This window comes from Punica granatum, chromosome 8 (assembly GCF_007655135.1).
Source record: "Punica granatum isolate Tunisia-2019 chromosome 8, ASM765513v2, whole genome shotgun sequence".
NCBI classification, from domain to species: domain Eukaryota; kingdom Viridiplantae; phylum Streptophyta; class Magnoliopsida; order Myrtales; family Lythraceae; genus Punica; species Punica granatum.
In genome coordinates this window covers 15,380,292-15,516,743 of record NC_045134.1, presented here as the reverse complement: position 1 = coordinate 15,516,743, position 136,452 = coordinate 15,380,292, and the positions used below count along the sequence as shown (strand labels likewise).

Here is a 136,452-nt window from a genome sequence, read left to right as displayed (position 1 = left end):
GGAGCCCTGTCAGAAAAGGCGTCTGTGGGAGATCGGAGGCGCCCCGGCTTAAACGGTATGCCCCCGAAACGCGCCCAGACGTGTCGTTGGTCATTTTGGCACTAAGAGGGATTTTTAGAGTCTCATATTGGGCACCTTTCGGTGTTTTAGTGATTCGGTGATGAATAGTACCACAGTGCCAGCTCCGCTATTTTCGGGGTTCTTTGCCTGTAAGTTCTTCCGACTGCTCTCTTCTGCTTTTCTAATGGACCCAGCTCTTCTCCCGTCGTTCATGACTCTGTGACCGCACGTTCGCCTTCGATTACCGGGCGATGAATAGTAACCCGGGCCTTGATCGGGGATTCTCATGTAGGAAGCCGGTGGTCCAAAATGGGGTGCTGACAGACGTCACGACTGTGGAAATGGTTAAATTCAGAAGGATTAGGCGGCCATGGACCCTAGAGAGCCAAAGAGGCTCGCGGCCCCCCCTAGGAGGTTCGGCCAAGAGGCTCCATGACTCTCTCGAGTCTATGTCGGTCTCATCCCTTTAGATTCGAACCATTTCACGTTATGCATGCATGATTATATGGCATGTGGACGTGATAGAAAAAAATAAAATACATGACGATGCATGGCTTGCATGGGAACCTAGATCCGAAGGAAAAATGACATCTTTCATGCTTCCCGGTTCTTTAAATCGTGTTATCGAGGGAAAGAGTCGGGGAAGTGGCCTTGAGAGTCGCAAGACTCGGCTGGAAGTTACGGGCAGTGGGCACCTATAAGGTGGCAGCAGCGGCAGCTTGGAGAAAATGGAGTCGGCACGCTAGCTCCGACCACGGCACGGTGCAAGATCGGGCTCGTTGGACTCCTAAGGGACGGATCTAGACGTTCATGGGTAGCCCTGAGCGTGCCAAGCCCTAGACAAGCCCGAAACAGTGAATGAAAGTTCGGTAAAAAACAAAGAACCCGGTAAAGAGGAAACGGGTGTAACGGCGGTTGTGCACGGTGGATCGGCCCTTGGACCGTGACCACCTCTTCAAGGGAGAGGGTGAGGGTTATGAGGAACCCTTTGAACGTGATGGCACGACTCGGCAAAGTCGTGGGAGGAGATGGCACGTTGTTGAAGTCCGGGTGCACGCGGGTAACGTTATCGGGACCCGACTCTCTTCACGGCTGGAACGTGATGTTGGAGGCTTCAAATGGAAAATCTAAGCCCGGAACTGGACTTAGGGGGTGAGAAATATGTGGGCTATGAAGTTTGGTTATGTTTGGCTTAAGTCGGGTCGGGGGGTGATCGGAATACCGGGTGGTTTTCCGTGAGATTCGGCCGGTTTCGGCCTTGGGATGATTTGGACGAGAGTGAGGAAGTGGGCTGGGGTTTAAGAGGATTTTAGAGAGAGTTTGGCTTGAGAGAGAGTGGAATTTAAGAAGTGATTAAGGTTAATGGTAGAAGGGTTTATAAAGGGAAGCTTAATGGGACAATTAGAGAAAGTTAAGTGTGCTTAGGAGGGACTTAGTGGGCTGCCGAATTTCAAGAAGGGATTAGGGAGGGGAAATGGTCACTTAGAGTGTAGGGGAAGCAAGAGGAAGAGTGATGGGAGGTGATAGATGTGAGTGTGTGTAAGAAGATATTTGAAATGGGTGGTGGAGGGAAGAGGAGAGCTCTTGGAGCCGCCGGCCATGGGAAGTAGCCGCGGCTTGATGTGACCAAGCCATGGCTTGGGGTTGAGCCGTGGCTGCTGGGGTCGAGCCGTGGCTTGGGGCTTGGCTTGGCTGAGCTGTGGGTCCCATTTGACTAGGAGAAAAGCCGGAAAAGCTCGAGGCTCGATTGATAGCGCATCCGACCTCTGAGATCCGATTAATTGATAGATTTGGAATGCTCGCAAGAATAGAATTTAAATGAGCCTAATATCGCCATATGTCGTGTGAACGAATATTCGGACGACTCAGCGTCTCGAGAACCGGTTTTGTCCTGTTTGGGCATTCGGAGAGGAGTTAACCGTCCCCGTTCTCCAATTGCTCCTTTGTGCATTGTGATGTTCGTCTCGGTGAACTTTTTGTCCCGTGCGGGATCGTTGGCTCGCCGTCCCTGACCGAAGACCATTAGCTGGAGGTGACCTAGGGACTCGTGGTCCGGGTGTTATCGATGTTTACCGAATGCCCCGAGGTGTTCGGGGATCGCTGTGATCTTTGTTTGCCATGAATATGCCCCGAAGACCCGCCGATGGGCGTTTGTGACCACTGAAACGTCCATCGGGAAACTAAGCCGGGTTCCGAAAGGCCATCTGAGACTTGTTCAATGATCCCGGTGGTCCCCGGATGCGTGCAGGCCCGTTTCCGGGTGCTGTTTACTTATCGGTGGATCGGGCCTCCCGGGAGCCTTGTCAGAAAAGGCGTCTGTGAGAGTTTGGGGGTGTCTCGGCTTAAGCAGGATGCCTCCGAAACGCGCCCGGACGTGTCATTGGTCACTTTGGTACCGGGAGGGATTTTTAGAGTCCCACATTGGGCACCTTTCGACGCTCCGGTGATTCGGTGATGAATAGTGCCACAGTGCTAGTCTCTGCTGTTTTCGGGGCTCGTCGTCTGTTCATTCCTCCGATTGCCCTCTCTGGCTCTCCTAGCGGACCATGCTTCTCTCCCGTAATTCATGACTCTGTACCCGCGTGTTCGCCTCCGATTTCCCGATCGTGAATAGTGTCCCGAGCCTTGGTCGAAAGTCCTTTGTTGGAGCCGGTGGACCAAAATGGGGTGCTGACAGCTTGCCCCTCTTTGGTTGCGTGCTCGATTAGAGGAGGTAACCAAAGATCATGAGAAGCATCCCTTTTTGGTTCCGGCGACCGTCTTGTTGTCCCTCTCATAATGGCCGCTGGTTCCTAAGCTTTGGATGCGTGGGAAGAAATTAAGCATACGTACCTAAATGTATTGAACAGATGTCGGAATCAGTGAATAGGAAGAAGAGGAATCAGACTTAAAGCAATAAATTGCAAGTTTATGGAAAGTAAAGGCACGGGTTTATGGGCCGTGGGTGTAGGAAGAGTAAAAGCACGGATTTATGGGCCCGGGCGGTGCATAAAAATTAAAGACACGGGTTTATGGGCCCGTGCGGTGCAGGAAAAATAAGGACACGGGTTTATGGGCCCTTGCGGTGCAGGAAAAGTAAGGACACAGGTTTATGGGCTCGTACGGTGCACGAAAAGTAAAGATACGGGTTTATGGGCCCGTGCGGTGCAGGAAAAGTAAGGACACGGGTTTATGGGCCCGTGCGGTGCAGAGAAAGTAAAGATACTGGTTTATGGGCCCGTGCGGTGTGCGAAAAGTAAGGACAAGGGTTTATGGGCCCGTGCGGTGCAGGAAAAGTAAGAACACGAGTTTATGGGCCCGTGCGGTGCAGGGAAAGTAAAGACACGGGTTTATGGGCCCGTGCGGTGCAGGGAAAGTAAAGACACTGGTTTATGGGCCCGTGCGGTGCAGGAAAAGTAAGGACACGGGTTTATGGGCCCGTGCGGTGTGCGAAAAATAAGGACACCGGTTTATGGGCCCGTGCGGTGCAGGGAAAGTAAAGACACGGGTTTATGGGCCCGTGCGGTGCAGGGAAAGTAAGGACACGAGTTTATGGGCCCGTGCGGTGCGAGAAAAGTAACGGCACGGGTTTATGGGCCCGTGCGATGCGAGAAAAGTAAAGACACGGGTTTATGGGCCCGTGCGGTGCTGGAAAAGTAAGGACACGGGTTTATGGGTCCGTGTGGTGCAGGAAAAGTAAGGACACGGGTTTATGGGTCCGTGCGGTGCGAGAAAAGTAATGACACGGGTTTATGGGCTCGTGCGATGCGAGAAAAGTAAAGACACGGGTTTATGGGCTCATGCGATGCGAGAAAAGTAAAGAACGGGTTTGTGGGCCCGTGCAGTGCAAGATGGTGGTAGTGAAGTGCATGGAATGCAGGAGCATAGATCAGTGTTAAGGAATAGCGCTTAGCGTTGAAAGGACGGTTCGCTTGACACTCAGCCAAGATCACGCTGGGGTGATGCAGTGGTGATTATGGCTTGCGAATTGTCGTGTGACCGAGGTACTTGTTTGATGACGGTGTCATGTGTAGCCCCGAGGTCTTTGATTTGGCGAGGACCGGTCTCGCGCTGAGGCGGCTGCTTCGTTGAGGCGGCTGCTTCGCTGAGGATGCCCCGGTCGTGCGATGAGGGACTCGAGCTCTGGGGTAGAGTGCCTACGTATCCCGAGGGGTCGGAAATCAGAGTCCGTCGTAGTTCATTCCTTTGTTGTACCTATGATCCTGACATTATTAGTAAGTCGTGGGATTACTAGCGATTTGTAAGCACAGGTAAAAGGAAGTGTTTGCGACGCCAGGAGTTATTTGTTGCGGTTTGAGCGGGAATCGGGTGGCTTTCCTTCTCTTTGCTAGGGCCCTCCACTCGGCTTGAGGTTGCGACCTGCTACATGAGCCAATCGCGCATCCGTCGGGGAGAAGAAGCCTCTCAGGGTTCCCGACTGCACCTATGCGCGGAGAAAAGGAAACCTACAAAGGATTTCAGCTGTGCTCCATCGACGAAACCATGATGTGTAAGAGAAATCTATGTAAAGATGCATCGGGGATTTGCTATTGGTGACCGTTGGAGGGCGGTCGTGTCCCTATCGGAGAATGGCTTTTTGGAACGGGTAACCCGTGGAATATGTGCATAACGGTAAAGGGAGGGATCTTATGGGATCCTCCAAATCAAGGATACGTTGATTCGACCCCATTTCGAGGTGAGTCTCGAGCCTGGAGAACCGAAGAGAGTTTGCTTGCGTTGAAGAATGCCGAAACACTACTCGGTGTAGCTTCACGGAGAAGTGTTGCCTTTCTTTCGTGGTCGCGTCGACATTGTCCCCTAGCTTTTTGCCTAGGCCGCGAGATGCGCGATAACCTAGCGGGGTGTTTTATTTGATTTTTCTCACATGAATGCTCACCTTTTGCTACGATTACCCCGTGTTTTGGGTGAGATCGCACCTCTCGGTTCCTCTAACTTTTGCCTAGGCCGCCCTCTGAGGGTTTTCGACCTAGCGAGGAAATGATTTATGCTCTCCTTTTGTCACGGCTCCCCTTTGCGGGATTTTAAGCCGTGCCCCTCATTCCCTAACTTTTGCCAAGGCCGCCTCGGGGAGGTTTTCGACCTAGCGGGAAAAATTATTCTTCTCTTCTCTCAGGAAGGTTTCGTGGTGGAGAGAATGACGAGAGTATGGGTGGTCATGGATGAATGAAAAAGATGCTATAAAAGGAATGGACACGAGGTCCGGCAAATGAGATAGAACATGGGTGGTCATGGATAATATTTCTTGATGGCATCAGTGTTGACTGGGAGCGCATTTTCAGTCCTGTCCATGTCGCTTAAAATGACGGCTTCCCCGGAGAAAGTCTCCTTGACAACAGAGGGTCCGTCATATTTGTACGAGAACTTTCCCCGAGAGTCCGGCGTGACGTGCAGGACTTTCCTCAAAACAAGGTCACCGGGGTTGAATTCGCGGTGACGGACTCTTGCGTTGAATGCCTGAGCCATTCTTTGCTGGTAGAACTGTCCATGGCATAGCACTTTCAATCTCTTTTCATCAATGAAGTTTAACTGTTCATAACGCTGTTTCGCCCATTCTGCTTCTTCAAGTTCGGTTTCGGCAAGAATCCTCATGGAAGGGATTTCAACCTCAATTGGGAGGACTGCTTTCATGCCGTAAACCAAGGAATATGGAGTTGCCCCCGTGGAGGTCCGGATTGATGTTCGGTATGCCAAGAGAGCGTAAGGGAGCATTTCGTGCCAATCCTTGTAATTCACCGTAATCTTCTCAATGATCTTCTTGATGTTCTTGTTCGCAGCTTCCACCGCACCGTTCATTTGCGGACGGTATGGAGTGAAGTTGGGGTGCTGAATCTTAAATTGGGCACAGAGTTCGTCGATGACTTTGTTGTTCAAGTTCTTGGCATTATCCGTGATGATCGTCGCCGGGACCCCATACCGGGCAATGACGTCGCGTCTGAGAAAACGGGCCACGGCTTTTGCAGTGACCGACGCGAGAGTGATAACCTCGATCCATTTGGTGAAATAATCAATTGCCACCAGGATAAACGTATGTCCGTTAGACGCCTTGGGATTGATCGGGCTAATCACATCCATCCCCCACATTGAAAAAGGCCACGGTGCCGTCATGGGGCGTAACTCATTGGGCGGCGCTTTGATCTGATCGGCGTAAACCTAACATCGGTGGCAATGTTTGACGTGCTTCACACAATCAGTCTCCATGGTGGACCAATAGTAGCCTAAGCGCATAATCTTTTTGGCGAGCATGAGACCGTTCATATGAGGTCCACAATTTCCTCCGTGCACTTCCTTCATAAGACGTCGTGGTTCGTGTTCATCGATGCACCGAAGGAGCGTGGAGTCAAAGGAACGGCGGTAAAGTATCTCGCCGCTCAGAAAATAGTGTATTGAGAGGCGTCTGAGCGTCTTTCGGTCGCGGCGATCGGCGAATGGAGGGCATTGGCCGGTTCTTAAAAAGTTCTTGATGTCTTCGTACCACGGCTTTGCCTCAAACGCTTCGATTGCATTGCAGTGTGCCGGTCCTTTGGCTATCTCAATCTCGAGGGGCTCGATGAGGCTTTCCCTCGTGATGCTCACCATGTTGGCAAGCGTTGCAAGCGCATCTGCGAACTGATTTTTCATGCGTGGGGTATAGGTGAACGAGATGTTCTCGAGGTTCTCCGTTAACCTCTCGAGGTACTCGTGGTATGGCACTAGCTTCGCATCTTTTGTCTTCCATTGCCCCAATATTTGGAAGATTGTGAGCATAGAGTCGCCGAATACTTCTAGCTCTTTTACCTCGAAATCAATTGCCGCTTGTAGGCCGAGAATACATGCCTCGTATTCGGCCACATTATTGGTGCACGGGAAGTCGATCTTTGCCGCCACCGGGTAATAGCGTCTGTCCGGGGATATTAGCACTGCGCCGATGCCGGACCCCGTGGAGTTGACGGCGCCATCAAAATACATCTTCCATTCCGGCTTCTCTCCCTCATCATCTACTTGAAGAATCCCCTCATCCGGGAAGTTGGGGTCGATCGACGTGTTGTCTTCAATTGGGAATTTTGCCAAATGATCCGCGATCGCCTGCCCCTTAACCGAAGTGCGGGATACGTACTCAATGTCATACTCCGTTAACTAACAACGCCATTTAGCGATGTTCCACATGGAGGACGGGCTATCAAGTAAATACTTCAGGGGATCCGTCTTTGACAGCAAGCGAATCGTGTGATAGAGCGTGTATTGTCGGAGTCTCTGCATGACCCACACCAATGCACAGCACATCTTCTCGATTTCCAAATAATTGGACTCTCCGTCGGTGAATTTTTTGCTCAGATAATAGATTGCGTGCTCCGTGTGTGTGGACTCCTCCTCCTGCCCTAACATGCATCCCAATGATTATCGGCGTACAGTTAGGTAAAGTATGAGGGGGCGGCCTGGTGTAGGCGGAACCAATACAGGCGGTTGAACCAGATATGCCTTGATGGTGTCGAAGGCTTTCTGACATTCTCCGTTCCATTCGATCGCCGCGTTCTTGCGGAGCAAGCAAAAGAGTGGTTGGCATTTGTCTGTCAGGTTTGCAATGAATCTCACGATGTAGTTCAATCGCCCTAGAAAGCCTCGTACTTCACCGACCGACGACGGCGGAGGAAGCTCTTTGATTGCCTTGACTTTATCCGGATCTACCTTGATACCGCGCTCGCTGACCACGAATCCTAGCAGTTTTCCTTATCGGGTGCCGAACGTGCATTTTGCCGGATTAAGCCGGAGTTTGTACTCTTTTAAGCGGTCGAAAAGACGCTTCAAGTTGAGAGGTGATCTTCTCTTTCTTTGGATTTGGCAATCATGTCGTCGACATAGACCTCGACCTCTTTGTGCATCATGTCGTGGAACAATGTGACCATGGCCCTCTGGTAAGTTGCCCCGGCATTCTTGAGGCCAAAAGGCATGACGTGGTAACAAAAGGTTCCCCACATTGTAGTGAACGTCGTCTTGATCTTGTCTTCCTCGGCCATCCGAATTTGATTGTATCCGGAGAAGCCGTCCATGAAAGAAAATTGGGCGTGGCGTGCCGTGTTGTCAACTAGTATGTCGATGTGGGGCAAGGGAAAGTTGTCTTTGGGGCTAGCCTTGTTGAGGTCTCGGTAGTCGACGCAAACTTGAACCCTTTCATCTTTCTTTTCTACTGGCACAATGTTTGCCACCCATTCGGAATAGTTACAAACTTCGAGAAAACCTGCGTTGATCTGCTTGACAACCTCCTCTTTGATACGGAGGAGGAGGCTTGCCCGTTGTTGTCGTAACTGCTACCGCTTGGGCGGGAACTTCTCAGTGTCTAGCGGGAGGAAGTGCTTGACTATCGATGGGTCTAGACCCGGCATGTCGGCGTAGGACCAGGCAAACACTTCTTGGTATCTTGTTAGGAAGTCGATCATCCGGGCTCATTGCGTTAGGTCGAGGCCTGTGCCAATCTTTAAGGTACAGGGCTCATCTTCGGTGCCCACATTAATCTCTTCCGTTGGCTCGACTGAGGTGAGCTGGCGATCCTCGAGGCGGTGCAAACTCTCTTCTATCTCGGGCACTTGACTGTCTTCGTCGAGCCCTTCCCCGAAGTATATAGGTCCGGGCTCTCCGAGATACTCTTCGGGTGGGTTCGAATCGGCGTGTCGATAATTTGGATTCGAGTGGAGCCTGGAAAATTGAAAGAATTGTTTTAGAAAATTTAGGACGCTGTGAACGAGAGAGTGGGGAAGAAAGATAAAACATGCAGGAATCAAAAAATGCATGTAGGGATTTCATTGATAGCATGAATCGCGAAACCATAACAGAGATCCCTCATCTGTCGTGCGGCCTATGGCTACGCCGACACGCGGGAAACATCTTATACACAGGTAAGTCTTACACATCGGCGATCACAACCGAATAGCGCGTGACTGAGGTCCAGTTGTTAAGCTACTCATTTTCCTGCGCCGGGCGGATGTGAACCCCTGAAGGACTCTCCTCGGTGACGGCATACACGGTTGGTAAAGTGTCAGACGTGTCATCGAGGTCCGAGGAAGGGTCGTCAAGGGTGCTCCCGATGACGAGTGGAGGTCCGGGAAAGAAATGAGACAGCGGGGGAACTTGCACGCCCCTGTTGAGCCTCCCGTAGTGCATGGCGAGGCGTTGGAAATGGTTGCCCCTGTGAGCTTCAATGATTTCATGGTAGGAGGGGCGAAAACCGAGTCCCCTCCTATGCTTGTATTCCTCTACTTTAATGGGGCGATTGATCCCTTGCCCGCGCCTCAAGGCCGATGCCGGGGATGTAGTTATGGCGCAAGAGAACTTTCCCTATTGTCAGCACCCCATTTTGGCTCACCTTTCCAAACGATGATATCAGCAATGATCCAAGCCACAACCTGAGCAGAATACAGAAAAATGACTTAACAGAGCAGAAAAATCACTATTCATCCTCAAGTCGGTAAAATTGGGCAAATGACACATGCATATGACAGAAGGACTCCAGGGGTCACCAAAGGGTAATAGAGTGACTAGAGAGCTCAGTAATATCCAAAACCGGCATTTTCAGTATATCACACGGACAGTTCTATTTTCCGATAGTTCCCTCGATCATCGGAAGACAGCCAATATTGGACCCAAAAAATCCACTCCAATGCCAAACAGATGAAAAGTGTCCCCAAAGGCATTTTGCAAATCATCTGCTCTATACAGAACAACTTTCTGTATACAGACAACTTTTCAGTGGAAGTCCAAAAATGCCGGTTTCTCGAAGAAAAGTTAATTCCAAATATCAGATGCGACCATGCCCCTCAATCATACAGAGCACGAGCAATGCTTCATATTGTCTTTTAGAAGCCATACAGACACTCTGAATGACTTCCGAATGACAAAACGGGCATACCCTTCTTCGAAAGAGCGTAACCGGAGACTGGTCTAATGGAATTACGGCAAACGAAGTTCACACTACATTGCCCTGAAAACTCCAGCGGACATTCGCAATTGGGCAAAACAGACAGCAAAACCCTTCACGGTTTCCCGAGTAACCTCTAAGGGGCACAAAAGGCCATTTTCAGTGAAAATCCATATCCGGAGGTCCTCTTTGGGGAAACTTGACGACGGATGCTTACCTTACACAATGCTAGCCTTCTCAAGGCTCAATGTGGAATTGTCGGAATGAATCACACAACTCATCTAGACCCCTCGAGCAGTGCTTTAAGGGTCTCAGATGCACTTTTCATATCCTTAAAGGCCCAATCTCAGCAAACAGAGATCGCAGTAATCTCCGGATCGCCCAAGAAACTCAGAAAGCAATCTGAGAAATCCAGTTTCGGCCTCCTAGGACATCTCCGGCTCCATATTTGTATTTACCGGCTTAAGGGACAAGGGCCCACGTAATTTGACAATTTATGTCAAAATGACCGACGTGGGATGCAGATACAAGATATGCTGTCAGAAGTGGGTAACCTCGCTCTGAATGCATAAAAGGAGCAAAACCGGCTTCCAAGCCTCATACAGACATTTGGCAATTTCTCACGGAAAATGCCAATCTCGGACTCATTAAATCCATTTCCTCGCGTATATCGATAATTCGACGTTCAATTCAAACCACGAACTTCGAATGCGCGATCAATCGAGACCCGAGCTTTTTCCCGGTTTCTCCTCTTCGGTCGTGGGACCCACGGGCTATTCAAGATGAGTCACCCTTTACTCTAGAAGCTTCTGCTTCTTCTTCAATGCAAGAAGCCAACTTGCACTCTTGCTTGAAAATATCCAAGAGTTTGAAGACAACACTCAAGCCTCCATCAATGCTCATCAATGCTCATCAATGTCTTATCTCTTCTTCATTAATGCAATGGAAGAGGATGAGGCTTGATATTTTCTAAGCATGGGGGTTAAGAGCACTTGCTTTTGCTAATTGTGGGCCCAAAAGTGATTAAGATAATCACTTCTCCTCTTACACACTCTCTCCAACCTTTCTCTTTCAAGAAATCCTCTCAAACTCCATAGCCAAGAGCACTCAAGAACCAGAAAACTTCAGCACTTAGAAGGAAGAGAAAAGAAAACCGAAAAGATCAAAAGAGAGCCTTGAGTTCTTAAGTCGGAAGCCGATGTTCATCATCCCGACTTAAGCTCAAAATTTCTCAAACTTCATATCCCACTCATTTTGGACCCATGGAGTTCATTGGTGAAATTGGTTTTTCCATTTGAAGTCTTTAAATTATTGTTTCAGGTCAAATAGTGCATTTCGGGTGAAATCGCTACTCTCGGGTGAATAGTGATCCGCCAGCGCAAGCGGCGCGCACGCCCGCGCGCCCGCCCGCGCCTGCCCGCGCGCACGCCCGCACGCCTGCCCGCGCGCACGCGCACGCCCTCGCTCCTGCCAGCGCGCACGCGCACGCCCGCGCACGCCCGCGCCCTGCCCGCGCCCCGCGCACGCCGTGCGCCTCCCGTGCATTCCAGCCGCATTCCCCGTGCACCTAGCTCCCCGAACGTGCATCCTTTGCACCCGAGCATCCTTCCAAGCGTTCAACCGAGTCACCCGACTCTCGAACACTTCCCCGACTCTTTCCTCGTATCCCGAGGCTAGGTAAATCACTCTTGACTTAGAGGAGTTAGGGCTTTTTATATTTTTGCATGGCTATGGAGTACTATGGTATTTTATGCATACTTAACTTGCAAGACTTAACTTTTATGCAATTTTATGTTATATTATGCATGTGTATTACCTTATAACTTGCTAGCATGTCGGAAAAAGGTTTGGATTGTTGTTTGGAAGACCATCCCGACCCGGAAATGGCAAGTGAGCTCACGGCCAAGTCTCTAAATGGGATGGCCGAGACTTGAGTTGCTCTTTTCGGGTTAAGATTGGTCTCCTTAGCCCGATCCAAGTTATTTTCCGAGTTTATTTTGTTGTTCTTGCATGCATGAAGCCGGTATTATTTTATCGATTCCTTAAATAACTTGTTTGTGAATGTTTGCATGTTTAAATGAGTTAATCAAATCATGGTAATACCGGCTTTTGTCAAAACGTGTTATTCATGATGTTTGATGTTTGAGCATGCGAAAAATGATTAAACCAAGACAAGGAAATTCTTTGTGATTTGAATCGAGCCATGAGAGTATTCGGCCATCTTTGACAAGGTGAAGCCGAGGGCTTCTTGGCCCTTTTTGGATCAAGAATGATTTCTTTATTTCGAGTTTAATTCATTTATCGGATTGTACGAAAGTGTAATTTCGATATTTCCACGATTCCCATGTTAAAACATTGATTACATGTCTTTTCAAAACAAAACATGCATGGATTCGGGTATCGTTGACTCATTCGGGTCCATTCGGTTACGAGGGTAGTTTCGGTCATTGGACCAAATATCCTCGATCCTTACGGATTCGTGTTGGTCGCCGAATCACGAATCGTTTTCATAATTAAAGTATTCGGCAATAACCTTAAGCATTAATTCCACGAACGGGTTAATCGGGACGTTCACACGGTTAATTCATTCCATTTAAATAACTTTGCACGAATTGGACATTAATTTGTAACTCGCGTCGACGAATTACAAAACGGTGTTAATTTCCTTTTCAAAACCCTCATACTTTCAAATCCTTATTGTGTTGTTCTCCTTTTCTGAAAACAAATTTTCAAATCAAGGGCAAGAACATCATTTCGTGATTCGCCGACATCCTAGCGCAGTTTAAGATGTCAGTTGGGTATTCTGTATCAAAATACAGTTATCGGACTAATCATTTCACTCGACTTAACCAAATCCTAGAAAATGGTTAGGCGGAACTCTAGGTTCCAAATCTAGAGTCAAAATACAAGTTTGGATCAATTCAGTGGTAATTCAGTGTCACAACACCGAATCACTATAAAAGCAATCTACACACATGATATTCGATTCTCTTTTCCAAATTTCCAACAAAAGCAGAATACTAAAACATTGGCACGTGTTTGATTGCTTAGCATATGGCATTTGCTTGCAAAAACACTCTTGGATTAATAAACTTGTTAATCCACGTACATTCGGTAAATACAAAACACCTTGTCTGTTATTAACATGTTGCGTGTTATCTTTCCGCACTTGTTTGCCATACGGGTCGAGCTTGATCCCTAGGCCGAATAATATTAGGGTTCAACACCCTAATCATCGAGCACGGGTTCAACGCCCTAATCAACACTCACAGGGTCCAACGCCCTATTCAGTGAGAGCGTCCATTGAATTTCAGTTCTTCGGTCTTTTTCCCTAAACTCACGGTGAGTTAGAGTGGAATAATAACCGAACGCGAGTCGACTGGAATTCGGCCATTTGTAATTTGTATTTATTGTTTTCGAGAGCATTGTAAGGATTTTATTTTGTACATTTATTCTGTAAGAATTCCAGTCGGTGAGCGAACGGTCCGAGAGTCGAATTAATCGAATCGGTCTAATGCTTGCCCAGATACAAGTAAATCCAAGAACTCGCGGTTCTGGTTCACGCAGGGATTCAACCTCCATGGTTCGATGAACTGTAACGCAAGATTGTGAACCAATTCCCCGACATACGGGTTTACTTCTCTCTCAGCTTCTCCACCGACATCGTTTAATTCATCGAAGTTACGGTGTCCAAACGTGTGAGCCGAGTGCAGCCTAATTCATGCGGTAAATAAAACAAAAATGCAAGCCTAGCAAACCAGAGTACCGAAAGGGCGTGCGGGATATAGGCCGGCACGTAACATGAACCCCCGAACACGGATTTTCCGGTTCCGCACAGATCAATGCCTTAACGACAAACTAGGTGTTCCATACCCCTAGACTCGGGTAACTTATCCGCCCTCGACCTACGGGTCGTAAAATGATAAGTGGCGACTCTTTCTCTCACGCGTGTCCGTCACGCGTCCCCACGGGAAGGTGGACACTCCCAAGCCGCGCGATCCAAAAGCGCGCAATGCGGGCCCCGACGAGAGTCCACATTCGGGTCCGTACAGCTTGGCGACTCCACTGGGGACATACTTAGTGGATTCAGGCTCGATCCGTTTGCTTGCTTGCATGTGTATTTATCGCTTTCTGTACATTTACTTTTCTTGCACATTTACTTTTCTGCACTCGCATTGCATCATTCTAGTGGATTTAGGTACCAAATGCCTGAAATCCCACGGGCACCAATCTAGGAAGCTAGGTTAGTCAGAGGTTCCGAGTAAGGGAACGGATCGAGTTGGCTCCGCCACCGAACTGGCCCCCAAAGATCCTCGCTCGATTTCAAGGAATTGATCCCCTTGAATCGGGAGCCCTCATCCCTAGTTAGTGGTTTTCCCAGTAGAACACTGAAACCATGCATAAACAGGGACCGTCATGCTGGACCAAAACAAATCTCATGCCGTCAACCGACCCAAAGTCCGGTCTTTGAGTCGGCCCCTAGTTTTCTTTTAGGCGGGCCTTTTGTTGTTTTTCTACAATGAGCGATGTACATTGTAATAGATACAGATATACTTTACTTTTCTGCACTGCATGCATGTTTTCAAAACAACCTAGGACATTACATCAGTTTGTTTATAAACATTAAACCAACATCTCTCCATTAGGTAAGGATGGATCGCTCGCATCCCTGTCTTAGGCTCGATGTCATCATCATGCCATCTGCGGACATTACTCGCCTTTGGAATACATTCCGCCCAGTTGACCGTGCATTCCTCCGGCTCATCATAGGAGACTTGCCATTACTCGCTGATTCCCCCATTGACTGGACCCTACTCAGAACTGCTATTAGTTTTTGGGACACTCAGCGGGCCGTATTCAGTTTTCAGGGGTCAGAGCTAGCTCCCACAGTAGAGGAGTACGCGGCACTCATTCAGCGACCCATGCCGACCCTCGACATCGTGGCGCCCAACCAGTTCGCCACGATACAGAGTAGACTCGCCATCCTCTTAGATCTCCGCGACGAAGAAATTCGTCTTGAGCTTCAGCATGGAGGGGAGCATAGCGTTAGGACCGCATGGCTCATAGACTTCATACATGTTCGTTCTCTCAATGCCAGGGGAGAATCGTACCAGCGTGACGCCTGTCACGGGTTCCTCTTGCTCATCTTTGGGACCATCCTATTCCCCCACTCGTCGAACCTCATAGACGGGGCACTTGCCCAAGTCATCCTCCAAGTGGTAGGAGGCCGTAGCTATGTAGAAGCCGTCTTGGCTGAGACCATTCGGTCTCTTGACTATGTACGAGAGGTTCGACGTGGTAGAATGAGAGGAGCTCCGCATCTTCTTCAGATTTGGCTCCTCGCACACATCAGGCCGTTCTGCTCATCACATCCCTTTTCCTACATCACTGACGAGCGTTCGCTCATCGCTCGCCTACTTCAAGTGTTTCGGCCCTCCGATCGCGACTACACCGATTGGATCCAGTTCTTCAAGAGACTCACCCCGGCACAGTTTTTGTGGGCTGCTCGCTGGAATCCCGGTGGACCCATGACCATTGGATGCCCTTCAGTCATAGGACTTCCTCTGATCAGTCACTTAGGGAGCACACTTGTTTTCCCAGCCCGAGTCATCAGACAACTTGGCGGCTTACAGGATATTCCTAGAGAGGCAGATCGCACTCCACACCGCTTCATGTGGACGGATATTATAACTTTACTTCCAGATAGGGTTCTGCGGATTAGAGAAGTTCAACGTTTATGGAACACGCGCACCGTTCAAGAGCTCTATTTCCCGGAGCACCCTACCGACGACGAACGGGCTTTCTCAGCTACCGTAGCATATGTGGCGCAATTCCATCCACAGGGACTCACACCTGTTCGTCGACGACATTTGCCGCGGATTCCTCACGCACCGCATGCAGACATTCCAGACGCGGAGAGCTCAGTCCAAGGAGTCATGCGCACAGAATTGCAGTCCATCAGAGAAGAGCGAGATCGACTCCGTTGTGAGCTTGTGGATATTCGCGCAGAACTCACTGATCACAGAGAGCTTTAGAGCGAGTTGGCTCAGATTCGCGCACGCATAGCGAACCAAGACAGGGAGATAGCGCGTTTGAGCGCTATGCAGGACCGAGCGCGGGCAAAAGCTCGCAAGGTCTTTCATCCTTAGGTTTAGTTTGTTAACGCTTTTGCCCCGCACCGGACCCACGCAGCGTTCACTCAGCTACGGGTTGTAATAGTTGGCGGTTTAATGTCTATGTTTCCTTTTCAAACAGACTGTCTTTATAAATTATAGAATATGAATCAAACTGATGTAATGGCATTAGTATTTTCAAACTTATGCACCTCATGCATTCATATACTGTCATTTATATTTTGAAGATAGTCAAAGCACTATAAGTACACTCATACACTTACGCATACAGGTACTAACAACTGGCGTCCCATCGATATCCGACTCGTGCACGAGTAAGGATGGCAGAAGACCAACAACCCGCCATTCTTGAACAGGATACTCCGCCAACGCCGATACATTCTCAAACACCACTGACGCAAGTTACATCACCTGTAATGCTCACGGACATATCTACAGCGCATTCAGGCGTCCCTATCGGACATCCTCCACCAACAGTACAGACGGCGTCCAACCTTGTGGAGTCCGCACGTTTTACTGCGTTAGAAGGAATGGTGAACCACTTGGCGGCCAACATGGCCACCAACATGACTGAGCTCATGGCCATGCTCAGGAATCAGAATCAGGCCTCATCGAGCTTTACTCCGCCTCTGGAGCATAGACCAATTGTCGATCCAAATCCAATGGTCACTCCAACCTTTGCTTCGGAGGCTGAAGACGCATCTTTCTCGGCAATGGCGTTTGCACCAACAGTCCATCCGATCAATGATCCTTTACCGCCACCACCTGCTCCAACAGCAGTTCCGTTGCCACCAGCAGCTTTCTTATCCACGGACTCTACTATGCATGCGCTGCCACCGCTAACCGTGTCAATGCATCCTCCAATCTATATTGTGCCACCACCGACAGTTCCTCCGGTCACGATCGCACAGGCTCCTGTTTCCACTGCAGACCAATTTCCTTTCCAAACTCCACAACCCCAAATAAGCTTTTCTTACCCTGCTCCACCGCCCCTAAACATTCCTCCCACTGAACCGGGCACGCCTACTCAGGCTGCCCCTCCAGCTCTACCGACAAACGTTCCTCTCGAAGCGGAGAATGAACAGGAGAGGAGAATAAAGAGAATGGAGGAAACCATTCGAGCCCTCCAAGTAGGCAACCCCCGTTTCGATTTCAGTGACAGTGACTGGAATCTCTTTCCAGGCATGCGGCTGCCCCCTAAGATCAAAATTCCAGAGTTCAAAAGATATGATGGGACCAGAGACCCTCGGCATCATCTCCGTCATTATCAGAGCAAAATGCTCTCATACTGGGATTATGAGGAATTCGTCATTCAGACTTTCCAAGATAGTCTTATGGGATCGGCGCTAGATTGGTTTATGACCCTGAAAGCCGGCGATGTCCCTACATGGACAGATCTTTCTCAGAAGTTCCTCGACCAGTATCGATTTTGTGCGGAAACACCTCCTACCCTTTCGATCTCAGCATGACAGAGATGAAGGAGGGTCAAGCTTTCGAAGCATACGCAACGGAATGGAGAGGAAGAGCAGCAAAGCACATTCCTCCAATCACTGAGCGACAACAAGTTCAGCTGTTCCACTCCACACTTAGAGGCGCGTATTACTCACATCTCCTGGCTCATACTTCCTCCTTCTCGGACTTGATCGAGGCAGGAAAGAAGCTTGACATGGGTGTTAAGTTAGGAAGAATCGAAGGCCCATCAAAGAAGAAGGATGGAGAGACGTCAAAGAAGCAGACTGCTGGAACCTCCAGGAGAAGCAAAGACTATTGGCGCTGTCAACTCCGGATATCAGGCTTCACAGCCGATTTCGGTGGACTATACTCCTGCATTACAGACTCCCCAGGCATATGCACATCCCGTGCATTATGTGCAGCCCTACCAAACATCGCAGGCTTATTTCCCAACCCCGCCAACTGTTATCCAGTCGCAACTTCCGCAACAGCATATTCCTGCTCAGGCTCAACAAGGTAGACCCCCGGCTTTGAGATCTCCTCAGTCGGTTCAACGTGCTCTAGCCCCCAGAACTTATCAGGACAAAGTTGCACAACCGCGTCCACGCAAGCAGTACACCACTTTACCAGCCCCTCTCTCTCACATATTCAGGCAGCTTCTTGCAGGCAACAAGATCAGAACAGAAGCGCCTGGTCCCAACTTTGACCCCGCAGTGCAGAATCAGAACTTACACTGTGAATTCCATCGGGGTGCTCCTGGTCATACCCTCGACAATTGCTGGACACTCCGGAATAAAATTCAGGAGTTGATCGACACAAGGCAAATCTCCTTTAATGAAGTGAAGCCACCGAATGTCCGCGCAAACCCTCTCCCCGATCATGGATCAGGTTCAGGACCTTCTATCAACATGATCAGCATCGCTTCTATCAAAGAGGAAGAAGACGCGCAGAAGACCTCAATTCCCTTTATTGTCAATTATGCTCCGACAAATGATGCATTTACATCTGACGTCCCATTCGTTATCGAGGTTCTTGCGAAGGAGCCATACCAAGACCGTCGAGTTCCCTGGGATTATGGGAATGAGGTTGCCAACATGGAGCATGAGATGAGTGCGATGGGCATCACGCGCTCAGGACGAGTTTATCAGGGTCCAGAGTCTACAGACAAAGGGAAAGCCCCTGTTATTACATCCTCAGCCGTTCCAGAAGCCGTGCCAGTCTTTACAAAGAAGGTCACCGATCAAGAAGCGGAAGCTTTCATGAAAGTGATCAAGGCAAGTGAGTACAAAGTGGTGGAGCAAATGGGCAAGTCACCCGCCCATATCTCGCTCCTCGCGTTGCTTTTGAGCTCCGAGCCGCATCGGAATGCTTTGTTGAAAGTCCTCACCGCGGCACAAGTCCCAAAAGACACGGCACCGGATAATATCGAGCAGACTGTTAGTTCAATCTTCTCGAATCAGATATCCTTTGCAGATGATGAGCTTCCATCCGAAGGTCAGGAACACTTACGGGCATTGCACATAGTCTGTAAGTGCAACAATCACATTGTTGGTCGAGTCATGATCGACAACGGCTCTGCTCTCAACGTTTGCCCCGTCTCCACACTGAAACAGATGAACGTGGACATGAGCCGCATCCGTGCAAGCAAGACCACTGTTCGAGCCTTTGATGGCTCTAGGAGAGAAGTGAATGGAGAAATCGATCTCCTGATCGATGTGGGTCCTTGCTCATTCTCTGTCACCTTTCAGATCCTCGAGATACCCAATGCTTTCAGTCTCTTGCTCGGGAGACCATGGATTCACGCCGCCGGCGCTGTTCCTTCGTCGCTGCACCAGAAACTGAAGTTCTTCGTCGAAGGTAAGCTTATCACTGTCAACGGTGAGGAAGACTACGCAGTCTACAAGGAGACAGCCGTTCCTTACATCAGCATTGGAGAAGATCAGAATCTTCCCTTTCACTCTTTCGACACGATTTCCGTAATCCGAGACTACGGAAAAGTCGGTCCATCACGAACCGATCGTATGATTGGAAAGGTTCTGTTGAAGAACGATTACGTCCCCGGAACTGGACTTGGGGCACGTGCACAGGGAATCCTTCGACCGATTGAAATGGAGGAATACCGCAATAGGAGGGGACTTGGCTTTCGCCCCTCCTGTCATGAGATCGTGCAGTCTCGCCGTGGAAAGCATCTACACCGCCTTGCTGTACATTACGAAAAGCTCTTCAGGGGCATTCTGGTTCCACCACTCTCACAGTTTTTTGCAGCACCACCGCAGATCATGGGAGGCACCTCCGATAGCCCAATCACTGAAACAGATGACTTCTCTTCGGATGCAGTTGAAGCGTTTTTGGCTTTGCCAGCCATATATGCCGTCACTGAGGAGACATCTTCCAGGGTTCATATCCGCCCTGTACGGGAGGATGAGGAGCTTACCAACTGGACTTCAGTTCCGCTCTACTCGGCCGTAGTTGCCGATGTGTAAGACGGTCTTTATATATAATGCTACCTGTGTGTCGGCAACGCCATAAGCCACACAACAGAAGAGGGGTTTTTGTTATGGCTTGTTAATAAAATCCCTACATGCTTTTTGAATTTTTGTGTCTAGATTCTCTCTCTCATGCTTACTTCTAGCATCTTTAATTTCTAAAACAATTCGCTTTCGTGTCCAGGCTCCAATCGAATCCAAATCACCGATGCAACGATTCGAATTCGTCCGAAACACACCTCAGAAAGTCCCTACCCATATACTTCGGGGAAGGACTTGACGAGGACGGTCGCGTGCCCGAGATAGAAGAGAGTTTGCATCGTCTTGAAAACCATCAACTCACTTCGATCGAGCCAACCGAAGAGATCAACATAGGCACCACAGAAGAGCAACGCACCCTAAGGATCGGGACGGATCTCGACCCCGCACAGAGAGCCCGGATGATCGATTTCTTGTCAGAGTATCAAGAGGTCTTCGCTTGGTCTTATACCGATATGCCAGGTTTGGACCCCTCGATCGTAAAGCATTTCCTCCCACTCGACACTGAAAGATTTCCGCCCAAACGTCAACACTTACGGCGTCAACGAGCTGATCTTCTTCTCCGCATTAAAGAGGAGGTCGTCAAACAGGTGGATGCGGGATTCTTAGAGGTATGCAATTACTCTGAATGGGTAGCTAACGTGGTGCCAGTGGAAAAGAAGAATGGGAAGGTCAGAGTCTGCATCGACTATCGAGACCTTAACAAGGCCAGTCCTAAGGATAACTTCCCGCTGCCCCATATCGACGTCTTGGTGGACAATACAGCACGCCACACACAATTCTCCTTCATGGATGGTTTCTCTGGATACAATCAGATTCAGATGGCCGAGGAGGATAAGATCAAAACGACGTTCATCACGATGTGGGGTACGTTTTGTTACAAGGTCATGCCTTTTGGTCTCAAAAACGCTGGGGCAACCTATCAGCGGGCAATGGTCACTCTATTTCATGACATGATGCATAAAGAGATAGAGGTTTACGTCGACGACATGATTGCAAAGTCCAAAGCAGGTGAAGATCATCTTGTCAACCTCAGGCGGCTATTTGATCGTCTCAGGAAGTACAAACTCCGACTCAACCCAACGAAATGCACTTTCGGCGTCAAGTCAGGAAAATTGCTAGGGTTTGTAGTCAGCGAAAAGGGCATCGAGGTTGATCCCGACAAAGTCAAGGCGATCATGGAATTGCCCCCTCCATCGACAGTGCGCGAAGTAAGGAGTTTCCTAGGACGGCTGAATTACATCGCACGTTTCATTGCAAATTTAACAGACAAGTGCCAACCACTCTTCCGTTTGCTTCGCAAAAATGCAGCGGTTGAATGGGATGACGAGTGTCAGAAAGCTTTTGATACAGTCAAGGCATACCTAGTTCAGCCACCGGTGTTGGTTCCACCTTCACCGGATCGTCCTCTCATTCTGTACCTGACAGTACGCCGACAATCCATCGGATGCAGGTTAGGGCAAAAGGACGATTCCTCACATGCAGAGCGAGCAATTTATTATTTAAGCAAAAAGTTCACTGAAGGGGAGTCCAACTACCCTGAGATAGAGAAGATGTGTTGCGCACTCGTTTGGGTCATGCAAAGGCTTCGGCAATACACTCTCTACCATACTGTTTGCCTGCTGTCAAAGACAGATCCTTTGAAGTATCTACTCAGCAGTCCGTCCTCCATGAGGAACATAGCAAAATGGCGTTGCCAACTGACGGAGTATGACATCGAATACGTATCACGCACGTCAATGAAAGGCCAAGCAATTGCAGATCATCTAGCGGAGTTTCCGATCGAGGACGACACACCGATCAACACTAACTTTCCAGATGAAAGGATCCTCCAAGTGAGTGATGAGGAAGAGACTCTAGGATGGAAGATGTACTTTGACGGTGCAGTCAATTCCACTGGGTCTGGTATCGGCGCGGTGCTGATATCCCCTGAGGGGCGTCATTTCCCTGTTGCAGCGAAGATTGATTTCCCTTGCACCAACAACATAGCCGAATATGAAGCTTGTATCCTCGGTTTGCAGGCCGCAATCTACCTCAAGTCAAGGAGTTAAAAGTGTTTGGCGATTCTATGCTCACAATCTTCCAGACGCTTAAACAATGGAAGACGAAAGATCCAAAGTTGGTGCCATATCATGAGTACCTCGAAGAGTTGACAGAGAACTTCAAAGATATCTCATTTACGTACACCCCACGCATGAAGAACCAGTTCGCAGATGCACTTGCAACGCTCGCATCCATGGTGAGCATTACGAAGGAGAATCTCATAGAACCTCTCGAGTTTGAGATTGCTCAGGGCCCTGCCCATTGCGATGTAATTGATGCTGTTGACGGCAAACCGTGGTACGCAGACATCAAGCACTTGCTGCAAACAGGTCAATTCCCAGCGTTCACCGATCGTCATGACCGGAGGACTCTACGCCGCATTGCGGCACACTTTTTCCTGAGTGGCGAGACTCTCTACCGCCGTTCATTCGATGCTACACTACTTCGGTGTGTCGACGAGAATGAGGCACAACGCCTCATGGAAGAAGTGCACGAAGGAAATTGCGGACCTCATATGAATGGACTCATGCTAGCAAAGAAGCTCATGCGACTCGGGTACTTCTGGTCTACCATGGAGACCGACTGCGTCAAGCATGTCAGACACTGTCACTTGTGTCAAGTCTACGCGAATCAGATCAGAGCACCACCCAACGAGCTCCATCCAATGGCTGCTCCGTGGCCATTTTCAATGTGGGGCATGGACGTGATTGGTCCAGTCAACCCTAAAGCATCCAATGGACATTTGTTCATACTGGTAGCTATCGATTACTTCACCAAGTGGATCGAAGCTATCACCCTTGCGTCAGTCACTGCAAAGGCCGTGGCTCGCTTCCTCAAACGCGACATCATTGCGCGATACGGGGTCCCTGCGACTCTCATCACCGACAATGCCAAGAACCTGAATAATAAGCTCATTGACGAGCTCTGTGCACAGTTCAGGATCCAACATCGTAATTCCTCTCCATATCGTCCACAAATGAATGGTGCGGTAGAGGCAGCGAATAAGAATATAAAGAAAATCATCGAAAAAATGACGGTGAATTACAAGGACTGGCATGAGATGCTCCCGTTTGCACTCTTGGCATATCGGACTTCTATCCGCTCATCCACCGGGGCAACCCCGTATTCTTTGGTCTACGGCATGGAAGCGGTTCTTCCAATCGAAGTGGAGATTCCCTCCATGAGGGTTCTTGCCGAGTCCAAACTCGAGGAAGCAGAATGGGCGAAGCAACGCTATGAACAGCTTAATCTCATCGACGAGAAGCGGCTAACTGCACTTTGCCACGGTCAGTGCTATCAGCAAAGAATGGCTCGAACATTCAACAAAAAAGTTCGTCCTCGCAAGTTCAGCCCCAGCGACCTCGTCTTGCGAAAAGTTTTACACATCGCCCCAGATTCCAGGGGCAAGTTCGCTTACAAGTACGACGGTCCATTCATCGTTAAAGAAGTCTTTGACGGAGGGGCAATCATTCTCAACGATATGGACGGAAACGAGAACGCTCTTCCGGTCAATGCTGATGCTCTTAAGAAATACTATCCGTGATGGTGTTTCTCTTATCCCACTGCGGATGTTTTCTCAAATGCACATTACATTTTATCTTTCTTTGCATGTACATTCCCAACACTTTTAATTTCGTTAACTCATGTACTCCCATCTTCTGCTCTTTCCCTTTTCTCTGAATTTTTCCTGAGAGAAAAAGAATGGATTTCCCGCTAGGTTGAAAACCTCTTTGAGGCGGCCTAGGCAAAAATTAGGGAATGAGAGGCACGGTTTAAAATCCCGCAAAGGGGAACCGTGGCAAAAGGAGAGCATGAATCAAAATCCTCGCTAGGCTGAAAACCCGAAAAGGGCGGTCTAGGCAAAAGTTAGAGGAATCGAGAGGTGCGATCAGACCCAATACGGATGATCGTAGCAAAAGGTGAGATCTAAATGAGAGAAATGTCAAACAAAACACCCCGTTAGGTCGTCACGCGTCTTGCGACCTAGGCAAAAATTAGGGGACCTTCGGCAGCTCGACCACGAAATGACAGCTACATTCAGCATGCAGCGGCAACAAATAATGGTTTGACAGTCTTCGATGCAAGCAAACTCTCTTTTACTCTCAGAGCATGAGACACGTTTCGACATACAGTCGAATCTTTGTATCCTTGATTTGGAGGATCCCAAAGAACCCCCCTATACCCTTATGCAAATTCTACAGGTCATGCCTGTTCTGTAAAAAGCCTTTCTTGTCAAATCACAAACCTAGCGGGATACGACCATCCCTTTAAATGGTCATCAAGTTCAAATCCCCAAAGCATTATTATTCAGACTTCTTTCTACATCTTCATTATGGCTGTAGAGTAGAACTGACAACTACTGTTAGCTCCCATGGTTCTATATGCAGGAATGAAGATGTGAACCTCGGAAGAAGTCTTTCTTTGATGAATGCATGTCTGCCTTATGCTAAGGACCACAACTAAAATCCAAGGAGAAGTCTTCAGGATAATACTCCATGCATTCAATCGCATCACAATCAGTTGGCAAACAATGAAACATTCTGCCACTACATCGATTGCAACACGGGCAAGCTCAGTGACGGAGGAAGCACAATGATTCCTTCCACACCTCACGCAACTCCCCAACGTTTGCATTTACTTTTTGCAATGCATCCCATGCAATTTACTTTTCTGCATTTCGGGTACGTCCCGACTACTTTCCCGCAATTCGGGTACGTCCCGACTACTTTCCCGCATTTCGGGTACGTCCCGACTACTTTCCCGCATTTCGGGTACGTCCCGACTACTTTTCCCGCATTTCGGGTACGTCCCGACTACTTTTCCTGCATTTCGGGTACGTCCCGACTCTTTTCCGCACTTCGGGTACGTCCCGACTATTTTCCGCACTTCGGGTACGTCCCGACTACTTTTCCGCATTTCGGGTACATCCCGACTACTTTTCCGCATTTCGGGTACATCCCAACTACTTTTCTGCACCATGCAAACCGCCGGGCAAAACACCCCGCACCTTGCAAACCCGCCGGGAAACATGCCCCGCACCCCGCAAGTCCATTGGGTAGGCGCCTTTGAACCATGTTGTTCATTCGGTATGCGCCCCGTGCATATTGCAAACCCTTCGGGTACGTCCCGACTACTTTTCCTGCATTTCGGGTACGTCCCGACTACTTTCCTGCATTTCGGGTACGTCCCGACTACTTTTTCTGCATTTCGGGTACGTCCCGACTACTTTTCTGCATTTCGGGTACGTCCCGACTACTTTCCTGCATTTCGGGTACGTCCCGGCTACTTTTCCGCATTTTGGGTACGTCCCGGCTACTTTCCCGCATTTCGGGTACGTCCCGACTACTTTCCTGCATTTCGGGTACGTCCCGACTACTTTTCCGCATTTCGGGTACGTCCCGACTACTTTTCCTGCACTTCGGGTACGTCCCGACTACTTATCTGTTTAGGGGTCCATCCCCTCAGGTTCATCCTGACTTTTACATTTCTGCATCAGGTATAACATCCCCACATATCCAAAGAGGGAGAAGACTGTTATCGGGAATTCCATGTCAATCATTGCTATCAAATTGGGGCGTTTCTGAAGTCCTTGGCTGCATCCTCTAGAGCATGCAGTCAAAGAGGGGCAAGCTGTCAGCACCCCATTTTGGCTCACCTTTCCAAATGATGATATCAGCAATGATCCAAGCCACAACCTGAGCAGAATACAGAAAAACGACTTAACAGAGCAGAAAATCGCTATTCATCCTCAAGTCGGCAAAATCGGGCAAATGACACATGCATATGACAGAAGGACTCCAGGGGTCACCAAAGGGTAATAGAGTGACTAGAGAGCTCAGCAATATCCAAAACCGGCATTTTCAGTATATCACACGGACAGTTCTATTTTCCGATAGTTCCCTCGATCATCGGAAGACAGCCAATATTGGACCCCAAAATCCACTCCAATGCCAAACAGATGAAAAGTGTCCCCAAAGGCAATTTGCAAATCATCTGCTCTATACAGAACAACTTTCTGTATACAGACAACTTTTCAGTGGAAGTCCAAAAATGCCGGTTTCTCGAAGAAAAGTTAATTCCAAATATCAGATGCGGCCATGCCCCTCAATCATACAGAGCACGAGCAATGCTTCATATTGTCTTTTAGAAGCCATACAGACACTCTGAATGACTTCCGAATGACAAAACGGGCATACCCTTCTTCGGAAGAGCGTAACCGGAGACTGGTCTGATGGAATTACGGCAAACGAAGTTCACACTACATTGCCCTGAAAACTCCAGCGGACATTCGCAATTGGGCAAAACAGACAGCAAAACCCTTCACGGTTTCCCGAGTAACCTCTAAGGGGCACAAAATGCCATTTTCAGTGAAAATCCATATCCGGAGGTCCTCTTTGGGGAAACTTGACGTCGGATGCTTACCTTACACAATGCTAGCCTTCTCAAGGCTCAATGTGGAATTGTCGGAATGAATCACACAACTCATCTAGACCCCTCGAGTAGTGCTTTAAGGGTCTCAGATGCACTTTTCATATCCTTAGAGGCCCAATCTCAGCAAACAGAGATCGCAGTAATCTCCGGATCGCCCAAGAAACTCAGAAAGCAATCTGAGAAATCCAGTTTCGGCCTCCTAGGACATCTCCGGCTCCATATTTGTATTTACCGGCTTAAGGGACAAGGGCCCACGTAATTTGACAATTTATGTCAAAATGACCGACGTGGGATGCAGATACAAGATATGCTGTCAGAAGTGGGTAACCTCGCTCTGAATGCATAAAAGGAGCAAAACCGGCTTCCAAGCCTCATACAGACATTTGGCAATTTCTCACGGAAAATGCCAATCTCGGACTCATTAAATCTATTTCCTCGCGTATATCGATAATTCGACGTTCAATTCAAACCACGAACTTCGAATGCGCGATCAATCGAGACCCGAGCTTTTTCCCGGTTTCTCCTCTTCGGTCGTGGGACCCACGGACTATTCAAGATGAGTCACCCTTTACTCTAAAAGCTTCTTCTTCTTCTTCAATGCAAGAAGCCAACTTGCACTCTTGCTTGAAAATATCCAAGAGTTTGAAGACAACACTCAAGCCTCCATCAATGCTCATCAATGTCTTATCTCTTCTTCATTAATGCAATGGAAGAGGATGAGGCTTGATATTTTCTAAGCATGGGAGTTAAGAGCACTTGCTTTTGCTAATTGTGTCATTAGCTTTGCCTATAAATGGCCCAAAAGTGATTAAGATAATCACTTCTCCTCTTACACACTCTCTCCAACCTTTCTCTTTCAAGAAATCCTCTCAAACTCCATAGCCAAGAACACTCAAGAACCAGAAAACTTCAGCACTTAGAAGGAAGAGAAAAGAAAACCGAAAAGATCAAAAGAGAGCCTTGAGTTCTTAAGTCGGAAGCCGATGTTCATCATCCCGACTTAAGCTCAAAATTTCTCAAACTTCATATCCCACTCATTTTGGCGTGCGCGGACGTACCCATGGAGTTCATTGGTGAAATTGGTTTTTCCATTTGAAGTCTTTAAATTATTGTTTCAGGTCAAATAGTGCATTTCGGGTGAAATCGCTACTCTCGGGTGAATAGTGACCCGCCAGCGCCAGCCGCGCGCACGCCCGCGCGCGCGCGCGCGCCTGCCCGCGCGCAAGCGCACGCCTGCCCGCGCCCCGCGCACGCCGCGCGCCTCCCGTGCATTCCAGCCGCATTCCCCGTGCACCTAGCTCCCCGAACATGCATCCTTTGCACCCGAGCATCCTTCCAAGCGTTCAACCGAGTCACCCGACTCTCGAACACTTCCCCGACTATTTCCTCGTATCCCGAGGCTAGGTAAATCACTCTTGACTTAGAGGAGTTACGGCTTTTTATATTTTTGCATGGCTATGGAGTACTATGGTATTTTATGCATACTTAACTTGCAAGACTTAACTTTTATGCAATTTTATGTTATATTATGCATGTGTATTACCTTATAACTTGCTAGCATGTCGGAAAAAGGTTTGGATTGTTGTTTGGAAGACCATCCCGACCCGGAAATGGCAAGTGAGCTCACGGCCAAGTCTCTAAATGGGATGGCCGAGACTTGAGTTGCTCTTTTCGGGTTAAGATTGGTCTCCTTAGCCCGATCCAAGTTATTTTCCGAGTTTATTTTGTTGTTCTTGCATGCATGAAGCCGGTATTATTTTATCGATTCCTTAAATAACATGTTTGTGAATGTTTGCATGTTTAAATGAATTAATCAAATCATGGTAATACCGGCTTTTGTCAAAACGTGTTATTCATGATGTTTGATGTTTGAGCATGCGAAAAATGATTAAACCAAGACAAGGAAATTCTTTGTGATTTGAATCGAGCCATGAGAGTATTCGGCCATCTTTGACAAGGTGAAGCCGAGGGCTTCTTGGCCCTTTTTGGATCAAGAATGATTTCCTTATTTCGAGTTTAATTCATTTCTCGGATTGTACGAAAGTGTAATTTCGATATTTCCACGATTCCCATGTTAAAACATCGATTACATGTCTTTTCAAAACAAAACATGCATGGATTCGGGTATCGTTGACTCATTCGGGTCCATTCGGTTACGAGGGTAGTTTCGGTCATTGGACCAAATATCCTCGATCCTTACGGATTCGTGTTGGTCGCCGAATCACGAATCGTTTTCATAATTAAAGTATTCGGCAATAACCTTAAGCATTAATTCCACGAACGGGTTAATCGGGACGTTCACACGGTTAATTCATTCCATTTAAATAACTTTGCACGAATTGGACATTAATTTGTAACTCGCGTCGACGAATTACAAAACGGTGTTAATGCCCTTTTCAAAACCCTCATACTTTCAAATCCTTATTGTGTTGTTCTCCTTTTCTGAAAACAAATTTTCAAATCAAGGGCAAGAACATCATTTCGTGATTCGCCGACATCCTAGCGCAGTTTAAGATGTCAGTTGGGTATTCTGTATCAAAATATAGTTATCGGACTAATTATTTCACTCGACTTAACCAAATCCTAGAAAATGGTTAGGCGGAACTCTAGGTTCCAAATCTAGAGTCAAAATACAAGTTTGGATCAATTTAGTGGTAATTCAGTGTCACAACACCGAATCACTATAAAAGCAATCTACACACATGATATTCGATTCTCTTTTCCAAATTTCCAACAAAAGCAGAATACTAAAACATTGGCACGTGTTTGATTGCTTAGCATATGGCATTTGCTTGCAAAAACACTCTTGGATTAATAAACTTGTTAATCCACGTACATTCGGTAAATACAAAACACCTTGTCTGTTATTAACATGTTGCGTGTTATCTTTCCGCACTTGTTTGCCATACGGGTCGAGCTTGATCCCTAGGCCGAATAATATTAGGGTTCAACGCCCTAATCAACACTCACAGGGTCCAACGCCCTATTCAGTGAGAGCGTCCATTGAATTTCAGTTCTTCGGTCTTTTTCCCTAAACTCACGGTGAGTTAGAGTGGAATAATAACCGAACGCGAGTCGACTGGAATTCGGCCATTTGTAATTTGTATTTATTGTTTTCGAGAGCATTGTAAGGATTTTATTTTGTACATTTATTCCGTAAGAATTCCAGTCGGTGAGCGAACGGTCTGAGAGTCGAATTAATCGAATCGGTCTAATGCTTGCCCAGATACAAGTAAATCCAAGAACTCGCGGTTCTGGTTCACGCAGGGATTCAACCTCCATGGTTCGATGAACTGTAACGCAAGATTGTGAACCAATTCCCCGACATACGGGTTTACTTCTCTCTCAGCTTCTCCACCGACATCGTTTAATTCATCGAAGTTACGGTGTCAAAACGTGTGAGCCGAGTGCAGCCTAATTCATGCAGTAAATAAAACAAAAATGCAAGCCTAGCAAACCAGAGTACCGAAAGGGCGTGCGGGATATAGGCCCGCACGTAACATGAACCCCCGAACACGGATTTTCCGGTTCCGCACAGATCAATGCTTTAACGACAAACTAGGTGTTCCATACCTCTAGACTCGGGTAACTTATCCGCCCTCGACCTACGGGTCGTAAAATGATAAGTGGCGACTCCTTCTCTCACGCGTGTCCGTCACGCGTCCCCACGGGAAGGTGGACACTCCCAAGCCGCGCGATCCAAAAGCGCGAAATGCGGGCCCCGACGAGAGTCCACATTCGGGTCCGTACACCTATCATGCGATCAGCGCGGGATGGTCCGGTTTCTCCGTAATCTCGAATGACGGAGATGGTCTCGAAGGAGTGGAAGGGCAGGTTTTCGTCGTTTCCGACGCTGATGTAAGGGACCGCCGTCTCTTTATAGATGGCGTAGTCTTCCTCCCCTTTGATCGTGATAATCCTCTCTTCGACGACGAATTTCAGCTTCTGATGCAGAGAGGAGGGAATGGCACCGGCCGAGTGGATCCAAGGCCTTCCGAGCAGAAGGCTGAAGGCGTTTGGAATATCCAGTACTTGGAATGTGACGCTAAAAGAGCATGGTCCAACGTCTATGAGGAGGTCGATTTCCCCGTTCACCTCCCTCCGCGAGCCGTCGAAGGCTCGGACCGCTGTCTTGCTAGGGCGGACGCGATTGAGATCTACGTTCATCTGCTTTAAAGTAGTCACCGGGCATACGTTGAGCGCGAAGCCGTTGTCAATCATGACTCGGCCAACGATATGGTTGTTGCATTTGCAGACGATGTGCAATGCCCGGGAATGAGCGCATCCTTCAGAGGGGAGCTCGTCATCCGAAAACGAGATCGTATTGGAGAAGACGGAGTTGATGGTTTCCTCTATCCGGTCCGGAGATGTCCCCTTGGGAACTTGTGCAGCCGTTAGGACCCGCAGGAGGGCTTCCCTATGTGTTTCCGAGCTGAGGAGGAGGGCGAGCAATGATATATGGGCCGGAGATTTGGCCATCTGTTCTACCACCTTATACTCGCTTGCCTTGATGATCTTCATGAAGGCTTCAGCTCTTCTTTGGTCACTTTCTTGGGCGGAGTAGGCGGGGCTTCGAGTGTGGCCTCAACTCCTATTGCGGGTGCCTTCCCTTTGTCCGCGGCTGCCAGGCTCTCATATAGCCGTCCCGAGCGTGTTATGCCCATGACTCTGAATTGTTGCTCGAGGCTTCCGACACCTCCCTCATAGGTCCAGGGGACCTTGTCGTCCGAGTATGGTTCTCGGGCGGGAATATCTATGACAAACGGGGCAGGGGATGCGTCAATCCCGGCGAACCCAATTGCAGTTCCTGCGGGGACGTACTCAATCACGAAGGGGGAGGGGCAGCCTTGCTCGCTTTCGCCCTCCCCTAATGCGCATATGCTGATCATGTTGACGGAGGACCCCCGAGCCGGTCCATGGTCGGGGAGGAAATTAGCTTGTACGTTCGGAGATCTTACAGCATTGAACATGAGTTCTTTTGCGTCGATCATCTCCTGGACCCTCTCCCGTAGCTTCCAGCAATTATCCAAGATGTGCCCCGGCGCGCCTTGATGATAGTCACACTGCTTGCTTTGATCTTAGATGGTTGGATCGAAGTTCGGGCTGAGCGCTATTGTCCCAATCTTGTCGGGAATTTGCTGGTAAATGTGGGAAAGCGGGACCGGCAGGGACGGGTATTGCCTGCGGGGTCGCGGTTGTGCCGCACCGCCCTGTTGACCTTGCGGGGGTGGGACTCGTTGTGTTGGCTGAGAAACCCTCGGAGCCGGGGGTTGGTATTGAGGGGCTTGGGGTGGAGTAGGGGTATAGTGGTGGACAACGGGCGACGGCACTGTAGGTGGGGGTGGAGGTGGTAGTGCAGAATAGTAGATCGGTTGGGTAGGGGGTTGAGGCCAATATTGCGGAGCATAGGTCGGGACCACGGGGGGTGCAGTCGTGACGTTCACCGAGTACTGTTGGGGCGCCGGATGTGCCGGGTTGACGGCGTTAACTGAAACCTCCTTCCCTCTCCTTCCGCTGGAAGACGTCGTCGTCGCAGGGGTCTTCTTCGAGGGTTCTTCTCCTTTACCGGTGGGGCCTTCCATCCTGCCAAGCTTCTTCTCCTTTAAGTTGAGCTTTTTCCCGGCCTCGATGAGGTCGGAGAACGAAGAAGTGTGGGCCAATAAATGCGAGTAATATACTCCTCTCAGCGTGGAGTAGAACAGCTGGATCTGTTGTGCTTCGCTGATCCGAGGGATGTGCTTCGCCGCTTGGGCGCGCCATTTGGTGGCGTATTCCTCGAATCTTTGGCCTTGTGCCATCTCTTTCATGCTCAGTTCCAAGAGGGTCGGAGGCGTTTCTGCACAGTATTGGTACTGGTCGATGAACTTCCGGGAAAGGTCCGCCCAAGTCGGAATGTCCTCGGCCTTCAGGGACATGAACCAATCGAGAGCGGATCTCGATAGGATGTCTTGAAATGAATGAATAACGAATTCCTCGTGGTCCTAATATTGTAGCATCTTCCCCTGGTAATGGCGGAGATGGTGCCGCAGATCCGTTGTGCCTTCGTAAATCCTGAACTCCGGGATCTTGACCTTCGTTGGTAATCGCATGCCCGGGAATAGACTACAGTCACCGTAGGGCGCATCGGGTCGAGTATCACTTGCCTGCAGGGCCCGTATCGTTTCTTCCATCCTCTTGAGTCTTCGCTCCTGCTCAGTGTCAGCCTCGGCGAAAAAGTGAGTCGGTGAGGCGAACTGGGCCGCGTGAGTCGGCGTGCCCGGTTCGTGGCAAGTGGTGTTTATGGGCGGCGGTGCTTGGTAGGGAAAGTTGGTGTGAGGTTGTAGAGGCGGGTAGGAGGGAAGCTCTGCGGCTTGAGGGTGAGTCGGAGCAGGTGCGCTCGGCGCCGAAAAGACCATCGGCGGAGGGACGGTATAGATCGCGGCTGGGGCCGGTATGGAGACAAGTGGAGGCGCGGACGGGGCCTGTTCCGAAGACAAGAATGTTGCCGGTGGAAGAGGGACGGCTGTGGGGGCGGGTGGCGGCGAAAATGGACTGGTGAAAGGGTGAGCCGTGGACGTATGCAGTGTTGGCGGCGCAGGGGCATCAATGTTCTCCGGAATTTGGGTTGGCGGAACGCAAGGGGTTGGATCGACTGTTGGCCCTTGTCCCGGTGGAGGCGTGGAGCTCGAGGATGAGCGGTTCGGTCCTCTGAGTAGGGCGAACAGTTCCGCCATGTTGGCGGTCATGCTCGCAGCTAGTTGATTAACCGTGCCTTCGAGTGCCGTGATGCGGGCTTGGTTGTCGGAGGCGAATGACGTCAGTGAGACTCGTGGGAGGGGCGCCCCTAAAGACGTCAGGGGCGGGAGATGTGTCGGAGGGGCGCCTGAATACGCCGGGAGTGTGCCTGCTGGAGTTGGAGGCGGCGGAGCGTGTGTCGGGGGCGGTTGAGAATGAACCGGGACCGGCGGATTGACTTCCTCGGAGATATCAACTCGGTTCTCTTCCGTCATCCTGAGACGCTGACGAGTTGGGTATCGGTGCGACGCCAGTTGCGATTTGCCTGAATTTCAAGAGTGTGTAAGGACAATGTCGACATTTTGAACGACAAGTACGAAATAAAAGAACAGGATGTCATGAGATGCATGGGTTTTCAAAACGCTAATGTCATTACATTGATTTGATTCGAGTTCCATAGTTTTACAAAATACAACGCACAAAAGAAAAGGAACATAAACGTAAAACCGACATCCCTTTGCGCTCGGTGGCTGGTTGAGAGCGGCGTAGGTCCGAGCGAGGGCAAAAACGAGCGCGACCCCTAATCCTGGGGGTGGGATATCTCGCGCACCCTTGCACGCACTCTGTCCAACTTCGCGCTCAAACGGGCCATCTCCTTATCTAAATGTGCGACTCGAGCGCGTGCTCGAGCCAACTCCGTTTGAAGCTCCCTGTAGTCCGCGACCTCCGCGCGAGAGTCAACAAGCTCGCAACGGAGCCTATCTCGTTCCTACCTGATGGCCCGTAGCTCTGCGTGCATAGCCGCTTGGGTAGAGCTTTCGGCTTCGGGAGCGGGGATAGGTGTAGCTAGGGGAGTCGGGGTGGTCCGGGACCGTTGCGGCGACGTCGATCCCTGTGAATAGAACTGGGCTACGTATGCTGATGTGGCGGAGAGTGCTCGCTCTTCGTCGGTGGGATGCTCGGGGAAGTAAAGGCGCTGTATGGTGCTAGCGTCCCGCTGACGGTGGATCTCCCGGATCTTCAGGAATCTTGTAGGGGCCGTGGATGTAGAGTCGGCCCACTGGATGCGGTAGGGTAGGCGGTCCGCCTCGGCGGGAATGTCCTGTAAGCCGCTGAGTTGTCTGATTACCCGGTCGGGGAATATGAGCGTGCTCCCCAAGTGTCTAAGAAGAGGGACTCCCACGATTCCGGGACATCCTGTGATCATGGGGCCACCGGGATTCCATCGAGCGACCCATAAGAACCGTGCGGGCGTCAATTCGCGCCAAAAGTTCCTCCATTCCGAAAAGCTGTGCTCGGGAGGTGGGACGACCGGTACCAGGCGCTCGATCAGCGAACGCTCGTCCGTGATGTAGGAGAAAGGATGTGATGAGCAAAAGGGACGGGCGTGCGCGAGGAGCCAAATCTGTAGTAGGTGCGGGGATCCTCTCATCCTGCCGCGCCGAACCTCTCTAACATAGTCTAGAGACCGGACGGTCTCGGCTAATAAAGCCTCCACATAATTATGGCCTCCCACTGCTTGGAGGACGACTTGGGCTATAGCCCCGTCAATGAGGTTCGGCGAGTACGGGAACAGGAGGGTGCCGAAGATCAAGAGCAGGAACCCGTGACACGAGTCGCGTTGGTAGGACGCCGTCGAAGGTGTCAATGCGCGGAGAAGCGTCCAATCGGAGAGCCATGCGATCTTGATGCCGTGATCCCATCCTTGATGAAGCTCTTGGTGGACTTCTTGGGTAGGTATGCCGAGGAGGTTGGAGAGCTGACTCCGAATTACTGCGAACGGGTTGGGCACAAAGATGCCTTGGGTCGTGGACGTGGGCCTCTGGATGAGCGCCGTATACTCTTCGATTGTGGGTGCCAATTCCGTTCCCTGAAAGTTGAACACTGCATGTTCGGGGTCCCAAAATTCGATGGCGGTCCTCAAGAAGATCCAATCCACCGGAGTTTCCGTGAACATAACCATATCTCCGATGATGCCTTAAATGAAGGCGCGATCCACCGGTCGGAGAGTCCTCCAAATGCGCATGATCTCTTGTCTCGGTGGTGTGATTGCTTCGAGCCTGAGACCGGGAGCCGGGCGGTCCATCCTTACCTAAATGGAGGAGATGTCGACTTAACGCCTTAGGGATCAAACCAATGCAATGTCCTAAGTCGTTTTTGAAAATAATGCATGCAGTGCGGAAAGATAAACTATAATCACGTTCTTTACAGTATACATCACTCTTTCTCATAGAAAAACAACAAAAGGCCCGTCCTAAAGGAAAACTACGGGCCGACTCAATGACTCGACTTTGGGGTCGGTTGACGGCATGGAGGCAAAGATTGGTCCAGCATGACGGTCCCTGTGTATGCATGGTTTTCGGTGCTACTGGGGGAACCGCTAACTAGGGATGGGGGGCTCCCGATACAAGGGTGTGAATTCCTTGAAATCGAGCGAGGATCTGTGGGGGCCGGTTCGGTGGCATAGTCGACTCGATCCGTTCCCTTACTCTGAACCTCTGACTAACCTAGCTTCCTATTTTGGTGCCCGTGGGATTTCGGACAAGGTACCTAAGAACCAACTAGAATGATGCGATGCAAATGCAAGAAATAAATGTGCTTAAGAATAAATGTACGGGAAGTGGTAAATAAACATGCAAGCAAGCAAACGGAATCGAGCCCGAACCCTCTAAGTGTCCCCAGTGGAGTCGCCAAGCTGTGCGCACCCGAATTTAATCTCGTCGAGGCACGCATGCGCGAAGCCTATGCAACGCGACTTGGGAGTGTCCACCTTCTTGGGGACGCGCGACGAGCGCACGTGAGAAGGAGTCGCCACTTGCCACTTTATGACCCAAAGGTCGAGGGCCGGCAAGTTACCCGGGTCTCGGGGTACGGGGTACACCTAAATGTTAAGGCAATGGTCATACGGAACCGGAAATTCCGAATTCGGGGGTTCTATTACGTGCGGGCCTATATCCCGCACGCCCTTTCGGTACTCTAGTTTGCTAGGCTTGCCGTCTTGTTTATTTACCACGTGATTTAGGGTTGCACTTGACTCGCCCGTTTTGACACCGTAAAATCGATGAATTGATCAAGTTGGGCCAAGAGCCCGAAAGCTGAGTAGGCTCGTGCATCGATGAATCGGTTCACTATCCTAAGGTTTACAGTTCGTCAAACCACGGCGGTCGACTCCCTGCGTGAACCGAAATCGCGAGTATTCAAGCTTACTCCTCTCTTGGTAACAATAGACCAACTCGACCGGTTTAACACTCGGACCTCTCGCTCACCAATCGGGGATCTTTACAAATGAATGAGTGAACGTAAAAACAAGATCCTCACAATGTACACTCGAATAATTACAAAGTACAACTGAATAAAGTAAATGGATCCCGATCGGTTTGCATTGGACCAATATTCCGCTCCGGCTCACCGTGTGTTTTGAATGACCGATAAGTAAATTAAGGCAACGCGGGCTCAAAGAGCCGGGGGTCGGGTCCGATCGAACCGACGGTTTGCTAGAGAACCGGTTGGTTCCCCTGTAACCGTTGGACCGATCGAGCTCCCGAGTGATATCTAAACACGTTTCATACATCCAATCCAAATTGCCTTCCACATAGGCCATGTTTGGAGTATGATGATGAACCGAGGCTAGATCCCATTCCGCACTCGGGTTGCACGCGCTCAGTAAGTTGGGAGGCGTTGGACCTCGTGCTCGGTGGTTTGGGGCGTTGGACCCCGTGCAACACGTAACCTATGGGCTCGGACCCGAACCGCAACAAATTAGCAAAAGCAAATGGAAAACAGAATAAAACTGACAAAACTGATGAAAAATAGACAATAACTAACAAATGCCGGTGAATACGGACAAGTGGTGTATTAAATCGAATGTACGTGGTATAATCAATTATTAACCAGGATTGATTAACAAACAATATGTCTATCCTAGGCAAACATAGAGGGAGGGCTAGAATAGGGTTCTAAGCCAATTACATGTGTGAATTTGTTTTAAGACTCTTATTTAGTGGGGTGTCACTGCGGCTTCACCGAATTAGCCAAACTCGTGTTTTGACTCTAGATTGGAATCTAATATTCCACCTATCCGTTATCTAATGTTTGTTTAGGTCGAATACATAATTAATCCGGTTCTTCATGTTTCGTAACTGAGATAGAATGTTCACCACTGAATCTACGATAGGAAGATAGAAACACTGAAAGTGAACGGAATGGGCCGTGCGAATGAAACTCGCATCCGAACGGGTTGCCCTTTCTCGCCCATAGATCAAGGTGTTTCCAACACCCTAATGCCTTGGGTATCGGTGAATCACGGAATGACGGTTATGCCCTTGGATGATAAAATTGTGATATTCGTATGCAAATTGAAGATCGCGTCACACGAAGGGGTCTAAAAAGGACTCGCGCGTCTCGACTCGAGCCGCCTCAAATTGGGCCTGGACTCGAGTCATAGCACGCGAGTACTCGCTAGACACCGATCCTATTCGTGTTACGTGTCTCGGTGTTTTGAGATTGTGATCTTTTAAGGAAAAGGGCATCCTCGCCGTTCCATGAGCCATCGACGCGCTCATGAATTAATAATCAATTTATCCAATTATTTAGTCCAAGTAGTTTAATTAGTCGAATAACACATCCCATTTTCCCGTTTGTGAGGTTCTTCGGTGATTATCGTTATACATTGCGGTTACGGTTTTGGGGGGCGATATCCGGATTTAGCATGTCTAATAAGTGATAAGCATGTAGACAACAATTAAAAGGTAGCGTAATTACGAACAAGTCCGAGGATTAACTTCGGAATGATGAAGAGGTTGACCGGGACTCCAAAAGAGGTCACGGGAGAGCCGATCAACCCCCCAAGGGTGATTGGCCGAATGCTCATTGACCCGATTCGAGTTTCGGTGGGTCTCTCATGTCATTCCTAATCATCCCTTGCATACATCATGTAATATGCACGTGAGAATAAAACACATTTCACAAAATTGACGTCGACACGACCCCGATTTGCATAAATAAACACATGAGACACTCAAAACACCGTATTCACGAAATCAACGAAACGATATTAACTCATTCAATGGATAAACTTGGAAATAACTCACGGGGATCGCACGGCCTCAAGGAAAACGAGCCCTAAGGCTTCAGGTGGACCAAGGAGCCTCACGGCCCCATCGCAAGGAAGATGGCCGTGAGTCCCCTTGGCGCAACCGAACCCACCAAGGTCTCTCCTTTCGAGATTCCAAGCCTTTCCTGTCATGCCATCGTATTTTAACCACGGTTATAGACGTCACGACCGTGGAAATGGTTAAATCCGGAAGGATGAGGCGGCCATGGACCCTAGAGAGCCAAAGAGGCTCACGGCCCCCCCTAGGAGGTTCGGCCGAGAGGCTCCATGACTCTCTCGAGTCTATGTCGGTCTCATCCCTTTAGATTCGAACCATTTCACGTTATGCATGCATGATTATACGGCATGTGGACGTGATAGAAAAAAATAAAATACGGGCAGTGGGCACCCGTAAGGTGGCAGCAGCGGCAGCTTGGAGAAAATGGAGTCGGCACGCTAGCTCCGACCACGGCACGGTGCAAGATCGGGCTCATTGGACTCCTAAGGGACGGATCTAGACGTTCGTGGGTAGCCCCGAGCTTGCCAAGCCCTAGACAAGCCCGAAACAGTGAATGAAAGTTCGGTAAGAAACAAAGAACCCGGTAAAGAGGAAACGGGTGAAACGGTGGTTGTGCACGGTGGATCGGCCCTCGGACCGTGACCACCTCTTCACGGGGGAGGGTGAGGGTTATGAGAAACCCTTTGAACGTGATGGTACGACTCGGCAAAGTCGTGGGAGGAGATGGCACGTTGTTGATGTCCGGATGCACGCGGGTAACGTTATCGGGACCCGACTCTCTTCACGGCTGGAACGTGATGTTGGAGGCTTCAAATGGAAAATCTAAGCCCGGAACTGGACTTAGGGGGTGGGAAATATGTGGGCTATGAAGTTTGGTTATGTTTGGCTTTAGTCGGGTCGGGCGGTGATCGGAATACCGGGTGGTTTTCCGTGAGTTTCGGCCGGTTTCGGCCTTGGGATGAGTTGGACGAGAGTGAGGAAGAGGGCTGGGGTTTGAGAGGATTTTAGAGAGAGTTTGGCTTGAGAGAGAGTGGAATTCAAGAAGTGATTAAGGTTAATGGTGCAAGGGTTTATAAAGGGAAGCTTAATGGGACAATTAGAGAAAGTTAAGTGTGCTTAGGAGGGACTTAGTGGGCTGCCGAATTTCAAGAAGGGATTAGGGAGGGGAAATGGTCCCTTAGAGTGTAGGGGAAGCAAGAGGAAGAGTGATGGGAGGTGATGGGAGGTGATAGATGTGAGTGTGTGTAAGAAGATATTTGAAATGGATGGTGGAGGGAAGAGGAGAGCTCTTGGAGCCGCCGGCCATGGGAAGTAGCCGCGGCTTTATGTGACCAAGCCATGGCTTGGGGTTGAGCCGTGGCTGCTGGGGTCGAGCAGTGGCTTGGGGCTTGGCTTGGCTGAGCTGTGGGTCCCATTTGACTAGGAGAAAAGCCGGGAAAAGCTCAAGGCTCGATTGATCACGCATCCGACCTCTGAGATCCGATTAATTGATAGATTTGGAATGCTCGCACGAACAGAATTTAAATGAGCCTAATATCGCCATATGTCGTGTGAACGAATATTCGAACGACTCGGCGTCTCGAGAACCAGTTTTGTCCTGTTTGGGCATTCGGAGAGGAGTTAACCGTCCCCGTTCTCCAATTGCTCATTTGTGCATTGTGGTGTTCGTCTCGGTGAACTTTTTGTCCCTTGCGGGATCGTTGGCTCGCCGTCCCTGACCGAAGACCATTAGCTGGAGGTGACCTAGGGACTCGTGGTCCGGGTGTTATCGATGTTTACCGAATGCCCCGAGGTGTTCGGGGATCGCTGTGATCTCTATTTGCCATGAATATGCCCCGAAGACCCGCCGAGGGGCGTTTGTGGCCACTGAAACGTCCATCGGGAAACCAAGTCGGGTTCCGAAAGGCCATCTGAGACTTGTTCCATGATCCCGGTGGTCCCCGGATGCGTGCAGGCCCTCCCGGGAGCCCTATTAGAAAAGGCGTCTGTGAGAGTTCGAGGGTGTCTCGACTTAAGCAGGATGCCTCCGAAACGCGCCCGGACGTGTCATTGGTCACTTTGGCACCGGGAGGGATTTTTAGAGTCCCACATTGGGCACCTTTCGACGCTCCGGTGATTCGGTGATGAATAGTGCCACAGTGCCAGTCTCTGCTGTTTTCGGGGCTCGTCGTCTGTTCACTCCTCCGATTGCCCTCTTGTGCTCTCCTAGCGGACCATGCTTCTCTCTTGTAATTCATGACTCTGTGCCCGCGTGTTCGCCTCCGGTTTCCCGATCATGAATAGTGTCCCGAGCCTTGGTCGGAAGTCCTCTGTTGGAGCCGGTGGACCAAAATGGGGTGCTGACAGTAACCATTGTGATTATCAATTTGATTTGTTGAATTAAGCACTCAAAAGGTATTTGATGAAATGCCTCACCTATGTTGATGAGTGTTATCATCTTATGTCGAAATTTGTCATTGTTTGACTTGTTTTTTTTTTATGCCAAATTTGATGCAAATCGTAGCACGACTTCAAGGGATCCAGTTCAAGTTCCAATTGGACCGATTATGCGAGCACGAGCAAAGAAGTTTAAATATGAACTCAACGGCCTGATTCAAGAGGTTTGGGCTAAAGCAAATTCGTGGAGGCCCATTGGACATGAATCACGTGATCAACAAAGATCCATTAATATGATTCAAGTTTTAGAAGAATCCGGACAATGCTAAATTCAGCAAGTGTTTGAGGGAGCTTCAAGAATATTTGATGATCAAGAGAAGATATCATCAGATTTGTTTAAAGTTTAAATCTCATTGAGATATTCTAGGGATATTTAGATTTCATATCTTTATAAATTATGTCATATCTCTATTGATATTTTAGGTTTTATTTTCCTTATCTTTAGGAGGAGATATGGCCAGATTAAGATTACTTTATGTCTATATATATTCATCTTAGTGAATTTTAATAAAAAATGAACATTCAGAAAATTATGAGAGTATTCTCTTTGGTTCTTGAAGAACTAATTCGAACTTATCGGAAGTTTCCGTGGCGTTCATCATCGACTTATCAAACGGCTTTCCACCACCGTTTGTGGCGTCTTCATCGACTTATTAAACGGCTTTCCATCACCGTTTATGGCGTCTTCCTATACACCGAGGTTCTTGTTTCGCAATAAACAACGGGTTGAGGTCAGTTATACCAAGGTTCTTGTTTATGTTGTTGTGCGCACCCGAATTTAATCTCGTCGGGGCACGCATGCACGCGCCTAAGCAAACGCGGCTTGTAAGTGTCCACCTTCTCGGGGATGCGCGACGGACGCACGTGAGAAGGAGTCGCCACTTGCCATTTTACGACCCGAAGGTCGAGGGCCGGCAAGTTACTCGGGTCTAGGGGTACAGGGTACACCTAAATGCAATGGTCGTACGGAACCGGAAATTCCGAATTCGGGGGTTCTATTTCGTACGGGCCTATATCCCGCACGCCCTTTCGGTACTCTAGCTTGCTAGGCTTGCCATTTTTGTTTATTTACCACGTGATTTAGAGTTGCGCTCGACTCGCCCGTTTTGACATCGTAAATTCGATGAATTGATCAAGTTGGGCCAAGAGTCCGAAAGATGAGTAGGCTTGTGCATCGAGGGATCGGTTCACTATCTTAGCGATACAGTTCATCGAACCGTGATGGTCGATTCCCTGCGCGAACCGAGACCGCGAGTATACGAGCTTACTCATTTCTTGGTGATAATAGACCAACTTGACCGATTCGACACTCGGACCTCTCACTCACCGATCGGGGATCCTTACAAGTGAATGAATATACAAATAAAATCCTCACGATGTTCTCTCGAATAATTACAAAGTGCAACTGAATAAGTAAATGGATCCCGATCGGTTTGCATTGGGTCAATATTCCGCTCCGGCTCACCGTGTGTTTTGAATGACCGATAAATAAATTAAGGCAACGCGGGCTCATAGAGCCGGGAGGTCGGGTCCAATCAAACTGACGGTTTGCAGGAGGACCGATTAGTTCCCACTGTAACCGTAGGACCGATCGAGCTCTCGGGTGATATCTAAACACGTTTCACACATCCAATCCAAATTGCCTTCCACATAGGCCATGTTTGGAGTGTGATGGTGACTCGAGGCTAGATCCCATTCCGCACTCGAGTTGCACGCGCTCGGTGAATTAAGAGGCGTTGGACCTCGTGTTCGGTGATTTGGGGCGTTGGACCCCGTGCAACACGTAACCTATGGGTTCGGGCCCGAACCGCAATAAATCATCATAGGCGAGGATAAAACAGAAGAAAACTGATGGAATACAGACAACAACTGATAAGTATCGGTGAATACATACAAGTTGTGTGTTAGGCCGAATGTACGTGATTTAATCAGTTATTAATCGGGTTGGTTGGCAAACAATGTGTCTAACCTACGCAAACATAGATGGTGGATTAGAATAGGGTTCTAAGCCAATTATATGTGTGTGTTTGTTTTATGACTCTTATTCAGTTAAGTGTCACTGCGGTTTCACCGAATTAACCAAACTCGTGTTTTGACTCTAGATTGGAATCTATAATTCCGCCTATCCATTATCTAATGTTTGATTAGGCCAAATGTATGATTAGTCCGGTTTTTCATATCTTATAACTGAAATAAAATGATCCCCACTGAATCTACAATAGGAAAGATAGAAACACCGAAAACGAACGAAATGGGCCGCGCGAATGAAACTCGCACTCGAACGGGTTGTCCTTTCTCGTTCATAGTTCTAGGTGTTTCCAACTCCCTAAAGCCTAGGGTATCGGTGAATCACGGAATGACGATTATGCCCTTGGATGATAAAATTGCAAGGTTCGGAAATAAATTGGAGATCGCGTCTCACGAAGGAGTCTAAGGAGGACTCGCGTGTCTTGACTTGAGCCGCCTCAAATTGGGCCCGGACTCGGGTCATAGCACGCGAGTACTCGTTAGACGTCTATTCTATTCGTGTTACACATCTCGGTGTTTTGAAATTATGGTCTTTTAAGGAAAAGAGCATTCCCGCCGTTCCGTGAACCATCGATGCGTTTGCGAATTAGTGATCGATTCATCCAATTATTTAAGTCCGAGTGATTTAATTATCCGAATGATGCGTCCCATTCATCCCATTTGTGGATTTATTCGAGGTTCATTGCCCTTTGTTACGGTCATTATCGGTTTAACGGGTGACGGTTCGAAATCCATTCACCTATCACGAGATTAACATACGTCTAGCGACGGAACACGGACACGAATACACTCAATTCCAAGGATCGGGTGCGAAACGACGGGGGAAACCGCCCTAGACCCGGGAGGGGTCAAGGGGTACTCGGCCCTTTTCCGAAGGATTAGGCCGAGAGGCCTCCTTGACCCGCCTTGGGTCATGAGCGGTTTCCCACGCCGGTTCGGGCCATCCCTTGCATACATCATGCAATATACACGTGGTGTAAACCATATTCCATCAAATTGATATCAACACGACTCCTATTTACACGAGTAGACACACAATACGCTCAAAAATAACATATTCATGAAATCAACGGATGAAGTTAACTTGTCTAATGATGAACTCGAGAATAACTCGCGGGGATCACTCGGCTTCAAGGAGAAAGAGCCCTAGGGCTTCGGATAGGCCAAGGAGCCTCACGGCCCCCATTGCAAGGAGATGGCCGTGGGTTCCTTGGCATGGCCGAACCCTCCAAGGGCTTTATTTCCTAGATTCCGAGCCGTTCCCCTCATTCCAACATGTTTAGCCGCGGTTAAAGACCTCTCGAACGTAGAGATGGTCTAATCCGGAAAGAGGAGAAGGTCATGGACCCTAGGAAGCCAAAGGGGCTCACGGCCTTCCTTTATGGGGCTCGGCCGAGAGGCTCAAGGGCTTCCTCGAGTCTATGGCGGTCTCATCCTCACGGACTCAGACCATTTCACGTTATATATGCATGTTTATACGACATATGAACGTGATAAAGAAATGGAACACGTGACGATGCATGGCTTGCATGTGAAAGTCCGGGTCTAAAGGAAAGATAACGCTTTTCATGCATTCCGGTTCTTTAAATCATATTAACATCTCATACAAGCAAAAGACGAGGATCCTAGCTTCTCTAAGTCGTAGAAGAATGTTACCTAGCCTCGATGCACGAGGAAAAGAGTCGGGGAAGTGGCCTTGAGAGTCGCTAGACTCGGTTTGAAGTTGCGGGTGGGCGACCCGGGTGGAGGACAGCCGCGGCAGGTCAGGTAAAACGGGGTCGGCACGCTTGCTCCGGTCACGGCACGGTGCAAGGTCTGGCTCGTTGGACTCCTAAGAGGCGGATCTAGATGACCGTGGGCGGACCCGAGCGTGCCAAGGCCTGAGCAAACCCGAAAATGTGAGAGAAAATTCGGTAAAAATTAGAGGAACCCGGTAAGAGAGAGACGGGTGAATGAAGGTTGTGCGCGGTTGATTGGCCCTCGGACCGTGACCACCTCTTCACGGGGAAGGGTGAGGGTTGTGAGGAACCCTTTGAACGTGATGGCACGACTCGTCGAAGTCGTGGGAAGAAATGGCACGTGGTTGGCTCGATGTGCGCGGCTAGGGGGGATCTTGGGACCCGAATGTTCTCACGGCTGGAACGGGGTGTAGGAAGCTTCAAATCGAAAATCTAAGCCCGGAAATGGACTTAGGGGGTGGAAAATATGTAGGCTAGGGAGTTTGATGATTTTTGGCTTAAGTCGGGTCGGGTGGTTACCGGAATACCGGGTGGTTTTCCGATGGTTTTGGCCGGTTTCGGCCTTGACTTGAGGCTGGACGGAACTTGGGTGAGGGCTGGAGGTTGAGAGGATTCTAGAGAGAAGTTGGCTTGAGAGAGAGTGAGAATGAAGAAGTGATTAGAACTAATGATGCTAGAGGCTTTATAGGGATGGCTAACGGCTAGATTAAGGGAGCTTAATCACGGGTTAGGGGCTTAAGAGGGGGTTGCCGAAATTGGAGGGAAGATTAGGGAGGGATTTGTGTCTTGTAGAGTGTAGGGGAAGCAAGAGGGAAGTGATGGAGTGATGGATGGGTGATGTGTGTGTAAGAGGAAGTGATGGGTGTAAGAGCAAAATTTGAATTTTGTGGAGGGAAGGGCTTGGAGCCGCCAGCCAAGGGTTGTGCCGAGGCTAATTGCGGCTGAGTCGCGGCTTGAAGGGTTGAGCCGTGGCTTGGGGTTGAGCCGCGGCTTGACGGCTTGGCTTGGCTGAGCTATGGGCCTGTTCGATTGAGAGAAAAGCCGAAAAATGCTTGAAACTTGATTGAGCTTGCATCCGATCTCCGATGTCCAATTAATTTGTAGATTTGGAATGCTTGAATGATGAGGATTTGAATGAGCCTAATATCGCCATGCATCGTGTGAACGAGCGTTCGGGCGACTCGGCGCCTTGATAGTCGGTTTTGCCTTGTTTGGACGTTCGGAGTGGAGTTTAGTGCCCTCCGGTCCCCGATTGCTCTTTGTGCATCCTAACATTCATTTTGGGGATCCTTTTGCCCCGTGGGGGATCGTTGGCTCGTCGCCCTCGGTCGAGGACCATTGGCCCGGGAAGACCTAGGGACTTTTGACCGGGGTTTTCTCAGTGTTCCCTGAATGTCTCGAGGTGCTCGGGGCTCGTTGTGAGGTGCTCAGGGATCGTTGTGATCTCTGTTTTCCTTGGAAGTGCCCCGAAGGCTCGTCGGGAGACGTTCGTGACCACTGAAACGTCCCTCGGGAAATCGAGTCGAGTTCCGGAAGGTCACCTGAAGCTTGTTCCCCGACTCTGGTGGTCCCTAGGTGCCTGTAGACTCGTTTTGGGGGGCCGTCTGCTTGTCAGTGGAGCGGGCCCCGGGAGCTCTGTCAGAAAAGGCGTCCGTGAGGGATCGGGGTGTCCCGGCTTAAGCAGGATGTCTCGGAAATGAGCCCGGACGTGTCGTTGGTCACTTTGGCACTGAGAGGGATTTTTGGAGTCCCATATTGGGCACCTTTCGGTGCTTCGGTGACTCGATGATGAATAGTACCACAGTGACAGTTTCGTCGTTTTCGGGATTTCTTGTCCGTTCGTTCTTCTGACTGCTCTCTTCCGCCTTTCTCTGTAGACCGTGCTCTTCTCCTATTGCTCATGACCCCATGTCCGCCTATTTGCCTCTGATTGCCGGGTGATGAATAGTGTCCCGAGTTTCGATCGGGAATCCTCATGTGGGAAGCCGGTGGGCCAAAATGGGGTGCTGACAGCTTGCCCCTCTTTGGTTGCATGCTCGGTTAGAGGATGTAGCCAAAGATCATGAGAGGCACCCTTTTTTGGTCCCGGCGGCCGCCTCTATCGTTGCTCTCTGTGATGGCTCGCCCCCCCTGTCATGAGATAGCAGCGTGAGTGGGATTTGGGGAATGTAAAGTGGTAGGTGAAGGGCCGAAGCTCGCGTGAAGCACGTAAAGTGGACACAAAGTCCGGAAAGAAGTAAATGTGGACGCGAAGTCCGGAAAGCAGTAAAGTGGACGCGAAGTCCGGAAAGCAGTAAACCGGACGCAAAGTCCGGGGACGCGAAGTCCTGAAAGCAGTAACCGGACGCAAAGTCCGGGGACGCGAAGTCCTCAAAGCAGTAAACCGGACGCAAAGTCCGGGGACGCGAAGTTCTGAAAGCAGTAACCGGACGCAAAGTCCGGGGACGCGAAGTTCTGAAAGCAGTAACCGGACGCAAAGTTCGGGGACGGGAAGTCCTGAAAGCAGTAACCGGACGCAAAGCCCGGGGACGCGAAGTCCTGAAAGCAGTAAACCGGACGCAAAGCCCGGGGACGCGAAGTCCTGAAAGCAGTAAACCGGACGCAAAGCCCGGGGACGCGAAGTCCTGAAAGCAGTAACCGGACGCAAAGTCCGGGGACGCGAAGTCCTGAAAGCAGTAAAGTGTGTAGAGTGTAAGGAAAGGTAAGGGCGGGGCTGGACGCTAGGCGGTATGTTGGGGACGTTGGCTGAGGCAGATTGTCCCATTCCAAGTCGAGCTTGTTATTTGTCGTTTCCTTGAGCTAGGGCCAAGAGGATTCTCTATTATGCCCTCCGTTCGGTTCGAAACCCCGATCTGTCGCGCAAGCCAATCGCGTGTTCGTCAAGAAGGAGAGGCCCCTTGGGGTTCACAATCACACCTATGCACGGAGGCAGGGAAACCTACAAAGGACGTCAGTTGCACTTAATCGACGAGACGGGGTACATGTAAGAAGAATCTATGCGAAGATGTGCCGGGGATTTGGTATTGGTGACCGTTATAGGGTGGTCGTGTCCCTATCGAAGAATGGCCTTTTCTGAAACGGGTAGCCCGTGGAATATGTGCGTAAAGGTAAAAGGAGGGATCTTATGGGATCCTCCAAGTCAAGGATACGTTGATTCGACCCCCATTTCGAAGCGGGTCTCGAGCCTGGAGAGTCGAAGAGAGTTTGCTTGCGTCGGAGAGTGCCGAACCACTACTCGTTGTAGCTTCACAGGGAAAGTGTCGCTTTTCTTTCGTAGTCGAGCCGACATTGTCCCCTAACTTTTGCCTAGGTCGCGGGATGCGCAACAGCCTAGCGGGGTATTTTATTAGATTTTTTTTTTCTCACATGAATGCTCACCTTTTGCTACGATCCCCCCATGTTTGGGTGGGACCGCACCCCTCGGGTCCTCTAACTTTTGCCTAGGCTGCCTCGGAGAAGTTTTCGACCTAGCGAGGAAGTGATTTGTGCTCTCCTTTTGCCGCGACCCCCCTTTGCGAGATTTTAAGTCGTGCCACTCGTTCCCTAGCTTTTGCCTAGGCCGCCTTGAGGAGGTTTTCGACCTAGCAGGAAAATTTATTTTTTCTCTCAAGAAAACTTAGTATTGGACAGATTGTGGGAATTGAAGCTCGTCCACGGAAATAGAAATGTCTTACAATGGAAGGGGCACGGAGCCCAGAGAACAAATCGTATACAGATGCTCACGGATAATACTTCTTAATGGCGTCAGCGTTGACGGGAAGGGCATTTTCGGTGCCGTCCATGTCGCTCAAAATGACCGCTCCTCCGGAGAAAACCTATTTGACGACGAAGGGGCCGTCGTATTTGTACGAGAACTTCCCTCGAGAGTCCGGCGTGACGTGTAGGACTTTCCTCAAAACGAGGTCGCCGGGGCTGAAATCACGGTGGCGGACTCTTGCGTTGAAGGCTCGAGCCATTCTTTGTTGATAGCACTGTCCGTGGCATAGCGCTTTCAGCCTCTTCTCATCAATGAAATTCAACTGTTCGTACCGCTGCTTTGCCCATTCTGCTTCTTCAAGTTCGGCCTCAGCGAGAATCCTCATGGAAGGGATCTCCACTTCGATTGGGAGGACGGCCTCCATGCCATAGACTAACGAGTACGGAGTTGCCCCGGTTGAGGTCTGTATGGATGTGCGGTACGCCAAGAGTGCATAGGGGAGCATCTCGTGCCAATCCTTGTAGTTCACCATCATTTTTTCAATGATCTTTTTGATGTTCTTATTTGCCGCTTCCACCGCACCATTCATTTGGGGACGGTACGGGGTGGAGTTGCGGTGTCGGATTTTGAATTGTGCACAGAGCTCATCGATGACCTTGTTGTTCAAGTTCTTGGCGTTGTCCGTGATGATTGTCGCAGGGACCCCGTATCGGGCAATGACGTCGCGTCTGAGAAAACGGGCCACGGCTTTTGCGGTGACTGACGCAAGAGTGATGGCTTCGATCCATTTGGTGAAGTAGTCGATCGCCACCAAAATGAACATGTGTCCGTTAGACGCTTTGGGATTGATCGGGCCAATCACATCCATTCCCCACATCGAAAAAGGCCATGGTGCTGTCATGGGGCGCAATTCGTTGGGCGGCGCTTTGATCTGATCGGCGTAAACCTGACATCGGTGATAATGCCTGACATGCTTCACACAATCAGTCTCCATGGTTGACCAATAATAACCTAGGCGCATAATCTTCTTAGCAAGCATGAGGCCGTTCGTATGGGGTCCACAGTTTCCCCCGTGCACTTCCTCCATGAGACGTCGCGATTCGTGTTCATCGATACACCGGAGGAGCGTGGAGTCGAAGGAACGGTGGTAGAGTATCTCGCCGCTCAAGAAGTAATGTATCGCGAGGCGTCTGAGAGTCTTCCGATCGCGGCGATCGGCGATTGGGGGGTATTGGCCGGTTCGTAGAAGGTTCTTGATGTCTTCGTACCACGGCTTTGCCTCGGATGCTTCAATTGAGTTGCAGTGTGCCGGTCCTTCAGCTATCTCAATCTCGAGGGGCTCGATGAGGTTTTCCTTCGTGATGCTCACCATGGAGGCGAGTGTCGCAAGCGCGTCCGCGAATTGATTTGTCATGCGCGGAGTATAGGTGAACGAGATGTCCTCGAAGTTCTCGGTTAACTTCTCGAGGTACTCGTGATATGGCACTAGCTTTGCGTCCTTTGTCTTCCATTGCCCCAATGTCTGGAAGATAGTGAGCATAGAGTCGCTGAACACTTCGAGCTCTTTTACTTTGAAATCAATCGCCGCTTGTAGGCCGAGAATACATGCTTCGTACTCGGCCACATTATTGGTGCACGGAAAGTCGACCTTTGCCGCTACCAGGTAATAGTGTCCGTCCGGGGATATCAGCACTGCGCCAATACCTGACCCCGTGGAATTGACGGCACCGTCAAAGTACATCTTCCACCCCGATTTCTCGTCGTCTACTTGGATAATCCCTTCATTCGGGAAGTCGGGATTAATCGGTGTGTGGTCTTCAATTGGGAATTCTGCCAAATGATCCGCGATCGCTTGCCCCTTGACCGAAGTGCGGGACACGTACTCGATATCGTATTCTGTTAATTGACAACGCCATTTGGCGAGGTTCCACGTGGAGGAGGGGCTGTCGAGTAAATACTTCAGGGGGTTTGCCTTTGATAGCAAGCGGACCGTGTGATAGAGCGTGTATTGTCGGAGCCTTTGCATGACCCACACCAAAGCACAACACATCTTCTCGATTTCCGGATAATTGGACTCCCCATCGGTGAATTTTTTACTCAGATAGTAGATCGCGCGCTCCATGTGCGTGGACTCCTCCTCCTGCCCCAGCATGCATCCTAAAGATTGGCGGCGCACCGTTAGGTAAAGAACGAGGGGACGGCCCGGGGCAGGCGGGACCAATACCGACGGTTGGACCAGATACGCCTTGATGGTGTCGAAGGCCTTCTGACATTCTTCGTCCCATTCGATCGCCGCGTTCTTGCGGAGCAAGCGAAAGAGTGGTTGGCATTTGTCCGTCAGGTTTGCAATGAATCGCGCGATGTAATTCAATCGCCCTTGGAAGCCTCATACTTCGCGGACCGAAGACGGCGGAGGAAGCTCCTTGATCGCCTTGACTTTATCGGGATCTACTTCGATGCCGCGCTCGCTGACCACGAATCCTAGCAGCTTTCCCGATCGAGCGCTGAACGTGCATTTCGCCGGATTAAGCCGAAGTTTGTACTCTTTTAGGCGGTCGAAGAGACGCTTCAGATTGACGAGGTGATCTTCCCCTTCTTTGGACTTGGCAATCATATCGTCGACATAGACCTCGACTTCCTTGTGCATCATGTCGTGGAATAACGTGACCATAGCCCTCTGATAAGTTGCCCCGGCGTTCTTAAGACTGAAAGGCATGACGCGGTAACAAAAGGTTCCCCACATGGTAGTGAACGTCGTCTTGATCTTGTCTTCCTCGGCCATCCGAATTTGATTGTATCCGGAGAAGCCGTCCATGAAAGAAAACTGGGCGTGGCGCGCCGTGTTATCGACCAATATGTCGATGTGGGGCAGGGGAAAGTTGTCCTTGGGGCTGGCCTTATTGAGGTCTCGATAGTCGACGCAGACTCGAACCCTTCCATCTTTCTTTTCCACCGGCACAATGTTTGCCACCCATTCGGAATAGTTGCAGACCTCGAGAAAGCCCACGTTGATCTGCTTGACAACCTCCTCCTTGATGCGGAGAAGGAGGCTTGCCCGTTGCCGTCGCAATTGTTGCCGCTTGGGCGGGAACTTCTCGGTGTCCAGCGGAAGGAAGTGCTTCACTATCGACGGGTCTAGCCCCGGCATGTCGGCGTAGGACCAGGCAAAAACTTCTTGATACTTGGTCAGGAAATTGATCATTCGGACCCGTTGTGTTGGGTCGAGGCTCGTACCGATCTTTAGGATGCGGGGCTCTTCTTCGGTGCCCACGTTGATCTCTTCCGTTGGCTCGAGCGAGGTGAGTTGACGATCCTCGAGGCGGCGCAAACTCTCTTCTATCTTAGGCACTAGACTGTTTTCGTCGAGCCCTTCCCCGAAGTATATGGGTCCGGGCTCTCCGAGACATTCTTCGGATGGGTTCGAATCAACGCGTCGAAGATTTGGATTCGAGTGGAGCCTGGAGAATTGAAAGAATCGTCTTAGAAAAATTTAGAATGGTATGAACACAAGAGTAAGGAAGAGAGAGTGGAATAGACAAGGATTCAAAAATGCATATAGGGAATTCATTAATAGTGCGGATCACGAAGCCATAACAGAGTTCCCTCTTCCGTCGTGTGGCCTACGGCTACGCCGACACGCGGGAAACATCTCATACATAGATAAATCTTACACATCGGCGATCACAGCCGAATAGCGCAGGACTGAGGTCCAGTTGTTAAGCTCCTCGTCTCCCTGCGCCGGGCGGATGTGAACCCCTGAAGGAATCTCCTCGGTGACGGCATACACGGTTGGCAAAGCGTCGGTCGTGTCGTCGAAGTCCGAGGAAGGGCCGTCAGAGGTGTTCCCGATGATGAGTGGAGGCCCGGGGAAGAAATGTGATAACGGGGGGACTGGAATGCCCCTGTTGAGCCTACCATAGCGCGTGGCGAGGCGGTGGAGACGGTTGCCTCGGCGGGCCTCAACGTTCTCATGGCAGGAGGGGCGAAAGCCAAGTCCCCTCCTGTGCTTGTATTCTTCAACTTCAATGGGGCGGTTGATTCCTTGTCCGCGTGCCCCAAGGCCAGTGCCAGGAATGTAATTGTGGCGAAGAAGGACCTTCCCTATCATGCGGTCGGCGCGGGACGGCCCGACCTCTCCGTAATCCCGAATAACGGAGATGGTCTCGAAGGAGTGGAAGGGCAGGTTTTCGTCGTCTCCGACGCTGATGTAAGGAACCGCCGTCTCCTTGTAGATGGCGTAATCCTCCTCCCCTTTGACCGTAATGATCTTCTCCTCGACGATGAATTTCACCTTCTGATGTAGCGAGGACGGAATGGCACCGGCCAAGTGGATCCAAGGCCTTCCAAGGAGTAGGCTGAAGGCGTTCGGGATATCCAAGACTTGGAATGTGACGCTGAAGGAGCATGGGCTAATATCTATGAGGAGGTCGATTTCACCGTTCACCTCTCTCCTCGAACCATCGAAGGCCCGGACCGCTGTTTTGCTAGGACGGATGCGGTTGAGATCCACATTCATCTGCTTCAAAGTGGTCACCGGGCATACGTTGAGCGCGAAACCATTGTCGATCATGACTCGGCCAACGATATGGTTGTTGCACTTGCAGACGATGTGCAGTGCCCGAAAATGCGCGCATCCTTCGGAGGGGAGCTCATCGTCCGAAAACGAGATGGTATTGGAGAAAATAGAGTTGATGGTTCCCTCTATCCGGTTCCGGGGGCGTCCCTTTTGGGACTTGCGCAGCCGTTAGGACCTGCATGAGGGCCTCCTTGTGAGGTTCCGAGTTGAGTAGGAGGGCGAGCAATGAGATGTGGGCCGGAGATTTGGCCATCAGATCCACCACCTTATACTCGCTTGCTTTGATGACTTTCATGAAGGCTTCGGCCTCCTCTTCTGTCACTTTCTTGGATGGAGTAGGCAGGGTCCTAGGCCTCGTCTCCTCTTCGGTAGCGGGCGCCTTCCCTTTATCGGTGGTCGCCGGGTTTTCGTATAGTCGTCCTGAGCGGGTTATGCCCATGACACAGAATTGCTGCTCCAGGTTCCCGACACCTCCCTCATAGGTCCAGGGGACCCTATCGTCCGAGTATGGCTCCCGGGCGGGAACGTCTATGACGAGCGGGGCATGAGATGCGTCAATCCCAGCGAACCCTACTGCGACTTCTGTTGGTACGTATTCAATCACAAAGGGGGAAGGCCGACCTTGCTCGCCTTCGCCCTCGCTTGACGTGCACACGGTGATCATGTTGATGGAGGGCCCCTGAGCCGGTCCATGGTCGGGGAGGGGATTAGCCTGCACGTTCGGAGACCTTACGGTGTTGAACACGAGCTCCTTCGCGTTTATCATCTCTTGGACCTTCTCTCTTAGCTTCCAGCAATTGTCTACGGTGTGTCCTGGTGCCCCTTGGTGGTACTCGCATCGCTTGCTCTGATCCTGGATGGTTGGATCAAAGCTAGGGCTGGGCGCCGTTGTCCCAACCTTGTCGCGAATCTGCCGGTATATGTGAGAAAGTGGGACCGGCAGGGCCGGGTACTGTTTGCGGGGCCGTGGTTGCGCTGCACCGCCCTGTTGGCCTTGCGGGGGTAGGGCCCGTTGTGTCGGCTGAGAAGTCCTAGGAGCCGGAGGGTGGTATTGAGGGGCTTGAGATGGAGCAGGAGCATAATGGTGGACGACGGGCGATGACACCGTAGGTAGGGGTGGAGGCGGTAGTGCGGAATAGTAGATTGATTGGGTGGGGGCTTGAGGTCGATATTGAGGTGCCTGCGGGGCGTAGGAGGGAGGTACGGGAGGCGCCGCCGTGTAGTTCATCGAATATTGCTGAGGAGCCTGTTGGGCCGCGTTGACGGTATTCACCGTAACTTCCTTTCCCCTTCTCCCGCTTGAAGACGACGATGTTGCGGGGACCTTCTTTGACGACTCCTCTCCTTTGTTGGTGGGATCCTCCATCCTTCCGAGTTTGATGCCTAAATCCAGCTTCTTCCCGGCCTCGATGAGGTCGGAGAACGATGAAGTGTGTGCCAACAAGTGTGAATAGTACACTCCTCTCAGTGTGGAGTGGAACAGCTGGATCTGTTGCGCCTCGCTGATCGGGGGAATGTGCTTTGCGGCTTGGGCATGCCACTTGGCAGCATATTCCTCGAACTTTTGGCCCAGCGCCATTTCCTTCATGCTCAGCTCCAGAAGGGTGGGAGGCGTCTCCGCGCAATATCGGTATTGGTCGGTGAACTTCCGGGAGAGGTCCTCCCATGTCGGGATGTCCTCAGCCTTCAGCGACATGAACCAATCGAGGGCCGATCCCGACAGGCTATCTTGGAAGGAGTGGATGACAAACTCCTCGTATTCCCAGTACTGTAGCATCATTCCTCGGTAATGGCGGAGGTGGTGGCATGGATCCGTCGTGCCCTCATAAGTCTTGAATTCCAGAATCTTGAACTTCGGGGGTAACCGCAAATCCGGGAATAGGCTACCGTCGCCGTGGCGCGCGTCGGGACTAGCATCACCCGCTTGCAAAGCCCGTATCGTTTCTTCCATTCTCTTGAGCCTTCGCTCCTGTTCGGTGTCGGCCTCGGGGAAGAAATGCGTCGGCGAGGCGAACTGGGCTGCATGAGTCGGCGTGCCCGGTTCGTGAAAGGTGGTGTTTATGGGGGGCGGTGCCTGGTAGGAGGGGCCGGTGTGAGGCTGTAGAGACGGATAGGGAAGAAGCTCAGCGGCTTGAAGGTGAGTAGGAGCAGGTGTAGTGGGCGCCGGGAAAACCATCGGCGGAGGTACCGAGTAGGTCATAGCCGGGGCCGGTATGGAAACGGGCGGGGGTGCGGACAGGACGTGCTCCAAGGATAGGAAGGTAGCCGGTGGAGGAGGGACTACCGAAGGGGCCGGCGGCGGCGGCGGAAGTTGACTGGTGAAGGGGTGGATCGTGGACGTATGCAGTGTTGGTGGTGCGAGAGCCTCAACGTTCTCCGGGGCTTGGTTCGGTGGAGCCCACGGGGTTGGATCGATTGTTGGCCCCGGTCCCGGCGGAGGTATGGAGCTCGAGGAGGCCCGGTTAGGTCCTCTGAGCAAGGCGAGCAGCTCCGCCATGTTAGTGGCCATTTGGTTGATCGTGCCCTCGAAGGCCGCGATGCGGGCTTGGTCATTAGTGGCGGCGGAAGTTGGTGAGGCCGGTGGCAGAGGTGCCCCTGAAGGTGCCGGGGGCGGGAGATGCGTCGGAAGGGCGCCGGAATATGCCGGGAGTACGCCTGCAGGAGTAAGAGGTGGCAGAGCGTGTGTCTACGGTGGTTGAGAGAGGGTCGGGACCGAAGGGTTGACTTCTTCGGAAACATCGACGTGATCTCCTTCCGCCATCCTGAGACGCTGACGAGTCGGGTAGCGGTGTGACGCCAGTTGTGATCACCTAGATTCCAAGAATGTGTAAGGACAACCCGTTCGGGTGCGAGTTTCATTCGCGCGGCCCATTTCGTTCGTTTTCGGTGTTTCTATCTTCCTATTGTAGATTCGGTGGGGATCATTTTATTTCAGTTATAAGATATGAAAAACCGGACTAATCATACATTTGGCCTAATCAAACACTAGATAATGGATAGGCGGAATTATAGATTCCAATCTAGAGTCAAAACACGAGTTTGGTTAATTCGGTGAAACCGCAGTGACACTTAACTGAATAAGAGTCATAAAACAAACACACACATGTAATTCTCTTAGAACCCTATTCTAATCCACCATCTATGTTTGCCTAGGTTAGACACATTGTTTGCCAACCAACCCTGGTTAATAACTGATTAAATCACGTACATTCGGCCTAACACACAACTTGTGTGTATTCACCGATACTTATTAGTTGTTGTCTGTATTCCATTAGCTTTATCAGTTTTCTTCTGTTTTATCCTCGCCTATGATGATTTATTGCGGGTCGGGCCCGAACCCATAGGTTACGTGTTGCACGGGGTCCAACGCCCCAAATCACCGAACACGAGGTCCAACGCCTCTTAATTCACCGAGCGTGTGCAACTCGAGTGAGGAATGGGATCTAGCCTCGAGTCACCATCACACTCCAAACATGGCCTATGTGGAAGGCAATTTGGATTGGATGTGTGAAACGTGTTTAGATATCACCCGGGAGCTCGATCGGTCCTACGGTTACAGTGGGAACTAATCGGTCCTCCTGCAAACCGTCGGTTCGATTGGACCCGACCTCCAGGCTCTTTGAGCCCGCGTTGCCTTAATTTATTTATCGGTCATTCAAAACACACGGTGAGCCGGAGCGGAATATTGGCCTAATGCAAACCGATCGGGATCCATTTACTTATTCAGTTGCACTTTGTAATTATTCGAGAGAACATCGCGAAGATTTTATTTGTATATTCATTCACTTATAAGGATCCCCGATCGGTGAGTGAGAGGTCCGAGTGTCGAATCGGTCAATTTGGTCTATTATCACCAAGAAATGAGTAAGCTCGTATACTCGCGGTCTCGGTTCGCGCAGGGAATCGACCATCACGGTTCGATGAACTGTAACGCTAAGATAGTGAACCGATCCCTCAATGCACAAGCCTACTCATCTTTCAGACTCTTGGCCCAACTTGATCAATTCATCGAATTTACGATGTCAAAACGGGCGAGTTGAGCGCAACTCTAAATCACGTGGTAAATAATCAAAAATGGCAAGCCTAGCAAGCTAGAGTACCGAAAGGGCGTGCGGGATATAGGCCCGTACGTAATAGAACCCCCGAATTCGGAATTTCCGGTTATGTATGACCATTGCCCTAGCATTTAGGTGTACCCCGTACCCCTAGACCCGGGTAACTTGCCGGCCCTCGACCTTCGGGTCGTAAAATGGCAAGTGGCGACTCCTTCTCATGTGCGTCCGTCGCGCATCCCCGAGAAGGTGGACACTTACAAGCCGCATTTGCTTAGGCGCGCGCATGCGTGCCCCGACGAGATTAAATTCAGGTGCGCACAGCTTGGTGACTCCACTGGGGACATCTAGAGGGTTCGAGCTAATCGGGGATCCTTACAAATGAATGAATAGATGTACAAATAAGATCCTCACAATGTACACTCGAATAATTACAGAATACAACTAAATAAGTAAATGGATCCCGATCGGTTTGCATTGGGCCAATATTCCACTTCGGCTCTCCGTATATTTTTAATAACCGATAAATAAATTAAGGCAACGCGAGCTCGAAGAGCCGGGGGTCGGGTCCAATCGAACTGACGGTTTGCAGGATAACCGTTAGTTCCCACTGTAACCGTTGGACCGATCGAGCTCCCGGGTGATATCTAAACACGTTTCACACATCCAATCCAAATTGCCTTCCACATAGGCCACATTTGGAGTGTGATGGTGACTCGAGGCTAGATCCCATTCCGCACTCGGGTTGCACGCGCTTAGTGGGTTGGGAGGCGTTGGATCTCGTGTTCGGTGATTTGGGGCGTTGGGCCCCGTGCAACACGTAACCTATAGGCTCGAACTCGAACCGCCACAAATTAGCAAAAGTAAATGGAAAACAGAAGAAAACTGATAAACTGATGAAAAACAGACAATAACTGACAAGTATGGATAAATACAGACAAGTTGTATATTAGGCCGAATGTACGTGATTTAATCAGTTATTAACCGGGGTTGATTAGCAAACAATATATCTAACCTAGGCAAACAAAGAGGTGGGCTGGAATATGATTCTAAGCCGATTACATGTGTGAATTTGTTTTAAGACTCTATTCAGTGAGGTGTCACTGTGGTTTCACCGAATTAGCCAAACTTGTATTTTTGACTCTAGATCGGAACCTAGCATTCCACCTATCCATTATCTAATGTTTGATTAAGTCGAATACATGATTGATCCGGTTCTTCATGTTTCGTAACAGAAATAAAATGTTCATCACCGAATCTACGATAGGAAGATAGAAACATCGAAAGTGAACGGAATGGGCCGCTCGAATGAAACTCACACCCAAACGGGTTGCCCTTCCTCGCCCATAGATCAAGGTGTTTCCAACTCCCTAACGCCTAGGATATCGGTGGATCACAGAATGACGGTAATGCCCTTGGATAATAAAACGTGTGATGTTCGTGTACAAATTAAAGATCATGTGACAGGAAGAGGTCTAAGAAGGACTCGCGCGTCTCGCCTCGAGCCGCCTCAAATTGGGCTCGGACTCGAGTCATGGCACGCGAGTACTCGCTAGACGTTGATCCTATTCGTGTTACACGTCTCGGCGTTTTGAAATTGTGGGATTTTTAAGGAAAAGGGCATTCCCACCTTTCCGTGAACCATCGATGCGTTTACGAATTAATAATCAATTTATCCAATTATTTAGTCCAAGTAGTTTAATTAATCAAATAACGCATCCCGTTTTCCCGTTTGTGAAATTCTTCGATGATTATTGTTCCATGTTGCGGTTATGGTTTTAACGGGTGATATCCGGATCTAACATGTCTAATAAGTAATAAGCATGTAGACAACGATTAAAAGAAAGCGTAATTACGAACAATTCCAAGGATCGACTTCGGAATGATGGAGAGGTCAACCGAGACTCCAAAGGGGTCACGGATGAGTCGGCCACCTCTCAAGGGTGGTCGGCTGAATACTCCTTGATCCGATTCGAGTTTCGGTGGGTCTTTCACACCGTTCCTAGTCGCCCCTTGCATGCATCAAATAACATGCACGTGAGAATAACATATATTTCACTAGATCGACACCAACACAACCCCGATTTACACAAATAAACACGTGAGACACTCAAAAACATCATATTCACGGAATCAACAAACGATATTAGCTCGTTCCACGATAAACTTGGAAATATTTCATGGGAAACACACGGCCTCAAGGAAAGGAGAGCCCAAATGCTTCGGGTATGCCAAGGAGCCTCACGGCCCCTATTGCAAGGAGATGGTCGTGGGCTCCTTGACATGGCCGAAACCTCCAAGGGCTCTCCCTCCTAGATTCCGAGCCGTTCCCTTCGTTCAATCACGTTTTAGCCACGGTTAGAGACCTCCCGAACGTAGAGGTGGCCTAATCCGGAAGGATGAGGCGGTTATGGACCCAAGGGAGCCGAGGAGGCTCACGGTCCTCCATCTAGGAGGTTCGGCCGAGAGGCCCCATTGCTCTCCCGAGTCTATATCCGTCTCATTCTCCTAGATTCGGACCACATCACGTTATGCATGCATATTTATACAACCATGTGGACGTAGAGAGAAAAAAAAAACGAACGGAATACGTACGATGCATGAGAGTGCATGGGAGGTCCGGATCTAAAGAAAAAGATGACGTCTTTCATGCGTTCCGGTTCTCTAAATCGCATTATCATTTCATACAAGCCAATATTGAGGATCCTAACTTCCCTAAGTTGTAAAGAGATGTTACCTAGCCTCGATGCACGAGGAAAGGAGTCGGGGAAGCGGCCTTGAGAGTCGCAAGACTCGGCTAGAAGTTACGGGTGACGGGACCCGAGAGGTGACAGCCGCGGCAGCTCGGGGAAAACAGGGTCGGCACGCTAGCTCCGGTCACGGCACGACGCAAGATCGGGCTCGTTGGACTCTTAAGGGGCAGATCTAGACGTTCGTGGGTAGTCCCGAACGTGCCAAGCCCTGAACAAGCCCAAAACAGTGAGGGAAAGTTCGGTAAAAACGTAAAGAACCCGGTAAAGAGGAAACGGGTGGAGCGGTGGTTGTGCATGGTGGATCGGCCCTCGGACCGTGACCACCTCTTCACGGGGAAGGGTGAGGGTTGTGAGGAACCCTTTGAACGTGATGGCACGACTCGGCAAAGTCGTGGGAGGAGATGGCATGTCGTTAAGGATCGGATGCACGCGGGTGACAATATCGGGACCCGACTCTCTTCACGGCTGGAACGTGATGTTGGAGGCTTCAAATGAAAAATCTAAGCCCGGAAATGGACTTAGGGGGTGGGAAATATGTAGGCTAGGGAGTTTTGGTGATTTTTAGCTTAAGTCGGGTCGGGTGGTTACCGGAATACCGGACGGTTTTCCGGTGATTTTGGCCGGTTTCGGCCTTGGTGAAGGCTGAACGAAAGTGAGGGGGAGGGCTGGAGTTTGGGAGGTTTTTGGAGAGAGATTGGCTTGAGAGAGAGTGTGGTTCAAGAAGTGATTAGAGTTAATGATGCTAGGGAACTTATAGGAGGCTCTAATGATGCAATTAAGCAAAACTAAGTGGGGTTAGGGGGGTTAAGGTGGCTGCCGAATTTTGGAGGGAGATTAGGAAGGGGAAGATGTCACTTAGAGTGTAGGGGAAGCAAGAGAAAGTTGATGGGAGATGATGGATGGGAGGTGTGTGTAAGAGATATTTGAATTTGTGTGGTGGAGGGAGAGGGAGAAGGGTTGAGCCGCCGGCCCTAAGGGGTTTAGCCGTGGCTTGGGCGATGGAGCCGTGGCTTGAGGGATTGAGCCGTGGCTTGGGGTTGAGCCGTGTCTTGGAGGCTTGGCTTGGCTGAGCTGTGGGTCCCATTTGACTAGGAGAAAAGCCGGGAAAAGCTTGAGGCTTGATTGATCGCGCGTCCGACCTCTGAGATCCGATTAATTGATTGATTTGGGATGCTTGCACGAAGAGAATTTGAATGAGTCTAATATCGCCATGTGTCACGTGAACGAATGTTCGGGTGACTCGGCGCCTCGAGAGTCGGTTTTGCCTTGTTTGGGCATTCGGAGAGGAATTAACCGTCCTCGTTCTCCAATTGCTCCTTTGTGCATCGTAGTGTTCGTCTCGGTGAGCCTTTTGTCTTGTGCGGGATTGTCGGCTCGCCGTCCCTAACCGAGGACCATTAACCGAAGGAGACCTAGGGACTTGCAACCGGGGCTTTCTCAGTGTTTCCCGAATGCCTCAAGGTGTTTGGGGGTTGCTGTGATGTCTATTTGCCAAGAATGGGGCCTGAAGACTCGTCGGGAGGCGTTTGTGACCACTGAAACATCTCTCGGGAAGCCAAGTTGAGTTCCGAAAGGTCATCTGAAGCTTTTTCCGCGATCCCGGTGGTCCCTGGGTGAGTGCAGGCCTGTTTCCGGGTGCCGTTTACTTGTCTGTGGATCGAGCGCCCGGGAGCCCTGTCAGAAAAGGCGCTCGTGAGAGTTCGGGGGTATCTCGGCTTAAGTAGGGTGACTCCGAAACGCGCCCGGCGTGTCATGGGTCACTTGGCACCGAGAGGGATTTTTAGAGTCCCACATTGGGCATCTTTCGATGCTTCGGTGATTCGGTGATGAATAGTGCCACAGTGCCAGCCTCTGCTGTTTTCGGGGTTCGTTGTATGTCTGTTCTTCTGATTGCTCACCTCTGCCTTTTTAGTGGACCGTGCTTCTCTCCCGTAATTCATGACTTCGTGCCCGCATGTTCGCCTCCGGTTTTCTGATCGTGAGTAGTGACCCGAGCTTTGGTCGGAAGTCCTCTACTGGAGCCGGTGGACCAAAATGGGGTACTGACAGCTTGCCCCTCTTTGGTTGCGTGCTCGATTAGAGGAGGTAACCAAAGATCATGAGAAGCATCCCTTTTTGGTTCCGGCGATCGTCTTGTCGTCATTCTCCGTAGTAGCTCGCCCCTCCGCGTTGGATATTTGGGGAGGATGTGCAATATGCCCGAACCTGTCATAAGATAGTGGCATGATTGAGAGGTGAAGATTATGAAGTGGTGGATGAAGGGCCTTAACCCGTAGGGAAATATGTGCAGGGCCGAAGCCCGCAGAAAGCAGTAAAGTACCAGGCCGAAGCCCCGTGAAAAGCTGTAAAGTGCGAGGCCGAAGCCCGTGGGAAGCAGTAAAGTGCTAGGCCGAAGCCCGTGGGAAGCAGTAAAGTGCGAGGCCGAAGCCCGTGGGAAGCTGTAAAGTGCGAGGCCGAAGCCCGTGGAAAGCAGTAAAGTGCGAGGCCGAAGCCCTTGGAAAGCAACAAAGTGCGAGGCCGAAGCCCGTGGAAAGCAGGAAAGTGCGAGGCCGAAGCCCGTGGAAAGCAGTAAAGTGCGAGGCCGAAACCCGTGGAAAGCAATAAAGTGCCTAGAGTATAGGGAAGGTAGGGGTGGGGATCGATGCTAGGTGGCATCTTGGAGGTGCCGGCGGAGGCGAATTGTTCGGTTCCGAGTCTAGATCATGCTCGGGCGATGTAGGATGCCACTTGTTGCATCTTTGAACTAGAGTCAAGTGGCCCGCCCATAGGGCCCTCCACTCGGCTCGAGGTTGCGATCTGCTGCATGAGTCAATCGCGTGTCCGTCAAGGAGAAGATGCCCCTTGGGATTCCTAATTGTACCTGTTGCACAGAGAAAAGGAAACCTACAAAGGATATCAGTTACGCCTAATCGGCGGGACCAGGATATATAAGAAGAATCTGTGTAAAGATGTGTCGGGGATTTGCTATTGGTGGCCGTTTGGAGGGCGGTCGTGTCCCTATTGGAGAATGGCTTTTTCCTGGAACGGGTAACCCGTGGAATATGTGCGTAAAGGTAAAGGGAGAGATCTTATGGGATCCTCCAAATCAAGGATACGTTGATTCGACCCCATTTCGAGGCAAGTCTCGAGCCTGGAGAGCCGAAGAGAGTTTGCTTGCGTCGGAGGATGCCGAACCACTACTCGGTGTAGCTTCACGGAGAAGTGTTGCCTTTCTTTCGTGGTCAAGCCGACATTGTCCCCTAACTTTTGCCTAGGCCATGAGATGCGTGATGACCTAGCGGGGTATTTTGTTTGATTTTTCTCACATGAACGCTCAACTTTTGCTACGATCACCCATGTTTTAGGTGAGATCGCACCTCTCGAGTCCTCTGACTTTTGCCTAGGCCTCCCTTTGAGGGTTTTAGACCTAGCGAGGAAATGACTTATGCTCTCCTTTTGCCACGACTCCCCTTTGCGGGATTTTAAGCCGTGCCCCTCGTTCCCTAACTTTTGCCTAGGCCGCCTCGGGGAGGTTTTCGACCTAGCGGGAAAATTATTCTTCTTTTCTCTCAGGCAGGTTTCGTAGTGAAGAGAATGATGGGAGTCCGTATACACATAGAAGAATGAAAAAGGTATTATAAAAGAAACGGACACGAGGTCCAGCAACTGGGATACAAATATGGGTGGTCATGGATAATATTTCTTGATGGCATCAGCGTTGACCGGGAGCGCATTTTCAGTCCCGTCCATGTCGCTTAAAATGACGACTCCCCCGGAGAAGGTTTCCTTGACAACAAAGGGTCCGTCGTATTTGTACGAGAACTTTCCCCGGGAGTCCGGCATGACGGGTAGGACTTTCCTCAAAACGAGGTCACCGGGACTGAAATTGCGGTGACGGACTCTCGCGTTGAATGCTCGAGCCATTCTTTGTTGGTAGCACTTGTCAGCACCCCATTTTGGCCCACCGGCTTCCTACACGAGAATCCCCGACCAAAGCCCGGGTTACTATTCATCACCCGACAATCAGAGGCGAACATGCGGGCACGGAGACATGAATTACAGAAGGGAAGCAGGGTCCTCCAAAAGGCTCAGAGGGCAATCAGGAGAACGAACGAACAGCGAACCCCGAAAACAGCAGAGGCCGGCACTATGGCACTATTCATCACCAGATTATCGGAGCGTCAGAAGGTATCCAATATGGGACTCTAAAAATCCCTATTGGTGCCAAAATGACCAATGGTACATCTGGGCACACTTCAGAAGCACCCTGCTTAAGTCGGGGCACTCCCGAACATTACAAACGCCTTCCTGATGGGCCCCCCGAGAGGCCCGATCCACGGACAAGTAAACGGCACCCAGAAACAGGCCTGCACACACCCAAGGACCACCGAGACCATGGAACAAGATTCAGACTGCGTTTCGGAGTTCATCTTGGTCTCCCGAGTGGATCCCGACCGGGGAAAAAGAGGCCCTCTTCTACAGAAAGACATAGCCGGAGACCATTTTAACAAATCGCCAGTGCACGAAATTTGCGCCAATCAATCCCAGGGACCTCAAGGGCTTGGGAGATAAACTCCGATCGCATTGCATAATCCATTTAGGTTTCCCGAGTACCATTCCGGTAACAAAATGGCCCATTTCACGGGGAATCTTGTGCTCAGAGCTCATTCGGTGAAAAGTTGACGTTCGAGCTTCACACCACTCATTCCCTACAACTCCTAGGACTAGGGAAATCATTTTGCCTCGGGCCAAGCAAATCAGTTAGGTCTCCTGAGTGACATTTCAATGATCACGGACGCCTCTCGGCAAGCCTTCAGGACTCATTTTTGACAAACGGAGAACACAGTGGTCTCCGAACACATCAGAACACTCTGGAAACACCGAGAAAGCCCCGTTCGCGGATTCCTAGGACGCCTCCGGATATCGATCTCCAGCCGGGGCCGACAAGTAAACTGTTCTGCCCAAAGCACAAAGCATGCCGACACGAGCGATACATCACGCAGAGGCGCGAACAAGCGACAGAAACGGACAACTTCACCCCGATCATCCAAACGGAGCAAAACCGGCTTTCGAGTCCCCGGGACGCCTGAGCATTCACCCATACGAAGAATGTCAATATTAGGCTCATTAAAACCGTATTCGCGCATACATCGATAATTCATCTTTCAAGCGAACCACGAAAATCAAACGCGCGACCAATCGAGCCCCGAGCTTCTTCCGGCTTTCTTCCTAATCAAGTGGGACCCTTGAGCTAGCCAAGCCAAGCCGAGCCGAGCCGCGAGCCATGGCTCTTCTCTAAAGACAAGCCAAATGAGCCTCATCCACCCATTTCAAAATATCTCTTACACCCCATCACTTCTCTTCTTCCATCCATCACCTCCCATCAACTTTTGAAGACAACTTCCCCTCCCTAATCCCTCTTAAAAATTCGGATCCTTTAAGCACTCACTAATTGCACTTAGTTTTCACTAAACAAGCCATTAAGTCTTCCTTTATAAGCCCATTGCATCATTAACTTAATCACAACTCAACTTCCATCATCTCTCTAGCTTTCTCACTCTAGGAAACTCTCTCCAAGCCCTATCAAAGTTCAGCATTTTCCAGAAATCGTCCAGCTTTCCCTCAGCCCGAAACCAAGGCAAAATTGCCGAAAAACGCAACCGTTTTCCGGCGACCGCCACTAAACCCGAACCAAACTTGACCAAACCTTATATCCCACATGTATTCGACCTACCGAGTCCATTTCCGGTGTTAGTTTTGGCATTTGAAGCTTCCAAAATGCAGTTCCAGCTCTGTCCAGATTCGGGTCCCTAGGGCGTTTTCTCGGTTTCTAAACGAGTTCTTCCCTCTCGACTTAAGCAAGCTCAACCAAACTTCCTATCCCACATGTATTCGACCTCCTGAGTCCATTTTCGGTGTTAGTTTTGCGATTTGAAGCTTCCAGCTTGTCAAACCAGCTCTGTCCAGAACCGAGTTCCATAGTCATTTTCACGGTTTCCCGGGCTTTCTCGACATTTCCACCACCCCACGACTATGGCGAGTCGTGCCATCATTTTCTAGGGGTTCCTTACAACCCTCACTCTCTCCCGTGACGAGGTGGTCGCGTGCCGAGAGCTGTCCAACTGTGCACCACGGCCATTTCCCTCTTTTCTCCCTTCACAAATTTTTCCAGTTTTTTACCGGTTTTCTTTGCATCTTTCAGGAAAATTGACATGTCCAATCATCATGAAACCACTGCAGGCACGATCGTCACTCAGTTAGGAGTCCAATGCCACCGACCTTGCATCAAAACACCACCGGGAGCCTCCCGTAGAGTCGTTTCTTCATCGGGTGCCAGTCGGGTTTGTTCCTCTGGTTTTCTTTTTTAACCCGAACTTTGCAGGAACGTACAGGTCAGCTCGGGTTGAATCTCGCTACGAGCTGCCTATCACTGTGATCATCAGTCAGTCAGGAGTCCAATGCCACCGACCTTGCACCAAAAGTTTAACAAGTTGAAATGCATACAAGTTTACGTTCTTACCTACTCCCATGCAAATGTACGTCGTTTATCATGTTATACGTCATATGAACACATGCATCATGATGGGAAAGAACTTAAATCGGGTTTGAAGAGGTCGCCTTGACCCGTGTGAGCCACGAAAACTCACGGCCATTCCTCATGGGAGGTGGCCGAGAGTTTCTTTGGACCACACGGGTCCAAGGAATCCTCTTTCGCCTCGAAATAAGCCGATTCCCATATTTTCCATTTCGTCGTTGTATGAGTCGATTCCGTTTTGATTGATTCCTTGAATATGGTGTTTTGAGTGTCTCACGTGTTTATTTGTGTAAATTGGGATCGTGTTGATATCGATTTAGTGAAATGTGTGTTATTCTCACGTGTATGTTGCTTGATGTATGCAAGGAACGATTAGGAATGACGTGAGAGACCCACCGAGACCCGAATCGGGTCAAGGAGCATTCGGCCAATCATCCTTAGGGGATGGCTGACTCCTTCGTGACCTCTTTTGGAGTTCCGGTTGGCCTCTCCATCATTCCGAAGTCGATCCTTGGAATTGTTCGTAATTACACTTCCTCTTAATCGTTGTCCCCATGTTTATTACTCGTTAGGCATGTTAGATCCGGATATCACCCGTCAAAACCGTAACCGCAACATGAAACAAATAATCATCGAAGAATCTCACAAACGAGAAGACGGAACGTGTCATTTGATTAATTAAACTACTTGGACTAAATAATTGAATAAATTGAATACCAATTCGTAAGCGCGTCGACGGTTCACGGAACGGCGAGAATGCCCTTTTCCTTTAAAAAGCTCACAATTTCAAAACACCGAGACGTGTAACACGAATAGAATCGATGTCTAGCGAATACTCGCGTGCTACAACTCGAGTCCGGGCCCGATTTGAGGCGGCTCGAGTCGAGACGCGCGAGTCTTCCTTAGACTTCTTCGTGTCACACGATCTTCAATTTGCACCCAAACACCACACTTTTTATTATCCTAGGGCATAATCGTCGTTCCGTGATTCACTGATACCCTAGGCATTAGGGAGTTGGAAACACCTCGATCTATGAGCGGAAAAGGACAACCCGTTCGGGTGTGAGTTTCATTCGCACGACCCATTCCGTTCACTTTCGGTGTTTCTACCTTCCTATCGTAGATTCGGTGGTGAACATTTTATTTCAGTTATAAAACATTAAGAACCAGATTAATCATGCATTCGACTTAATCAAACATTAGATAATGGATAGGGGGAATACTAGATTCCAATCTAGAGTCAAAATACGAGTTTGGCTAATTCGGTGAAACCGTAGTGACACCTCACTGAATAAGAGTCTTAAAACAAATACACACATGTAATTGGCTTAGAACCCTATTCTAGTCCACCATCTATGTTTGCCCAGGTTAGACACATTGTTTGTTAATCAACCCCGGTTAATAACTGATTAAATCACGTACACTCGACTTAATACACCACTTGTCTGTATTCATCGGTATTTGTCAGTTATTGTCTGTTTTTCATCAGTTTTATCATTTTTCTCTTGTTTTCCATTATGTCCTTGCTAATTTGTTGCAGTTCGGGCCCGAGCCCATAGGTTACGCATTGCACGGGGTCCAATGCCCCAAACCACCGAACACGAGGTCCAACGCCTCTTAATTCACTGAGCGCGTGCAACCCGAGTGCGGAATGGGATCTAGCCTCGATTCACCATCATACTCCGAATATGGCCTATGTGGAAGGCGATTTGGATTGGAAGCGTGAAACGGGTTTAGATATCACCCGAGAGCTCGATCGGTCTAACGGTTACGGTGGGAATCAACCGGTTCTCCTGCAAACAGTTGGATCAATCGGACCCGACCCCCCGGCTCCTTGAGCCCGCGTTGCCTTAATTTATTTATCGGTTATTCAAAACACACAGTGAGCCGGAGCGGAATATTGGCCCAACGCAAACCGATCGGAATCCATTTACTTATTCAGTTATACTTTGTAATCATTCGAGAGAACATTGTGAGAATTTTATTTGTATACTCACTCATTCACTTGTAAGGATCCCCGATCGGTGAGCGTGAGGTCCGAGTGTCGAGTCGGTTAAGTCGGTCTATCGTCACCAAGGGATGAGTAAGTTCGAATAATCGTGGTCTCGGTTCGCGCAGGGAATCGACCATCACGGTTCGATGAACTGTAACGCTAAGATAGTGAACCGATTCCTCGACGCACAAGCCTACTCATCCTTCGAATTCTTGGCCCAACTCGATCAATTCATCGAATTTACGGTGTCAAAACGGGCGATTTAAGTGCACCCCTAAATCATGCTGTAAATAAACAAAATGGCAAGCCTAGCAAACTAGAGTACCGAAAGGGCGTGCGGGATATAGGCCCGCACGTAATAGAACCCCCGAATTCGGAATTTCCGGTTCCGTATGACCATTGCCTTAGCATTTAGGTGTACCTTGTACCCCTAAACCCGGGCGACTCAACGGCCCTCGACCTACGGGTCGTAAACAGTAAGTGGCGACTCCTTCTCACACGTGTCCATCGCGCATCCCCACGGGAAGGTGGATACTCCCAACCCGCGTTGCATAGGCTTCGCGCATGCGTGCCCCAACTAGATTAAATTCGGGTGCACACAGCTTGGCGACTCCGCTGGGGACATCTAGAGGGTTCAGGCTCAATCCCGTTTGCTTGCTTGCTTGTTTATTTACTGCTTTCCGTCATTTACCGCTTATCTATTTACGCACATTTATTTCACGCATGAATTGCATATCATGCTAGCTTTAGTACCTTGTTCGAAATCCCACGGGGGCCAAAATAGGAAGCTATGTTAGTCAGAGGTTCCGAGTAAGGGAACGGATCGAGTCGGCTATGCCACCGAACCGGCCCCCAAAGATCCTCTCTCGATTTCAAGGAATTCACACCCTTGAGTCGGGAGCCCCTATCCATAGATAGCACGGTCCCTATAGCACCGAACCATGCATCGTGCTATGCTTCAATGCAAGCCTTCAACCCGACGTCGACAACAGTCCATCGAGTCGGCCTGCGTGCCACTTGAGTCTTTTCTATTTCAAGAGCGATGTACCTTGTAATTTGTACTAAGCCGTGGGCATTTACTTTTCTCTGCATATATGCATCATGCAGTTTTCAAAACACACTAGGATGTCGTTCACATTGACAAGTCCTAAGCAGATTTTCTTATCGTCTTGGTAAGGGACGCCTCGCTCGGCCTCCTGCCCGCGCCTCGACAGAGTCCACCAGCACACAAGGACCTCACCGACCCGCCACGAAATGCAGATGGCGTATACTCTGGGACAGCATGATCGACCTCACCAACACTAGGTTCGATTACCAAGAGGTTACTGAGAGATGAGGAACTCGCCGGCCAACCACAACTTGGAGGGAGCTCTCCCAAACTCGTGCCAAGATGCAGAGATGCGATCAGGAGCTCGCTTGAGCGAACGCCGCCGTGGAGAGGTCTAGGAAGAGGGCTCGAGGAGGCCCACACATGCACTCTAGGATAGATGTCTCCGCAAGGCCCTCGCCTAGAACTGGTGCTTTCCGAGGCTGTGCTCGCTCAAACCCCGAGTGTGGTGGCAAATCAGCTTAAGGCTCTATTTTACAAAATTTGCATTGTACTTTGAACCTTTCGAGTCAATGTGAACGACAACATTAGCTTTTGAAAATTCACACATTGCATGCATCCTATCCATTTACTGTTTTACACGACAATTAACACTACCACACGGTAGACAAAGTTGTGACCGCCTTTGCAGGTGGACCTCTCATGGTCCTCACCCTTCCTCCACGGCGAGACGATCAGTAGCTCAAGGGCCAACCATCCAAGCAACACTAACTCCCCATTAATCCCGCGCAATCGATTATGTCATTGCATGGTTGAGCACACGTCCCTCCATGCTACAAGTGCTTCCATCAACACAACTGAGCGTGCCCTTTCCGCGTCGTGCGAGCACACCCCTACCTTGCCCATGCACGCATCCTCGACACACCTTGTGCATGTCTCTCAGTGCGCTCGCACGACGCCTACCAGGCTAGTTCAATCCCCTACGCCCTTACGCTGAAATCGCAAATATAGTTTGCTCCTTCACTGTTTTCTTTTCCCATTATAGGAAATTCTACACAAGAAGACAGCCTGAATACTGATCGACCACAATTGAGACAACAAACGTCTCCCATCCTTCCAGCTCCTTGGGATTTCAACACTAAGTCCCCATCCCTGCTCCACAAAGCAAGACCGCAAGCAAATCAGCGTCACCGCATTGCAGCGCCTTGCGCTATTCCTCAGCATTGACCTTTGCTTTCACATTTCTTGCACTTTCCTATCAACCCTGCATTTATTGCATTGGGCTTCGGCCCCGCATCGGGCTCCAGCCCTGCATCGGGCTCCGGCCCCGCATTTGCTGCATTAGACTTCGACCCCGCATCGGGCTCCGGTCCTGCATTTACTGCATTGGGCTTCGGCCTCGCATCGGGCTCCCGCCCTGCATCGGGCTCCCGCCCTGCATCGGGCTTCGGCCCCGCATTTACTGCATTAGGCTTCGACCTTACATCGGCCTCCGGCCCTGCATTTACTTTTGGGTTTCGGCCCTGCATCGGGCTCCGGCCCTACTTTTGGGCTTCGGCCCCGCATCGGGCCTCGGTCCTGCATTTACTACTTTTGGGCCTCGGTCCTACATTTACTGCTTTCGGGCCCCGGCCCAGTATTTACTGCTTTTGGGCTCCGGCCCCGCATTTACTGCTTTCAGGTTTTGACACCTCGCATTTACTACTTTCAGGCTCATCTAAAATCCAAAATCGACTTGGATTCAAATTCATCCAAGCGATACTCCGAGGAGCAAGTCTAATCCTTCAACTGCAAAAGATCACAAGCAACATCTCCGACGAACAGAGCATGGCCCTGCCCACCCGCCGCGAAAGTCACTAGCACGGTCACATCTCCGACCGGAGAATGATCCCTGCCCACCCTCCTCTGTGGCCATCAACCAGCCACTGGGGCAGCATGCGCTCTTCCCTAAACTCTCTTTTAACTTTATATGCATTCCCAAACAAGCTCCCGACATGAACGAACCCTTCACGGGCACACTAGGACAGCCCCGAAGATGCCCTGTTGGTTCTGTCGGAATTGTTCGATTCGTCTGTCCTCATGGGATCCGGCTTCTCAAGCCTTCCCTAGGACGGCTGCGCATGCTAACCAGCAATCGGGGAAAGTACACCTATGTGGCCCCTAGCCACGGTCTGCCCACTCCAGGGTGGCGATGACTGGATCTCAGAATTGAGTGTCCCCCACGTGCGGCACCCCATGGGTCGCGCACTGGACGAAGGAATTTCCCATGGGTCCACCTTACATTTCTTACCACATATTCCACCGCATAATCGCCTAATGCATCATCCTCTTTGTCATCCTTCACAGGGACACGCCGGTCGCGGGCGAAGAGCGATGTGCGGGTTCACACCTCCTCGAGAACTCATATCGGGTCTTTCTTCCTATACTTCAGTAGGGAAGGGCCCGACAAGGAGGTACCCCCTATGAAGCCAACGACGGAAGCATCCGAATGAGCCGCATGCCTTCAGCGCAACCGTCTCAATCGACAAACAAACATGCCTATCGGCTTAGAGAGCACACCTCTCCGGCGTACAACTGATGCTGGAGCCACAGGCACGATCGGGGACGATGATTGTACAAGGCGCCCACCTCGGGTCACATTAACAATGAAGATCGGGGCATTCGCATTCATCATTCACATCGAGACCACCTCGAACATCATCCGGCCGTCCAAGCGACGTACACTGGGGCATCCTTGGTTGAAGCTCGCGACAGCACGACCTTGGCAAGCGACGTACACTGGGGCGTCCCTGGTTAAAGTTCGCCCTGAGGTCACCATAGTAGGTCACTTCAACAAACGACACTGGAATGCTCCTAGTCATCCGCATCAAGAATGGGCATCTTCCACAGCAAGCATCAGGACGACTTCGGTCACACACTCCCTAGGGCAATTTTGCATTTTCTTTCTCTAGACGACAGGGGAAATCACTTGTAAAGATTGCAAGGTCAAAGAACACGTAGTTCGACTTCCGAATGCATAAAGAACGAACACCAAGTCTCCGCGAGGCAAAGTGCATCAAAGCACCCAAAACAACAAAAGAGTCGGGAAAAGTAAAACAAATACATGGGGACACAATACAAACCCCAGCTGCAAGAAAAAAACAGAGCGAAAAGAAGCGGGAAAAACCCGCCAATGAAGAGAGAGAGAAAAGATGCGGGAAAAACTCGCCAATGAACAAAACAAGGCACTGCCGATATATAAAACTCCGGCACCGCCAATTCGAAAAAGAAATCAACAAACCCCGACAAAAAGGGGAGAGCAGCAGACGCAACACCTTGACGGAGACAGAACATAATGCACTCGGAGGTCGAATCATTCGAACCCTTCGCCCTTGCAAACTCGAGAGGCAAAAGAATCGAGCCCGCTAGGTCGAAAACCCCTCGGGGCGACCTAGGCAAAAGCTAGGGCAAAAGAGAGGCACGACTGAAAATCCCGAGGCGGGCAGTCGTGGCAAAAGGAGAGTTCATCCCCTTTAGGTTGAGAGGTACGGCCCCGAGGCGGGTGACCGTAGCAAAAGGAGAGTAAAATGAGAGATAAGCAAAACAGTCACCCTAGGCTCTCGCACACTGCGCGGACCAGGGATCCCCAAGGGAAATGGCTAGGTTGTCTACTCCGACACGATCCCCGATCGGCTCTCCTACACGACTCAACTTTCCAAGTCGATTTCTTCCTCAAGCACAGTGCACAAGCAGGCACGCCATCTAAACACTTCGCAACAGCCTACAGGATAAGAAGTTAAAAGAAGAGGGGGGTACATCTCACGGCAGGCGTGAACTTGTGTATCCTTTCAGCCTGGGGCAATGTGCTCCCCAAGCTTTCTCTTTTCTCTTGGTCATTACACAACTCCAGAACGGGTCACAGCCACCCTTCAATCGGCTACCACAAATCCAAAATCCTAGACGTTTCTTTCCGGGAGTCTAGTCATAACACTCTGGAAATGACTAGACCGAGGTCTAACCAAATTTGAACAGAAATTCCCCATGCAGGTTACAAATGCAGCCGCCCTACGGCACCCCGATGAAAAGGGTCCCAAGCTCACAGGCGCGTCGAACAACCGATAGAACTGCTTGGGCACCTTTGAGAACGTCTCGATATGCCCATGCAAGGCCAACAGGAGCCCCGGAGGCCTCACATCAGGGCCTCTAAAAGCGGGATCCCCATTCGCATCGCCAAAACAAAAACTCTTCACGGGTCGCCCATGCGACCCGAAACTGAAGAGCATGCGTCGCAAACACTTCCTTTTACCTGTGCTTATAAATCGCTAGTAATCCCATGACTTACTAATGATGTCAAGATCACAGGTATAACAAACACAAAAACTAAGGTGGATTCTGATTTCTGACCCCTCGGGATACGTAGGCGCTCCATCCCAGAGCTCGAGTACCTCATCGCAAGACTGGGGCATCCCCAGCAAACTACAATCGCCCCTACGACAAAGCCTGGACCTGGCAGAGCAACAAGCAATCGCCCTAGCAGCAAAGCCGGCTTCCGGTAGATCAAACACACCGCCACTCCAGGGGCAAAGCACCGACAAGGCAACTTCATCGTGACAGCAACGCCAATCTACAGCAGATCAACACCTTTGGGACAGCATCAGCCCTGTACACTCAGCGCGCACTACTGTCCACATGACTAACGAAGAGTTATGCTCTTCTCTGCAGATGCGCATGGAACCCCAAGGGGCATCTTCCCCGCCGACGGATTCATGTCTGCCTCACGCGATAGGCCGTGCCCTCAAGGCGCCGGAAGTCGTCAAAGGATGCGCCACACCATCTAAGCCAACAATGTTTAGAGAAGAACAAACGATAAGAGATCATCATCAGTCACCGCGCGTGAGGCGGTTCGAACCCAAACCCCAAGCGAACCATACCACATAGCGCTTTCCGGACTAGATCCCGGTCATTCAGGTCCATCCTGGTCACATTCGGGTCCATCCCGGTCATTCAGGTCCATCCTGGTCACACTCGGGTCCATCCTGGTCATTCAGGTCCATCCTGGTCATTCAGGCCCATCCTGGTCACACTCGGGTCCATCCCGGTCATTCAGGTCCTTCCGATCATTCGGGTCCTTCCGGTCTAAATTCCAGTCACTCAGGTCCTTCCGGTCGTTCGGGCTCATTCGGCCTAATTTTCATACGTTCGGGTCCATCCGGTCTAAATTCCGGTCACTCGGGTCCGTCCGATCTAAATTCCGGTCATTCGGATCCTTCCGGTCTAAATCCCGGTCAGTCAGGGTCCATTCGGTCAAAATTCCGGTCATTCGGGTCCATCCGGTCTAAATTCCGGTCATTCGGGTCCATCCGGTCTGAATTCCGAACATTCAGGTCTATCCTGGTTCATGCATTCGGGTCTATCCCGGTCACATTCAGGTCCATCCTAGTTCATGCATTCGGGTCCATCCCGGCCACATTCAGGTCTGTCCTGGTCCATGCATTCGGGTCCATCTCGGTCACATTCAGGTCTATCCTGGTCCATGCATTCGGGTCTATCCTGGTCCATGCATTCGGGTCTATCTCGGTCACATTCAGGTCTATCCTGGTTCATGCATTCGGGTCTATCCCTGTGCGCACCCGAATTTAATCTCGTCGGGGCACGCATGCGCGCGCCTAAGCAAACGCGGCCTGGGAGTGTCCACCTTCCCGGGGATGCGCGACGGACGCACGTGAGAAGAAGTCGCCACTTGCCATTTCACGACCCGAAGGTCGAGGGCCGGCAAGTTACCCGGGTCTAGGGGTACGGGGTACTCCTAAATGCTAAGGCAATGGTCATACGGAACCGAAAATTCCGAATTCGGGGATTTTATTACGTGCGGGCCTATATCCCGCACGCCCTTTCGGTACTCTAGCTTGCTAGGCTTGCCATTTTGTTTATTTACCGCGTGATTTAGGGCCGCACTTGACTCGCCCGTTTTGACACCGTAAAATCGATGAATCGATTGAGTTGGGCCAAGAATCCGAAAGATGAGTAGGCTTGTGAGTCAAGGAATCGGTTCGCTATCTTAGCATTACAGTTCTTCGGACCGTGACGGTCGATTCCCTGCGCGGACCAAGACCATGATTATTCGAGCTTACTCATCCCTTGGTGACGATAGACCGACTTAACCGACTCGACACTCGGACCTCTTGCTCACCGATCGGGGATCCTTACAAGTATATGAATAAATGTACAAATAAGATCCTCACAACGTACACTCGAATAATTACAGAATACAACTGAATGAAATAAATGGATCCCGATCGGTTTACATTGGGCCAATATTCCACTCCGGCTCACCGTGTGTTTCGAATAACCGATAAACAAATTAAGGCAACGCGGGCTCAAGGAGCCGGGGGTCGGTCCAATCGAATCGACGGTTTGCAGGAGAACCGATTAATTCCCACTGTAACCGTTGGACCGATCGAGCTCCCGGGTGATATTTAAACACGTTTCACGCGCTCAATCCGAATCCGCCTTCCACATAGGCCGTATTCGGAGTGTGACGGTGAATCGAGGCTAGACCCCATTCCGCACTCGGGTTGCACGCGCTCGGTGAGTTAAGAGGCGTTAGACCTCGTGTTCGGTGATTTGGGGCGTTGGACCCCGTGCAATACGTGACCTATGGGTTCGGGCCCACACCGCAATAAATCATCAAAAGCAAGAATAAAACAGAAGAAAACTGATATAACTGACACAATACAGAAAGCAACTGACAACAACTGATAAGTGTTAGTGAATACAGACGAATTGTGTATTAGGCCGAATGTACGTGATTTAATCAGTTATTAGCCGGGGTTGATTAACAAACAATGTATCTAACCTAGGCAAACATAGATGGCGGATTAGGATAAGGTTCTAAGCTGATTACATGTGTGTGTTTGTTTTATGACTCTCATTCAGTTATGTGTCACTGCGGTTTTACTGAATTAGCCAAACTCGTGTTTTGACTCTAGATTGGGATCTATTATCCCACCTATCCATTATCTAGTGTTGGATTAAGTCGAATGTACGATTAATCCGATTGTTCGTGTTTTGTAACTGAAATAAAATGCTCCCACCGAATCTATAATAGGGAGATAGAAACACCGAAAGTGGACGGAATAGGCCGTGCAAATGAGACCCGTATCCGAACGGGTAGCCCCTTCCCGCCCATAGATCGAGGCGTTTCCGACTTCCTAACGCCTAGGGTATCGGTGAATCAAGGAATGACGGTCATGCCCTTGGATAATAAAATGGTGATGTTCGTGTATAAATTGGAGATCATGTCACACGAAGGAGTCTAAGAGGGACTCTCGTGCCCCGACTCGGGCCACCTCAAATTGGGCCCGGACTCGAGTCATGGCACATGAGTACTCCCTAGACATCAATTCTATTCATGTTACACGACTCGGTATTTTGAAATTGTGAATTTTTAAGGGAAAAGGGCATCCACGTCGTTCCGTGAATCATCGATGCGTTTACGAATTAATATTTGATTTGTCCCATTATTTAATCCAAATGATTTAATTAACCGAATGAGACGTCCCGTTTGCCCATTTGTGAGATTATTCGACACTTCTTATACAATGTTACGATTACGGCTTAATTTTAGCTGATTTCGCGGTGGGATTACAAGGAGTGTGCGGGAATTACATGGCCTCGGGGAAAGGAGAGCCCGATGGCTTCGGGCACACCAAGGAGTCTCACGGCCCCTATTTGCAAAGGGGATGGCCGTGGGTTCCTTTACATGGCCGAACCCCTCTAAGGCTCTTCTCCCTAGATCCCACATTATTTCCTTCGTATAGTCACATTTTAGCCATGGTTACAACGATAAGAAATCATGCCAAACACATACGAATAAAGCATTTAAATGAGAGCAACAATACGATATCATTTCAACTAATGATGGAACGGGTAATGCACGGGAATCGACCCGTCTCATGTCGGAAGAAAGCCTCACGAACCCGTGTGGTCCAAGGAAGCTTTCGGCCGCATCCCCCCAAGGATGGCCGAGAGCTTCCATGACTCACACGGGTTGGGAGGACTTCTTCGACCCCGATTCGGGTCGTTTCTTGTCATGCTAACATGCTACGTGTGATTAAAGGGAAAGGGACGTAGGAATTGACTCGATTCGGGAGAGGAGAGATCATCCTAGCCCCGGATAAGCCAAGGGAGCCCACGGGTCTCTCCTTAGAGGTTAGGCCGTGAGTCCCTTGGCTCAACCGTGGCTAAGGAGACCTCTCCTATCCGGATCCGAACCATTTCCCGTCATGGCATATGAGTTCTTGCATCATGTAAACATGGGATGGTCATATATAGGCGCATAATGGGCACACGTTGCATGGGAATGCATGGGAGGCATGAATCCGAAAGAAAAATGAAAACCTTCATGCATTCGGCTCTTTAAATCATATAAACGTCCCATACAAACAAAAAATCGAGGATCCTAGTTTCTCTAAGTTAAAAGGGGTGTTACCTAGCCTCGTTGCAAGAGGAAAGGAGTCGGGGATGTGGCCACGAGAGTCGCAAGACTCGGTTTGGGGTTGCGGGTGGAGTGACCCGAGAAGAGGACAGCCGCGGCAGCTCGGGGGAAAATGGCTCGGCACGCTCACTCCGGTCACGGCACGGTGCGAGGTCGGGCTCGTTGGACTCCTAAGAGGCGGATCTACACGAGCACGGGCAGACCCGAGCGTGCCAAGGCCTGAACAAACCCGAAAATGTGAGAGAAAACTCGGTAAAAATGAGGAAAACCCGGTTTGAGAGAAACGGGTGAATGGCAGTTGTGCGCGGTTGATCGGCCCTCGGACCGTGACCACCTCTTCACGGGGGAGGGTGAGGGTTGTGAGGAACCCTTTGAACGTGATGGCACGACTCTCTGAAGTCGTGGGAAGAAATGGCACGTCGAGGAGCACGGTTGCACGCGATTGGCGTTATCGGGACCCGACTCTCTTCACGGCTGGAACGTGGTGTTGGAGGCTTCAAATCGAAAAATCTAAGCCCGGAAATGGACTTAGGGGGTGGAAAATATGTAGGCTAGGAAGTTTGATGATTTTTGGCTTAAGTCGGGTCGGGTGGTTACCGGAATACCGGGTGGTTTTCCGGCGATTTTAGCCTGTTTCGGCCTTGGCACGGGCTGAACGAAAGTGAGGGGAGGGGCTGGAGTTTGAGAGGATTTTAGAGGGAGATTGGCTTGAGAGAGAAGGAGAATGAAGAAGTGTTTAAGTTAATGACCAAATGGACTTATAAATGCAAGCATAATGACAAGATTGAGTGAAGTTAAATGCAATTAAATGGTGCTTAGGGCATCCGAATTTCTTAAGAGGGATTAGGGAGGGGAAGTTGTCTTGAAAAGGTTGATGGGAAGTGATGGATGGAAGAGTGGAGTTGATGGATGGAAGAGTGGAGTTGATGGGTGTGATAGGAAGTGATAGGAAGTGATAGATGTGAAGGAAATTTGAATTGTGTGGTGGGGGGTGCTTGGAGCCGACGGTGGGAGGGAGGAAGCCGCGGCTTGGGGCTGTCCAATCGGAGCCGAGGGTTGAGCCGTGGCTTGGGGTTGAGCCGCGGCTTGATGGCTTGGCTTGGCTGAGCTGTGGGTCCCGTCTGATTGAGAGAAAAGCCGGCAAATGCTTGAAACCCGATTGAGCTTGCATCCGACCTCCGATGTCCAATTAATTTGAAGATTTGGAATGCTTGAACGACGAGGATTTGAATGAGCCTAATATCGCCGTGCGTTGTGTGGACGAGCGTTCGGGTGACTCGGCGCCTCGGGAGTCGGTTTTGCCCTGTTTGGACATTCGGGGTGGAATTTAGCGCCTCTCGACCCCCGATTGTTCTTTGTGCATCCTTGCATTTGTTTTGGCGATCCTTTTGCCCCGTGAGTGATTGTTGGCTCGTCGTCCTCGGTCGGGGACCGTTGGCCCGGGAAGACCTAGGGACTTTGACCGGGATTTTCTCAGTGTGCCGTGCTCTTCTCTTATTGTTCATGACCCAGTGCCCGCCTATTTGCCTCTGATTGTCGGGTGATGAATAATGCCCCGGGCTTCGGTCGGAAATCCTCGTGTGGGAAGCCGGTGGGCCAAAATGGGGTGCTGACAGCTTGCCCCTCTTTGGTTGCATGCTCGGTTAGAGGATGTAGCCAAAGATCATGAGAGACACCCTTTTTGGTCCCGGCAACCGCTTCTGTCGTCGTTCTCCGTGGTAGCTTGCCCCTCCTGTCATGAGATAGTAGCATGATTGGGATTTGGAGGATGTGAAGTACTAGGTGAAGGGCCGAAGCCCGCGGAAAGCAGTAAAATGGACGTGAAGTCCGTGGACACGAAGTCCGAAAAGCAGTAAATCGTAAGTTTACAAAAAGTAGAGACACGGGTTTATGGGTCCGTGTGGTGCAGGGAGGTAAGAACACGAGCTTATGGGCCCATGCAGCAAAGTAAAGACAGGACTCGGTCCTACAAAGGGTGAAGACGGGACTCGGCCCTGCAGAAAAGTAATGATGGGACTTGGCCCTGCATAAAAGCAAAGATGGGACTCGGCCCTACATAAAAGTAAAGATGGGGCTCGGCCCTGCAGAAGAGTAATGATGGGACTCGGCCCTGCATAAAAGTGAAGATGGGACTCGGCCCTGCAGAAAAGTGATGACGGGACTTGGCCCTGCATGAAAGTGAAGACGGGACTCGGCCCTGCATAAAAGTGAAGACAGGACTCGGCCCTGCATAAAAGTAAAGATGGGGCTCGGCCCTGCAGAAAAATGATGATGGGACTTGGCCCTGCATAAAGGTGAAGATGGTGGGACTTGGCTCTACATAAGAGTGGTGGTGGGACTTGGCCCTACATAAAAGCAAAGATGGGACTCGGCCCTACATAAAAGTAAAGATGGGGCTCGGCCCTGCAGAAGAGTAATGATGGGACTTGGCCCTGCATAAAAGTGAAGACGGGACTCGGCCCTGCAGAAAAGTGATGACGGGACTGGGCCCTGCATGAAAGTGAAGACGGGACTCGGCCCTGCATAAAAGTGAAGACGGGACTCGGCCCTGCATAAAAGTAAAGATGGGGCTCGGCCCTGCAGAAAAATGATGATGGGACTTGGCCCTGCATAAAGGTGAAGATGGTGGGACTTGACCCTACATAAGAGTGGTGGTGGGACTCGGCCCTGCATAAAAGCAAAGATGGGACTCGGCCCTACATAAAAGTAAAGATGGGGCTCAGCCCTGCAGAAGAGTAATGATGGGACTTGGCCCTGCATAAAAGTGAAGACGGGACTCGGCCCTGCAGAAAAGTGATGACGGGACTGGGCCCGCATGAAAGTGAAGACGGGACTCGGCCCTGCATAAAAGTGAAGACGGGACTCGGCCCTGCATAAAAGTAAAGATGGGGCTCGGCCCTGCAGAAAAATGATGATGGGACTTGGCCCTGCATAAAGTGAAGACGGGACTTAGCCCTGCAGAATAGTGAGCGCCTACGTATCCCGTGAGACCGGGAATCAACGTCTGCCATGGTTCTAGCTGCTTGGCATCTGTGATCCTAACATCATTAGCAAGTCGTAGTGAGTCGTTAACGATGTACGGGTGTATCAATGCTTATGAAGATAACGTCATTGTGACACACGATGCTTCAGTTTTGGATTCCCTAGGTGACTCATGAAGAACTTTGCTTAGGCAAGTACGACTGGATCTCGCCTTCAAAGGCCTCAATGCGAGGCCTTCAGGGACTTTTGTTGACCATGCATGGGCATATTAAGACGTTCTCAGTGATGCCCTAGCGACTCTATCGATTGTTCGACGCGCTTGTCGGCTTAGGACCCTTCTCGTCAGGGTAGCGCAAGGCAGCTGCGTTTGTGACCCGCATGGGGAGTTCTGCGCAAATTTGACCAGGCCTCAGTCTAGTCTTCCCAAAGTGTTATGACTAGGCTCCCGGAAAGGAATGTCTGGGATTTTGGCTTTGTGGTAGCCGAATGAAGGGTGGCTGTGACCCATTTTGGAGTTATGTAAATGACAAGGAGAAAAGAGAAAGCTTACAGAGCACGTTGCCCCAAGCTAAAAGGATACACGGGTTCACGCCTGCAGCGAAATGTACCCCCTTTTTGTCTTTCCGCGGTGTGGGCTGCGCCAAACTCCTCGGATGGCGTGCTCGGTTGTCCACTACGCTTGGGGAAGAATCCGCCTTGGAAAGTTGAGTTATGTTGAAGAGCCGATCGGGGATCGCGTTGGAGTAGACATCCTGGCCATTTCCCTTGGGGATCCCTAGCTCACGCAGTGTGCGAGAGCCTCGGGTGACTGTTTTGTTTATCTCTCGTTTTGCTCTCCTTTTGCTACGGTCACCCACCTCGGGGCCGCACCTCTCAACCTAAAGGGGATGAACTCTCCTTTTGGCACGACCGCCCGCCTCGGGATTTTCGGTCATGCCTCTCTTTTGCCCTAGCTTTTGCCTAGGTCGCCCCGAGGGGTTTTCGACCTAGCGGGCTCGATTCTTTTATCTCTCGAGTTTGCAAGGGCGAAGTGCTCGAATGATTCGACGTTCGAGTGCGTTACGCTCTGTCTCCGTCGAGGAGTTGCGACTGCTGCTTCCCTTTTTGTTGGGATTTGTTCATTTCTTTTGGATCGGGGGTGCCGGTGCTTTTGGTGAACCTCGGCATTGCCCCATTTTTTATTGGCGGGTTTTTCCCGCTTCTTTTCTCTCTCTCTTCATTGGCGGGTTTATCCCGCTTCTTTTCGCTCTGTTTTTTTCTTTGTAGCTGGGGTCTGTATTGTGCCCCTTGTACTTGTTTGAAACTCCTCGACTTTGCATCATCGAGGCTGCTTTTGTTTGCTTCGCCCCATGGAGACTTGATGTCCTTTGTTGTCCTAGCCCAATTTTGTGAGGGCTGGTTTTCTCAGAAGTCTGATGCTTGTGCACTCAAAAGCCGAACTTCGCGTCTTTTGTCCTTGCAAACTTTACAAGTCCTTTCCCCTATTGTCTAAAACGAAAACAAAATTGCCCCTGGAGTGTGGGTGACCAAGGTTGCCTCTGCGTGAATGTTGGACGGGGATGCCCCGGTCTTTGTGATTTGTGTCGGGCGTCTTGTACAATCATCGTCCCCGATCGTGCTTGTGGTTCCAGCATCAGTTGTACGCCGGAAAGGTGTGCTCTCGAAGCCAACAGGCATGTTTGTTTGTCGATTGAGACGGTTGCGCTGAAGGCATGCAGCTCGTTCGGATGCTTCCGTCGTCGGCTTCATAGGGGGTACCTCCTTGTCGGGCCCTTCCCTACTAAAGTATAGGAAGAAAGACACGATAGGAGTTCTCGAGGAGGTGTGAACCCGCGCATCGCTCTTCGCCCGCTACTGGCGTGTCCCTGTGAAGGATGACAAAGAGGATGATGGATTAGGCGATTATGCGGTGGAATGTGTGGTAAGAAATGTAAGGTGGACCCATGGGAGGTTCCCTCATCCAGCGCGCGACCCGTGGGTGCCGCGCGTGGGGGACACTCAATTCCGGGAGTCTAATCATTGTCAGCACCCCATTCCGGCCCACCGGCTCCCCACACGAGGATTTCCGACCGAAGCCCGGGGCACTATTCATCATCCGGCAATCAAAGGCGAACGCGCGGTCACGGAACCACGAGCAATAGGAGAAGAGCATGGTCCACCGAGAAAAGCGAAGGAGAGCCATCAGAAGAACGAATGAACGAGGAATCCCGAAAACAACGGAGTTGGCGCTGTGGCACCATTCATCACTGAGTCACCGAAGCACCGAAAGGTGCCCAATATGGGACTCCACAAATTCCTCTCAGTGCCAAAGCGACCAATGACACGTCCGGGCGCATTTCCGGGACATCCTGCTTAAGCAGGGACACCCCGATCCCCCACGGACGCCTTTTCTGACAGAGCTCCCGGGGTTCGCTCCACTGACAAGCAAACAGCCCCTCAAAGCGGGCCTACAGGCACCCAGGGACCATCAAAGTCGGGGAACAAGCTTCAGATGACCTTTCGGAACCCGACTCGGCCTCTCGAGGGACGTCTCAGCGGTCATGAACGTCTCCCGGCGAGCCTTCGGGAATTTCCACGGAAAACAGAGACCACAACGATCTCTGAGCGCCTCACAATAACCCCGAGCACCTCAAGGCATTCAAGGCACACTGAGAAAATCCCGGTCAAAGTCCCTAGGTCTTCCCGGGCCTACGGTCCCCGACCAAGGACAACGAGCCAATGATCACCGACGAGGCAAACGGATTGCCGAAACGAATGAAAGAGTGCACAAAGGTCAATCGGGGTCGACGGACGCTAAACTCCGCTCCGAACATCCAAACGGGGCAAAACCGACTCCCGAGGCGCCGAGTCGCCCGAGCGCTCGTTCGCATGATGCATGGCGATATTAGGCTCATCCAAATCCTCGTAGTCCAAGCATTCCAAATCTTCAAATTAATTGGACATCGGAGATCGGATGCAAGCTCAATCAAGTCTCAAGCGTTTGCCGGCTTTTCTCCTAATCGGATGGGACCCACAGCCAAGCCAAGCCAAGCCATCAAGCCGCGGCTTAACCCCAAGCCACGGCTCAACCCTCGGCTCAGACTAGACAACCCAAGCCGCGGCTCAAGCCCTCTCACCCATCGGCTCCAATGCTCTCCCACCACACATTTTGAATTTTCCCCCCATCCATCACCTCCCTCCATCCATCCATCACCTCCCTCCATCCATCCATCACATCCATCACCCCTCTTGCTTCCCCTACACTCAATGTGACACTTTCCCTTCCTAAACCCTTCTTAAAATTCGGCAGCCACATTAGGGTCCCCTTAACCGCAATTAAATTCCCTCAATCAAGCCATTAGTCATTCCTTTATAAACCCTTGCACCATTAGACTTAATGACTTCTTCAATTTCACTCTCTCTCAAGCCAATCTCTCTCAAGAACTCTCTCAAACCTCAGCCCATCCCCTCACTTCCGTCCACCCTTTGCCAAGGCCGAAACGGGCCAAAACCGCCGAAAAACCACCCGGTATTCCGGTAACCACCCGACCCGACTTAACCCAAAAATTCTCAAACTTCATAGCCTACATATTTCCTACCCCCTAAATCCATTTCCGGACTTGGATTTTCGATTTGAGGTCCCCAAGACCCCGTTTCAGCCGAAATTGCAATCAGGTCCCGAGATCCTCACCGCGCGTACCGAACACTAACGGCGTGCCATTTCATCCCACGACCTCGGAGAGTCGTGCCATCACATTTAAAGGGTTCCTCACAACCCTCACCCTCTCTCGTGAAGAGGTGGTCACGATCCGAGGGCCGACCCACCGTGCACGACCTCCATTTTGCCCATTCTTACTAACCGGGTTTCTGTGTTTTCACTGAAACTTCTCTCATCATTTCCGACTTATTCAAGGCTCGGCACGCTCGGAGCTTTCCGTGCCCACCTAGATCTGCCTCTTAGGAGTCCAACGAGCCCGACCTTGCACCGTTCCGTGATCAGAGCGAGCGTGCCAAGCCGTTTTCCCGTGGTTGCCGCAACCGCGCCCACCCGGGTCGCCTGCTGCCCTTCGCCCTAACCGAGTCTTGCGACTCTCAAGGCCACTTCCCCGACTCTTTTCCTCGCACACCGAGGCTAGGTAACATCTCTTTACGACTTAGAGAAGCTAGGATCCTTGATATTTGTTTACATGAAATGTTAAAATAGATTAAAGACTCGAAATGCATGCAAGTTCCCATTTTTCTTTCGGATCTATCTATTTCATGCATTTTCATGCAACGTACATCCATCATCTTTTCATGCACGACCTTGCCGTGTCTACACGATGTCCAAGTTCGCATGTCATGGCGGGAAACAACCCGGATCCGGAGGGAAGAGGTCCCCTTGGCCACGGGTTGAGCCATGGGACTCACGGCTGAGTCTCTAGGGAGAGACCCGTGAGCTCCCTTAGCCCACCCGTGGCTAGATAGGTCTCCTCCTTCCCGGAAGAGGGTTGGTTCCCGTGTTTCCTTTACCGTCGAGCATGGATAACGTGATAGCATGACGGGAAAAGGCCCGAATCGGGGCCGGAGAAGTCTTCCCGACTCATGTGGGCCATGGAAGCTCACGACCTCCCTTGGAGGAATAGGGCCGAGAGCTTCCTCGGACCACACGAGTCCGGGAGGTTTTCTTCCGTCTCGAGACGGGTCGGTTCTCGTGTTTTATTTACTTCGTTATCATTCGAGTCAAGATCGTCTTGTTATTTCCGTTTAAATGTCTCGATTCAAGCACGTTCATGTGATTCCATGCAATTATGTTGTGGTGGTATCGAAGTTACTAAAACATGCGTTATTATCGTGGTTGATGTACTGTGTATGCAAGAAACGATTAGAACCGGTGCGGGAGATCTCTCAAAATCCGAGACAAATCAAGGGCCATTCGGCCCCTACCTTCGGGGAGTGGCCGAGAGTCCCCGGATTCCTCCCGGGTTTAAGGCGACCTCCCTAGTCGTTTCGGATCGCTCCTTGGAATTGGGTGTCTTAATATTCGGGTCTTATCATTAGCTATATGGTGGTTACGTGATCGGCGCGTTGATTGTGGATGATCACTCACCGAACCCGATGCCTATGATGTTGGACCATCATCATCGAATAATTTCACAAACGGGAAAGCGGGACGAATCATTCGATTAACCAAATCATTCGGACTAAATAATTGAGTTAATCGAACCCCCAATTTGTAAACGCATCGACGACTTATGGAATGGTGAGAATGCCCTTAAAAATTCACAATTTCAAAATACCGAGTCGTGTGACACGTATAGGATTGAGGTCTAGGGAGTACTCACATGCCATGACTCGAGTCCGGGCCCGATTTGAGGCGGCCCGAGTCGGGGCACGAGAGTCCTTCTTAGACCCCTTCGTGTGACACGATCTCCGATTTATACATAAACATCACGATTTTATTGTCCAAGGGCATAATTATCATTCTTTGATTCACCGATACCCTAAGCAATAGGAAGTCGGAAACACCTCGATCTATGGACGAAAAAGGGCTACCCGTTCGGACATGAGTCTCATTCGCGCGGCCTATTCCGTCCATTTTCGGTGTTTCTGTCTCCCTATTGTAGATTCAGTGGGGAGCATTTTATTTCAGATATAAAACACGAACAATCGGATTAATCGTACACTCGACTTAATCAAACACTAGATAATGGATAGGCGGAATGATAGATTCCATTTTAGAGTCAAGACATGAGTTGGGCTAAATTCGGTGAAGCCACAGTGACACTTAACTGAATAAGCGTCTTAAAACGAACACACACATGTAATCGACTTAGAACCCCATCCCAATCCACCACTTATGCTTGCCTAGGATAGATACATTGTTTGTTAATCAACCCCGGCTAATAACTGATTAAATCACGTACATTCGGCCTAATACACAATTCGTTTGTATTCACTGACACTTATCAGTTGTTGTCAGTTGCTTCCTGTATCGTGTCAGTTACATCAGTTTTCTTCTGTTTTGTTCTTGCTTTTGATGATTTATTGCGGTTCGGGCCTGAACCCATAGGTCACGTGTTGCACGGGGTCCAACGCCCCTAAGTCACCGAACACGAGGTCCAACGCCTCTTCATTCACCAAGCGCGTGCAACCCGAGTGCGGAATGGGATCTAGCCTCGAGTCACCATCGCACTCCAAATATGGCCTATGTGGAAGGCAATTTGGATTGGATGTGTGAAACGCGTTTAGATATCACCCGGGAGCTCGATCGGTCCAACGGTTACAGTGGGAACTAATCGGTTCTCCTGCAAACCGTCGGTTCGATTGGACCCGACCCCCGGCTCTTTGAGCCCGCGTTGCCTTAATTTGTTTATCGGTTATTCAAAACACACGGCGAGCCGGAGTGGAATATTGGCCCAATGCAAACCGATCGGGATCCATTTATTTCATTCGGTTGTATTCTGTAATTATTCGAGTGTACGTTGCGAGGATCTTATTTGTACATTTATTCATATACTTGTAAGGATCCCCGATCGGTGAGCAAGAGGTCCGAGTGTCGAATCGGTTAAGTCGGTCTATCGTCACCAAGGGATGAGTAGGCTCGAATAATCATGGTCTTGGTTCGCGCAGGGAATCGACCGTCACGGTTCGAAGAACTGTAACGCTAAGATAGCGAACCGATTCCTTGACTCACAAGCCTACTCATCTTTCGGATTCTTGGCCCAACTCAATCGATTCATCGATTTTACGGTGTCAAAACGGGCTAGTCAAGTGCGACCCTAAATCACGCGGTGAATAAACAAAATGGCAAGCCTAGCAAGCTAGAGTACCGAAAGGGCGTGCGGGATATAGGCCCGCACGTAATAGAACCCCCGAATTCGGAATTTTCAGTTCCGTACGACCATTGCCTTAGCATTTAGGTGTACCCCGTACCCCTAGACCCGGGTAACTTGCCGGCCCTCGACCTTCGGGTCGTAAAATGGCAAGTGGCGACTCCTTCTCACGTGCGTCCGTCGCGCGTCCCCGGGAAGGTGGACACTCCCAAGCCGCGTTTGCTTAGGCGCGCGCATGCGTGCCCCGACGAGATTAAATTCGGGTGCGCACAGCTTGGCGACTCCACTGGGGACATCTAGAGGGTTCGGGCTCGTTCCCGCTTGTTTGTTTGCTTGTCTATTTACCGCTTTCCGCATTTCCCGCTTATCTATTTTACGCACTTTTATTTTCCGCACATGCATCGCACATCATATTAGCTTTTTAGGTACCTTGTCCGACATCCCACGGGCACCAATATAGGAAGCTAGGTTAGTCAGAGGTTCCGAGTAAGGGAACGGATCGAGTCGGCTATGCCACCGAACCGGCCCCCAAAGATCCTCGCTCGATTTCAAGGAATTCACACCCTTGAGTCGGGAGCCCTCGGGAGCCCCCCATCCCTAGTTAGCGGTTCTCCCAGTAGCACCGAAAACCATGCATACGCAGGGACTGTCATGCTGGACCAATTTTTACCTCCATGCCGTCAACCGACCCCAAGTCGAGTCCTTGAGTCAGCCCGTAGTTTTTTTTAGGACGGGCATTTTTGTTGTTTTTATAAGAAAGAGCGATGTATACTGTAAAGAACACAACTATAGTTTATCTTTCCGCACTGCATACATTTTTTGAAAAACCTAGGACATTACGTTGATTTGATCCTAAAAAAATGTTAAGCCGACATCTCCCCCATCTAGGTAAGGATGGATCGATCGCGTCCCTGTCCCAGACTCGATGACGTCATCATGCCATCCGCGGACATTACCCGCATCTGGAACACATTCCGCCCAGTTGACCGTGCATTCCTTTGGCTCATCATAGGAGACTTGCCATTACTCGCTGATTCCCCCATTGACTGGAACCTACTTGAAGCTGCTATTAGTTATTGGGACATTCAGCGGGCTGTATTCAGTTTTCAGGGGTCAGAGCTAGTAGGAGCACGCGGTGCTCATTCAGCGACCTGCGCCGACCTTCGACATCGTGGTGCCCAACCAGTTCGCCACGATACAGAGTAGACTCGCCATCCTCTTAGATCTCCACGACGAAGAAATTCGTCTTGAACTTCAGCATGGGCGAGGGCATAGCGTTAGGACCGCATGGCTCATAGACTTCATACAGGTTCGTTCTCTCAATGCCAGGGAGGAATCATACCAGCGTGACGCCTGTTACGGGTTCCTCTTGCTCATCTTTGGGACCATCCTGTTCCCACACTCGTCGGACCTCATAGACGGGGCACTTGCCCAAGTCGTCCTCCAAGTGGTAGGGGGCCATAGTTATGTGGAAGCCGTTTTGGCTGAGACCATTCGGTCTCTTGACTATGTACGAGAGGATCGACGTGGTAAAATGAGAGGAGCTCCGCATCTTCTTCAGATTTGGCTCCTCGGACACATCAGGCCATTCTGTTCATCACACCCCCTTTTCCGCATCACTGACAAGCGCTCGCTTATCGCTCGCCTACTTCAAGTGTTTCGGCCCTCCGATCGCGACTACACTGACTGGATCCAGTTCTTCGAGAGACTCACTCCGGCACAGTTTTCGTGGGCTGCTCGTTGGAATCCCGGTGGTCCCATGACCATTGGGTGTCCTACAATCATAGGACTCCCTCTGATCAGTCACTTAGGGAGCACACTTGTTTTCCCAGCCCGCGTCATCAGACAACTTGGCGGCTTACAGGATATCCCTAGGGAGGCAGATCGCACTCCCTACCGCTTCACGTGGACGGATATTATAACTTTACTTCCAGTTAGAGTTCTGCGGATCAGAGAAGTTCAACGTTTATGGAACACGCGCACCGTTCAAGAGCTCTATTTCCCGGGGCACCCTACCGACGACGAACGAGCTTTCTCAGCTACCGTAGCATATGTGGCGCAATTCCATCCGCAGGGACTCACACCCGTTTGTTGACGACGTTTGCCACGGATTCCCCGCACACTGCATGCAGACGTTCCAGACGCGGAAAGCTCAGTCCAAGGAGTCATGCACACAGAGTTGCAGTCCATCAAAGAAGAGAGATCGACTCCGTTGTGAGCTTGCGGACGTTCACGCAGAACTCACTAATCACAAAGAGCTTTAGAGCGGGTTGGCTCAGATTCACGCACCCATTTTTGCCCTCGCTCGGGCCCACACCACTTTCGAACGGCCACCGAGTGCAAAGGGATGTCGGCTTCACATTTATGTTCCTTTCCTTTCTTCCGAATGTTCTATTTTGTAAAACCATGGAACTTGGAGCCAATCAATGTAATGACATTAGTGTTTTGAAAGCTCATGCATCTCATACATTTCGTCATTTTACTTAATTCCGCACTTATCATTTGAGATATTGGTGTATGTCCTTACACATTCTTGGAATCTAGGTGATTACAACTGGCGTCACATCGCTACCCGACTCGTCAACGTCTCAGAATGGCGGAAGGAGATCACGTCGATATTTCCGAAGAAGTCAACCCTTCGGTCCCGACCCTCTCTCAACCACCGCAGACACACGCCCTGCCCCCTCTTACTCCCGCAGGCGTACTCCCCGCATACCCTGGCGCCCTTCCGACGCATCTCCCGCCTCCGGCACCTTCAGGGGCGCCTCTCCCACCGGCCTCACCAACATCCACCGCCACCAATGACCAAGCCCGTATTGCGGCCCTCGAGGGCACGGTCAACCAAATGGCCACTAATATGGCAGAGCTGCTCGCCTTGCTCAGAGGACCTAACCGGGCCTCCTCGAGTTCTACTCCTCCCCCGGGACCGGGACCAACAGTCGATCCGATCCCGTGGGCTCCACCGATCCAAGCCCCGGAGAACGTTGAAGCTCCCACACCGCCAACGCTGTATACGTCTACGGTCCCCCCTTTCACAAGTCAATTTCCGCCACCGCCAGCCCCTTCGGTAGTCCCTCTTCCACCGGCTACCTTCCTATCCGCGGAGCACATCCTGTCTGCACCTCCACCTGCTCCCATGCCGGCTCCGGCTATGATCTACACGGCACCTCCGCCGACGGTTTTCCCGGCAACCACCGCATCTGCTCCAACTCATCCTCAAGCCACGGAGCTTCCTCCCTATCCAATTCTGCAGCCTCACGCCGGCCTCTCCTGTCAGGCACCGCCCCCCATAAATACCACCTTCCACGAACCGGGCACGCCAACTCACGCGGCCCAGTTCGCCTCCCCAACGCATTTCTTCCCCGAGGCTGACACCGAACAGGAGCGTAGGCTGAAGCGAATGGAGGAAACGATACGGGCCCTGCAAGCGAACGATGTCCGCCCCGACGCCCGCTATGGCGACTGTAGCCTATTCCCGGGCATGCGCCTGCCCCCGAAGTTTAAGGTTCCAGAGTTCAAGACCTATGAAGGCACGACGGATCCACGCCACCATCTCCGTCATTACCGAGGAAAGATGTTACAATATTGGGAATACGAGGAGTTTGTCATCCACTCCTTCCAGGATAGCCTGTCGGGATCGGCCCTCGATTGGTTCATGTCACTGAAGGCTGAGGATATCCCGACGTGGGAGGATCTCTCCCGGAAATTCACCGACCAATACCGATATTGCGCGGAGACGCCTCCTACTCTTCTAGAGTTGAGCACGAAAGAAATGGCGCGGGGCCAAAAGTTCGAGGAGTATGCCGCCAAGTGGCGTGCCCAAGCTGCAAAGCACATTCCCCCGATCAGCGAGGCGCAGCAGATCCAGCTGTTCCACTCCACGCTGAGAGGAGTGTACTATTCACACCTGTTGGCGCACACTTCATCGTTCTCCGACCTCATCGAGGCCGGAAAGAAATTGGACTTGGGCATCAAGCTCGGAAGAATGGAGGACCCCACCAGCAAAGGAGAGGAGTCATCTAAGAAGGTCCCCGCGACCTCATCATCCTCAAGCGGGAGAAGGGGAAAGGAAATTTCGGTGAATACCGTCAACACCGCGCAACAGCCCCCCCAGCAATATTCGATGAACTACACGGCGGCGCCTCCCGTAGCTCCCTCATACACCCCGCAGGCACCCCAATATCGGCCTCAAGCCCCTACCCAATCAATCTACTATTCCGCACTGCCGCCTCCACCCCTACCTGCGGTGTCATCGCCCGTCGTCCGTCATTATGCCCCTGCTCCATCTGAAGCCCCTCAATATCAACCTCCCTAGGACTACTCAGCCGGCGCAACGGGCCCCGCCCCCGCAAGGTCAACAGACCGGTGCAGCGCAACCACGACCCCGCAAACAGTACCCGGCCCTGCCGGTCCCACTTTCCCACATCTACCAGCAAACCCGTGACAAGGTTGGGACAACGACGCCTAGCCCAAGCTTTGATCCCACCATCCAAGATCAGAGCAAGCGATGCGAGTACCACCAAGGGGCACCAGGACACACCATAGACAACTGCTGGAAGTTGAGGGAGAAGATTCAAGAGATGATCGATGCGAAGGAGCTCGTATTCAATGCTGTAAGGTCTCCGAACGTACAGGCCAATCCTCTTCCTGACCATGGGTCGGCTCCGGGGCCTTCCATTAACATGATCACCGTGTGCACGTCAAGCGAGGACGAAGGCAAACAAGATGGGTTCTCTCCCGTTGTGATTGAATACGTACCGACGGAAATCGCAGTCGGGTTCACCGGGGTAGACGCGCCTCATGCCCCGCTTGTCATAGACGTCCCCACCCGGGAGCCATACTCGAGCGATAGGGTCCCCTGGACCTATGAGGGAAGTGTCGGGAGGCTAGAGCAACAATTCGGTGTCATGGGCATAACCCGCTCAGGGCGGCTATATGAGAACCCGGCGACCACCGACAAAGGGAAGGCGCCCGTCACCGGGGAGGAGGCGAGGCCTAGCGCCCTGCCTGCTTCGTCCAAGAAAGTGACAGAGGAGGAGGCCGAAGCCTTCATGAAAGCCATCAAAGCAAGCGAGTATAAGGTGGTGGAACAGATGGCCAAATCTCCAGCCCACATCTCATTGCTCGCCCTCCTACTCAACTCGGAACCTCACAGGGAGGCCCTCATGCGGGTCCTCACGGCTGCGCAAGTCCCCAAAGGGACGCCCCCGGACCGGATAGAGGAAACCATCAACTCTATTTTCTCCAACACCATCTCGTTTTCGGACGATGAGCTCCCCTCCGAAGGATGCGCACATTCCCGGGCACTGCACATCGTCTGCAAGTGCAACAACCATATCGTGGGCCGGGTCATGATCGACAACGGTTCCGCGCTCAACGTATGCCCGGTGACCACTTTGAAGCAGATGAATGTGGATCTCAACCGCATCCGTCCTAGCAAAACCGCGGTCCGGGCCTTCGATGGTTCGAGGAGAGAGGTAAACGGTGAGATCGACCTCCTCATAGATATCGGCCCATGCTCCTTCAGCGTCACATTCCAGGTATTGGATATCCCAAACGCCTTCAGCCTACTCCTTGGAAGGCCCTGGATCCACTCGGCCGGCGCTATCCCGTCCTCACTGCATCAGAGGGTGAAATTCATCGTCGAGGAGAAGATCATCACGGTTAAGGGTGAGGAGGATTACACCATCTATAAGGAGACGGCGGTTCCCTACATCAGTGTCGGGGATGACGAAAACCTGCCCTTCCACTCCTTTGAGACCGTCTCCGTTATTCGGGATTACGGAAAGGTCGGGCCGTCCCGCGCCGACCGCATGATAGGGAAGGTCCTTATGCGCCATAATTACATTCCCGGTACCGGACTTGGGGCGCGCGGGCAAGGAATCAATCGCCCCATTGAAGTCGAAGCGTACAAGCATAGGAGGGGACTTGGCTTTCGCCCCTCCTGCCATGAAATCATCGAGGCCCGCCGGGGCAATCACCTCCACCGCCTCGCCACGCACTATGGTAGGCTCCACAGGGGCATTCCAGTCCCCCCGCTGTCACATTTCTTCCCCGGGCCTCCACTCATCATCGGGAGCACCTCTGACGGCCCTTCCTCGGACTTCGACGACGCGACTGACACCTTGCCAACCGTGTATGCCGTCACCGAGGAGATTCCTTCAGGGGTTCACATCCGCCCGGCGCAGGAAGACGAGGAGCTTAACAATTGGACCTCAGTCCTGCGCTACTCGGCTGCGATCGCCGATGTGTAAGATTTATCTATGTATGAGATGTTTCCCGCGTGTCGGCGTAGCCGTAGGCCACACGACGGAAGAGGGAACTCTGTTATGGCTTCGTGATCCTCACTATCAATGAATTCCCTCTATGCATTTTTTTTTTGAATCCTTGTCTATTCCACTCTCTCTTCCTTACTCTTTTGTTCATATCATTCTAAATTTCTCTAAGACAATTCTTTCAATTCTCCAGGCTCCACTCGAATCCAAATCTTCGATGCGTTGATTCGAACCCATCCGAAGAAAGTCTCGGAGAGCCCGGACCCATATACTTCGGGGAAGGGCTCGACGAAGACAGTCTAGTGCCTAAGATAGAAGAGAGTTTGCGCCGCCTCGAGGATCGCCAACTCACCTCGCTCGAGCCAACAGAAGAGATCAACGTGGGTACTCAAGAGGAGCCCCGCATCCTAAAGATCGGCACAAGCCTCGACCCAACACAACGGGTCCGAATGATCGATTTCTTGACCAAGTATCAAGAAGTTTTTGCCTGGTCCTACGCCGACATGCCGGGGCTAGACCCGTCAATAGTGAAGCACTTCCTCCCGCTAGACACTGAGAAGTTCCCGCCCAAACGACAACAATTGCGACGGCAACGGGCAAGCCTCCTTCTCCGCATCAAGGAGGAGATTGTCAAGCAGATCAACGCGGGCTTCCTCGAGGTCTGCAATTATTCTGAATGGGTTGCAAACATCGTGCCGGTGGAGAAGAAAGATGGAAGGGTGCGAGTCTGCGTCGACTATCGGGACCTCAATAAGGCCAGCCCCAAGGACAACTTTCCCTTGCCCCACATCGACATACTAGTTGACAACACGGCGCGCCACTCTCAGTTTTCTTTCATGGACGGCTTCTCCGGATACAATCAAATTCGGATGGCCGAGGAAGACAAGATCAAGACGACATTCACTACCATGTGGGGAACCTTCTGTTATCGCGTCATGCCTTTCGGTCTCAAGAACGCCGGGGCAACTTATCAGAGGGCTATGGTCACATTGTTCCACGACATGATGCATAAGGAAGTCGAGGTCTATGTTGACGACATGATTGCCAAGTCCAAAGAAGGAGAGGACCACCTCGTTAATCTGAAGCGTCTCTTCGACCGCTTAAAAGAGTACAAGCTTCGGCTCAATCCGGCGAAATGCACGTTCGGCGCTCGATCGGGAAAATTACTAGGATTCGTGGTCAGCGAGCGCGGCATCGAAGTAGATCCCGATAAAGTCAAGGCGATCAAGGAGCTTCCTCCGCCATCTTCGGTCCGCGAAGTACGAGGCTTCTTGGGGCGGCTGAATTACATCGCACGATTCATTGCGAACTTGACAGACAAATGCCAACCACTCTTTCGCTTGCTCCGCAAGAACGCGGCGATCGAATGGGACGAAGAATGTCAGAAGGCCTTTGACACCATCAAGGCATACCTGGTCCAACCGCCGGTATTGGTCCCGCCTACACCAGGCCGTCCCCTCGTACTCTACCTAACGGTGCGTCGTCAATCATTAGGATGCATGCTGGGACAGGAGGAGGAGTCCACGCACACGGAACGCGCGATCTACTATCTGAGCAAAAAGTTCACCGATGGAGAGTCAAATTATCCGGAAATCGAGAAGATGTGCTGTGCGTTGGTGTGGGTCATGCAAAGGCTCCGACAATACACGCTTTATCACACGGTCCGCTTGCTATCAAAGGCGGATCCCCTGAAATATTTGCTCGACAGTCCCTCCTCCACGCGCAACCTCGCCAAATGGCGTTGTCAATTGACGGAATACGATATCGAGTACGTGTCCCGCACTTCGGTCAAGGGGCAAGCGATCGCGGATCATTTAGCAGAATTCCCAATTGAAGACCACACACCCATAAACCCCGACTTCCCGGATGAGGGAATCCTCCGAGTAGACGACGAGGGAGAGGAGCCGGGATGGAAGATGTATTTCGACGGTGCTGTCAATTCCACGGGATCAGGCATCGGCGCGGTACTGATATCCCCGGACGGGCGCTATTACCCGGTAGCGGCAAAGATCGACTTTCCCTGCACCAATAATGTGGCTGAGTACGAGGCATGTATTCTCGGCCTCCAAGCGGCGATTGATTTCAAAGTAAAAGAGCTCGAAGTGTTCGGTGACTCCATGCTCACTATCTTCCAGACGCTGGGGCAATGGAAGACGAAAGACGCGAAGCTAGTGCCGTATCACGAGTACCTCGAGAAGTTAACCGAGAACTTCGAGGACATCTCATTCACCTATACTCCGCGCATGACAAATCAATTCGCGGACGCGCTTGCGACGCTCGCCTCCATGGTGAGCATCACGAGGGAGAACCTTATCGAGCCCCTCGAGATCGAGATAGCAGAAGGACCGGCACATTGCAACACGATTGGAGCATCCGAGGCGAAGCCGTGGTACGAAGACATCAAGAACCTTCTGCGAACCGGCCAATACCCCCCATTCGCCGACCGCCGCGATCGGAAGACTCTCAGACGCCTCGCGATACACTATTTCTTGAGCGGCGAGATACTTTACCGCCGCTCCTTCGACTCCACACTCCTCCGGTGCATCGACGAGCACGAATCGCGACGTCTCATGGAGGAGGTGCACGGGGGAAACTGTGGACCCCATATGAACGGCCTCATGCTCGCTAAGAAGATCATGCGCCTGGGTTATTATTGGTCCACCATGGAGACTGATTGTGTGAAGCATGTCAGGCATTGCCACCGATGTCAGGTCTACGCCGATCAAATCAAAGCGCCGCCCAACGAATTGCGCCCCATGACGGCACCATGGCCTTTTTCAATGTGGGGAATGGATGTGATCGGCCCGATCAACCCCAAAGCGTCCAACGGTCACATGTTCATTTTGGTGGCAATTGACTACTTTACCAAGTGGATCGAAGCCATCACTCTTGCGTCAGTCACCGCAAAGGCCGTGGCCCGTTTTCTCAGACGCGACGTCATCGCCCGATACGGGGTCCCTGCGACAATCATCACAACAACGCCAAGAACCTGAACAACAAGGTCATCGACGAGCTTTGTGCACAATTCAAAATCCGACACCGCAATTCCACCCCGTACCGTCCCCAAATGAACGGTGCGGTGGAAGCGGCGAATAAGAACATCAAAAAGATCATCGAAAAAATGACGGTGAACTATAAGGATTGGCACGAGATGCTCCCCTATGCACTCTTGGCGTACCGTACGTCCATACGGACCTCAACCGGGGCCACCCCGTACTCACTAGTCTATGGCATGGAGGCCGTGCTCCCAATCGAAGTAGAGATCCCTTCCATGAGGATTCTTGCCGAGGCCGAGCTCGAAGAAGCGGAATGGGCAAAGCAGCGGTACGAACAGTTAAATTTCATTGATGAGAAGAGGCTGAAAGCGCTATGCCACGGACAGTGCTATCAACAAAGAATGGCTCGAGCCTTCAACGCAAGAGTCCGCCACCGCGATTTCAACCCCGGCGACCTCGTCTTAAGGAAAGTCCTACACGTCACGCCGGACTCTCGAGGGAAGTTCTCGTACAAATACGATGGCCCTTTTGTCGTCAAAGAGGTTTTCTCCGGAGGAGCGGTCATCTTGAGCGACATGGACGGCACTGAAAATGCCCTTCCCGTCAACGCTGACGCCATTAAGAAGTATTATCCGTGAACACTTGTGTATTCTTTATTCTTCGGGCTCCGCGCCCCTTTCATTGTAAGACATTTCTATTTCCGTGGACGAGCTTCAATTCCCACAATCTGTCCAACACTAAGCTTTCTTGAGAGAAAAATAAATTTTCCCGCTAGGTCGAAAACCTCCTTGAGGCGGCCTAGGCAAAAACTAGGGAATGAGTGGCACGACTTAAAATCCCGCAAAAGGGGGGGTCGTGGCAAAAGGAGAGCACAAATCACTCCCTCGCTAGGTCGAAAACCTCTTTGAGGCGGCCTAGGCAAAAGTTAGAGGACCCGAGGGGTACGATCCCACCCAAACATGGAGAATCGTAGCAAAAGGTGAGCATTCATGTGAGAGAAATTAAATAAAATACCCCGCTAGGCTGTTGCACATCCCGCGGCCTAGGCAAAAGTTAGGGGAAAAATGTCGGCTTGACCACGAAAGAAAAGCGACACTCTCCCTGTGAAGCTACACCGAGTAGTGGTTCGGCACTCTCCGACGCAAGCAAACTCTCTTCAACTCTCCAAGCTCGAGACCCGCTTCGAAATGGGGGTCGAATCAACATATCCTTGACTTGGAGGATCCCATAAGATCCCTCCTCTTACCTTTACGCACATATTCCACGGGCTACCCGTTTCTAAAAAGCCATTCTTCGATAGGGACACGACCACCTTACAATGGTCACCGATATCAAATCCCCGACACATCTCTACATAGATTTTCTTACGTATGCCTGTCTCGCCGATTAAGTGCGACTGACACCCTTTTGTAGGTTCCTTTATCTCCATGCACAGGTGTGATCGGGAATCCCAAGAGGCATCTCCTTCTTGACGAACACGCGTTTGGCTTGTGCGGCAGATCGAGGCACCGAACCGAATGAGGGGCAGGATAAGGAACCCTTTTGATCCCGACTCGAGGAAACGACAAATGACAAGCTCGACTAAGAACGGGACAATCTGCCTCTGCCGACGTCCTCGACGAACCGCTTAGCATCCTTTCCCGCCCTTACTTCCTCTCGCTCTCTCTACTTTATTGCTTTCCACGGGTTTCGGCCTAGTAACTTTACTGCTTTCAGGACTTCGCGTCCCCGGACTTTGCGTCCGGTTACTGCTTTCCGGACTCCGCGTCCACTTTACTGCTTTCAGGACTTCACGTCCCCGGACTTTGCGTCCGGTTATTGCTTTCCGGACTCCGCGTCCACTTTATTGCTTTCAGGACTTCGCATCCCCGGACTTTGCGTCCGGTTACTGCTTTCCGGACTCCGCGTCCACTTTACTGCTTTCAGGACTTCGCATCCCCGGACTTTGCGTCCGGTTACTGCTTTCCGGACTCCGCGTCCACTTTATTGCTTTCAGGACTTCGCGTCCCCGGACTTTGCGTCCGGTTACTGCTTTTCGGACTCCGCGTCCACTTTATTGCTTTCAGGACTTCGCGTCCCCAGACTTTGCGTCCGGTTACTGCTTTCCGGACTCCGCGTCCACTTTATTGCTTTCAGGACTTCGCATCCCCGGACTTTGCGTCCGGTTACTGCTTTCCGGACTCCGCGTCCACTTTACTGCTTTCAGGACTTCGCGTCCCCGGACTTTGCGTCCGGTTACTGCTTTCCGGACTCCGCGTCCACTTTACTGCTTTCAGGACTTCGCGTCCCCGGACTTTGCGTCCGGTTACTGCTTTCCGGACTCCGCGTCCACTTTATTGCTTTCAGGACTTCGCGTCCCCGGACTTTTCGTCCGGTTACTGCTTTCCGGACTCCGCGTCCACTTTACTGCTTTCAGGACTTCGCGTCCCCGGACTTTGCGTCCGGTCACTGTTTTCCGGACTCCGCGTCCACTTTATTGCTTTCCGGACTTCGCGTCCACATTTACTGCTTTCCGGACCTCTCGTCCATTTCACTGCTTTCTGCGGGCTTCGGCCCTTCACCCACCGCTTCACATTCCCCAAATCCCGCTCACGCCACTATCTCATGACAGGGGGAGGGGCGAGCCACCACGGAGAGCGACGACAGAAGCGGTCGCCGGGACCAAAAAAGGGTGCCTCTCATGATCTTTGGCTACATCCTCTAACCGAGCATGCAACCAAAGAGGGGCAAGCTGTCAGCACCCCATTCCGGCCCACCGGCTCCCCACACGAGGATTTCCGACCGAAGCCCGGGGCACTATTCATCATCCGGCAATCAAAGGCGAACGCGCGGTCACGGAACCACGAGCAATAGGAGAAGAGCATGGTCCACCGAGAAAAGCGAAGGAGAGCCATCAGAAGAACGAATGAACGAGGAATCCCGAAAACAACGGAGTTGGCGCTGTGGCACCATTCATCACTGAGTCACCGAAGCACCGAAAGGTGCCCAATATGGGACTCCACAAATTCCTCTCAGTGCCAAAGCGACCAATGACACGTCCGGGCGCATTTCCGGGACATCCTGCTTAAGCAGGGACACCCCGATCCCCCACGGACGCCTTTTCTGACAGAGCTCCCGGGGTTCGCTCCACTGACAAGCAAACGGCCCCTCAAAGCGGGCCTACAGGCACCCAGGGACCATCAAAGTCGGGGAACAAGCTTCAGATGACCTTTCGGAACCCGACTCGGCCTCTCGAGGGACGTCTCAGTGGTCATGAACGTCTCCCGGCGAGCCTTCGGGAATTTCCACGGAAAACAGAGACCACAACGATCTCTGAGCGCCTCACAATAACCCCGAGCACCTCAAGGCATTCAAGGCACACTGAGAAAATCCCGGTCAAAGTCCCTAGGTCTTCCCGGGCCTACGGTCCCCGACCAAGGACAACGAGCCAATGATCACCGACGGGGCAAACGGATCGCCGAAACGAATGAAAGAGTGCACAAAGGTCAATCGGGGTCGACGGACGCTAAACTCCGCTCCGAACGTCCAAACGGGGCAAAACCGACTCCCGAGGCGCCGAGTCGCCCGAGCGCTCGTTCGCATGACGCATGGCGATATTAGGCTCATCCAAATCCTCGTAGTCCAAGCATTCCAAATCTTCAAATTAATTGGACATCGGAGATCGGATGCAAGCTCAATCAAGTCTCAAGCGTTTGCCGGCTTTTCTCCTAATCGGATGGGACCCACAGCCAAGCCAAGCCAAGCCATCAAGCCGCGGCTTAACCCCAAGCCACGGCTCAACCCTCGGCTCGAACTAGACAACCCAAGCCGCGGCTCAAGCCCTCTCACCCATCGGCTCCAATGCTCTCCCACCACACATTTTGAATTTTCCCCCCATCCATCACCTCCCTCCATCCATCCATCACCTCCCTCCATCCATCCATCACATCCATCACCCCTCTTGCTTCCCCTACACTCAATGTGACACTTTCCCTTCCCTAAACCCTTCTTAAAATTCGGCAGCCACATTAGGGTCCCCTTAACCGCAATTAAATTCCCTCAATCAAGCCATTAGTCATTCCTTTATAAGCCCTTGCACCATTAGACTTAATGACTTCTTCAATTTCACTCTCTCTCAAGCCAATCTCTCTCAAGAACTCTCTCAAACCTCAGCCCATCCCCTCACTTCCGTCCACCCTTTGCCAAGGCCGAAACCGGCCAAAACCGTCGGAAAACCACCCGGTATTCCGGTAACCACCCGACCCGACTTAACCCAAAAATTCTCAAACTTCATAGCCTACATATTTCCTACCCCCTAAATCCATTTCCGGACTTGGATTTTCGATTTGAGGTCCCCAAGACCCCGTTTCAGCCGAAATTGCAATCGGGTCCCGAGATCCTCACCGCGCGTACCGAACACTAACGGCGTGCCATTTCATCCCACGACCTCGGAGAGTCGTGCCATCACATTTAAAGGGTTCCTCACAACCCTCACCCTCTCTCGTGAAGAGGTGGTCACGATCCGAGGGCCGACCCACCGTGCACGACCTCCGTTTTGCCCATTCTTACTAACCGGGTTTCTGTGTTTTCACTGAAACTTCTCTCATCATTTCCGACTTATTCAGGGTTCGGCACGCTCGGAGCTTTCCGTGCCCACCTAGATCTGCCTCTTAGGAGTCCAACGAGCCCGACCTTGCACCGTTCCGTGATCGGAGCGAGCGTGCCAAGCCGTTTTCCCGTGGTTGCCGCAGCCGCGCCCACCCGGGTCGCCTGCTGCCCTTCGCCCTAACCGAGTCTTGCGACTCTCAAGGCCACTTCCCCGACTCTTTTCCTCGCACACCGAGGCTAGGTAACATCTCTTTACGACTTAGAGAAGCTAGGATCCTTGATATTTGTTTACATGAAATGTTAAAATAGATTAAAGACTCGAAATGCATGCAAGTTCCCATTTTTCTTTCGGATCTATCTATTTCATGCATTTTCATGCAACGTACATCCATCATCTTTTCATGCACGACCTTGTCGTGTCTACACGATGTCCAAGTTCGCATGTCATGGCGGGAAACAACCCGGATCCGGAGGGAAGAGGTCCCCTTGGCCACGGGTTGAGCCATGGGACTCACGGCCGAGTCTCTAGGGAGAGACCCGTGAGCTCCCTTGGCCCACCCGTGGCTAGATAGGTCTCCTCCTTCCCGGAAGAGGGTTGGTTCCCGTGTTTCCTTTACCGTCGAGCATGGATAACGTGATAGCATGACGGGAAAAGGCCCGAATCGGGGCCGGAGAAGTCTTCCCGACTCATGTGGGCCATGGAAGCTCACGACCTCCCTTGGAGGAATAGGGCCGAGAGCTTCCTCGGACCACACGAGTCCGGGAGGTTTTCTTCCGTCTCGAGACGGGTCGGTTCTCGTGTTTTATTTACTTCGTTATCATTCGAGTCAAGATCGTCTTGTTATTTCCGTTTAAATGTCTCGATTCATGCACGTTCATGTGATTCCATGCAATTATGTTGTGGTGGTATCGAAGTTACTAAAACATGCGTTATTATCGTGGTTGATGTACTGTGTATGCAAGAAACGATTAGAACCGGTGCGGGAGATCTCTCAAAATCCGAGACAAATCAAGGGCCATTCGGCCCCTACCTTCGGGGAGTGGCCGAGAGTCCCCGGATTCCTCCCGGGTTTAAGGCGACCTCCCTAGTCGTTTCGGATCGCTCCTTGGAATTGGGTGTCTTAATATTCGGGTCTTATCATTAGCTATATGGTGGTTACGTGATCGGCGCGTTGATTGTGGATGATCACTCACCGAACCCGATGCCTATGATGTTAGACCATCATCATCGAATAATTTCACAAACGGGAAAGCGGGACGAATCATTCGATTAACCAAATCATTCGGACTAAATAATTGAGTTAATCGAACCCCCAATTTGTAAACGCATCGACGACTTATGGAATGGTGAGAATGCCCTTAAAAATTCACAATTTCAAAATACCGAGTCGTGTGACACGTATAGGATTGAGGTCTAGGGAGTACTCACATGCCATGACTCGAGTCCGGGCCCGATTTGAGGCGGCCCGAGTCGGGGCACGAGAGTCCTTCTTAGACCCCTTCGTGTGACACGATCTCCGATTTATACATAAACATCACGATTTTATTGTCCAAGGGCATAATTATCATTCTTTGATTCACCGATACCCTAAGCAATAGGAAGTCGGAAACACCTCGATCTATGGACGAAAAAGGGCTACCCGTTCGGACATGAGTCTCATTCGCACGGCCTATTCCGTCCATTTTCGGTGTTTCTGTCTCCCTATTGTAGATTCAGTGGGGAGCATTTTATTTCAGATATAAAACACGAACAATCGGATTAATCGTACACTCGACTTAATCAAACACTAGATAATGGATAGGCGGAATGATAGATTCCATTTTAGAGTCAAGACATGAGTTGGGCTAAATTCGGTGAAGCCACAGTGACACTTAACTGAATAAGCGTCTTAAAACGAACACACACATGTAATCGACTTAGAACCCCATCCCAATCCACCACTTATGCTTGCCTAGGATAGATACATTGTTTGTTAATCAACCCCGGCTAATAACTGATTAAATCACGTACATTCGGCCTAATACACAATTCGTTTGTATTCACTGACACCTATCAGTTGTTGTCAGTTGCTTCCTGTATCGTGTCAGTTACATCAGTTTTCTTCTGTTTTGTTCTTGCTTTTGATGATTTATTGCGGTTCGGGCCTGAACCCATAGGTCACGTGTTGCACGGGGTCCAACGCCCCTAAGTCACCGAACACGAGGTCCAACGCCTCTTCATTCACCAAGCGCGTGCAACCCGAGTGCGGAATGGGATCTAGCCTCGAGTCACCATCGCACTCCAAATATTGCCTATGTGGAAGGCAATTTGGATTGGATGTGTGAAACGCGTTTAGATATCACCCGGGAGCTCGATCGGTCCAACGGTTACAGTGGGAACTAATCGGTTCTCCTGCAAACCGTCGGTTCGATTGGACCCGACCCCCGGCTCTTTGAGCCCGCGTTGCCTTAATTTGTTTATCGGTTATTCAAAACACACGGCGAGCCGGAGTGGAATATTGGCCCAATGCAAACCGATCGGGATCCATTTATTTCATTCGGTTGTATTCTGTAATTATTCGAGTGTACGTTGCGAGGATCTTATTTGTACATTTATTCATATACTTGTAAGGATCCCCGATCGGTGAGCAAGAGGTCCGAGTGTCGAATCGGTTAAGTCGGTCTATCGTCACCAAGGGATGAGTAGGCTCGAATAATCATGGTCTTGGTTCGCGCAGGGAATCGACCGTCACGGTTCGAAGAACTGTAACGCTAAGATAGCGAACCGATTCCTTGACTCACAAGCCTACTCATCTTTCGGATTCTTGGCCCAACTCAATCGATTCATCGATTTTACGGTGTCAAAACGGGCTATTCAAGTGCGACCCTAAATCACGCGGTGAATAAACAAAATGGCAAGCCTAGCAAGCTAGAGTACCGAAAGGGCGTGCGGGATATAGGCCCGCACGTAATAGAACCCCCGAATTCAGAATTTTCAGTTCCGTACGACCATTGCCTTAGCATTTAGGTGTACCCCGTACCCCTAGACCCGGGTAACTTGCCGGCCCTCGACCTTCGGGTCGTAAAATGGCAAGTGGCGACTCCTTCTCACTTGCGTCCGTCGCGCGTCCTCGGGAAGGTGGACACTCCCAAGCCGCGTTTGCTTAGGCGCGCGCATGCGTGCCCCGACGAGATTAAATTCGGGTGCGCACAATCATTACCACCCTGGAGTGGTCAGACTGTGATCGTGAGCCGTATAGGCGTACTTTCCCCAATTGCTGGTTGGCATGTACAGCCGTCCTAGGGAAGGCTCGAGAAGCCGGATCCCATGAGGACAGACGAATCGAACAATTCCGACAAAACCAATAGGGCGTCCTGAGAACTGTCCTAATGCCCCTTTCTTGTCCGGAGTCCGCTTGGGAATGTATTAAGATAAATGTAAAAAAGCGAGTTTAAGGAGGAGTATGTTTTTGCAAGGCGCATGGTTCTCCGTCTGTTGGTTAGTATCCACTGCGGTGGGTGGGGTCGGCGTCTCAAAAGCGCAGCTCGGAATACACAAGTCACTGTGTCGGTTGGTTGCATTTGAATGGAACCTAGCAATGAAAATAATTATTTTCAGCGGGCGAAAGTGCTTGAAATAAATGAGGAGAAAGAATATACAGGTGCGACGATTTCAAAACATGCGAAGGTATTTTCATTAAGATCGGCATTCGAGTTACAACAAAAGTCCCTGTCCCGCCGTGCGGCTCATAGTTTCGACCGCGCGCAGGGAACGTTTTTCGTAGGTAGTCTCATGGGGAAATCAACCCTTCCTCTTCGGCGTTGTCCTTGCCCCTAGGGTAAACACCGATCAGATCGATAGCCGCGTCAGAGCTTGATCCATGGTCGGGGAGAGGGTTAGCCTGGACATTCGGTGGCTTGACTTCATTGAAAGAGAGTCGGTTCTTCTCAATCATCTCCTGTAATTTGCCCCGGAGGGTGTAACATTCGTCCGTAGTGTGCCCCGGAGCGCCCATATGGTATTCACAACGGAGATTCTGATCCTGATTCGCGGGATTGAACCGAGGATGAGGGGCCACGGGTTTAATTTCCTTAGCTGCCAGAAGTTGGCGATAGACTTGTGACTGGGGAACCAGTAAAGGCGGGTATTGCGGACGCGGCCTAGCCCGCCCTCCTTGTCGGGGTTGCAAGTTTGGGGCTTGTTGAGCCGTTGGTGGAGCTCCTAAAGCTAGGGGCCCATTTGGAGATGCCCAATGAGGGGTAGACGTGTAATTGTGACCGTGTGGTTGCGGGGCCCGTGTCGGAGGGTAAGCCGGTGGTGCCGAGTAATTAATCGGCAGAGCCGGGTATTGCTGCTGGTACGGCATGGCATTTGGTGTCCAAGGTTGACGGCATTAACGGACGCGTCTCTGCCCTTTTTGTTACCCGTTGGTGATGGCGCAGTAGCGGCATTCTTTGATGACTGCTCCTCCTTTCTGGTCGGTCCTTCTATCTTCCCAAGCTTGATGCCCATGTCAAGCTTCTTCCCAGTGTCGATCAGACTGGAGAATGAGGAAGTGTGGGCCAACAAATTCGAATAATACACTCCTCTTAGTGTGGAGTGGAACAGTTGGATCTGTCGCGCCTCGCTGATCGGAGGGATGTGCTTTGCTGCTTGAGTCCGCCACTTGGTAACATACTCCTCAAACTTTTGGCCCCGCGCCATTTCTTTCGTGCTTAGCTCCAAAAGGGTGGGAGGCGTTTCTGCGCAATACCGGTACTGGTCGATGAACTTCCGAGAGAGGTCATCCCACGTCGGGATGTCTTCGGCCTTCAGCGACATGAACCAATCGAGGGCCGATTCTGACAGGCTATCCTGGAAGGAGTGGATGGCAAATTCCTCGTATTCCCAATACTGCAGCATCTTCCCTCGGTAATGGCGGAGGTAGTGGCGTGGATCCGTTGTGCCTTCATAGGTCTTGAACTCTGGAATCTTGAATTTCGGGGGTAGGCGCATGCCCGGGAATAGGCTACAGTCGCCATAGCGGGCGTCGGGACGAACATCGTTCGCTTGCAGGGCCCGTATCGTTTCCTCCATTCGCTTCAACCTACGCTCCTGTTCGGCGTCGACCTCGGGGAAGAAGTACGTCGGTGAGGCGAATTGGGCCGCATGGGTCTGTGTGCCCGGTTCGTGGAAGGTGGTGTTTATGGGGGGCGGTGCCTGGTAGGAGAGGCTGGTGTGAGGCTGTAGAGACGGAAAGGGAGAGAGCTCCGTGGCTTGAAAGTGAGTTGGAGCGGGCGCGTTGGACGTCGGGAAAACCGTCGGCGGAGGTATTGTGTAGGCCATAGCCGGGGCTGGCATGGAAACGGGTGGTGGTGCGGATAGGACCTGATCTGAGGTGAGGAATGCCGCTGGTGGAAGAGGGACGGCCGTGGGGGCCGGTGGTGATGGATATGGGTTGGTGAGAGGTTGAGCCACCGACGTATGCAGCGTTGGCGGGGTCGGCGCATCCATATTTTCCGGGGCTTGGGTCGGTGGAATCCCGGGTGCTGGGTCGGCTGTCGGTCCCTGCCCCGGTGGAGGCGTGGAGCTTGAGGAGGCACGATTCTGCCCTCTGAGTAGGGCGAGCAGTTCTGCCATATTGGCGGCCATCTGGTTGACTGTGCCCTCGAGTGCCGTAATGCGGGCTCGGTCGTCAGTAGCGGCGGAAGTTAATGAGACCGGCGGTAGAAGCGCCCCTGAAGACGTCGGGGGCGGGAGATGCGTTGGAAGGGTGCCTGAATACGTCGGGAGTATGCCTGCAGGAGTAAGAGGTGGCAGAGCGTGTGTCTGCGGTGGTTGAGTGAGGGTCGGGACCGAAGGGTTGACTTCTTCGGAAATATCGACGTGATCTCCTTCCGCCATCCTGAGACGTTGACGAGGCGGGTAGCGGTGTGACGCCAGTGGTAATCACCTAGATTCCAAGAATGTGTAAGGACAGACACCAATATCTCAAATGATAAGTGCGGAATTAAGTAAAATGACAAAATGTATGAGATGCATGAGCTTTCAAAACACTAATGTCATTACATTGATTGGCTCCAAGTTCCATGGTTTTACAAAATAGAACATTCGGAAGAAAGGAAAGGAACATAAACGTAAAGCCGACATCCCTTTGCGCTCGGTGGTCGCTCGAAAGCGGCGTGGGTCCGAGCGAGGGCAAAAATGAGTGCGCCTACTAATCCTAAGGATGGGCGAGGTTGCGTGCCCTCTTGTGCACTCGATCCAACTCCGCACTCAAGCGGGCCATCTCCCGATCTAAGTGTGCGACCCGGGCGCGTGCTCGAGTCAGCTGTGTCTGAACCTCCCTGTAGTCCGTGACCTCTGCGCGGGAGTCAACAAGCTCGCAACGGAGCCTATCCCGTTCCTCCCTAACGGCCCGTAGCTCTGCGTGCATGGCCGCTTGGATAGAACTCTCGGCTTCAGGGGCGAGGGTGGATGTAGCATGGGGAGTTGGGGAGACCTGAGGCCGTTGTGGTGGTGTCGATCCTTGCGGGTAGAACCGGGCCACGTATGCTGAGGTGGCAGAAAATGCTCGCTCCTCGTCGGTGGGGTGTTTGGGGAAATACAGGCGCTGTATGGTGCTAGCATCCCGCTGACGGCGGATCTCCCGAATCTGTAGGAATCTATCGGGGGCTGTAGACGTGGAGTCGGCCCATTGGATGCGGAAAGGTAGGCGGTCCGCCTCGACAGGAATGTCCTGTAGGCCGCCGAGTTGTCTGATTACTCGGCCGGGAAATATGAGGGTGCTCCCCAAATGGCTGAGGAGGGGAACTCCCACGATTCCAGGACATCCCGTGATCATGGGGCCGCCGGGATTCCATCGGGCGACCCATAGGAACCGTGAGGGTGTCAGCTCGCGCCAAAAGCGCCTCCATTCCGAGAAGCTGTACTCGGGAGGTGGGATGACCGGCGCCAAACGTTCGATCAGCGAGCGCTCGTCGGCGATGTAGGAGAACGGATGTGACGAGCAGAACGGGCGGATGTGAGCTAGAAGCCAAATCTGTAGCAAGTGCGGGGATCCTCTCATACTTCAGCGCCGAACCTCCCTAACATAGTCAAGAGACCGAACGGTCTCGGCTAATAGAGCCTCCACATAACTATGGCCTCCCACCGCTTGGAGGACGACTTGGGCTATAGCCCCGTCGATGAGGTTCGGCGAGTACGGGAACAGGAGGGTGCCAAAGACCAAGAGCAGGAATCCATGGCAAGCATCGCGCTGATAGGAAGCCGTGGTAGGCGTCATTGCGCGGATGAGCGTCCAATCGGAGAGCCATGCAATCCGGATGCCTTGATCCCACCTTTGATGAAGCTCCTCGAGGATATCTTGAGCGGGTATGCGGAGAAGAGCGGAGAGCTGACCCTGGACGGTTGTGAACGGGTTGGGTCTGAATATGCCTTGGGTCGTGGGTGTGGGCCTCTGGAGGAGTGCCGTGTACTCCTCGATCGTAGGAGCTAACTCTGTACCCTGGAAGTTGAATACTGCGTGCTCGGGGTCCCAAAATTCGGTGGCAGTCCTCAAGAAGATCCAATCTACCGGAGTCTCGGTGAGCATGACCACGTCGCCGATGATGTCCTGGATGAATGCGTGGTCCACCGGTCGGAGAGTCCTCCAGATGCGCATGATGTCTTGCCTTGGCGGTGTGATTGCTTCAAGCCTAAGACCGGGAGCCGGGCGGTCCATCCTTACCTAGATGGAGGAGATGCCGGCTTAACATTTTTAGGATCAAATCAATGTAATGTCCTAGGTTTTTTTCGAAAAAATGTATGCAGTGCGAAAAGATAAACTATAGTTGAGTTCTTTACAGTGTACATCGCTCTTTCTTACAATAACAACAAAATGCCCGTCCTAAAAAAAAACTACGGGCCGACTCAAGGACTCGACTTTGGGTCGGTTGACGGCGTGGAGGTAAAAATTGGTCCAGCATGATGGTCCCTGTGTATGCATGGTTTTCGGTGCTACTGGGAGAACCGCTAACTAGGGATGGGGGCCCCCGACTCAAGGGTGTGAATTCCTTGAAATCGAGCGAGGATCTTTGGGGGCCGGTTCGGTGGCGGAGCCGACTCGATCCGTTCCCTTACTCGGAACCTCTGACTAACCTAGCTTCCTAAATTGGCGCCCGTGGGATTTCAGGCGAGGTACCTAAATCCACTAGTATGATGCAATGCAAGTGCGGAAAGTAAAGGTGCATAAAGTAGATAAGCGGAAAATTGCAGAAAGCGGTAAATGAACATGCAAGCAAACAAACGGGATCGAGCCTAAACCCACTAAGTATGTCCCCAGTGGAGTCGCCAAGCTGTACGGACCCGAATGTGGACTCTCGTCGGGGCCCGCATCGCGCGCTTTCGGATCGCGCGGCTTGGTCGGAACGTCCACCTTCCCGCGGGGACGCGTGACGGACACGCGTGAGAGAAGGAGTCGCCACTTATCATTTTACGACCCGAAGGTCGAGGGCGGATAAGTTACCCTGGGTCTAGGGGTATGGAACACCTAGTTTGTTGTTAAGGCATTGATCTGTGCGGAACCGGAAAATCCGTGTTCGGGGGTTCATGTTACGTGCGGGCCTATATCCCGCACGCCCTTTCGGTACTCTGGTTTGCTAGGCTTGCATGTTTTATTATTTACCGCGTGAATTAAGCTGCACTCGGCTCGCACGTTTTGACACCGGATATTCGATGAACCAAACGATGTCGGTTGAGAAGCCGGGAGAGAAGTAAATCTATATGTCGGGGAATTGGTTCACAATCTTGCATTACAGTTCATCGAACCATGGAGGTTGAATCCCTGCGTGAACCAGAACCGCGATATGTTGGATTCACTTGTGTCTGGGCCAGCATTAGACCGATTCGATTAATTCGACTCTCGGACCGTTCGCTCACCGACTGGAATTCTTACAGAATAAATGCACCAAATAGAATCCTTACAATGCTCTCAAAAACAATAAATACAAATTGCAAAAGGGTCGAATTCCAGTCGTTTCGTGTTCGGTTATTATTCCACTCTAACTCACCGTGAGTTTAGGGAAAAGACCGAAGAACTGAAATTCAATGAACGCTCTCACTGAATAGGGCGTTGGACCCTGTGAGTGTTGATTAGGGTGTTGGACCCTGTGCTCGATGATTAGGGCGTTGAACCCTAATATTATTCGGCCTAGGGGTCAGGCCCGACCCGCATGGCAAACAGGTGCAGAAAGATAACAAGCAACAGGTTAATAACAGACAAAGTGTTTGTTATTGTCTTGTTTACGTGAATTAACAGATTATTAACCCAGGGGTGTTTTTGCAAGCAAATGCCATATGCTAAACAATCAAACATATGCCAATGTTTCAGCATTCGGCTTTGTTTTGAGAACTTGACAAAGAGAGTCAAATCTCAGGTGTGTGAATCGCTTTTACAGTTGTTCTGTATTGTGACACTGAATTACCACTGAATTAACCAAACTCGTGTTTTGACTCTAGATTTGGAATCTAGAATTCCTCCTAACCATTATCTAGTGTTTGGTTAGGTCGAGTGAAAGGTTAATCAGCATTTCACAGGTTTTCTGACAAGGATCAACTGTTCTAGTTACCCGAGTCTATGTTAGGATCGCAGAAACTCATCAGTTAGATAAGAAAAGGCTATGCAGATGAACCTGCACCTGAACAGGTAGCCCGTTCTTATCCCGTACTGTAGTGTTTCTATTATGCTAACCCTAAAGATGTCGCGGGGTTGTGAAAAGATGATTTTGCCCTTTATTTGAAAATGGTTTTCAGAAAAAAGGGGAAACATCACAGTGCGGGCCACCTCGGCCTGTAGCCGGTGTCGACCGATTCCCTGGATCATCCAGGGTTGTGCAAGAACCCTGAAAAAGCCAAAGAATTGGTTGATCTGTCCGGAAGTGATCCAGAAAGATCTTCCGTATCTTGACATGAGTTACCTGGAATCAAGTGAAAACTCAAGTTGAGACACAAAAGCCCTTTTTAGACGTCCATGCCACGTCGGACCGCGCGTTTCGGGTTTTGAAATTGATAAGTTTAAAAAGGGCACCAACATCCTTTGACGACTCGTCGACGCGAGTTATCAGTTAATGTCCAATTCGGGTAAACTTTATCAGTATGAAGTGAGTTTAATCGTGTGAGCGTCCCGATTAACCCGTTTGTGGAATTAATGCTTAAGGGTTGTGCCGAATGCATTAATTGTGAAGACGATTCGCGACTCGACGACCAAGACGATTCCATAAGGATCGAGAATAATTTGGTCCAATAACCGAAACTATCCTCATAACCAAATGGACCCGAATGAGTCATCGATACTCGAATCCATGCATGCTTTGTTTAAAAGAGTCTTTACATGATATTTTAATATGGGAATCGTAAAGACATTGAAGTAAAACTTCACATCATCCGATCAACAAATTAAACTTGAGATAAGGAATTCATTCTTGACTCAAGGAAGGCCAAGAAGCCCTCGGCTTCATCTTGTGAAGGGTGGCCGAAGGTTCTCATGGCTCTATCCGAGTCACGAACGATTTCCTAATCGTGGTTTAATTATTTCTCGCATGCTCAAACATTGGCCGTGATAAATAGCACCATTTTTTAACAAAAGCCGGCGTTATCACGATTTGTTTAGCTCATTCAAACATACAAACATTCACAAACGTGTTAATTAAGGAAAAGGATAACATAACACCGGCTTCATGCATGCAATAATGATAAACAAACTCGGAAATTAACTTGAATAGGCTAAGGAGACCGATCTTAACCCGAAAAGAGCAATTTAAATCTCAACCCTCTCCTTTAGAGAATTGGCCGAGACTTAATGTGCCATAATAGGGTCGGGATAGTCTTCTTTATGATGATCCAAGCCCCTTTCCGACATGGTAGCAAGTCCTAAGATAGTGTACGTGTATAATATAACATAACATTGCATAAAAATTAAATCTTGTGAATGAAACATGCATGAAAACACCATAATACTCCATAGCCATGCAAAAATATAAAAAGTCCTAACTCCTCTAAGTCGAAAGTGTTTTACCTAGCCTCGGAATACGAGGAAAGAGTCGGGGAAGTGTTTGAGAGTCGGGTGACTCGGTGGAACCCTTAAAAGGGTATTCGGGTGCAAGGATGGACGTGCACGGGCACGGTCGAGCACGGTGACGGGAGCTAGTGGGCACGGACAGGCGCTGGTGGTGGGCGCGGGTGTGCGCGGTGACAGGCGCGGGCGTGCGCGGGTGACGGGCGCGGCGTGCGCTGGTGACGGGCGCGGGCGTGCGCTGGTGACGGGCGCTGGCGTGCGCGGGCGATGGGCGCACCGCGCCCGGTGACGGGCGCGGGCGTGCGCGGGTGATGGGCGCGGGCGTGCGCGGGTGATGGGCGCGGCGTGCGCTGGTGACGGGCGCGGGCGTGCGCTGGTGACGGGCGCGGGCGTGCGCGGGTGACGCCTGGTGACGATGGGCGCGGCGTGCGCTGGTGACGGGCGCGGGCGTGCGCTGGTGACGGGCGCGGGCGTGCGCGGATGACGGGTGCGGCGTGCGCTGGTGACGGGCGCGGGCGTGCGCGGGTGATGGGCGCGGCGTGCGCTGGTGACGGGCGCGCGTGCGCGGGTGATGGGCGCGGCGTGCGCTGGTGACGGGCGCGGGCGTGCGCGGGTGACGCCTGGTGACAGATGCTGGCTGCGCTCGGTGACGCCTGACTGCGGATGCTGGCTGCGCTCGGTGACGCCTGGCTGCGGATGCTGGCTGTGCTCGGTGACGCCTGGCTGCGCTCGGTGACGCCTGGTGACGGGCACTGTTCACCCGAGAGCTCCAACTTCACCCGAAATGATCCAAAATGATAAGCAAACGACTCCAAACTAAAAAACTGGGTTCAGAAATGGAATCCTTGGGTTCGAAACATGTCGTCTATGAAGTTTGAAGAATTTTGGATATAAGTCGGAATAGTGCCCGCTATGGATCCCGACCTAAACTCCAAAGCTATTTGGCTTGATTCTTGATTTTCATGAAGTTCTTTTCTTGCTGCTGGTTCCTAAGGAGTTGAGAGCATTTTCTAGAGGGAGAAAGTAGCAAGATGAGGTGTGCTTCATGAATTCATTAGCTTAATCACAAATAGGCAATATATATGTGAAGCTAATGAGCAATTAAGCAAAACAAAGCACCATTAAGGGCCTCATTAATGAAGGTCGGTTGCCCTAATGGAGATGAGGATGAATGTCATCCAAGTATCTTGATGAGGAAGAGCCAAGAAGCATTAATGGAGGTGGAGTTAATGGCTTGAGTGTTGACTTGGAAGACCAAAGATATTTTGGGCTAGGTGAGGGCAAGAGAGGAAAGGGGAAAAGGCCGAAAAGTTTGGGGCAAAGGGCGGTTGCCCTTGGGCAGCCCGTGGGTCCCACGGCTTGTGAGGAGAAACCGGGAAAAGACTCGGGTCTCGATTGGTCGCGTATTCGAAGTTCGTGGTTCGAATTGAACGTCGAATTGTCATTTTCTATTGAGAAATGTCCCGGATGTGTGTGGGGCTCGGGAGCCGATTTTGCCCATTGCAAGTGATCGGGGCGAAGTTGTCCGCTTCTGACAGCATATCCCGTGTCTGCATCTCATGTTGGTCATTTTGGCATAAGTTGTCAAACCACGTGAACAATCATCCCTTAAGCCGGTAATGCTAACGTGGGGCCGGAGACGTCCTAGGAGGCCGAGACTGGTTTTCTCAAGGTGACTTCTGAGTTGCTTGGGCACTCCGGAGATTACTGTAATCTCTGTTTGTCAAGATTAGACCTCCAAGGACTTGAAGAGTGTATCTGAGACCTCTAAAGCACTGTTTGAGAGATCTAGATGAGTTGTGTGAATTATTCCGACGACTCCACATTGAGCCTTGAGAAGGCTAGCATTGTGTAACGTAAGCATTCGGAGTCAAATTTCCCCAAAGAGGACCTCCGGATATGGATTTCCACTGAAAATGGTCATTTCCGCTCTTCGGAGGTTATTCGGGAAACCGCGAAGGGTTTTGCTGTCTGTTTTGCCCAATTGTGAATGTCTGCTAGAGTTTTCTGAGCAATGCTGTATGAACTTCGTTTGCCGTAATTCCATCAGACCCTTCTCTGGCTATACTCTTCTGAAGAGGGGTATGCTTGTTTTGCCGTTCGGAAGTCATTTGAAGTGTCTGTGTGACTTCCAAAAGACAATCTGAAGCGTTGTTCCTACTCTGTGGGCTGATGGGGCATGGCCGCGTCTGATATTTGGAATTAACTTTTCTCCAGGAAACCGGCATTTTTGGACTTCCACTGAAAAGTTGTCTGTATACAGAAAGTTGTTCTGTATAGAACAGATGATTTGCAAAATGCCTTTGGGGACACTTTTCATCTATTTGGCACTGGTGTGGATTTTTGGAGTCCAATATTCACTATCTTCCGATGACCGAGCGAACTATCGGAAAATAGTGCCGTCCGTGTAATACACTGAAAACGCCGGTTTTGGACATTGTTGAGTTCTTTGGTCACTCTGTTCCCCTTTGGTGACCCCTAGAGTCCTTCTGTCATGTCCATGGGCCATTTGCTCAATTTTGCCAACTTGAGGATGAATAGTGATTTCTTGCTCTGCCGAGCCGTTTTCTGTATTCTGCTCAAGTCGTGGCTTGGGTCATTGCTAATATCATTGTTTGGAATGGTGAGCCAAAATGGGGTGCTGACAGGCGCAAATTTCGTGCACTGACGATTTGTTAAAATGGTCTCCGGCTACGTCTTTCTATAGAAGAGGGCATCTTTTTCCCGGGTTGGGATCCACTCGGGAGACCAAGATGAACTCCGAAACGCAGTCTGAATCTTGGTCCATGGTCTCGGTGGTCCTTGGGTGTGTGCAGGCCTGTTTCTAGGTGCCGTTTACTTGTCCGTGGATCGGGCCTCTCGGGGGGCTCGTCAGGAAGGCGTTTGTGAATGTTCGGGAGTGCCCCGGCTTAAGCAGGGTGCTTATGAAGTATGCCCGGATGTACCATTGGTCATTTTGGCACCAATAGGGATTTTTAGAGTCCCATATTGGATACCTTCTGACGCTCCGATAATCCGGTGATGAATAGTGCCACAGTGCCGGCCTCTGTTGTTTTCGGGGTTCGCTGTTCGTTCGTTCTCCTGATTGCCCTCTGAGCCTTTTGGAGGACCCTGCTTCCCTTCTGTAATTCATGTCTCCGTGCCCGCATGTTCGCCTCTGATTGTCGGGTGATGAATAGTAACCCGGGCTTTGGTCGGGGATTCTCGTGTAGGAAGCCGGTGGGGCAAAATGGGGTGCTGACAGCTTGCCCCTCTTTGGTTGCATGCTCAGTTAGAGGATGTAGCCAAAGATTATAAGAAGCATCCCCTTTTTGCGCCTAGCGACTGCTCTGACGCCGTTCCCCCCATGGCTGCTCGTGCCTTGCTTGGATATAATGGGCGTTGCGTTGGAAATCAGAACCGGGATGGACCCGAAGGATACCGGGATGGACCCGAACGCAGATGAACCAGGATAGACCTGAATGAGACCGGGATAAACCCGGATGCATGAACTAGGATAGACCTGAATGTGACCGGGATAGACCCGAATGCATGAACCAGGATAGACCTGAATGTGACCGGGATTGTCAGCACCACATTTTGGCCCACCGGCTTCCCACACGAGGATTTCCTACCGAAGCCCGGGGCACTATTCATCACCCGACAATCAGAGGCAAATAGGCGGGCACTAGGTCATGAACAATAAGAGAAGAGCACGGCACACAGAGAAAATCCCGGTCAAAGTCCCTAGGTCTTCCCGGGCCAACAGTCCCCGACCGAGGATGACGAGCCAACAATCACTCACGGGGCAAAAGGATCGCCAAAACAAATGCAAGGATGCACAAAGAACAATCGGGGGTCGAGAGGCGCTAAATTCCACCCCGAACGTCCAAACAGGGCAAAACCGACTCCCGAGGCGCCGAGTCACCCGAACGCTCGTCCACACAACGCACGGCGATATTAGGCTCATTCAAATCCTCGTCTTTCAAGCATTCCAAATCTTCAAATTAATTGGACATCGGAGGTCGGATGCAAGCTCAATCAAGTCTCAAGCGTTTGCCGGCTTTTCTCCTAATCGGATGGGACCCACAGCCAAGCCAAGCCAAGCCATCAAGCCGCGGCTTAACCCCAAGCCACGGCTCAACCCTCGGCTCGAACTAGACAACCCAAGCCGCGGCTCAAGCCCTCTCACCCATCGGCTCCAATGCTCTCCCACCACACATTTTGAATTTTCCCCCCATCCATCACCTCCCTCCATCCATCCATCACCTCCCTCCATCCATCCATCACATCCATCACCCCTCTTGCTTCCCCTACACTCAATGTGACACTTTCCCTTCCCTAAACCCTTCTTAAAATTCGGCAGCCACATTAGGGTCCCCTTAACCGCAATTAAATTCCCTCAATCAAGCCATTAGTCATTCCTTTATAAGCCCTTGCACCATTAGACTTAATGACTTCTTCAATTTCACTCTCTCTCAAGCCAATCTCTCTCAAGAACTCTCTCAAACCTCAGCCCATCCCCTCACTTCCGTCCACCCTTTGCCAAGGCCGAAACCGGCCAAAACCGTCGGAAAACCACCCGGTATTCCGGTAACCACCCGACCCGACTTAACCCAAAAATTCTCAAACTTCATAGCCTACATATTTCCTACCCCCTAAATCCATTTCCGGACTTGGATTTTCGATTTGAGGTCCCCAAGACCCCGTTTCAGCCGAAATTGCAATCGGGTCCCGAGATCCTCACCGCGCGTACCGAACACTAACGGCGTGCCATTTCATGCCACGACCTCGGAGAGTCGTGCCATCACATTTAAAGGGTTCCTCACAACCCTCACCCTCTCTCGTGAAGAGGTGGTCACGATCCGAGGGCCGACCCACCGTGCACGACCTCCGTTTTGCCCATTCTTACTAACCGGGTTTCTGTGTTTTCACTGAAACTTCTCTCATCATTTCCGACTTATTCAGGGCTCGGCACGCTCGGAGCTTTCCGTGCCCACCTAGATCTGCCTCTTAGGAGTCCAACGAGCCCGACCTTGCACCGTTCCGTGATCGGAGCGAGCGTGCCAAGCCGTTTTCCCGTGGTTGCCGCAGCCGCGCCCACCCGGGTCGCCTGCTGCCCTTCGCCCTAACCGAGTCTTGCGACTCTCAAGGCCACTTCCCCGACTCTTTTCCTCGCACACCGAGGCTAGGTAACATCTCTTTACGACTTAGAGAAGCTAGGATCCTTGATATTTGTTTACATGAAATGTTAAAATAGATTAAAGACTCGAAATGCATGCAAGTTCCCATTTTTCTTTCGGATCTATCTATTTCATGCATTTTCATGCAACGTACATCCATCATCTTTTCATGCACGACCTTGTCGTGTCTACACGATGTCCAAGTTCGCATGTCATGGCGGGAAACAACCCGGATCCGGAGGGAAGAGGTCCCCTTGGCCACGGGTTGAGCCATGGGACTCATGGCCGAGTCTCTAGGGAGAGACCCGTGAGCTCCCTTGGCCCACCCGTGGCTAGATAGGTCTCCTCCTTCCCGGAAGAGGGTTGGTTCCCGTGTTTCCTTTACCGTCGAGCATGGATAACGTGATAGCATGACGGGAAAAGGCCCGAATCGGGGCCGGAGAAGTCTTCCCGACTCATGTGGGCCATGGAAGCTCACGACCTCCCTTGGAGGAATAGGGCCGAGAGCTTCCTCGGACCACACGAGTCCGGGAGGTTTTCTTCCGTCTCGAGACGGGTCGGTTCTCGTGTTTTATTTACTTCGTTATCATTCGAGTCAAGATCGTCTTGTTATTTCCGTTTAAATGTCTCGATTCATGCACGTTCATGTGATTCCATGCAATTATGTTGTGGTGGTATCGAAGTTACTAAAACATGCGTTATTATCGTGGTTGATGTACTGTGTATGCAAGAAACGATTAGAACCGGTGCGGGAGATCTCTCAAAATCCGAGACAAATCAAGGGCCATTCGGCCCCTACCTTCGGGGAGTGGCCGAGAGTCCCCGGATTCCTCCCGGGTTTAAGGCGACCTCCCTAGTCGTTTCGGATCGCTCCTTGGAATTGGGTGTCTTAATATTCGGGTCTTATCATTAGCTATATGGTGGTTACGTGATCGGCGCGTTGATTGTGGATGATCACTCACCGAACCCGATGCCTATGATGTTAGACCATCATCATCGAATAATTTCACAAACGGGAAAGCGGGACGAATCATTCGATTAACCAAATCATTCGGACTAAATAATTGAGTTAATCGAACCCCCAATTTGTAAACGCATCGACGACTTATGGAATGGTGAGAATGCCCTTAAAAATTCACAATTTCAAAATACCGAGTCGTGTGACACGTATAGGATTGAGGTCTAGGGAGTACTCACATGCCATGACTCGAGTCCGGGCCCGATTTGAGGCGGCCCGAGTCGGGGCACGAGAGTCCTTCTTAGACCCCTTCGTGTGACACGATCTCCGATTTATACATAAACATCACGATTTTATTGTCCAAGGGCATAATTATCATTCTTTGATTCACCGATACCCTAAGCAATAGGAAGTCGGAAACACCTCGATCTATGGACGAAAAAGGGCTACCCGTTCGGACATGAGTCTCATTCGCACGGCCTATTCCGTCCATTTTCGGTGTTTCTGTCTCCCTATTGTAGATTCAGTGGGGAGCATTTTATTTCAGATATAAAACACGAACAATCGGATTAATCGTACACTCGACTTAATCAAACACTAGATAATGGATAGGCGGAATGATAGATTCCATTTTAGAGTCAAGACATGAGTTGGGCTAAATTCGGTGAAGCCACAGTGACACTTAACTGAATAAGCGTCTTAAAACGAACACACACATGTAATCGACTTAGAACCCCATCCCAATCCACCACTTATGCTTGCCTAGGATAGATACATTGTTTGTTAATCAACCCCGGCTAATAACTGATTAAATCACGTACATTCGGCCTAATACACAATTCGTTTGTATTCACTGACACCTATCAGTTGTTGTCAGTTGCTTCCTGTATCGTGTCAGTTACATCAGTTTTCTTCTGTTTTGTTCTTGCTTTTGATGATTTATTGCGGTTCGGGCCTGAACCCATAGGTCACGTGTTGCACGGGGTCCAACGCCCCTAAGTCACCGAACACGAGGTCCAACGCCTCTTCATTCACCAAGCGCGTGCAACCCGAGTGCGGAATGGGATCTAGCCTCGAGTCACCATCGCACTCCAAATATTGCCTATGTGGAAGGCAATTTGGATTGGATGTGTGAAACGCGTTTAGATATCACCCGGGAGCTCGATCGGTCCAACGGTTACAGTGGGAACTAATCGGTTCTCCTGCAAACCGTCGGTTCGATTGGACCCGACCCCCGGCTCTTTGAGCCCGCGTTGCCTTAATTTGTTTATCGGTTATTCAAAACACACGGCGAGCCGGAGTGGAATATTGGCCCAATGCAAACCGATCGGGATCCATTTATTTCATTCGGTTGTATTCTGTAATTATTCGAGTGTACGTTGCGAGGATCTTATTTGTACATTTATTCATATACTTGTAAGGATCCCCGATCGGTGAGCAAGAGGTCCGAGTGTCGAATCGGTTAAGTCGGTCTATCGTCACCAAGGGATGAGTAGGCTCGAATAATCATGGTCTTGGTTCGCGCAGGGAATCGACCGTCACGGTTCGAAGAACTGTAACGCTAAGATAGCGAACCGATTCCTTGACTCACAAGCCTACTCATCTTTCGGATTCTTGGCCCAACTCAATCGATTCATCGATTTTACGGTGTCAAAACGGGCTATTCAAGTGCGACCCTAAATCACGCGGTGAATAAACAAAATGGCAAGCCTAGCAAGCTAGAGTACCGAAAGGGCGTGCGGGATATAGGCCCGCACGTAATAGAACCCCCGAATTCAGAATTTTCAGTTCCGTACGACCATTGCCTTAGCATTTAGGTGTACCCCGTACCCCTAGACCCGGGTAACTTGCCGGCCCTCGACCTTCGGGTCGTAAAATGGCAAGTGGCGACTCCTTCTCACTTGCGTCCGTCGCGCGTCCTCGGGAAGGTGGACACTCCCAAGCCGCGTTTGCTTAGGCGCGCGCATGCGTGCCCCGACGAGATTAAATTCGGGTGCGCACAATCATTACCACCCTGGAGTGGTCAGACTGTGATCGTGAGCCGTATAGGCGTACTTTCCCCAATTGCTGGTTGGCATGTACAGCCGTCCTAGGGAAGGCTCGAGAAGCCGGATCCCATGAGGACAGACGAATCGAACAATTCCGACAAAACCAATAGGGCGTCCTGAGAACTGTCCTAATGCCCCTTTCTTGTCCGGAGTCCGCTTGGGAATGTATTAAGATAAATGTAAAAAAGCGAGTTTAAGGAGGAGTATGTTTTTGCAAGGCGCATGGTTCTCCGTCTGTTGGTTAGTATCCACTGCGGTGGGTGGGGTCGGCGTCTCAAAAGCGCAGCTCGGAATACACAAGTCACTGTGTCGGTTGGTTGCATTTGAATGGAACCTAGCAATGAAAATAATTATTTTCAGCGGGCGAAAGTGCTTGAAATAAATGAGGAGAAAGAATATACAGGTGCGACGATTTCAAAACATGCGAAGGTATTTTCATTAAGATCGGCATTCGAGTTACAACAAAAGTCCCTGTCCCGCCGTGCGGCTCATAGTTTCGACCGCGCGCAGGGAACGTTTTTCGTAGGTAGTCTCATGGGGAAATCAACCCTTCCTCTTCGGCGTTGTCCTTGCCCCTAGGGTAAACACCGATCAGATCGATAGCCGCGTCAGAGCTTGATCCATGGTCGGGGAGAGGGTTAGCCTGGACATTCGGTGGCTTGACTTCATTGAAAGAGAGTCGGTTCTTCTCAATCATCTCCTGTAATTTGCCCCGGAGGGTGTAACATTCGTCCGTAGTGTGCCCCGGAGCGCCCATATGGTATTCACAACGGAGATTCTGATCCTGATTCGCGGGATTGAACCGAGGATGAGGGGCCACGGGTTTAATTTCCTTAGCTGCCAGAAGTTGGCGATAGACTTGTGACTGGGGAACCAGTAAAGGCGGGTATTGCGGACGCGGCCTAGCCCGCCCTCCTTGTCGGGGTTGCAAGTTTGGGGCTTGTTGAGCCGTTGGTGGAGCTCCTAAAGCTAGGGGCCCATTTGGAGATGCCCAATGAGGGGTAGACGTGTAATTGTGACCGTGTGGTTGCGGGGCCCGTGTCGGAGGGTAAGCCGGTGGTGCCGAGTAATTAATCGGCAGAGCCGGGTATTGCTGCTGGTACGGCATGGCATTTGGTGTCCAAGGTTGACGGCATTAACGGACGCGTCTCTGCCCTTTTTGTTACCCGTTGGTGATGGCGCAGTAGCGGCATTCTTTGATGACTGCTCCTCCTTTCTGGTCGGTCCTTCTATCTTCCCAAGCTTGATGCCCATGTCAAGCTTCTTCCCAGTGTCGATCAGACTGGAGAATGAGGAAGTGTGGGCCAACAAATTCGAATAATACACTCCTCTTAGTGTGGAGTGGAACAGTTGGATCTGTCGCGCCTCGCTGATCGGAGGGATGTGCTTTGCTGCTTGAGTCCGCCACTTGGTAACATACTCCTCAAACTTTTGGCCCCGCGCCATTTCTTTCGTGCTTAGCTCCAAAAGGGTGGGAGGCGTTTCTGCGCAATACCGGTACTGGTCGATGAACTTCCGAGAGAGGTCCTCCCACGTCGGGATGTCTTCGGCCTTCAGCGACATGAACCAATCGAGGGCCGATTCTGACAGGCTATCCTGGAAGGAGTGGATGGCAAATTCCTCGTATTCCCAATACTGCAGCATCTTCCCTCGGTAATGGCGGAGGTAGTGGCGTGGATCCGTTGTGCCTTCATAGGTCTTGAACTCTGGAATCTTGAATTTCGGGGGTAGGCGCATGCCCGGGAATAGGCTACAGTCGCCATAGCGGGCGTCGGGACGAACATCGTTCGCTTGCAGGGCCCGTATCGTTTCCTCCATTCGCTTCAACCTACGCTCCTGTTCGGCGTCGACCTCGGGGAAGAAGTACGTCGGTGAGGCGAATTGGGCCGCATGGGTCTGTGTGCCCGGTTCGTGGAAGGTGGTGTTTATGGGGGGCGGTGCCTGGTAGGAGAGGCTGGTGTGAGGCTGTAGAGACGGAAAGGGAGAGAGCTCCGTGGCTTGAAAGTGAGTTGGAGCGGGCGCGTTGGACGTCGGGAAAACCGTCGGCGGAGGTATTGTGTAGGCCATAGCCGGGGCTGGCATGGAAACGGGTGGTGGTGCGGATAGGACCTGATCTGAGGTGAGGAATGCCGCTGGTGGAAGAGGGACGGCCGTGGGGGCCGGTGGTGATGGATATGGGTTGGTGAGAGGTTGAGCCACCGACGTATGCAGCGTTGGCGGGGTCGGCGCATCCATATTTTCCGGGGCTTGGGTCGGTGGAATCCCGGGTGCTGGGTCGGCTGTCGGTCCCTGCCCCGGTGGAGGCGTGGAGCTTGAGGAGGCACGATTCTGCCCTCTGAGTAGGGCGAGCAGTTCTGCCATATTGGCGGCCATCTGGTTGACTGTGCCCTCGAGTGCCGTAATGCGGGCTCGGTCGTCAGTAGCGGCGGAAGTTAATGAGACCGGCGGTAGAAGCGCCCCTGAAGACGTCGGGGGCGGGAGATGCGTTGGAAGGGTGCCTGAATACGTCGGGAGTATGCCTGCAGGAGTAAGAGGTGGCAGAGCGTGTGTCTGCGGTGGTTGAGTGAGGGTCGGGACCGAAGGGTTGACTTCTTCGGAAATATCGACGTGATCTCCTTCCGCCATCCTGAGACGTTGACGAGGCGGGTAGCGGTGTGACGCCAGTGGTAATCACCTAGATTCCAAGAATGTGTAAGGACAGACACCAATATCTCAAATGATAAGTGCGGAATTAAGTAAAATGACAAAATGTATGAGATGCATGAGCTTTCAAAACACTAATGTCATTACATTGATTGGCTCCAAGTTCCATGGTTTTACAAAATAGAACATTCGGAAGAAAGGAAAGGAACATAAACGTAAAGCCGACATCCCTTTGCGCTCGGTGGTCGCTCGAAAGCGGCGTGGGTCCGAGCGAGGGCAAAAATGAGTGCGCCTACTAATCCTAAGGATGGGCGAGGTTGCGTGCCCTCTTGTGCACTCGATCCAACTCCGCACTCAAGCGGGCCATCTCCCGATCTAAGTGTGCGACCCGGGCGCGTGCTCGAGTCAGCTGTGTCTGAACCTCCCTGTAGTCCGTGACCTCTGCGCGGGAGTCAACAAGCTCGCAACGGAGCCTATCCCGTTCCTCCCTAACGGCCCGTAGCTCTGCGTGCATGGCCGCTTGGATAGAACTCTCGGCTTCAGGGGCGAGGGTGGATGTAGCATGGGGAGTTGGGGAGACCTGAGGCCGTTGTGGTGGTGTCGATCCTTGCGGGTAGAACCGGGCCACGTATGCTGAGGTGGCAGAAAATGCTCGCTCCTCGTCGGTGGGGTGTTTGGGGAAATACAGGCGCTGTATGGTGCTAGCATCCCGCTGACGGCGGATCTCCCGAATCTGTAGGAATCTATCGGGGGCTGTAGACGTGGAGTCGGCCCATTGGATGCGGAAAGGTAGGCGGTCCGCCTCGACAGGAATGTCCTGTAGGCCGCCGAGTTGTCTGATTACTCGGCCGGGAAATATGAGGGTGCTCCCCAAATGGCTGAGGAGGGGAACTCCCACGATTCCAGGACATCCCGTGATCATGGGGCCGCCGGGATTCCATCGGGCGACCCATAGGAACCGTGAGGGTGTCAGCTCGCGCCAAAAGCGCCTCCATTCCGAGAAGCTGTACTCGGGAGGTGGGATGACCGGCGCCAAACGTTCGATCAGCGAGCGCTCGTCGGCGATGTAGGAGAACGGATGTGACGAGCAGAACGGGCGGATGTGAGCTAGAAGCCAAATCTGTAGCAAGTGCGGGGATCCTCTCATACTTCAGCGCCGAACCTCCCTAACATAGTCAAGAGACCGAACGGTCTCGGCTAATAGAGCCTCCACATAACTATGGCCTCCCACCGCTTGGAGGACGACTTGGGCTATAGCCCCGTCGATGAGGTTCGGCGAGTACGGGAACAGGAGGGTGCCAAAGACCAAGAGCAGGAATCCATGGCAAGCATCGCGCTGATAGGAAGCCGTGGTAGGCGTCATTGCGCGGATGAGCGTCCAATCGGAGAGCCATGCAATCCGGATGCCTTGATCCCACCTTTGATGAAGCTCCTCGAGGATATCTTGAGCGGGTATGCGGAGAAGAGCGGAGAGCTGACCCTGGACGGTTGTGAACGGGTTGGGTCTGAATATGCCTTGGGTCGTGGGTGTGGGCCTCTGGAGGAGTGCCGTGTACTCCTCGATCGTAGGAGCTAACTCTGTACCCTGGAAGTTGAATACTGCGTGCTCGGGGTCCCAAAATTCGGTGGCAGTCCTCAAGAAGATCCAATCTACCGGAGTCTCGGTGAGCATGACCACGTCGCCGATGATGTCCTGGATGAATGCGTGGTCCACCGGTCGGAGAGTCCTCCAGATGCGCATGATGTCTTGCCTTGGCGGTGTGATTGCTTCAAGCCTAAGACCGGGAGCCGGGCGGTCCATCCTTACCTAGATGGAGGAGATGCCGGCTTAACATTTTTAGGATCAAATCAATGTAATGTCCTAGGTTTTTTTCGAAAAAATGTATGCAGTGCGAAAAGATAAACTATAGTTGAGTTCTTTACAGTGTACATCGCTCTTTCTTACAATAACAACAAAATGCCCGTCCTAAAAAAAAACTACGGGCCGACTCAAGGACTCGACTTTGGGTCGGTTGACGGCGTGGAGGTAAAAATTGGTCCAGCATGATGGTCCCTGTGTATGCATGGTTTTCGGTGCTACTGGGAGAACCGCTAACTAGGGATGGGGGCCCCCGACTCAAGGGTGTGAATTCCTTGAAATCGGGCGAGGATCTTTGGGGGCCGGTTCGGTGGCATAGCCGACTCGATCCGTTCCCTTACTCGGAACCTCTGACTAACCTAGCTTCCTATATTGGTGCCCGTGGGATGTCGGACAAGGTACTTAAGGAACTAGTATGATGTGCAATGCATGTGCGGGAAATAAAAGTGCGTAAAATAGATAAGCGGGAAATGCGGAAAGCGGTAAATAGTCAAGCAAACAAACAAGCGGGAACGAGCCCGAACCCTCTAAGGTCCCCAGCGGAGTCGCCAAGCTGTGCGCACCCGAATTTAATCTCGTCGGGGCACGCATGCGCGCGCCTAAGCAAACGTGGCCTGGGAGTGTCCACCTTCCCAGGGATGCGCGACGGACGCACGTGAGAAGGAGTCGTCACTTGCCATTTTACGACCCGAAGGTCGAGGGCCGGCAAGTTACCCGGGTCTAGGGGTACGGGGTATTCCTAAATGCTAAGGCAATGGTCATACGGAACCAAAAATTCCAAATTCGGGGATTCTATTACGTGCGGGCCTATATCCCGCACGCCCTTTCGGTACTCTAGCTTGCTAGGCTTGCCATTTTGTTTATTTACCGTGTGATTTAGGGTCGCACTTGACTCGCCCGTTTTGACACCGTAAAATCGATGAATCGATTGAGTTGGGCCAAGAATCCGAAAGATGAGTAGGCTTGTGAGTCAAGGAATCAGTTCGCTATCTTAGCGTTACAGTTCTTCGGACCGTGACGGTCGATTCCCTGCGCGAACCAAGACCATGATTATTCGAGCTTACTCATCCCTTGGTGACGATAGACCGACTTAACCGACTCGACACTCGGACATCTTGCTCACCGATCGGGGATCCTTACAAGTATATGAATAAATGTACAAATAAGATCCTCACAACGTACACTCGAATAATTACAGAATACAACTGAATGAAATAAATGGATCCCGATCGGTTTACATTGGGCCAATATTCCACTCCGGCTCACCGTGTGTTTCGAATAACCGATAAACAAATTAAGGCAACGCGGGCTCAAGGAGCCGGGGGTCGGTCCAATCGAACCGACGGTTTGCAGGAGAACCGATTAATTCCCACTGTAACCGTTGGACCGATCGAGCTCCCGGGTGATATCTAAACACGTTTCACGCGCTCAATCCGAATCCGCCTTCCACATAGGCCATATTCGGAGTGTGACGGTGAATCGAGGCTAGACCCCATTCCGCACTCGGGTTGCACGCGCTCGGTGAGTTAACAGGCGTTAGACCTCGTGTTCGGTGATTTGGGGCGTTGGACCCCATGCAATACGTGACCTATGGGTTCGGGCCCACACCGCAATAAATCATCAAAAGCAAGAATAAAACAGAAGAAAACTGATATAACTGACACAATACAGAAAGCAACTGACAACAACTGATAAGTGTTAGTGAATACAGACGAATTGTGTATTAGGCCGAATGTACGTGATTTAATCAGTTATTAGCCGGGGTTGATTAACAAACAATGTATCTAACCTAGGCAAACATAGATGGCGGATTAGGATAAGGTTCTAAGCCGATTACATGTGTGTGTTTGTTTTATGACTCTCATTCAGTTATGTGTCACTGCGGTTTTACTGAATTAGCCAAACTCGTGTTTTGACTCTAGATTGGGATCTATTATCCCACCTATCCATTATCTAGTGTTGGATTAAGTCGAATGTACGATTAATCCGATTGTTCGTGTTTTGTAACTGAAATAAAATGCTCCCACCGAATCTATAATAGGGAGATAGAAACACCGAAAGTGGACGGAATAGGCCGTGCAAATGAGACCCGTATCCGAACGGGTAGCCCCTTTCCGCCCATAGATCGAGGCGTTTCCGGCTTCCTAACGCCTAGGGTATCGGTGAATCAAGGAATGACGGTCATGCCCTTGGATAATAAAATGGTGATGTTCGTGTATAAATTGGAGATCATGTCACACGAAGGAGTCTAAGAGGGACTCTCGTGCCCCGACTCGGGCCGCCTCAAATTGGGCCCGGACTCGAGTCATGGCACATGAGTACTCCCTAGACATCAATTCTATTCATGTTACACGACTCGGTATTTTGAAATTGTGAATTTTTAAGGGAAAAGGGCATCCACGTCGTTCCGTGAATCATCGATGCGTTTACGAATTAATATTTGATTTGTCCCATTATTTAATCCAAATGATTTAATTAACCGAATGAGACGTCCCGTTTGCCCATTTGTGAGATTATTCGACACTTATTATACAATGTTACGATTACGGCTTAATTTTAGCTAATTTCGCGGTGGGATTACAAGGAGTGTGCGGGAATTACATGGCCTCGGGGAAAGGAGAGCCCGATGGCTTCGGGCACACCAAGGAGTCTCACGGCCCCTATTTGCAAAGGGGATGGCCGTGGGTTCCTTGACATGGCCGAACCCCTCTAAGGCTCTTCTCCCTAGATCCCACATTATTTCCTTCGTATAGTCACATTTTAGCCATGGTTACAACGATAAGAAATCATGCCAAACACATACGAATAAAGCATTTAAATGAGAGCAACAATACGATATCATTTCAACTAATGATGGAACGGGTAATGCACGGGAATCGACCCGTCTCATGTCGGAAGAAAGCCTCACGAACCCGTGTGGTCCAAGGAAGCTTTCGGCCGCATCCCCCCAAGGATGGCCGAGAGCTTCCATGACTCACACGGGTTGGGAGGACTTCTTCGACCCCGATTCGGGTCGTTTCTTGTCATGCTAACATGCTACGTGTGATTAAAGGGAAAGGGACGTAGGAATCGACTCGATTCGGGAGAGGAGAGATCATCCTAGCCCTGGATAAGCCAAGGGAGCCCACGGGTCTCTCCTTAGAGGTTAGGCCGTGAGTCCCTTGGCTCAACCGTGGCTAAGGAGACCTCTCCTATCCGGATCCGAACCATTTCCCGTCATGGCATATGAGTTCTTGCATCATGTAAACATGGGATGGTCATATATAGGCGCATAATGGGCACACGTTGCATGGGAATGCATGGGAGGCATGAATCCGAAAGAAAAATGAAAACCTTCATGCATTCGGCTCTTTAAATCATATAAACGTCCCATACAAACAAAAAATCGAGGATCCTAGTTTCTCTAAGTTAAAAGGGGTATTACCTAGCCTCGTTGCAAGAGGAAAGGAGTCGGGGATGTGGCCACGAGAGTCGCAAGACTCGGTTTGGGGTTGCGGGTGGAGTGACCCGAGAAGAGGACAGCCGCGGTAGCTCGGGGGAAAATGGCTCGGCACGCTCACTCCGGTCACGGCACGGTGCGAGGTCGGGCTCGTTGGACTCCTAAGAGGCGGATCTACACGAGCACGGGCAGACCCGAGCGTGCCAAGGCCTGAACAAACCCGAAAATGTGAGAGAAAACTCGGTAAAAATGAGGAAAACCCGGTTTGAGAGAAACGGGTGAATGGCGGTTGTGCGCGGTTGATCGGCCCTCGGACCGTGACCACCTCTTCACGGGGGAGGGTGAGGGTTGTGAGGAACCCTTTGAACGTGATGGCACGACTCTCCGAAGTCGTGGGAAGAAATGGCACGTCGAGGAGCACGGTTGCACGCGATTGACGTTATCGGGACCCGACTCTCTTCACGGCTGGAACGTGGTGTTGGAGGCTTCAAATCGAAAAATCTAAGCCCGGAAATGGACTTAGGGGGTGGAAAATATGTCGGCTAGGAAGTTTGATGATTTTTGGCTTAAGTCGGGTCGGGTGGTTACCGGAATACCGGGTGGTTTTCCGGCGATTTTAGCCGATTTCGGCCTTGGCACGGGCTGAACGAAAGTGAGGGGAGGGGCTGGAGTTTGAGAGGATTTTAGAGGGAGATTGGCTTGAGAGAGAAGGAGAATGAAGAAGTGTTTAAGTTAATGACCAAATGGACTTATAAATGCAAGCTTAATGACAAGATTGAGTGAAGTTAAATGCAATTAAATGGTGCTTAGGGCATCCGAATTTTTTAAGAGGGATTAGGGATGGGAAGTTGTCTTGAAAAGGTTGATGGGAAGTGATGGATGGAAGAGTGGAGTTGATGGATGGAAGAGTGGAGTTGATGGGTGTGATAGGAAGTGATAGGAAGTGATAGATGTGAAGGAAATTTGAATTGTGTGGTGGGGGGTGCTTGGAGCCGACGGTGGGAGGGAGGAAGCCGCGGCTTGGGGCTGTCCAATCGGAGCCGAGGGTTGAGCCGTGGCTTTGGGTTGAGCCGCGGCTTGATGGCTTGGATTGGCTGAGCTGTGGGTCCCGTCTGATTGAGAGAAAAGCCGGAAAATGCTTGAAACCCGATTGAGCTTGCATCCAACCTCCGATGTCCAATTAATTTGAAGATTTGGAATGCTTGAAAGACGAGGATTTGAATGAGCCTAATATCGCCGTGCGTTGTGTGGACGAGCGTTCGGGTGACTCGGCGCCTCGGGAGTCGGTTTTGCCCTGTTTGGACGTTCGGGGTGGAATTTAGCGCCTCTCGACCCCCGATTGTTCTTTGTGCATCCTTGCATTTGTTTTGGCGATCCTTTTGCCCCGTGAGTGATTGTTGGCTCGTCATCCTCGGTCGGGGACTGTTGGCCCGGGAAGACCTAGGGACTTTGACCGGGATTTTCTCTGTGTGCCGTGCTCTTCTCTTATTGTTCATGACCTAGTGCCCGCCTATTTGCCTCTGATTGTCGGGTGATGAATAGTGCCCCGGGCTTCGGTAGGAAATCCTCGTGTGGGAAGCCGGTGGGCCAAAATGTGGTGCTGACAATCCCGGTCACATTCAGGTCTATCCTGGTTCATGCATTCGGGTCTATCCCGGTCACATTCAGGTCTATCCTAGTTCATGCATCCGGGTTTATCCCGGTCTCATTCAGGTCTATCCTGGTTCATCTGCGTTCGGGTCCATCCCGGTATCCTTCGGGTCCATCCCGGTTCTGATTTCCAACGCAACGCCCATTATATCCAAGCAAGGCACGAGCAGCCATGGGGGGAACGGCGTCAGAGCAGTCGCTAGGCGCAAAAAGGGGATGCTTCTTATAATCTTTGGCTACATCCTCTAACTGAGCATGCAACCAAAGAGGGGCAAGCTGTCAGCACCCCATTTTGCCCCACCGGCTTCCTACACGAGAATCCCCGACCAAAGCCCGGGTTACTATTCATCACCCGACAATCAGAGGCGAACATGCGGGCACGGAGACATGAATTACAGAAGGGAAGCAGGGTCCTCCAAAAGGCTCAGAGGGCAATCAGGAGAACGAACGAACAGCGAACCCCGAAAACAACAGAGGCCGGCACTGTGGCACTATTCATCACCGGATTATCGGAGCGTCAGAAGGTATCCAATATGGGACTCTAAAAATCCCTATTGGTGCCAAAATGACCAATGGTACATCCGGGCATACTTCATAAGCACCCTGCTTAAGCCGGGGCACTCCGAACATTCACAAACGCCTTCCTGACGAGCCCCCCGAGAGGCCCGATCCACGGACAAGTAAACGGCACCTAGAAACAGGCCTGCACACACCCAAGGACCACCGAGACCATGGACCAAGATTCAGACTGCGTTTCGGAGTTCATCTTGGTCTCCCGAGTGGATCCCAACCCGGGAAAAAGATGCCCTCTTCTATAGAAAGACGTAGCCGGAGACCATTTTAACAAATCGTCAGTGCACGAAATTTGCGCCTGTCAGCACCCCATTTTGGCTCACCATTCCAAACAATGATATTAGCAATGACCCAAGCCACGACTTGAGCAGAATACAGAAAACGGCTCGGCAGAGCAAGAAATCACTATTCATCCTCAAGTTGGCAAAATTGAGCAAATGGCCCATGGACATGACAGAAGGACTCTAGGGGTCACCAAAGGGGAACAGAGTGACCAAAGAACTCAACAATGTCCAAAACCGGCGTTTTCAGTGTATTACACGGACGGCACTATTTTCCGATAGTTCGCTCGGTCATCGGAAGATAGTGAATATTGGACTCCAAAAATCCACACCAGTGCCAAATAGATGAAAAGTGTCCCCAAAGGCATTTTGCAAATCATCTGTTCTATACAGAACAACTTTCTGTATACAGACAACTTTTCAGTGGAAGTCCAAAAATGCCGGTTTCCTGGAGAAAAGTTAATTCCAAATATCAGACGCGGCCATGCCCCATCAGCCCACAGAGTAGGAACAACGCTTCAGATTGTCTTTTGGAAGTCACACAGACACTTCAAATGACTTCCGAACGGCAAAACAAGCATACCCCTCTTCAGAAGAGTATAGCCAGAGAAGGGTCTGATGGAATTACGGCAAACGAAGTTCATACAGCATTGCTCAGAAAACTCTAGCAGACATTCACAATTGGGCAAAACAGACAGCAAAACCCTTCGCGGTTTCCCGAATAACCTCCGAAGAGCGGAAATGACCATTTTCAGTGGAAATCCATATCCGGAGGTCCTCTTTGGGGAAATTTGACGCCGAATGCTTACGTTACACAATGCTAGCCTTCTCAAGGCTCAATGTGGAGTCGTCGGAATAATTCACACAACTCATCTAGATCTCTCAAACAGTGCTTTAGAGGTCTCAGATACACTCTTCAAGTCCTTGGAGGTCTAATCTTGACAAACAGAGATTACAGTAATCTCCGGAGTGCCCAAGCAACTCAGAAGTCACCTTGAGAAAACCAGTCTCGGCCTCCTAGGACGTCTCCGGCCCCACGTTAGCATTACCGGCTTAAGGGATGATTGTTCACGTGTTTGACAACTTATGCCAAAATGACCAACATGAGATGCAGACACGGGATATGCTGTCAGAAGCGGACAACTTCGCCCCGATCACTTGCAATGGGCAAAATCGGCTCCCGAGCCCCACACACATCCGGGACATTTCTCAATAGAAAATGACAATTCGACGTTCAATTCGAACCACGAACTTCGAATACGCGACCAATCGAGACCCGAGTCTTTTCCCGGTTTCTCCTCACAAGCCGTGGGACCCACGGGCTGCCCAAGGGCAACCGCCCTTTGCCCCAAACTTTTCGGCCTTTTCCCCTTTCCTCTCTTGCCCTCACCTAGCCCAAAATATCTTTGGTCTTCCAAGTCAACACTCAAGCCATTAACTCCACCTCCATTAATGCTTCTTGGCTCTTCCTCATCAAGATACTTGGATGACATTCATCCTCATCTCCATTAGGGCAACCGACCTTCATTAATGAGGCCCTTAATGGTGCTTTGTTTTGCTTAATTGCTCATTAGCTTCACATATATATTGCCTATTTGTGATTAAGCTAATGATTCATGAAGCACACCTCATCTTGCTACTTTCTCCCTCTAGAAAATGCTCTCAACTCCTTAGGAACCAGCAGCAAGAAAGAACTTCATGAAAATCAAGAATCAAGCCAAATAGCTTTGGAGTTTAGGTCGGGATCCATAGCGGGCACTATTCCGACTTATATCCAAAATTCTTCAAACTTCATAGACGACATGTTTCGAACCCAAGGATTCCATTTCTGAACCCAGTTTTTTAGTTTGGAGTCGTTTGCTTATCATTTTGGATCATTTCGGGTGAAGTTGGAGCTCTCGGGTGAACAGTGCCCGTCACCAGGCGTCACCGAGCGCAGCCAGGCGTCACCGAGCGCAGCCAGCATCCGCAGCCAGCGTCACCGAGCGCAGCCAGCATCCGCAGTCCAGGCGTCACCGAGCGCAGCCAGCATCTGTCACCAGGCGTCACCCGCGCACCCCGCGCCCGTCACCAGCGCACGCCGCGCCCATCCCCGCGCACGCCCGCGCCGTCACCAGCGCACGCCGCACCGCATCCGCGCACGCCCGCGCCCGTCACCAGCGCACGCCCGGCCCGTCACCATCACCCGCGCGCCATCGTCACCAGGCGTCCCCCGCCGCACTCAGCCCGCATCCCTCACCAGCGCACGCCCGCTCCCGTCACCAGCGCACTCCGCGCCCCATCACCCTCGCACGCCCTCTCCCATCACCCGCGCACGCCCGCGCCCTTCACCGGCACGGCTCCCACTCGCCCTCGTCCCCGTACGCCCATCCCGCCCACCCTCCCTCCCTCAGCCCGTCCCCTCATCACCCTCTCTCACCTTCCCCCTCGCGCACTCACCCGCGCCTGTCACCGTGCTCACCCGCCCCACCACACGCACCAGCGCCTGTCCGTGCCCACTAGCTCCCGTCACCGTGCTCGACCGTGCCCGTGCACGTCCATCCTTGCACCCGAATACCCTTTTAAGGGTTCCACCGAGTCACCCGACTCTCAAACACTTCCCCGACTCTTTCCTCGTATTCCGAGGCTAGGTAAAACACTTTCGACTTAGAGGAGTTAGGACTTTTTATATTTTTGCATGGCTATGGAGTATTATGGTGTTTTCATGCATGTTTCATTCACAAGATTTAATTTTTATGCAATTTTATGTTATATTATACACGTACACTATCTTAGGACTTGCTACCATGTCGGAAAGGGGCTTGGATCATCATAAAGAAGACTATCCCGACCCTATTATGGCACATTAAGTCTCGGCCAATTCTCTAAAGGAGAGGGTTGAGATTTAAATTGCTCTTTTCGGGTTAAGATCGGTCTCCTTAGCCTATTCAAGTTAATTTCCGAGTTTGTTTATCATTATTGCATGCATGAAGCCGGTGTTATGTTATCCTTTTCCTTAATTAACACGTTTGTGAATGTTTGTATGTTTGAATGAGCTAAACAAATCGTGATAACGCCGGCTTTTGTTAAAAAAGGGTGCTATTTATCACGGTCGATGTTTGAGCATGCGAGAAATAATTAAACCACGATTAGGAAATCGTTCGTGACTCGGATAGAGCCATGAGAACCTTCGGCCACCCTTCACAAGATGAAGCCGAGGGCTTCTTGGCCTTCCTTGAGTCAAGAATGAATTCCTTATCTCAAGTTTAATTTGTTGATCGGATGATGTGAAGTTTTACTTCAATATCTTTACGATTCCCATATTAAAATATCATGTAAAGACTCTTTTAAACAAAGCATGCATGGATTCGAGTATCGATGACTCATTCGGGTCCATTTGGTTATGAGGATAGTTTCGGTTATTGGACCAAATTATTCTCGATCTTTATGGAATCGTCTTGGTCGTCGAGTCGCGAATCGTTTTCACAATTAATGCATTCGGCACAACCCTTAAGCATTAATTCCACAAATGGGTTAATCGGGACGCTCACACGATGAAACTCACTTCACACTGATAAAGTTTACCCGAATTGGACATTAACTGATAACACGCGTCGACGAGTCGTCAAAGGATGTTGGTGCCCTTTTTAAACTTATCAATTTCAAAACCCGAAACGCGCGGTCCGACGTGGCATGGACGTCTAAAAAGGGCTTTTGTGTCTCAACTTGAGTTTTCACTTGATTCCAGGTAACTCATGTCAAGATACGGAAGATCTTTCTGGATCACTTCCGGACAGATCAACCGATTCTTTGGCTTTTTCAGGGTTCTTGCACAACCCTGGATGATCCAGGGAATCGGTCGACACCGGCTACAGGCCGAGGTGGCCCGCACTGTGATGTTTCCCCTTTTTTCTGAAAACCATTTTCAAATAAAGGGCAAAATCATCTTTTCACAACCCCGCGACATCTTTAGGGTTAGCATAATAGAAACACTACAGTACGGGATAAGAACGGGCTACCTGTTCAGGTGCAGGTTCATCTGCATAGCCTTTTCTTATCTAACTGATGAGTTTCTGCTATCCTAACATAGACTCGGGTAACTAGAACAGTTGATCCTTGTCAGAAAACCTGTGAAATGCTGATTAACCTTTCACTCGACCTAACCAAACACTAGATAATGGTTAGGAGGAATTCTAGATTCCAAATCTAGAGTCAAAACACGAGTTTGGTTAATTCAGTGGTAATTCAGTGTCACAATACAGAACAACTGTAAAAGCGATTCACACACCTGAGATTTGACTCTCTTTGTCAAGTTCTCAAAACAAAGCCGAATGCTGAAACATTGGCATATGTTTGATTGTTTAGCATATGGCATTTGCTTGCAAAAACACCCCTGGGTTAATAATCTGTTAATTCACGTAAACAAGACAATAACAAACACTTTGTCTGTTATTAACCTGTTGCTTGTTATCTTTCTGCACCTGTTTGCCATGCGGGTCGGGCCTGACCCCTAGGCCGAATAATATTAGGGTTCAACGCCCTAATCATCGAGCACAGGGTCCAACACCCTAATCAACACTCACAGGGTCCAACGCCCTATTCAGTGAGAGCGTTCATTGAATTTCAGTTCTTCGGTCTTTTCCCTAAACTCACGGTGAGTTAGAGTGGAATAATAACCGAACGCGAAACGACTGGAATTCGACCCTTTTGCAATTTGTATTTATTGTTTTTGAGAGCATTGTAAGGATTCTATTTGGTGCATTTATTCTGTAAGAATTCCAGTCGGTGAGCGAACGGTCCGAGAGTCGAATTAATCGAATCGGTCTAATGCTTGCCCAGACACAAGTGAATCCAAGATATCGCGGTTCTGGTTCACGCAGGGATTCAACCTCCATGGTTCGATGAACTGTAATGCAAGATTGTGAACCAATTCCCCGACATATAGATTTACTTCTCTCCCGGCTTCTCAACCGACATCGTTTGGTTCATCGAATATCCGGTGTCAAAACGTGCGAGCCGAGTGCAGCTTAATTCACGCGGTAAATAATAAAACATGCAAGCCTAGCAAACCAGAGTACCGAAAGGGCGTGCGGGATATAGGCCCGCACGTAACATGAACCCCCGAACACGGATTTTCCGGTTCCGCACAGATCAATGCCTTAACAACAAACTAGGTGTTCCATACCCCTAGACCCAGGGTAACTTATCCGCCCTCGACCTTCGGGTCGTAAAATGATAAGTGGCGACTCCTTCTCTCACGCGTGTCCGACGCGCGTCCCCGCGGGAAGGTGGACGTTCCGACCAAGCCGCGCGATCCAAAAGCGCGCGATGCGGGCCCCGACGAGAGTCCACATTCGGGTCCGTACAGCTTGGCGACTCCACTGGGGACATACTTAGTGGGTTCAGGCTCGATCCCGTTTGTTTGCTTGCATGTTCATTTACCGCTTTCTGCAATTTTCCGCTTATCTACTTTATGCACCTTTACTTTCCGCACTTGCATTGCATCATACTAGTGGATTTAGGTACCTCGCCTGAAATCCCACGGGC

The 136,452-nt window shown here is 50.9% G+C and overlaps 1 protein-coding gene across 1 annotated transcript; it reads right to left on the bottom strand.

Annotated features, from left to right (window-relative positions):
* Nucleotides 1-32,512: 32,512 nt before the first annotated feature.
* Nucleotides 32,513-121,928, bottom strand: LOC116188773 (extensin-like). Its single transcript, XM_031518246.1, has 4 exons — nt 121,649-121,928; nt 106,650-107,059; nt 105,707-106,091; nt 32,513-33,570 (listed from the first exon to the last, which is right to left on the bottom strand). The coding sequence occupies exons 1-4, from the start codon at nt 121,926-121,928 to the stop codon at nt 32,513-32,515; spliced, it is 2,133 nt and encodes a 710-aa protein (XP_031374106.1).
* Between the last annotated feature and the right edge of the window lie 14,524 nt (nt 121,929-136,452).

What these genes read in the sequence shown, in the direction of transcription:
- LOC116188773 (XM_031518246.1), bottom strand. Translation starts at nt 121,928, where the DNA reads ATGGCGCGGGGCCAAAAGTTTGAGGAGTATGTTACCAAGTGGCGGACT. An exon ending in TACTGCGCCATCACCAACGG is followed by an intron (nt 107,060 to 121,648) that starts GTAACAAAAAGG and finishes TTACTCCTGCAG; the next exon opens with GCATACTCCCGACGTATTCA. An exon ending in CATTCCTCACCTCAGATCAG is followed by an intron (nt 106,092 to 106,649) that starts GTCCTATCCGCA and finishes ATGTCGCTGAAG; the next exon opens with GCCGAAGACATCCCGACGTG.